Genomic DNA, 105332 nt, shown 5'->3' on the forward strand with positions numbered 1-105332 from the left:
TGTCCTTCACTATCCTCCCGGGGTTTGCTCAAACTCATGTTCATTGAGTAGGTGATGTCATCCAGCCATCTCATCCTCTATCACCCCCTTCTCCTCCTGTCCTCAATCTTTCCCAGCATCAGGGTCTTTTCCAATGAGTTGGCTCTCATGTCAGGTGGCCAAAGTATTGGAGCCTCAGCTTCAGCATCAGTTCTTCCAATGAATATTCAGGGTTGATTTCCTTTAGGAGTGACTGGTTTGATCTCCTTGCTGTCCAAGGGACTCTGAAGAGTCTTCTCCAGCACCACAACTCAAAACCATTAATTCTTCAGCTCAGCCTTTTTTATGGTCCAACTTTCACACCCATACCTGACTACTGGAAAAACCATAGCTTTGACTATATGGACCTTTGCTGGCAAGATATATAAAACTATGGACTTCCCAGTTGGCACTGGTGGTAAAGAACCCATTTGCCAATGCAGGAGACAGAAGAGACACAGGGTTGCAAAGAGTCAGACACAACAGAAGCGACTTAGCCGGCAAACATATAAAACTATGGATTCTAAAAATATATATATGGTTTTAAAAACCAGAATGAGAGCCCCCAAATATCATCTGTCCTTTTCTAAAGAGAAAATAAAAAAGCTCTTATAAATGCTCCAACAACAACAAAAAAAATAGAGACAGATTTGCTTATAAAAGCTCTAAGGCTGAATGCAGGCTCATTCACCCATGAAGGGCCCCCTCCCACACAGGCAAGCAGCTTCCTCTCTTGATCATTCCCCAGAGATTGCAAAGCAGACTGGGGTGAAGTGGGGTGGAGAAAATGGAAAAAAAACACTGCCAGTTTCCCCTCACTTCTGTCTATCTTGATCTCCCCCAAAGCAAAATCTACCCTTGTCTTTCCATGTACCATAAGCTCACAAAATGCAGTCTTCTATGCAAACACTGAGGTCATATATTACAAGTTACTTAAGGGAATGATTTTAAAAATTTGAGAATCTAGTTCTCTAAGAAATCCTGGTTTGGGATATAGATGAAGAAGCTATTTGGAGGGATTTAGATGGAGAATGAATTTGGTAATACGAGAATGCATTTTAAGGACATAGCAAGATGACAATACGATTAGCTTAGTGCTTAGGTTTTGCAGTCAAATCTCAGAAAAGCAAATTAACCTCTGTGGCATTAACTTTCTCACCTGAAATAGGGAAAATGATCATGCTTGTTCTGTTGTTACTTTACTTCAATATTTAAGAATCGATTGTCCGTTATCTATGACTTCCCTGGTGGCTCAGATGGTAAAGCATCTGCCTACAATGCGGGAAAGCCGGGTTGGGAAGATCCTCTGGAGAAGGAAATGGCAACCCACTCCAGTATTCTTGCCTGGAAAATCCCACGGATGGAGGGGCGTGGTAGTCTACAGTCCATGGGGTCCGTTATCTAGTCTGAAGGTAAGAATAATTAGGACATCGTCCCTTGGCGTGAAACAGCTTATGAATAACTGAACTGTAGTGGGGGGGGGGGGTCGCACATAATACTTGCTTTAAAAAATCTTTTCATTATTATTATTTTATTGTTTAGGCTTCCCAGGTGGCGCACTGATCAAGTATCCGCCTGCCAATCCAGGAGACACAAGAGACGCTGGTTCTATCCCTGGGTGAGGAAAGATCCCCTGGAGAAGGAAATGACAACCCACTCCCATATTCCTGCCTGGAAACTTCCAGAGACAGAGGAACCTGGCGGGCTACAGCCCATAGGTTCGCAAAGAGTCGAACACGACTGAGCGACTAAGCACGCAGACTAGAAAAGGGGTGGAGAGAGAAATGAAAGTGATTTGTAAACCATAAAAGTGTTTCAAAAATCCTCCCAAAACCCTAGGGGATGAAAACAGTGAGGAATCTCAGGAATTTGGTTACGGATCTGGGTTTCAAGGTTGTCGAATTCTCCATATTTGGGCCTGAGTTCTCAGAATAGAACAGGATAGGATGTTAGGGCTGAGATCATCTGGTACAATTTTATGCTAATCGAAAAATTCTTGCCTTCTGTCGCCGTGCCCTGACAATAAACAACACCGCCACCCCAGATTCTCTCATCCAAGTCCCAACGGCATGACGTCATCGCTCCGCCCTGCAAACTCCATGGCGTCGCGTCTCTAAGCTACCTTTCAGCCACCGGCTCCGGCGGCGCCTGCGCAAATGCGGAGCCGGTCACGCCGGGGCGGTCGCGAGCGCGCCGCGAGGGGGCGGGGCTAGTGCGCACGCAGCTTCATCCCGTCCCCGCCCTTTCTCTTCCCGGTTTCCCTGTCAGCCTGCGGGTCGGGTCTGGCGGCTGTTTCCGGTAGGAGCGCGGTGCAGGTCGAGTCGCTGTCTGCTCCTCGGCATGTCCTACGGTCCCTTAGACATGTACCGGAACCCGGGGGCCTCGGGGCCCCCGCTCCGGGACTTCAACAGCATCATCCAGACGTGCAGCGGCAACATCCAGCGGATCAGCCAAGCCAGTGAGCCGGGGTACCGCGGCGGCTGAGGGGGGCGGGGGCCGTCCTGACGAGGCTGCCGGGACGGCGGAGCCCAGCCCGGGCTACGGCCAAAGCCACACCTGAGGCCGTCTCGGGCGCTCCGCTCTGGACACGGTGGGCTGCCATCCCCAAATCTGCCAGGCCCAGGCACCCTGAGGGTCCGGCGTCTCAACTGAAGCTCGAGTTTCTTCTCAGGAGTTCTGCCCTTAAGGTGTTTTGGGGCTAAGACAGCAGTCCTGACAGCCCCAGGGTGGGAGGGTGTGTTTGCTCCAGAGCAGTGAGTGAGTCGACCTGATGCAGCGGTCAGCCGAGTTTTTCCTGTCATCTGCTTCCCTCCACCCACTTCTCTTTGACCAGTTTGGATCGGGAGTTGTTTACTGGTTTAGACTTTACATTCTGCTCAGCTTCTGGCTTCTTGAAAGTCAGCTGCTTTCAATTAAGCAGAGTGGAGAATGCATGTGTTTTGGTGACTTTAATACAGTTCTTCCTGTAATGTTTGGAAGTCAGTTACAATGATTTGTATTCAAGGGGTCAGATGACTTCTGTTTTAATAAAAGAGAATTCACCAAAGACACTTTAGTTTACAGTATTTTGTCTTTTGTAGCAGAAGATTTGCGTGTTTTTGGATTTCAAGCTGATGAGTCTTTTGTTTTCCTTCCCCATCTAGTTACTCTTTTGAACAAGCATGATACACAGAGAAGCTCAGGGACATGGCCACAATCACATAGCAAGTAAGACATGGTAGAATTGGTGGTGGATTTCAGAATGTCATTGCTTGTCTTAAAACTGCCTCCCCACTGTTAGGGTCTAAATGAGACTGTAGATGAATGAGTGAAATCTTGTGCCTGAAGATCAGCTCAGAGCCTTATAAACAGGAGGTCAGCAGCAGCAGCAACTACTTGAAAGGAATGGTATCATCATCCTTGTTGTTTATTATTGTGTTTTTGTGAGCTTGGCTGTACCTTGTTAATAGGTAGAACTAGTTGGTCCTGAATCACAATTGTGTTCTATATTTTAAAGAAAAATACCACTTAGCTTTTAAATTTAATATGTAATGTAGAATTTGAGAGAGGGAAAGTTTCTGATGGAAATCATTTGAGTCTTGGCGCCTTGGAAGTGGAAAGAAGACTATGTCATCTGTGAAATCCAGAAATTTGAAACAAAAATTTATATGACCACTGGTGGGATTGTCCAGGTGGTCCAGGGAAGTTAAGATTCCATGCTTCCACTGCATGGGGCACAGGTTTAAACCCTGGTTGGGGAACTAAGATCCCATATGCTGCATGGTGCAGCCAAAAAATAAAAATATTTTTTAAATATATGACCACTGGTTAGGAAGTATAGTACTTTGTGTTCCAGTTTCCTTTTGTGAGTGAGCTGTAATACAGGCTAGATCAGAAAATTCTGATTCAAAGCCAAAAATTTGTTGTTGAGACCAAATCTAATTTTAATGTCTATTTGTGAAATGTTCATTCTGTATGCATTTATTTGAGTATCATGCATGTACTGTGTATAAGAACTGGCAGGGAGCCTTTGGCGTACATAGCAACTGAAAGGATTTGGTGCTATAGAAGAGATATAATAAAGTTATAGGTAGTCAGGAGAGACATCTTTTTCACGTGGGAGGGACCAGGGAAGGCATTATGGCATTTGAGTTAGGTCTGGCTGGAAAGATGGTGGAAAGGATTTGAACTTTTTACAATAAATAGGAGAAGGGCATTTAAGGAGGGAATTAAATGAACAAGGCATGGTAGGGGAAAGCATGTGCTGTGTATAGAAAAGTAGAGTTGTTTAATTTGGCTAGCGTGGTGGATTCTAGAACGTAGTGCAGAGTAGACTTGGAAAGTTTAAGCTGGGACCCAGATATGAAGGGCTTTAAGTGCTAACCTAATGGGTTTGGATTTAATTCTGTAGAAATGTGTAAATCGAGTTGGAAGGGAGAGACTGGAATCAGAGATACCAGTTAGGAACTGAAAATGAAAAGAAAGAAAAAATAGAGGTGTCTTTGGCGATAGAATTCATAAGATTTAGCTCTTGGTTAGGTATCAGGTTCAAGTAATAGTTGGATTCAGCCATTAATAACATTAATAGCTAACATTTTTGGTGCATATTGTGTGCCAGGCGATATAAGTGCTTTACAGGCATTATCTAACTTGATTTTGTAACAACCCTTTGAAGTAATTACCAGTATTATTTCTTTTTATGGGTTAGGAAACAGGCTAAGAAATTTGAAACCAGATCTGTCTCTTACGACCAACATTTAGCCTTCTTATAATTTTTAATTAATATTACAGTTTTGTAGCCGTTAACACTTCAGCAGGTTAGAAGTGACTTTTTTTTTTTTTTAACTCTTCATAGGAAGTTATGGGGAATACCTGAGCTGTGGAACTTTCTCCTCTTGTGGTTTGTCTACCTCTCCTGCTAGATTGTTAGTACCTTTGAAGAAATGAGACATGACTTATTCATCTTTATATTTCTAGTACTTACCTCAGATCTATCCATATGATAGATTCACTCATTCGCTGTTCAACAGATATTCTTTGAGCACCTGCTATGCACTGGGGATGGAGTGATGAGCAAGATAGACAAAACCCTGCCCTGTTAGTGTGTGTATATATATGTGTGTATGAATGTGTGTATATACATACATATGCATGCATACACATATATAACTAATGTTGACAAATAATAAGTGCTATGAAGGAAAAATAAAGCAGGATAAAGAGACACAAAGTAACCAGAGAAAGAAGTGCTATTTATCTTACATCAGATGGTCAAGGAGGGCCTCTCTGAGTAGAGCCCTGAATGAAGTGAGGGAGAGAGCCATGTGAGTAGCTGAGGGAAGGCATTCTAGGCAGAGGAAATTGCAAGAGCAAAGACCTCAGTGTCTTTAAGAATGGCAGGGAGACTAATGTGTCTGGACTGCAGTTAGAGAAGGAAGCATAGTAGGAAAAGAGGCCGTGGAGATAGCCAGGGATCATATTATTTAGGGTCTTGATGCTCAGTAAATTGTATTTAGTAGATTTGAATGAATGAGATTTTTTCCACCTCTCCCTGCCTCATTTACCTTGTGCTATGTGGTTCCTACCACATCTTATGACCCTAGGCAGTGTGAGTTGGAATTTTCCCTTTGGGATTGTTTAGTGAGGCTCTGGGAGTTGGAAATGGGTAGGGTGATATTGTCTCTACCCAGTTACCAGGCTGGTATCCCTTCCCCAAACTTGGCCAGTGTACCTAAGTATACAGTCTGGATGTGACACCACCCTCCCCACCCCGCCTCAGACGTATGCCCACATCCATATAGTCCTGCAAGGACCTGTACTTATTGAAAATAGGAGAGAATAGCTTGTTCTTTTTTCTCAACTTTTCAGCTGCATTTGTGGGTTTGGAATTGCTGAGCCTTTCAGGCTGAAATACGGCAGGCCACTGTGTGGGTTGTTACAGGTACAGCTAAGGTTGACTGCCTGGCACAGATGGTTGTTATCAGTATGTGTGGGCAACAGAAGAAAAATGCTTGACTCCGCCTGTTGTGAAACGAAGGGTCTGGGCAGATAGAGGGCAATAACCTAACAGGCTCCAAGTTATCTCTGAAGAGATTAAAGAACAGCATGTCTGTTCTTCAATGTTGCTAATTTATTGATATGATTTTGTTTACTAAAAAATTAAAAGCAGCTAAACTTTTAAAATTGACTGTTGTGTGAAATCCTGTGGGCTGTTCTTTTAAAATTGTTTCCCTTTGCTGTGTATTTCGTTGCCCTCTTTGTGAAGTCTTCATGATCTCAACATCTGTATCCTGCAGCATAGTCTCAGTGTCTCTGTTCCCTTTCTAGTTCACCCCAACAATGCTATCAGCAGTATGTCTAAAATCCCTCTCACCTCCTCAAGAGCCTCAGGGGCTGGCTGTTGCTGCTGCAACAGGTCTTAGCATTCCGCTTTGCTTCCACTGTCTTTGTCATCTTAATCCAAATTAGCCATATTTTCTCCTATTCGTCACCCTTTGCTCTAGGCAGGCCATTTTTCTTAACATCCCTAAACATTGATTTCTGCAGCAAGTTTTTGCTCATTCTATTCCTCCTTTCTTCAATCGTTCCCTGCCTCGCAAACCACCTAAATTATACAAATCCTTTGAGTTGTGCTTAAATCCTGCCCCTTGTAACTTAGCTTTCCTTTGCTTTTCAAAGAATGAAGTCACTAGGAGCCTGGGAGTTAGGCTCAGCAGATCTGTGACAGAGTTCTTGCTCCTCTATGTTGTACCGTTAGCCTGGAGCAGTTCCCCTTTCTGTCTGTTACCCCATCTGTAAAATGAATGCTATTGGTGAAATGGGTTATTTGAAAGTGCCTAGTGTAGTGCCCGGCTGGAATATAATTGGTTGAGTCCCCTGCTCCACTATAGTTTAGTAGTTAAGTGAGCGGGCTCAGGAGTCAGACTGCCTGGGTTTGAGTCCTAGGTCTGCTTCTAGCTATGTCAGCATATTGCTGTACTTCTCTGTTTCAGTTTCCTCATCTATAAAGTGGAGTTAACAGTCTTTACTTCATAGGATCATGAGAATTAAATGAGGAAATTTATGTAAAGTGCTTGAAGCAGGCCTGCAACATTGTTTAAGAAATGTTAACTGTCATTTTGTGTATTTTTGAATTCGCAAGCTTAGCACTTACTTTATTCTGTATTCTGTAATTAATTCATGCTTTTTGACCTTGTTATTCCAACTGAGAGATCACTGTTAGTTTTGTGAGGATAGCAACCATGCATTGTACAGCTCTCTTTTAACTACAGGGCCTGGCACTGCAGTGGATATGTGTTAATAGTTGGCATTCAGTATGTACTTAATTGATTTTTATCATTGCTAAGTACATTTTTCTTGGTCTCGAGTTTGATAATAATAGCTATCCTTGATTGAGTTCTTTTAAGTGCCAGACACTGTTCTGAATTTAGCTTCATATTGTCTTAATGTGAGCCTCACAGCAGCCACATGAGGATTCTCTTGTTATTCCCATTTTTTAGGTGAGGAAACTGAGGCGCAAAGGAGTGGAGGCTTTTACTAGGAAGTGTGGAACTGGGAATAACACACAGGCAGTCTCAATTCAGAGTCTATGTTCTTAACCCGTTGTGTGTTCTGTCATGGATATGGTAAACAGAAGATTATACCTTCAATATTCAGTGTTCATGTTCAGTTTAGTTTAGTTTGGCGCTTTCCTATTATAGTGGCTAAAAAGTCAGGTCATTTTCATGATAGCTTTGCAAAAACGATGCAAACCTAATTTTCAGAGTAAGACGCTGAGATGGCTTCATTGTCATGATTTATGTCCTAACATAAGCTATCATGTTCTCATTTTATGTAAATATGATTCTTTCCTTGAATATATGTTTGCTTGTTGACCTTTATGGTAGTTGCTTTCAATGTGTCTAGACTTTGATATGGACTAAGGTTCATTTGGAGATTCAGATTCTGCTAAAAGCTGATACCAGCTAAAAGTCCATGACGAATATTCAGTTTAGAGCAGTTCCTAGTGTAGATGTTAGCTGTAATGTGCGATAAATTAGTTTGCTTTGTAGTCTTATAAAAGTTTTAGCCAGGACATACTTTCAAACATGAGAGGTCCGTGATAGGAGAAATTGAGGCCTAGTTTTAAAAATAACAAAATTGCTTACACAGAACTGAAGAACTTTTCTTTACATTTGGCCTAGTCATCTGGTTTGCATATTATGTAGCATTTCATAGAGGATAGATACCCAGTGACTTTCATCCAAAATGTGACAAATCAATCTAAAAGTAAAACTTTCATTTACTAGAATGCTTAGAAAAGGAGTTTTCTCATTAACTAAGCTGACCAGAAAACTCTTTTAGATTACTTTTTAACATCTGAAGTACATTCAAGGAAAAAATAAGTGTGTGTGTAACTGTTTCTTTTTGTGCTTTAGGTTTAAGGGATACAGTCCTTTTCTCTTTTTAACAAGAGTTATTTGTTTATTTTTGTAGCCGGGCTCCGGCTTTGTTGCTGCCGGGAGCTTTCTCTAGTTGTAGAGAGCAGGGGCTGTTCTCTAGTCGTGGTGTGTGGGCTTCTCCTTGCGGTGGCTTCTCTTGTTGTAGAGCACAGGTTCTAGGCTCTCAGGCTCAATAGCTGTGACACACAGGCTGAGTTGTTCCCCACCATGTGGGATCTTCCCGGATTAGGGATCAAACCCATGTCCCCTGCATTGGCAGGTAGCTTCTTAACCACTCAACCATCAGGGAAGTCTCGAGTGATACAGTTCTTGGTTGTGAAACAGATGAGTTATTGAGTCACTATTTTCAAATAAACTCTGATGTTGGTGGTTATGGAGGGCATTATACAAAGAATTCTACTTCCAGTAAACAAAGACGCTACTGTCCTTATCATTTGAGTTTTGGGGCATCTTGCTGAAAACTTTTAGGAAAATATCAATATTCAGGAATTTGAATAGAATTAATGAAAGCTTGGATTCATTCTGGTGCTTAGCTAACAAGTGACGCTATAAAGTCCTTCTCTCCCCATCTAATCCCCCCATCCCAATTTACGTATTTGAGCAAACAAAAGAAGTCAGAAAAGACTAGGTAAAAAAAGTTCTCAGCTGAGTTTAAACCAAGAACAGCTGATTTTATATTGACTTTTCCCCCGAAGTCTGTAAAATCCCCTTTGCTGTCTAGGGCATTTAATACATTTTGATCAGTGATTAACAACTTGAAATTTTGAAATCTCTAGAGTTTCTAAAGAGAATGCTCTATCTAAAGACAGTCAATAAGATGAGATCTGTTTCCTTGAACTGCCATACTGGTAACATTTACCTTTTTGTGTCACCCTGTAACCAGTTATTTTCTAGAGGAGTGTGTATGCATGTGTGGTTATGCAAATACAAAAATGAGTAGAATGTGGTCCCTCCTCTCCAGAGGTGTATAGTCAGTCCAGTCCCATTTGTACAGAGAGGCAGAGTCTCTCTCAGCCATACTCTGGCTTGCAAAAAAACTGCTTGGTTACACAGCATCATTCTGGGGTTAGAGCTTCTTCATTATTGTTGACTTTTATCATTGAGCAGTGGTGGGAGTACTTGGAGGTCATTTAGTCCTTATGTAGTCGTAATAATTGAATGAGGAAAAAAGCCCCACCCACACAAATAGTAAGTACTGTGACAGACAATAAGTACTCAATATGTGTTAGTTAAACCTGAATATCATATATAATTGGTGAAAGAGACCCCGCAACAGGAAATGATTTATCTGGTGCCGTACATATAGTTAGTGGTCCTGTTTGGCTTAGAATTTAGGTCTCATTATTCCTAGCTCATGTTCGTTCATATCTGCTGCCTTGAAAGTGGCATAACATAAAACTGAGGAAGTGAAGGAAAGTCGCTCAGTTGTGTCCGACTCTTTGGGACCCCATGGACTGTAGCCTACCAGGCTCCTCCCATGGGATTTTCCAGGCAAGAGTACTGGAGTGAGTTGCCATTTCCTTCTCCAGAGGATCTTCCTCACCTAGGAACGAACCCAAGTCTCCTGCATTGTAGCCAGACACTTTACTGTCTGAGCCACCAGGGAAGTCTCAAAACTGAGGCTAACTGAATTAATCAGCAATTGCTTCCTGCTCCCTGGGTGCTGGCACTCTGCTGGACTCCGGTAAATATGCAGGAACCTTCCCAAAGGTGGCAGGGCCTTAGGGAAGGGAACGGGTTAGAGCAAGGGCATCAGCCTATCTGGAGGAGAGAGCTGTTAAGTTAGGGAGCTGTCAGATAAGCAGGGTGGGGCAAAGTGCAACACTGGCAAGTGGAAGCCTGCCCTAAGTCACTACATTCTGTGTATTTCCTCTAAAGGTCCCTGTGCCTGTGAGAGAGTCTAATGTGACATAAAAAAAATATAGTTATTGGAATTAGCCCTGGATTTGAATTCTGGTTTTTATGGACTTCCTTGGTGGCTCAGGTGGCAAAGCGTCTGTCTACTATGCGGGACACCTGGGTTTGATCCCTGAGTCGGGAAGATTCCCCCGGAGAAGGAAATGGCAATCCACTCGAGTACTGTTGCCTGGAAAATCCCATGGACAGAGGAGCCTGGTAGGCTACAGTCCATGGGGTCGGAAAGACACGACTGAGCGACTTCACTTTCACTTTTATGACACTGCTTAAAACCATGGGGGGCTTCCCATTTCATTCAAATTGGAAGGCCTTGCTCCAGTTTACAGGGCCCTATGTATTCTGGCTCCCCCGTCTCTCTCATCTCTCTCTAGTCACACTGGCCCCCTGTTTCTCCATCACAGCAAGTGCTCTTGCCTTGGGGACTTTGTGCTTCATGCTCTCTGCTCAAAACTTCTCCCCCAGATATTTTCATGGTTTGATCTTTCACTTCCTTTAGGTCTCTACTCTATGACACCTTATCAGAGAGGTCATCTTTGACTACCTTGTGTAAACTAGTACCCTCTCCCTACCCTGTTATTCCAACCCTTACCTGATTTTATTTCTCTTTATAGCACTTACCACTACCTGATACATGCTTATTATCTCTTCTCCTAAAAAGGAAAGCTTCTTGAGAACAATGTCTTCTAGAGCACATAACTGTAGAATACGTATTCTAAATGAACGAATGAGTTTTGTAACAGTGTGAGCCTCAGTGTCAATTCAGTTCAGTTCAGTCGCTCAGTCGTGTCCGACTCTTTGCGACCCCATGAATCGCAGCACACCAGGCCTCCCTGTCCATCACCAACTCCCAGAGTTCACTCAGATTCACGTCCATCGAGTCAGTGATGCCATCCAGCCATCTCATCCTCTGTCGTCCCCTTCTCCTCCTGCCCCCAATCCCTCCCAGCATCAGAGTCTTTTCCAATAAGTCAACTCATCACATGAGGTGACCAAAGTACTGGAGTTTCAGCTTTAGCATCATTCCTTCCAAAGAAATCCCAGGACAGATCTCCAGAATGGATTGGTTGGATCTCCTTGCAGTCCAAGGGACTCTCAAGAGTCTTCTCCAACACCACAGTTCAAAAGCATCAATTCTTCGGTGCTCAGCCTTCTTCACAGTCCAACTCTCACATCCATACATGACCACAGGAAAAACCGTAGCCTTGACTAGATGGACCTTAGTCGGCAAAGTAATGTTTCCGCTTTTGAATATGCTGTCTAGGTTGGTCATAACTTTTCTTCCAAGAAGTAAGCATCTTTTAACTTCATGGCTGTAATCACCATCTGCAGTGATTTTGGAGCCCCCAAAAAATAAAGTCTGACACTGTTTCCCCATCTATTTCCCATGAGGTGATGGGACCAGATGCCATGATCTTAGTTTTCTGAATGTTGAGCTTTAAGCCAACTTTTTCACTCTCCGCTTTCACTTTCATCAAGAGGCTTTTTAGTTCCTCTTCACTTTCTGCCATAAGGGTGGTGTCATCTGCATATCTGAGGTTATTGATATTTCACCCAGCAATCTTGATTCCAGCTTGTGTTTCTTCCAGTCCAGCGTTTCTCATGATGTACTCTGCATACAAGTTAAATAAGCAGGGTGACAGTATGCAGCCTTGACGTACTCCTTTTCCTATTTGGAAGCAGTCTGTTGTTCCATGTCCAGTTCTAACTGTTGCTTCCTGACCTGCATACAGATTTCTCAAGAGGCAGGTTAGGTGGTCTGGTATTCCCATCTCTCTCAGAATTTCCACAGTTGATTGTGATCCACACAGTCAAAGGCTTTGGCATAGTCAATAAAGCAGAAATAGATGTTTTTCTGGAACTCTCTTGCTTTTTCCGTGATCCAGCGGATGTTGGCAATTTGATCTCTGGTTCCTCTGCCTTTTCTAAAACCAGCTTGAACATCAGGAAGTTCATGGTTCACGTATTGCTGAAGCCTGGCTTGGAGAGTTTTGAGCATTACTTTACTAGCGTGTGAGATGAGTGCAGTTGTGCGGTAGTTTGAGCATTCTTTGGCATTGCCTTTCTTTGGGATTGGAATGAAAACTGACCTTTTCCAGTCCTGTGGCCACTGCTGAGTTTTCCAAATTTGCTGACATATTGAGTGCAGCACTTTCACAGCATCATCTTTCAGGATTTGAAATAGCTCAACTGGAATTCCATCACCTCCACTAGCTTTGGAGGCCCACTTGACTTCACATTCCAGGATATCTGGCTCTAGATGAGTGATCACACCATCGTGATTATCTGGGTCGTGAAGATCTTTTTTGTACAGTTCTTCTGTGTATTCTTGCCACCTCTTCTTAATATCTTCTGCTTCTGCTTCTGTTAGGTCCATACCATTTCTGTCCTTTATCGAGCCCATCTTTGCATGAAATGTTCCCTTGGTATCTCTAATTTTCTTGAAGAGATCTCTAGTCTTTCCCATTCTGTTCTTTTCCTCTATTTCTTTGCATTGATCGCTGAAGAAGGCTTTCTTATCTCTCCTTGCTATTCTTTGGAACTCTGCATTCAGATGCTTTTATCTTTCCTTTTCTCCTTTGCTTTTCGCCTCTTCTTTTCACAGCTATTTGTAAGGCCTCCCCAGACAGCCATTTTGCTTTTTTGCATTTCTTTTCCATGGGGATGGTCTTGATCCCTGTCTCCTGTACAATGTCACGAACCTCATTCCATAGTTCATCAGGCACTCTTATCTATGAGATCTAGTCCCTTAAATCTATTTCTCACTTCCACTGTATAATCATAAGGGATTTGATTTAGGTCATACCTGAATGGTCTAGAGGTTTTCCCTACTTTCTTCAATTTGAGTCTGAATTTGGTAATAAGGAGTTCATGATCTGAGCCACAGTCAGCTCCTGGTCTTGTTTTTTTGACTGTATAGAGCTTCTCCATCTTTTGCTGCAGAGAATATAATCAATCTGATTTTGGTGTTGACCATCTGGTGATGTCCATGTGTAGAGTTTTCTCTTGTGTTGTTGGAAGAGGGTGTTTGCTATGACCAGTGCATTTTCTTGGCAAAACTCTATTAGTCTTTGCCCTGCTTCATTCCACATTCCAAGGCCAAATTTGCCCATTACTCCAGGTGTTTCTTGACTTCCTACTTTTGCATTCCAGTCCCCTATGATGAAAAGGACATCTCTTTTGGGTGTTAGTTCTAAAAGGTCTTGTAGGTCTTCATAGTAATAATGCTTATCTAATAAGATAAGGGGCTTCCCTGGTGGGACAGAAGGTAAAGAATCTGCCTGCAATATGGGAGACCGGGATTCAATCCCTGGGTTGGGAAGATCCCCTGGAGAGGGGAATGGTAACCCACTCCAGTATTCTTGCCTGGAGAATCCCATGGACAGAGGAACCTAGCGGGCTATGGTCCATGGGGTGGCAAAGAGTTGGACACGACTGAGCAGCTAGCACAACAACAGTAAGATAATGCTTATCAGGTGTGAAGGAAAAGCACTTTTCTGATGTTTCCTCCACTCTCAATATTTCTGACACCAGGTGTGTGGGTTTACCACACGCCAGTGATCAGTTTCTCTGGACTTAAGTTGGGTGTCCTACAATTTAATTCAATTCTGATACTACCTGGAGTTAGCATCAGATTCCACAAATTAAGGGCTTAGTCCCACAAGGCTCCCCTGACCCCACCCCCTTCAGATGCCAATTGTAAGTGTAGGTTCTTACCTGTCTTTCTGACCAGTGAGCTGTATTGGAGGGGTTTCCATGAGCCCCTCTTCAGGTTCAGCTCGTTTGCTAACATTCACTTACTGGTTTATTAAAGTGAAAGAAAGTGAAGTCGCTCAGTCGTGTCTGACTCTTTGCGACCCCGTGGACTGTAGCCTGCCAGGCTCCTCTGTCCATGGGATTCTCCAGGCAAGAATACTGGAGTGGGTTGCCATTGCCTTCTCCAGGGGATCTTCCTGACCCAGGGATTGAACCCGGATCTCCCGCATTGCAGGCAGACGCTTTACCCTCTGACCCAATAAGAACTGGTACATTATAAAAGGATATAATTCAGGAGCAGCCAGATAGAAGAGATTCCTAGAACAAGGTATGTAGGAAGAGCTCAAATTTCTATTCTCTCTCTTGGCACTGACACCTTCCCTGCATCTGCGTGTGGTCACCAGTCAGTGCTTGTGTGCGTGTGGTCACTTAGTCGTATCTGATTCTTTGCGACCCCATGGACTGTGCCAGGCTCCTCTGTCCATGGGATTTCTCAGGCAAGAATACTGGAGTGGGTTGGTACGCCCTCCTCCAGGGGATCTTCCTGACCCAGGGATCGGACCCGTGTCTCCTGAGTCTCCTGCATTGGCAGGTGGGTTCTTGACCACTGAACCACCTGGGGAGTCCACCAGTCTGGAAGCTCATCAAATCTAGTTCAAGAATTTATGGAGTTTAATCTGTACTTCCTCTCCCTACCCCCAGTTTCCCTTCTCAGAGGTTGGTGGGTGGAACTGAAATTTCCAACCTGCTAATTACTTGGTCTTTCTGGTGACAAACCCTACCCACCCTAAGGCTATCAGGGCTCAGTTCAGTTCAGTCGCTCTGTCGTGTCCGACTCTTTGCGACCCCATGAATCGCAGCACGCCAGGCCTCCCTGTCCATCACCAACTCCCGGAGTTCACTCAGACTCACGTCCATCGAGTCCGTGATGCCATCCAGCCATCTCATCCTCAGTCGTCCCCTTCTCCTCCTGCCCCCAATCCCTCCCAGCATCAGAGTCTTTTCCAGTGAGTCAACTCTTTGCATGAGGTGGCCAAAGTACTGGAGTTTCAGCTTTAGCATCATTCCTTCCAAAGAAATCCCAGGGCTGATCTCCTTCAGAATGGACTGGTTGGATCTCCTTGCAGTCCAAGGGACTCTCAAGAGTCTTCTCCAACACCACAGTTCAAAAGCATCAATTCTTCAGCACTCAGCCTTCTTCACAGTCCAACTCTCACATCCATACATGACCACAGGAAAAACCATAGCCTTGACTAGATGGACCTTAGTCGGCAAAGTAATGTCTCTGCTTTTGAATATGCTATCTAGGTTGGTCATAACTTTCCTTCCAAGGAGTAAGCGTCTTTTAATTTCATGGCTGCGATCACCATCTGCAGTGATTTTGGAGCCCCCCAAAATAAAGTCTGACACTATTTCCACTGTTTCCCCATCTATTTCCCATGAAGTGATGGGACCGGATGCCATGATCTTAGTTTTCTGAATGTTGAGCTTTAAGCCAACTTTTTCACTCTTCACTTTCACTTTCATCAAGAGGCTTTTTAGTTCCTCTTCACTTTCTGCCATAAGGGTGGTGTCATCTGCATATCTGAGGTTCAGGTCATCTCAATAGGTAAGCTCTGTGTGCTCCAAAGGAGCCCTTTATGAATAACAAAAGACACTCCTATCAGTCAGGAAATTCCAAGGCTTTTAGGAACTGTTTGCCAGGAACTGAGGACAAAGACCAAATATACTTTTTTATTATACCACATCAAGTACGTAGCCCAGCGTCTGGCACATGGTGAATGCTCTGTAGATGTTAATGTCTGTCCTGTTTCTTAAATTATTTGTTTGGCCAGTCAGTTGATAGCTTTGATTCTGATTCCCATTAGACTTAGGTAAGAAGGACATTATACATCTTAGTGATGAAAAATGGTTATTTATATCTTACATAATGCTTTTTTAGCAGAATGTAATCTTTTATAGTGGTTTACATTTTCCTATGGAACCATTAAGCTAAAAAAAAAACCCCGTTTAATATAATAGTTATATTTTAGGAAAGTTTGTCAAAAGGCAACTTTTTAATCATGTGAAATCTATATTTCTGTTATAAAATTGGAGTTATATTTTTGCTTAAAAGATGGTCTTTAAGATAAAATCATGATTTGAAGTGTTACACACACATGTAGTCTTGACTGTGGAAACTTTTGCTTTGTAACACCCATGATGGCACAGCGATCTGGGCTACGGATGTTGACCTAAAATAGACTGCCAGATATTTCTCCAGCAAAGACAGGTTTATTTCACAGTTACCAGAGAGTTGCAGTTTGGGGTCTGCAATCAGGGCAAGCCAAGTGCAAGCCCCCTCCTAGCAAGGAAAGGGTAAAAGAAAGTTGGTTAAGAATACAGCAAACCCAGAGTCCTTGGCTTTTCATTGGCGTAGAGGAGTCTTCCTGCTGGGCTCTGCTATCTGGTAGGTGTGAGAGCTCCCCCTTGGGATCTCCCAACTCCATTTAATTGAGGTTTCCGTTTGTTAATTTTTTGCAGGAGAAATAACTCCTAGATGCTGTTAAGGGCTAGGTTGTTCAGTTTCCCTTAGGTGTAGAGTCAGTCAGCAATCACCTAGAAGATTTTGGCTAGTTATTATTTCTTCACAGACTTAGAAGCTATTAACACATCTGTGTTTTTGTAAGGTAACTGGTCCTTACTAAACTTGCCTTTTTACTACTCTTGGTGACCAAATTAAGGTCAGGGTTATGACTGTGACCCCCAAATTTTGTTATTTAAGAAGCACCCTATCATAAGGAACAATTAATTTTTAAATTTAAAATTCTAACAAGTGAAGTTTCATTTTTATTGGACATTGAAGCCTTGTATATAATCTGTTCCTATGATAGATACAAATTGTTACAGTAAGCATTGGTTTCCTCATCTTCTTCCCCTAAGCTAGTCATTTAGCAGTCTGGTGTTTCACAAGTGAAACTGGAGTTAAACCTGAGAGGATAGGAGAGGCCCTCACAAAGGAAACTATCTTTTGGCCAGAGGAGCCCTGTGCCTATTGTGATACATTATCTCTTGCAGTTCTGGTGAAACTTGAAGATAAGTATGTTTCCCCTGGACAGAAAGTACTTTGTTACTATGTTCTGTATTCCAGCTTCTTGCAGTAGAAGACAGTTGTGAAGTTGCTCAGTCGTGTGCCACTCTCTGCGATCCCATGGACTATATATAGCCTCCCAGGCTCTTCCGTCCGTGGAATTTTCCAGGCAAGAGTCCTGGAGTGGGTTGCCATTTCCTTCTCCAGGGGATCTTCCTGACCTGGGGATCGAACCCAGGCCTTCCACATTGCGGGCAGACGCTTTACCCTCTGAGCCACCAGGGAAGCCCTATGGAAGACAGTGAAGGCTTTTAAAATGCAAGCATGCAAACAAACAAAAAAGTCATACAATAGAATTTCAAGCTCTATAAATGAATGAGTCTCCCCCATCTTCTCTGCCAACAGAAAAAGAAAATAGAAAGTAGGACATAGGAAATCAGGGGCTCTATTCCTGTTGTAGAAGTCAGTGAGCGACAAGGGTGTTCAGATTCCCAGGCAGTCTGTTTCTGACTATCAATTCCTCTGGAACTCTGCTTTCCTTAAACATCTAGGATTCAAATATGACCATTCCTAATCTTAGCACAATATCTTGGTAGAGTAATCTGAACAAAGCGATGTACTATTTGTCTACAGACAGCATAGTTAAAAGAACATCGGTTGCAAAGAATCGGACATGACTGAGCAACTGAACAACAAAAACAATCTCTGAAAATAAATTAGAATATTGGAAACTCATATTCTCTACCTTGAGCTTGTCAGCTTCCCAATACTTAGGTTTTTTTCTTATTTTACTTCTCAAATGGTAAATATAAATAGATGTAACACACATAAAAAAAATAAAATAAAAGAACATCGGTATTGGAGTATGATGTCCCTGGAATTGAATTTTTTGCCCTACTTCTTTTTGTGTGTGTGCTTACATAAGATATTTAACTTCTCTAAATCTATTTCTTCATCTGCAAAATGAACATACATCTACTTCAGACTGTTGCTATGAAAATGAATAAGATTATGTATACAAAGCTCCTAATATAGTACTTGGCACGTAGAAGTCCTCAACTAGTGGTAACTTATTATCAATAATAAATGTATGTTTTCTTTCCAAAGATGTTTGCTGTAGAAAATTATTTTGTATTCATGAATTTAAATTTTTATTGTTGTGAATTGACACTTGGTATCAAGGCCATTCCAAAAGAGACAAACATTTTAACCAGTGCCACTGGAAATCTGGGAGAATGTGGAAGTTCTTTGGGAGTGACGAACAAAACCACCACCTTCTGCTTAGTGGCCTAGTTACTCTCTAGGAGAAAGGTAGATCTCACAGGTAGATTTAGGAGAGAATAGTTTAGAAGATCAAGACCAGGGTCTTGATCATAGCATGCTTCCTATTAGTTGTACATACTTATTCAGGATATGGGGAGAGACCAGTGATCTGAGAATTAGGGTGCTTGTGTTTTTTTTTTTTTAATTTTTATTGGAGTATAATTGATTTACAGTGTTGTGTTAGTTTGAGGTATACAGCACAGTGAATCAGATACATATATGTATATATATATGTATGTATGTATGTGTGTATATATATATGTGTATATATATGCTTTCTTTTTTAGTTTCTTTTCCCTTATAGACCATTGCAGAGTATTGAGTAGAGTTCCCCATGCTATACAATAGGTCCTTATTAGGTATCTACTTTATATATAGTTAGTATGTATATATCAGTCTCATGTCTCCCAATTTATCCCTTCCCCTCTCCCCAGGGTGCTTGTGATGAATGTATTTTTCTTTTTAATAAATTTTTTTTTCCTCCTCTCCCCAGCCGCTCAGATAAAGAACTTGATGAGCCAACTAGGAACTAAGCAGGATTCAAGCAAGCTACAGGAAAATCTGTGAGTTGCTTCCTAACAAGGTTGGGATTTGTGAAGGCCTTTTGGGGACACACTTAATGCTTTTGCTGCTTGGCGGCTTAGGTTTCAGGCCTGTGAAGTCAGCACAAGAGGCAGTGGGACATGAGGTCATAGCTGGATCTAGGAGAGGAGCAACAAACCACGTTAATGGGCTGTGACCTCCCTCGCCTCTCAGAGTCCTTGGACTCTGCTTTTCTTCCTTCCTTGGGCTGCTTCGCAGAACAATTTAGGGAAGTAGCGAGGGAATCCCTGCCACTCTTAAACTGCATTTTCCCTACGTGAGCTTCCTTGTTGGCACAGGCCTCCTGATGATCTGCAGTGCCTGTCTAATCTGTTGGATTCCCAGCTGCATATAATATTAAAGAAGTGCATTCGGGATGACCCGAGGAGAGAACAGTGGAACGGATTCTTCTTATTATGTCCTTCTTGACTCTATCTCTGCTCTTAGAAGTTCTAGTTTTCATCTTTAACACTATTTTTGTTTCCTGTCCTAGACATTGGGAAGTGAGAGAATCACTTACTGTTAGTACTTTGAGCTTTTTTGAGGGAGACGTGAGGTAGCTGTGGGTATGTTAGTACTGTCCATGATGCTCAAGCTTCGGATTGACTCTTTTGGGGGCTTTTATTTTTTATTTTATTTTGTTATATATTTTTTGCTATACCATATGGCTGGTTGGATCTTAGTTCCCCAAGCAGGGATTGAATCAGTGCCCTCTTCGGTGGACGAGGGGACCACTGAACCACCAGGAAATTCCCATTTTTGTTTTTTTGGTTTTTTGACTCCCTGTTGGTTTCGACTCTCATGGTTTTTTAAATTTTTTTGGTTTTGCTTTTTTTTTTCCTTCTATCTTAGAGACCCCTTTGCAGTGAAAAAATATTAGTAATTAGTGTGGTTTCTCTGTCCTCCCTTAAAACCTTTGCAGAAATGGCTGGATAGTAGGAGAAACCATGACTGAAAGGAATCTTTTTTGTATTTCTAGTACCTTTCAATCCCACACATTTTTCCCTCTTTAATTTCCTTTCCCCTCTGGTCCTTACTTTTTTTTTTTTTAAACACAGTATAGGGCTTCTTTGTTTTGGAGGAAAGAGCCAGAAAGTCAAGCATAAGGCATAGGTAGGGAGCCAAGGATAAAGCTGAAAAAGCACCAGCTTTAAGCACAAACGTGGGAGTTGATCTTCGGAGGTTGTTCCCTAGGGTAGAAGCTATGCTTCTAATGCACATTTCATCCAACCCCCAGTGCGTGGATTTTGTCACTAGCCAGTGGACTGTGACAGACAGTAACCATGCAGAACTTGGGCAAATCAGCGTGAGAATTTTCGGAGAGAGTTCAGCATGTTAAAACTATTAGGTTGAGGTGTGGGGGCAGCTGCTTTTGTATTTCTATCAGAACTGCTGAGAATGCTTTTCTTTTCTCCCCAAAGAATTAAAATACCTAATCAGCAGTTTTCATTGAGGTAGGTTCTTTCTACTGGGTAACATGAAGACAACTTGAAGTGAGTTTGACTAGGTGGTACTTTTGGAATTTTGTTGTGAACCTGAGCATCTGGGAACCCATTCCTTCAGGTGCCCTTTCATTCCCTGCATCATGAGACACTCTGAGAACAGACTGATGCTAACAGCTCTCAAGAAGTGAGAATATCCTAACACATCTTTTCTCTCTTAGGCAACAGTTACAACACTCTACAAATCAGCTTGCCAAGGAAACAAATGAATTACTGAAGGAACTGGGGTCCTTGCCCCTTCCTTTATCTACTTCAGAACAGGTTGGTATTTTCTGGGGTTTTGATTTATTTATTTTGAATAAGAAAAATATTGGTTTTTTTTGGAAAGGCGGTATGTGAAACAAACTTGGCCTTCAAACCGAACCTCAGTTTCCTTATCCATAAAATGGATAAGTATCTACTGTGACAACAGAAAGAATGCATGTACTAGATCTTGCAAGGTATTAGTAGGTACTCAATATGGGTAGCTACTGTGATAATTAGCAATAATATATTAATAAAATGGGCTTAAGTGAAGAAGAATCTCAGTGTTTGCATCTTGTTGGGATTTGATTAGCAGCTTTATGCTTTCTGGCTTGATTCTAGTTTGCTTGTATCCAGTATCTATAAATTTCAAGCAAACGTCTTTTTTTACTTTGCAGTCACTTTCATGTCACGTTTTTGTAGGTTTCCAGTTAAGGAAATGCTCTGAGAAAGATTTCTCTACTCAAGTCATTTTCTTCAGTGACCATTTATATCCTTTAAAGACATAGTTTCTATTGGAACTCATTGTTCCCTTGATATGCCATGCCTTTCCTTCACTTGTTCTTGAAGTCAAATGTGTCCCCTCCATTGTATCTTGACTTTTTAACCTACTGTTCATGGTCTGCCTCACATCCTGTCTCTTCCAGGACAAAAATCTTCTCTATCTTAGACTATTGTGATTTTATCTTGCTTTAGTTTCTATACCATTCATGGGAGCACTTAACTTACACTGTTTTTTATTAGTGAATTTTTAAAAAGTAATATTTCATCTCTGATGGCTGTAAAGATGAAGCCTACCATTTCCCCTTCCTGGGTTGTCTGTGAATTGTAACTGTTGGAACATAATATAATTTTAGTGTATTATGATCACCATTTAAAAGAAATGAAACAGAATAGAAACATCAGAGTGTGTAACCATGTAATTAAGGGAAGTACTGTTACATGAAACTTTTGTTTCACACATATGTGTATATATGATGCTAGGTCAAGATGTCACATTTTTATTCTGGATGTCCATTTTAAAAGTTTGAATATTGTCAGTTTAACTCATTCCTGGGCAGGTGTTAATGAAGTATATGTTCAGTCTTTGGATTTTTGGTATCCCCTTGCACAAAAGAAAGGAACCAAAACCAGGTGCTTTGTCATCCTGCTACAAAGTAGTAACCTTAACATAATCACCCTTTGACTGCCTGTGTGCTGTTTGTGTTGGTTGTTTCTCATACTGGACCAGTTCCCCTTGCCATTCATTCTTTCAAATTGTTCCCAAATCACCCCTTTCCTCTCCCAGCTGTCCACATAGGGAATACACACTTGTAGATAGTTTTAGCATTAAAAAAAAAAAAAGGGAATCTAAGAGTCTGATGTCAACAGAATGTGCTGCAGTCCACGGGGGTCTCAAAGAGTCGGACATGACTGACCAACTGAACAATAGCAAAGTGTTAAATAGAAGCATAAGCAAAATAGAAAGTTCAATCTGCTTAAAAAAAATCTAATGTATTCCAAAATCAAATAGAAATTATTTTTGGATTATGCATCTTCTTGTTTCCTTCCATTATCTTGGATCATTCAGTTCAGTTCAGTCACTCAGTCATGTCCGGCTCTTTGTGACCCCATGGACTGCAGCTTGCCAGGCCTCCCTGTCCATCTTCAACTCCCAGAGTTTACTCAAACTCATGTCCATTGAGTCAGTGATGCCATCCAACCATCTCATCCTCTGTGGTCCCCTTCTCCTGCCTTCAATCTTTCCCAGCCTCAGGGTCTTTTCCAGTGAGTCAGCTCTTTGCATCAGGTGGCCAAAGTACTGGAGTTGCAGTTTCAGCATCAGTCCTTCCAATGAATATTCAGGACTGATTTCCTTTAGGATTGACTGGTTGGATCTCCTTGCAGTCCAAGGGACTCTCAAGAGTCTTCTCCAACACCACAGTTCAAAAGCATCAATTCTTCGGTGCTCAGCTTTCTTTATAGTCCAACTCTCACATCCATACATGACTACTGGAAAAATCATAGCCTTGACTAGATGGACCTTTGTTGGCAAAGTTTGGATCATTAAGAACATAAAACAGATCCACAGAGGTATTATCTCTGGTGAAATATAAATCCTGGATTCCCTTCTTCCTATTGTGCTGAATATTCTTTTCCTTTTCAACTGTTTCTTTATCTAATTAATCTTAGCTCTGTCACCCATCTTTTTGCTACTGGACTATCAAACCATACATTGTACTTTTACATTTCTTTCATACTTATGCACTATTATCAGTGATCTTCTAATTGCCAAATCCAGTGGAGGTTTTTTTGCATTTTTATTCATTTCTCTTTGTTTTATTTGATCCTCCTGTTCATCCTGTCTTTACTGAAACTTTCTTTTTCTTCCCATGATTTCCATAGTAAAGACAACAAAGTAGATTTCGTGTCCCCTGACTCTGGTGACCCCTTTCTGGCCTTGTCTCTCTTACCCCAGGTTGAGTCTCAGCGTCTTTCTCTGACTCTGTGTCTTCTTGGAAGTGGGTGTGCCCTGAGGCACTACCAGTGATCCTCTAATTTTGTTATTTTATGCTTTCTCCCCCAGGAGTCTTTTCTACATTTATGAGTTTCCTGTGACTTTTATGACATGGTCCCCAAATCTTTTTCAGTCCCTTGCCCCTGCACCTCTAAGTACTTGGCCCATATTGCTAATTCCTGCTCTGACATCGCCTCTTTGATACACTAATGAATCCCTTCTGTTTCACCCAAACCCCTCCCTAAGCTGACTGACAGTACTTATTGTCATAAAAAAATGTTTGTGCCTTTTGACCTAATATTTCCATTCATGCAAATGTTTCTAAGTTCTAAGGAAAAAAACCCAGCTATGCACTCTGGAGCCAGGTTTCCTGGATTTAAATTCTACCCCTGCCATTTACTATATAATCCTAGGCAAATTGCTTAACCTCTCTGTACCTCATTTTCCAGATCTGTTAAATAGGTACTTTAATAGTATAGATTGATATCTGGATTAAATGAGTTATTACATAAAGTGGTTATAACAATATGATATGTGATAAGCATTGTATAAATATTAGCTGTTACAATAGGGTTACTTTGGCTTTATTTGTAATAGTTAAAAATAGAACAATCTAGAAGGAATGCTTACATAAAATTTACTAGATCAACTTAATGGAGTATTATGTAGCAAAGACCAAATTGTGAAGAGTATGTTAACATGGAAAATGTTTATGATATACTTAAAAGATAATATTTTTGGATAGTGAGATTAGGGAATGATGTTTTTTCCCCCTCTATCATTTAATGTTTATGTAAAAATTAAAATCTCAGGAATGGGATAAAAAGTCCCTCATCTGAATTTGCTTTCAGTGTTACCATCTCTCTCCCAGGTGTGAAATGTGAGTCTTCCTTTGACTTTATCCTCCTTTACCCCCAGCCAGTCGCATAATGTTTTTTAGACTCATTTCTTTGTGTTCTCATTACTGATACCATGTCTTCCTAACCTTAAACCTTGATTATTGTGGTCATCTTTTTGACTTATTTCATTTTCGCATTCCATTGTGTTCACCATCGTGGACTCATCTTTCTAAGTTATCATTTTGTACACATCATGGTCCCCTCATAGAAATCCTCATTGCTCTTTGTTTTTTAGAGGTTGAATCCCAAACTCACTAGCTTGGCATTTAAAACCTGCAGCTGGTGGGCTTCCTTGGGGGTCTGGTGTTTAAGAGTCTGCCTGCCAATGCAGAGGACACGGGTTCAGTCCCTCATCTGGGAAGATCCTGCATGCCACAGAGCAACTAAGTCTGTGAGCCACAAATACTGAGCCTGAGCTTTAAAGCCTGTGTTCCGCAATGAGAGATGTCACTGCATTGAGAAGCCTTCGCACTGCAGCAAAGAGTAACCCCCACTCTAGAGGAGGCCTGTGTGAAGCAACAAAGACTTGGACAGCCAAAAATAAATTTAAAAAATAAAATAAAACCTGCTGTGGGGACTTCCCTAGTGGTCCAGTGGCCAAGACTCCACCCTCCCAATGCAGGGGGTCCAAGTTCAGTCCTTAGGAAACTAGATCCTATATGCCACAACTAATAGTTCACATTCCACAACTAAAAACTCCACAGGCCACTACTAAAGAACCTGCATGCTTGAGTGCATGGGTGGTAAGTCGCTCCCATCATATCTAACTCTTTGTGACCCTATGGACTGTAGACTGCCAGGTTTCTCTGTTCATGGGATTCTCCAGGCAAGAATACTGGAGTGGATTGCCCTGCCCTACTCCAGGGGATCTTCCCGACTAGGAGTGGAACCCCGTCTCTTAGTCTCCTGCGTTGGCATGCGAGTTCTTTATCACTAGCGCCACCTGGGAAGCCCTGCATGCCACAACGAAGATCAAAAATTTTGTGTGTGCCACTAAGACCCAGTATGGCCAAGTAAGCAAATCTTTGAAGAATAAAAATAAAACCTGCAGTGGCCAGCCCCTTCCCTATTTTTTCAATTTTATCTTTTAGCTATTCTCATGAAAAAAACCTTTGGTTCCAGTCAAACTACCTTTTTATAAATCCTTTGCAAATTTCTGCCACCATGCCTTTGCTCACACAGTTACCTTGCATGGCTTTGCCTTTCCCCTTCTCTCTACTATTCATGCCTTACTCTTCCCTTAGTGTCCACCACCTCTTGAGGCCTTGACTGCTTGGATTCTTACTGATTATATACTTGCCTCTGTATAACCTGTAGTACCAATTGACTATAGCAAGTGCTCTCAGTATGTGCTTTTTGAGACATAGTATCAGTAAGCTAAATAAACATAGCCTGTAACTCTGCAGAATAAGCTTTTAGGTTCTCAAAGATTTTGAACCTCACTACAGTGTAAAGGCAAACGATTCTATGGTGTTCAGGTAAGCTGTGAACTAACTATAGATGAATACAGTTTAACATGTTAGCAAGGAAACAGTCTCTTTTTGAGTCCAGTCTAAATCCATAGGTGTTTATTCTTCTTTTAGATTCTCCTGGGAACTAAAATTCTGAACTGTGGTTCCCTCTGAGATTCCCTTACAAGGTAAAAGATACCTAGTTCACAGGTTTGTAAGAATGAAAGAAGGAAAACTCTGACTTGGCCTATAGTATTAACCAGAGATTTGAGTTAGAAAAGAGCAAGTTCATTCATTTAAGGAAGAGCCTATTTCATAGTTCTTTTCCTAGTTGGGAATTTTTAGGGGGTGTACTTTTGCTTTTAAAGGGAATTAAAACCAAATGATTCTGGGTTAATATGAAATTTTAAGTTCTTGTTTAATTTCCCAGCGCCAGCAGAAACTTCAGAAGGAACGTCTCATGAATGACTTCTCTGCAGCCTTAAACAGTTTCCAGGCTGTGCAGAGAAGGGTGTCTGAAAAGGAGAAGGAGAGCATTGCCCGAGCAAGAGCTGGATCTCGTCTTTCTGTGAGTTTATTTCCAAAAGAAGGCCTCTGCAAATTTCAGGATGTTCTTTCCTAAGTTTAAAAAATTTTTTTGACCATTTGTCTTTGCTTACTATCCCTGCGAATAATAAACATGGACATTAGCTGCTATGAAAATGTCAGATTGGTATAACCTTTGTTAAAAAAGTGTACATACGGTCAAAGACTGGAAAGGAATATGCACAAAGATTTACAAAAATGACAGGTAGAATTATGTTTAATTTTCTTTTTTCTCTCTCATTGTCATATTGATCTTATGTTAAAAGTTTTTTAAAAAGAAAGGTTAAATCCGTTTCCTAGAATGTAGAGGGCTAGAATGTAGAAGGCTTCTCTTTGAAAAGAATTAACAGATACTAGATTTTAACAACTCAATGTCTCAAAAATATCGAAGAGCCATGAAAATATTAAGATCAAAGCCTAAGAGAAGGTGTGAACCCATAGAGATAAGCAGAGCACCGAAAAAAACTACTTTTCCACTGATTACATTTACTGAGGGCAAACATGAATTCAGTTTTGATGTCCTTATGGCATGAAGTCAAAGTAATGGGTCCATGCAAGATGGATATTGTAAAAGAAGGTGCTTGCAAATTAAACTGGGCCCTAAAAAAAATGAAAAGTAAGCCCTCCTGTTCCCTAGCAGACTGCTAAAAAGATTGCATTAACACTGAGGACGGCAGGAGGGAGGGGAAATCCAGACAGTAAATTATACCACAGAGTAACCTTCAGGCAGATTTGCTGTCCAAATTCATATTACTTGAATGGTCCAAAAGCCTGAAGCTTCCAGAAGCCCTGGTCTGGTTGAGTACCTTCGCGCAAACAAAAGCAAATACAAATCGTCTCTGTTCACACATCTTTTATCCTAGCGCCCAAAGAATACCGGCAAATAATTTTTGCAGTGTAATGAACAGCCCACGGTACACAAAGGATGTAATGCAACAGGAACTTTCCTACCTGACCAGTGGTAGTATGAGTTGGAACAAGCACTGGAAAACATTTGGCTGTAACTTCAAAACACCTTATGACCCAGCCATTCTACCCCAGAGAACTCTGTGTGTTTGTACAAAGATATAAGTACAGGAGTGTTCATAGCAACATTATTTGTAGTAGTCAAAAATCAGAAACATTTCAATGTCAATTAACAATAGAAGAGATAAATACGTGGTGGTACTATAATATATTACAACAGAGAAAATGAACCATAGTATATTTAGCATCAGGGATGGATCTGGCGTAATCTAATCTGATCCAATCAAAGCATGAAAGAATACAAACAGTATAATTCCATTCATGTAAAATTCAAAATCAGATAAAATATTAAATATTGATATGTATCAATATTTTAAAAACACAAGAAAATGGTGGCCAAAAAGTCGGGATAATGGTTACTGTGGAGGAGAGGGAGGTGGTGGTTATTGGAGAAGGGCACAGATGTAGGCTTTAGGACACAAGCGGTGTTTCGTTTCTTGATCTGGGGAGAGAGTGAAAACTAATAATAATTTAAAAAACCCCACTGTATTCCTCTGGGTGGGTAGAATTTTGAAATTTTCTTTATTTTGCTTAACTTTTTGATTACTGTTATCATAAAAAAAGGGAATTTTTAAAAAAATAGATTGCTCTTTTAACTTTTTTCCTAGTTGTTAAATTACAAAAGTCATGTATCATTAGACTGATTTTTGAAGTCAGTTTGTCACTTTAGAACCTGATATGCTTTAAAGGTCTATTTTTTAATAGAAATCTTTACAAGTTCTGAAAATGTGTTTGCTTGCACGTTTTCCATTCTTTCCCTTAACCCACCTCTCTCCAAATTTAAAAATGTTATCACTGTTATTAGTTTTTATTCCTTTCTCCTACCATGTTCTTTCCATCCTACTTAGTATAGTTTTGATTCTGAACCCAAAGTGGAGTGCAGATTGGCTTTTGATTACTTCACACCCATTTCCCAGTCAAGACAGATAGCCATAGCCCTGTGTCATCTTATAGATCCTATCAGAGCCAAAGGATGTTGCTTCTTTATACTGTAGCTAAAGGAGGCCATTGTGTGTGTGTGTGTGTGTGTGTGTGTGTGTGTGTGTCTGTGACATGTTTGTGAATAACAGCAGCAATAATGCCATCTACTTTCTAGGCGGAGGAGAGGCAGAGAGAGGAACAGCTCGTCTCCTTTGACAGGTAAAGGAATTGTTCTAAGGTAGATAGTTGAGATGGGATTTTATACTTTATACTTACTTTTAATTTTAAAAATCAGTGAGAAAAAAGGAGGAAAAATAAAGGGACCCCTGGGGTCAGTTCAGTTCAGTCGCTCAGTTATGTCTGACTCTGCGACCTGATGGACTGCAGCACGCCTGGCTTCCCTGTCCATCACCAACTCCCGGAGCTTGCTCAGACTCATGTCCATCGAGTTGATGATGCCATCCAACCATCTCATCCTCTGTCGTCCCCTTCTCCTGCCTTCAGTCTTTCCTAGCATCAGGGTCTTTTCCAGTGAGTCAGTTCTTCGCATCAGATGGCCAAAGTATTGGAGCTTCAGCTTTAGCATCAGTCCTTCCAATGAATATTAAGGACTGATTTCCTTTAAGATTGACTGGTTTGATCTCCTTGCAGTCCAAGGGACTCTCAAGAGCCCTGGGGTAGGTAATTTATAATCCATCAAATTAAAAAAAGTCAAAACAGTGGGCTTTTCCATGATCTTTGAATTATGAAAGGGATAATTTCAAAGTGAATAAAAAACTTTCAAGAAATCTCTGATGTCTGTGTGAGGAGAGGGTTTGGCTCAAGAGGAATAAATAGAAACCCCCAAAACCTACTATTTAGGAGGGCTGAGATTTTATCTATAATTCAGATATTAGTTCTTCAAAGTTCCTGGGTTTCTGTTTACTCATCCCTAAAATGGAGGCAACCCTAGAAAAAGCAAATGATTTGTATCTGCAAGACATCTCCTTCCTCCTCCAAACTGAATTAACTAATTCCATAGAGATGTATTGATGGTACTAGTTCAGAACATAAAGTGTTTTGTCAAGGTGTGCATCTGTCTTGCCACCCCTATACTCTGAGTGCCTCAGAGGCCTGGAGTGTCCTCTCACTCAGTTTTGTATCTCCAGCACGTGGAGAAAGTTCTCTTAAGTATTGTGGAGATGACATGTGATTTATGCGTACTACTGGAAAGGTGCATTTAATACTGAATTTTCAAAGTGCCATGTCTCATAAGTCATATGCCTTGCTTCTAAATATGGTACCAGAAAAGAAGAGTTGTAACATTTCATTAGCTTTTTCACTTTGCTTTTCTGTTAAGAGACATTTAACAGCCTCAAAGAAATCCTTGAAAACCAGGAGATATGATTCTGTCAGACTAATTGGTGAGGCACTGACAGGTCACTTAACCTGCTCTTCTCTACCCATTTAGTACCTGAGATGCCAACACAGCTTGCACTTTGAGAGCGTCCTGAGAGAGAATGGGCCAGATATTTCAAATCTCTGCCTGCTTCTTGTCTAGAAGATTATAGAGTGTATCCCTGGATGGAAACAGCAAGGAGTCCCATCCCTTGTAATTCTGCCTCCTCTTAGTTTTGCCTATGAAAGCTGACTTGGTTTTCTTGGTGTTACCAGTTCTTTGCCTCTGGATGTGAAGAATGTAACCTCCAGGGACTTGTATTGTTACCAGAGGAGTTGGAGGCCTGGTACTGTCTTTGGACAGGCTCTGCTGACAGCAGAGATGATATGTCTTAGGTACACCTTGCGGGGAGGAATCAGCCCATGTGCTTGTCTCCTGCAGCCATGAGGAGTGGAACCAGATGCAGAGACAGGAGGATGAGGTGGCCATCACGGAACAGGACCTGGAGCTTATTAAAGAGAGGGAGACAGCAATTCGGCAGCTGGAGGTGAGGGCCAGGTCATGTTTTTTGTTTGACTCAGTGTATCTGCAATCTGGTTTTTCTCTCAGTGATTATGAGAAAGGATGAAATGAGTTGTATGGTTTGCATATTATGTGTCAATGTAATCATGGTGAATTTGAACTACTCTTACGACCGTATCAGGATTCCCTGGTACCTCAGCTGGTAAAGAATCCACCTGCAATGTAGGAGACCCTGGTTTGATTCCTGGGTTGGGAATATCCGCTGGAGAAGGGATAGGCTACCCACTCCAGTACTCTTGGGCTTCACTGATGGCTCAGCTGGTAAAGAATCCGTCTGCAATGCGGGAGACCTAGGTTCAGTCCCTGGGTTGGGAAGAGCCCCTGGAGAAGAAGGGAACGGCTACCCATTCTAGTATGCTGGCCTGGAGAATTCAGGCCACAAAGAGGATTCAGGGTCACAAAGAGTCGGACATGACTGAGCAACTTTCACACTTCACTAGGATGGTACTGGTCATGGTGCCTGAGGATACCTGGACCCCCTCCTCAGTCACCATATTTTATATGGTCTCCATGAGAATTCCCATGGAGAACAGAACAAGGCCAACAAATATTTTATTAAGACCTTGTCCCCAAACCTCAATGCCAGTCTCTAGGTTTGGTGGGGCTCTACGGAGAGCCCTTTGCTTAGTCTGAATAACCCAGAATAAAGACAGGCCAAAAAGTTTGCTCCATTTTTGTGCATCTGAAAGTCCAATAACAAATTGTGGGTATCCCATCAGTGAGTCAGAGAAACAGGAACAATTCTTGAGGTGAGGGTTGAGAGAGAAGTCTCAAGGCCTTTCTTACCTGAGTTTCCAACTTTAATTTTTTGCATGATGACCAGTAAAATATCCTTAAACTTGAGTACTTTTCTCCATGGAGATGGAAGACTGCCATCTTGGGGGCAGTGGGGGGAGGAGGGTTGTAGAGAGGAGAAACTTTGATCTCCTCCTTGACCTTCATCTGTGGCAGTGGTTCTGAACCCTGACTGTACTTTTAGAATCACTTGGAGGTTTTTTTTTTTAATGCCCCACCTCTTCTCATGCACCCACCAATTACTAGTTTGAACCGCGTGTTATTTTCTTATTTTTTTGTAGGTTAAAAATGGACAAACATCCACAGGAAGCCCTGGGTGAGGGCATTTTTTATCTTACAAACTTGCCAGGTGATTACAAAGTGCAGTCAAGGTTGAGACACACTGCCCTAGAGCCCTCTGTTTTTTTTTCTTGATACTTTTTTTTTTATTAATTTTTTTTATTGAAGGATAATTGCTTTACAGAATTTCGTTGTTGCCCTCTGTTTTTTGATGAAACAGTTCATCCTTGTGCTCGTACTTAGTCATGTCTGACTCTTTGTGACCCCATGGACCGTAGCCTGCCAGACTCCTCTGTCCAAGGGAATCTCCAAGCAAGAATACTGGAGTGGGTTGCCATTTCCTACTCCATGGGATCTTCCCAACCCAGGGATTGAACACATATCTCCTGTGTCTCCTGGATTACAGGTGGATTCTTTACCGGCTGAGCCATCAGGGAAAGCCCGACGTTTGACTTCAAAGATGTCATGTGTTTTCATCTATTGCTACTAATCATCTAATTGATTCTTTAACATGAGAAATCCCATCCAGCCGAGAGTAGAATGAGATGTGAGGAGCTGAGGAGAGGAGTGTCATGGGCAATTGACATTCAACAGAATCAAGGTCTAATTCCTTAGCCGTTGCACTTTTGTGTCCAGTAATTTCCTGCATCTAACATGCAAACTCTGCTCTAACAGTGCAGCAGCACACTCCGGTGTGCTTCTCTTCTTCTCCCACTCTATCCTTCCCACACTCTGGTCACCAAATATGTGTTTTTTTCCCCCACATCAAGCAATTCTGCCACATCATCAAGATATGCTACAGTGCAACTTAGTTCTAATACTGTCTTCCTGGAGTTAGCCTCAGATCCCACAGATTGAAGGTTCAATCCCACAAGACTGACCCCCGTTTCCGCGACTTCAGGTGCCAGTCGCAAATCCAGGTTGTCACCTGTGCTTCTGACCAACAGGTTGGAAATTGGAAGTTCTCATGATCCCCTCCTTGGGTTTGATTAATTAGCTGGAGCAGCTCACAGAACTCAAGAAAACAGTTTACTCATTAGGTTACTGGTTTATTATAAAAGGAGACAGCTCAGGAAGAGCCAGACGGAAGAGATGCATAGGGCAAAGTATATGGCCAGGGGTACATGGCTTCCATGGGGCTTCCCCGGTGGCTCAGTGGCGAAGAATCCGCCTGTAGTGCAGGAGATTCAGGAGACCTGGGTTCTATCCCTGGCTCAGGAAGATCCCCTGGAGGAGGACATGGCAACCCACTCCAGTATTCTTGCCTGGAGAATCCCATGCACAGAGGAGCCTGGTGGGCTATAGTCCATAGGATTGCAAAGAGTCAGACATGACTGAAATGACAGCACGCACGCGTGCATGGCTTCCATGCCTTCTCCAGGCCCACTACACTCCCCATATCTCCATGTGTTCACTAACCAAGAAGCTCTCTGAACTTCTGGTTACATGAGCATGATTGATTAAATAATTGGCCTTTGGTGATTGACCTAACCTTGAGCCCTCCACCCCTCCCCAGAGGTTGGAATTGGGGCTGAAAGTTCCAGTCAGCTAAACACCAGGTTGGTTCCCCTGGCAACTAGCCCCCATCCTTAGGGGTTTTAAAAAGCCAAGCTATTAACATACTCAGGAGTGGTTGAAAGGGTTTGTCTTGTATTAAAAAGGACATCTTTATCTCTTTTATCACTTAGAAAAAAATTTTAGGAGCTCTGTGCTCGGATTGGGACAAAGATCAAATATATATTTCTTATTATGAATCATAATATTACACCCATGTTATAGCCAAACTGGGCTGTTTGTTCTTTAACCAAGTTACCTTTCTATGTATATGGCTTCTTAAGTCCTGCCTCTTCTGCCATAGTCTTCCTTCTCTGCTTGAGGTAAATGCTATACCATTTATTAGTCATTTACCATATAATACCCTTTCTTTTAAGTGCTGCACTCAATATGTCAGCAAATTTGGAAAACTCAGCAGTGGCCACAGGACTGGAAAAGGTCAGTTTTCATTCCAATCCCAAAGAAAGGCAATGCCAAAGAATGCTCAAACTACCGCACAATTGCACTCATCTCACATGCTAGTAAAGTAATGCTCAAAACTCTCCAAGCCAGGCTTTAGCAATACGTGAACTGTGAACTTCCTGATGTTCAAGATGGTTTTAGAAAAGGCAGAGGAACCAGAGATCAAATTGCCAACATCCGCTTGATCATGGAAAAAGCAAGAGTTTCAGAAAAACATCTATTTCTGCTTTATTGCAGAGAAGGCAATGGCACCCCACTCCAGTACTCTTGCTTGGAAAATCCCATGGACGGAGGAGCCTGGTAGGCTGCAGTCCATGGGGTCACTAAGAGTTGGACACGTCTGACCGATTTCACTTTCACTTTTCACTTTCATGCATTGGAGAAGGAAATGGCAACCTACTCCAGTGTTCTTGCCTGGAGAATCCCAGGGACAGGGGAGCCTGGTGGGCTCCCGTCTATGGCATCGCACAGAGTCAGACACGACTGACGGGACTTAGCAGCAGGAGCAGCAGCTGTTTTATTGACTATGCCAAAGCCTTTCACTGTGTGGATCACAATAAACTGTGGAAAATTCTGAAAGAGATGGGAATACCAGACCACCTGACCGTAACCTATATGCAGGTCAGGAAGAAACAGTTAGGACTGGACATGGAACAACAGACTGGTTCCAAATAGGAAAAGGAGTACATCAAGGCTGTATATTGTCACCCTGCTTATTTAACTTCTATGCAGAGTACATCATGAGAAACGCTGGGCTGGAAGAAACACAAGCTGGAATCAATATAGCTGGGAGAAATATCAATCACCTCAGATATGCAGATGACACCACCTTTATGGCAGAGAGTGAAGAGGAACTAAAAAGCCTCTTGATGAAAGTGAAAGTGGAGAGTGAAAAAGTTGGCTTAAAGCTCAACATTCAGAAAACGAAGATCATGGCATCTGGTCCCATCACTTCATGGGAAATAGATGGGGAAACAGTGGAAACAGTGTCAGACTTTATTTTTGGGGGGCTCCAAAATCACTGCGGATGGTGACTGCAGCCATGAAATTAAAAGACGCTTACTGCTTGGAAGAAAAGTTATGATCAACCTAGATAGCATATTAAAAAGCAGAGACATTACTTTGCTGACTGTGGTCCATCTAGTCAAGGGTATGGTTTTTCCTGTGGTCATGTATGGATGTGAGAGTTGGACTGTGAAGAAGGCTGAGCGCCAAAGAATTGATGCTTTTGAACTGTGGTGTTAGAGAAGACTCTTGAGAATCCCTTGGACTGCAAGGAGACCCAACCAGTCCATTCTGAAGGAGATCAGCCCTGGGATTTCTTTGGAAGGAATGATGCTAAAGCTGAAACTCCAGTACTTTGGCCACCTCATGCGAAGAGTTGACTCATTGGAAAAGACTCTGATGCTGGGAGGGATTGGGGGCAGGAGGAGAAGGGGACGACTGAGGATGAGATGGCTGGATGGCATCACGGACTCTATGGATGTGAGTCTGAGTGAACTCCGGGAGATGGTGATGAACAGGGAGGCCTGGCGTGCTGCGATTCATGGGGTTGCAAAGAGTCGGACACGACTGAGTGACTGAACTGAACTGAACTGAATTGAACCCTCTCTTCTTACTTATCTTATTGTATACTGATCCCTCCACCCCCAGATAACTATTATTAAGCCCTTTTATATTGACAGCAACTAGCCAACTGTCCTAACTATAGTAGACTCTTAACAAGTAACTGAGGTGCTGGCTAGAAGTGTTCTTGCCAACTTGTGATCAGGAAGTCATTGCTTTGAAGGTATCATTTTTGTATTGTAGCATCTGAGAGGCAGCGCGTTGCTTATTGAAAGAGCATGGGCTTTAGGAATATAATCCTGGCTGCAGTGCTTAGTTTCCTCACTGATGAGTTGTGTGACTAGACAAGTTACATAACCTCTCTGAGCCTCATTATCCTCAAAGAAGACACTTACTTCATAGAGTTACTGAATGATCAATTCAAACATCGTGAACTTTTAAAAAGATTATTTATTTATTTACTTATGACTGCGCTGGGTCTTTGTTGCTACCCGAGGGCTTTCTCTAGGTGCAGGGAGCTGGGGCTATCTTTGTTGTGGTGCGCAGGCTTCTCATTGTGGTGGCTTCTCTTGTTGCAGAGCACAGGCTCTGGAGTGCAGGCCAAGGATCAGACGTGTGTCCCCTGCCTTGGCAGATGGAGTCTTTATCACCAGACCACCAGGGAAGCCCATCACGAACTTTTAATTCTCAGTTTTGCCACGTGCTAGCTGTGAGACTTCAGGACAAGTCATTAAACATCTTTGAGCCTTGATTTTCCTCTTCTGTAGAATGGAGATAATACATGTCTTATTAGGTTGTCATGAGGACCAGTTACGCACACACGCACACTAAGTTGCTTCAGTCATGTTCCAACTCTGTGCGACCCCATGGACAGCAGCCCACCAGGCTCCTCTGTCCACAGGATTTTCCAAGCAAGAATACTGGAGTGGGTTGCCATTTCCTTCTCCAGAGGGCCAGTTAAGTAATAGTTCTAATAGCTAACACTTATGAAGTGGTTATTGCATGGTTCTCATCTCACATGCTAGTAAAGTAACGCTCAAAATTCTCCAAGCCAGGCTTCAGCAATATGTGAACTGAGAACTTCCTGAAGGCAGAGGAACCAGAGATCAAATTGCCAACATCCACTGGATCATCAAAAAAGCAAGAGAGTTCCAGAAAAACATCTATTTCTGCTTTATTGACTATGCCAAAGCCTTTGACTGTATGGATCACAATAAACTGTGGAAAATTCTGAAAGAGATGGGAATACCAGACCACCTGACCGGCCTCTTGAGAAATCTGTATGCAGGTCAGGAAGCAACAGTTAGAACTGGATGTGGAACAACAGACTGGTTTCAAATAGGAAAAGGAGTATGGAGTACATCATGAGAAACGCTGGGCTGGAAGAAACACAAGCTGGAATCAAGATTGCCGGGAGAAATATCAGTCACCTCAGATATGCAGATGACACCACCCTTATGGCAGAAAGTGAAAAGGAACTAAAAAGCCTCTTGATGAAAGTGAAAGCGGAGAGTGAAAAAGTTGGCTTAAAGCTCAACATTCAGAAAATGAAGATCATGGCATCTGGTCCCATCACTTCATGGGAAATAGATGGGGAAACAGTGGAAACAGTGTCAGACTTTATTTTTTTGGGCTCCAAAATCACTGCAGATGGTGACTGCAGCCATGAAATTAAAAGACGCTTACTGCTTGGAAGAAAAGTTATGACCAACCTAGATAGCATATTAAAAAGCAGAGACATTACTTTGCCGACTGTGGTGCATCTAGTCAAGGCTATGGTTTTTCCAGTAGTCATGTATGGATGTGAGAGTTGGACTGTGAAGAAGGCTGAGCACCAAAGAATTGATGCTTTTGAACTGTGGTGTTGGAGAAGACTCTTGAGAAGTCCCTTGGACTGCAAGGAGATCCAACCAGTCCATTCTGAAGGAGATCAACCCTGGGATTTCTTTGGAAGGAATGATGCTAAAGCTGAAACTCCAGTACTTTGGCCACCTCATGTGAAGAGTTGACTCATTGAAAAAGACTGATGCTGGGAGGGATTGGGGGCAGGAGGAGAAGGGGACGACTGAGGATGAGATGGCTGGATGGCATCACGGACTCGATGGACGTGGGTCTGAGTGAACTCCGGGAGTTGGTGATGGACAGGGAGGCCTGGCGTGCTGTGATTCATGGGGTCGCAAAGAGTCGGACACGACAGAGCGACTGAACTGAACTGAAGAACTTTTTATCTAGTACTTCTGAAAATACTATGAGATGGGTACTGTCAGTGTCCACATTTTAGTAGGGAGGTCCAAAGAAGTTCTTAATTTAAGGTTGAACAAGACTGTGGAGGGTTAACAGTCCTCTGTAACTGATAGTCAGGCTCCAAGAGACTGTGTTTCTAATTACCTACCTGGCATAGTACTCTGCATACAGAAGTCACTTAGTAAGTGTTAATAATTAACTTTATTTTCATTTTCTGTTTATAGAGAAAGCATGATTTATAAGCTTTAAAAACACATGTGTTACATTAATAGCCAGAACTTTTAGGTAAGTAGAGGAAATGAATCTTCCAACATGTTACTTAATATTGGTTAAATTTTTTGTGTGTGTGTTCCTTAGGCTGATATTTTGGATGTCAATCAGATATTTAAAGATTTGGCCATGATGATCCATGACCAAGGTGATATCATTGGTATGTATTATTGATACCTTTAACATAAAGGTGAGTGGATAGTTTTTGTATGCAAAGAAGTCAGTAAGCTATGTCTTAGGAATCTAGGAATACCATTTAAAAATCACTAAGTTCATTTTCTTAGCAATTTTCTTACGTTGTCAAATGTGGAAATTAAAATGAGGCTTCCATGAATAGCCCATTCACTTGCCGTAGCCTCATATTAAGTCTTTGGCTGTTTAGGGAAATAGCTGTCAGCTTCTCAGTTTTTATCTCCAGAAACTTGCACAACTATGGGATTCGAAACCCTTTTTTAAAAAAAACTTTTTATTTGGAAATAATTTCAAGTTCACAAAAAGTTGCAAAAATGAAAATAACAAGGAACTCCTTTGTAAGCTTTACTTAGATTTACTTCTTGTTAACATTCTACCCCATTTGCTTTTTATTTGCACTCTTTCTATGTATTTACCTGATTTTTTTCTGAACTGTTTGTGGATGATTTGCATACTTCATAACCCTCTACCTCTAAATAATTCTTCAGTGTTTATTTCCAAAGAAGAGGGCTGTTCTCTTATGGGGCTGGTAACTTTTGATCTCATGGCTGGATAGTTGGAGTGATGGTGGTGAACAGGACCCTTAGCATCAGAATGCTCTTCAGTTTGCAGTCTTGAAACATCCGACTGTGGTAAAGCATCCACTGCCCTTCTTTTTTGCAGACAGCATAGAAGCCAACGTGGAAAGCTCAGAGGTACATGTAGAAAGAGCCACTGACCAGCTACAGCGAGCTGCTTACTATCAGGTAAAAGCAGGTACAAAAGAAAGTCACTGTGCTGTAGACTCTAGGGGCCATCAGAGTCACTGACACATGGAGAACAGCTGCAGCCGTCTGTTTGGTCTTAAGCTGGAGGCAGGCAGTCATAATTGCCATCCCAGACCCATTTTTAGTATTTTCCTTTGCAGAGAGATCTACAAAAAAGGCATCAAACTTTGAATAAACTGACATGAAAGATTTTTAGCTACAAAGCTAGCATGATACCTAATTTGGGGTAAGGCTAATTTTCTAACCTAAACAACTGAAATTTGTTTCAGTTAGGATAGTAATAGGTACAAAGTAGGACTTTGCAGATAATTTATGTTGACTGTTGCCACAGAAAATGGACAGAGGCTCAGCTTGGACTGCTGTTTATGTATGATTTAGTTGGCTTATCATATGGGGATTATTTTGTTGTGAACAAATAGGGGTTAATTGTTCTACTTTCTGTAAAGTGGTATTTTTCTACATATTATTTGAAACTCTGATTTTACGAACTTTATCCAGGTCTTCACCTCAGTTTATACATGTTGTGAATGAGGTCCTTCTCATTTCTCCTCAACCTGGTGTTGCATGGGTTTTTAGAAACAAATAGCATTTAGTCATTTACCATGTTCCTAAGATAATTGTATTTCCCCTGGGACTGTTCTTAAAGAAATTGTATTTAACAATAGTTTCCTTTTAAAAAGTGAGTGATGACTTTAATATCCAACAGTAAAGAACAGTCAAGTAAATTATATATATCCACTTCATGTTATTTTATGTGGGAATTAAAAGAGATGTTTATAAAGAGTTTATAATATCACAAATTTTATTCTAAAATATTGAGTGAGAAAACCATCAGACATGATACAGTATGGTCCCAGTTTTGTCAGATAAATGTGCCTGGATAAAAGATCAGAAGGAAATACAATTAAAATGTCAGCTGTTTTATCTGTGGGTGATTATTTTTTCTTCTGCTTGTCTGTATTTTTTACAGTGAACATAAAATTTTATAATAGGTATAAAACCTTTATTCAAATACACATGTACAAATAACTTATTTTATGGCAAATAACAACTTGCAACATAGATGTAAACAGTTCCTTTGCAAAACTGTATTTGGGAGCATTGAATGAGGACTTGCACTGCTGTCTAGTACTGGTACCTTGAGATTTTTGAGAAGGTGTCTGCATAATCATACACAGTTTAATTTTGCATTACCCGGAGGCCGATTAATGAAGCACTCTTGGAGTTTTATAAACATTTTTTACTTGTTTCATGAGTGTCTTCTTTACATATTTCTCTCCTCAGAAAAAATCTCGCAAGAAGATCTGTATCCTGGTGCTTGTCCTGTCAGTGATTATTGTAATCTTGGGATTTATTTTGTGGCTAGTTAATAAATGAAGTGATTGCCTCCAGCCTTCTCCCGCTGAGCTGTTTTCAAGGGCAAGTGCTTGTTGGAGTCTTGCCAGAACAAACTGATCATAAGAAGAGAGAATACACCAGAATGTCTTGTAATAATTTAGTTAGAAACTAACTACTAACTAGTCCTTGGAATTAGTGACCTATGGAGACAGTATTTATCAATTTGTGTATACATTTTACTGATTTCTCAAATTAAGAATTAATTTAATGTGGATTTTCTTTTCTCTTGTATTCTGATTGCTCATCATCCCAAATGTTTACTTAAAATTCCATTCTAGATATTCTTGTTTTGGTAGGCTAACACTACAGTCTTATAATATTGTCTTTTTATGTATATACAAGATTTACCTTTTTACTAGCAACTGAGATGGAATTACTTTCAGTCACCCAGTACATTGGAGTTTGTCAGAAACTGTATAATAAGCCAGCAATTTTTATTATTTAAGATTTTAATTTGAATTTCTAAGAAGCCTGTTCCCTATATGCTTTGGAAAATTTTGTCAATGTATTTAACTAGAGAGTAAAAAATTGCACATGTGATCCAGATTAAATGAGAAGTAATGATTTGAGCTGGCCAGCTACTGGGGATATGTGTTAATCTGGGTTTAAAGTTTATTACTTGTTAGTGTCATTGACTGCAGTTCATCCATATATACGCTAAACCATCTTGTCCACTTTTTGAAGAGGTTCATTTAATTGACATTACGATGCTCTATGGCATTCCTCTCCCACCTGTCTGTATAGAATGGGAGAATTAGACAAAGCATGCTTTTGGAAAGCAAACAGGAATTGTTTGGAATGATTTAATCTTCTGTTGTTGTTGCTCAGTTGTGGTTCTACATTCCTGGTAAATGATGACTGTTGCCATCAAAAGGCTGCCCCCTACCCTAATAAGGTTTGCTGGGCATTTGGTGGCAGGGAAATTTTAAAAGCTAGACTGAAGTTGGTTTAAAATTTAGAATTTAGTCCTGTGAACTGGCAAGAAAACAAAGAAAAGATACTTTTTTTGTAAATAATATTGGTTTGGAATAGTGATGTTAGAATTATCCTAATTTATGAACAAGAGGTTAATCTCTCCATGCGTAGTTTTAGACCAAAAAAAATGTTTCAATAAAAGATTGCGGTCTTGTAATATAAATGTTGTCCACTCCCCTTTTTCACAGGTCTAGGGAAGTTACAGGGGAAGTAATTTTTTAGGTTCTCAATAAATGTGAATTGGGCCAACAATTTCAGTTCATCCTTTAGTGAATTAGAGGATTTGGCTGGGTATATTTATATTTACTTCTTCCATTCCTTTTAATGTTCCTTAATCTTCTTTTCCTAAAATAATGTGAACAGCAGGGAAACAAGGGCTAAATACTTAAGTTTCTTTGCACTCTTGCATCATTTCACCCTCATAATACAAATAAACATTTTAAAAGCTTCTATTATAAGTTTCTATGTGTTAACATCCTAATGCAGTACATATTGGATGATGTGCTGTCCAGAGAAAAACCGAGACCTGCAAGAACACTGGAGATCAGGTGAGGATTGGTTTGGGGGTGGAAGAGGGCCTTTCCTTGAAGAACAGAATAGAGCTGTTGGGGTGTCACAGAGGCCCAGGCAGCAGCTTCAGAGCTAATTCATTGGTTCTACAATCACTGCCCCTTCAGCTCTAAATTATATTTGGACCTGAATACATCATTTATAACACTCTAGGCAAGAAAAAAAAGGCTTGATTGTAAAAAACAAAACAAAACAAAACACTTTTCAGTTTGGGTTAAATGAAACCACCATAGTTCTGTTCCGTGATACTATATAATCCCATGGTGGTGTGGTAATAGTAAACATGGGTTGCAAATATGACCTTGGCCTAGAACTGCAATGGCCTGGAACTTGTAGTAGTTACCAAGAGGTTCTGCTAAATGGGCCTAACAAACCTGTTCACAGAATCATCCTTATCTGTGCTTCGTTCACCTAGAGGGCACCATGGTTTAGGGCAGTGATGTTCTTAACTATGTCTTCACATTAGAAACAAAAAAATACTGATATCTCAGTACCCCTGCCACAAGATTCTAATTTAGTTAGTGGGGGTTATAGCTTGGATATAGGGACTTTTAAAGCTCCAGATAATTCTCAGGTATAACCATGGTTGAAAACCATTGGTTTGGAGGTCAGAAACTAGACTGGGGTACAGAAAGCCTGGAGAATCTTAACTCTCTCATTTACTCACTATAGGTATTTGAAGAAGTTACTTAACCCATAGTCCCCAAGTGTCCTCAGTTGCTCTCTTATAGCTTTAAATTATCTGATTATAAGGATCACAAGGGTTTAGTCTGAACATACAAATTCTTTTTGTCTCTTTATTCCTTTCCTTTTCTCTCTCTCCCTTTCTCCTTTCTTTATGGAAGGTTCTCTTCAAGTGAATTAAAACTGTAGTATAGGGTAGAGTAGAAGTGTTATGTGGGCCACTTCCTCTGGATATTCGAGAACAGGAACTTGTTAGCTGCTAGATCTGTGCTCCCTGAACAGGTTTTGTTTTGCTGAGGAGTGGAGATACACTCCTTTGTACCACTAGCAAAAATATCAAAATGAAACTATGCTTCAGTCAGTGCAAATTAAAACACCTTGAGCCTTCTCCCTTCAGTTTTTGTTTTTTGGGGTTTTTTTTTTTTTTTTTCCCCTTCTTCTGTTCAGAGGCAGTTCTCAGTCATGGGAGTGAAACTTACTTTTGGTCACTAAATGCAGACCAGAACTCAACTCAGTATTAGATAGAACTCAATTCTATCATGTTTCTAGGAGTAGGAATCACCTGCTTCCTCCCTGCTTTTCTAAGCATGTTTAGGGTATCCCTAGGTTTCAAAGAATTTTTCAGTATTGCTTTCCAGCACTATGAATTACAACTACTTCAGAATCTCCACCTTGCCAAGGAATAGCTTGAAAGATTTTGATTCTAACCCTTTCTGCTTTTAGGTCAACTGAGGAGTTCATTTGAATCCTTATCCAAAATGAAATTTGATTGACAAAATAGTACTTAATTTTTAAAAGAGATAAAGTTGAAATGATAGAATTTTTAATGTGGGACTCTGATTGAAGACCAATTTTTTACAGTCCGTGGAGAAATGAGAAAAATAATGTTAGTGGGCTTTTTAAAGTGCCGTCTTTGAGCTAATGGCTTCCTCACTTTTTAAAAAGATTATGAAAATGAAAAGGTGGTGATGTTAGGTCACAGTCTTCATTTAAAAACCTCCTTAGTTGGCAAAATAAAAGTTGATGCCACTGTAGTATTTTTTTTCCCCTAGTCCATGACATCTCTAATGTCTGAATCACTCATCTAGACTAGCCCCATCGCTTTACAGCTGAAGAAGCTGAGGCCAAGGATGGTGGTCTGCTGTAGGAATTTAAAGGCTTGTGGAAGTGCTCTCATTGGTCATTTGTGGGGTGATATTAAAGCCCTTACTACAAACAATTCACTATGCTAAACATTTTACATTTATCATCTTATAGCCACAAAACCATTGAAGAGATGTATTTTTCTTGTCCTTTTTTTATGGATTAGGAAACTGAGGCATAGTAAGTGACCTGGCCAAGGGCACACAGTTTGAGCAGTGGAGCCAGGCTTTGATCTCAAGCACACAGACTTCAAAACCATACCTTTAGACCTATGCACTGTCTCCATTCATCACTAATACAAACTGTCCTTCCACCACCTCTTTCACAAAGCTTTAACAATCCAGAGTAATGGCAATTTCTATTCACTTTTCATGAACATCTTTTCTTTTCTTCACTTCACTTCAGTCAGTTCAGTCGCTCAGTTGTGTCCGACTCTTTGCGACCCCATGAATCGCAGCACGCCAGGCCTCCCTGTCCATCACCATCTCCCGGAGTTCACTCAGACTCACATCCATCGAGTCCGTGATGCCATCCAGCCATCTCATCCTCTGTCATCCCCTTCTCCTCCTGCCCCCAATCCCTCCCAGCATCAGAGTCTTTTCCAATGAGTCAACTCTTCACATGAGGTGGCCAAAGTACTGGAGTTTCAGCTTTAGCATCATTCCTTCCAAAGAACACCCAGGGCTGATCTCCTTCAGAATGGACTGGTTGGATCTCCTTGCAGTCCAAGGGACTCTCAAGAGTCTTCTCCAACACCACAGTTCAAAAGCATCAATTCTTTGGTGCTCAGCCTTCTTCACAGTCCAACTCTCACATCCATACATGACTACTGGAAAAACCATAGCCTTGACTAGACGGACCTTAGCACCTTGTAAATTTTTTGTTCACCACCCGGCTAAATGAAGTTTCCTGGTGTACCTACCATCTGTATACAAACATTTGTTTTTCAGTGTCTCCATCTGATCATTCATATCAAAGATGTTCTAAGGAAGTTTTTTTTATATCAGTATATTCCTTATGTCTTTAGATTCTATTCTAAGGAAGTCTCAAAGTCTAAGAAACTATAATCTTTTTTGAGATACCAAAACCCACTGGCAGCTAGTCCAGCATTCTTTACATTTCAAAAGGTTCACCTCCTAGACTGCTGTCCTCTTGTTTGCATATCTGTACTGACATCATTGGTACCCAAACAAAGAGCATTTTGCTTTATAAGGCCTAGGTAAGTGTGCCATTACATTACATCAGCGGTCAGTGTGAATATTAGCTGTGCTGAAAACAGGGGAAATGGCCAAGGAATAAAGAATTAGAAGGGTAAGACTATATTTTAGGTTTCTTGGGTGTATATTCAGCATTATAAGGGATTAAATAATGGACCACCCATGGAAGCTGAGAAATTGAAAGACAAAGCTGACATGTTATTAAGGTCACTGACAGCTAGAAATGCCTTCAATACCACTTCATGCCTGAAAAGGGCATAGGACCTCAAAGGCCCACACAATCTCTCCAGATAAAAGTACCTTCTCTTTTCTGTTATACTCAAAACACTTGAGACGATTTAATTCTTTTTAAGAATCAAGTCCTTGTGCTCAAAGGAGGAAGCTATAGCCTGTTTTCCTGAAACCAAGTTTAGAACTATTGGCCTAGTCTTATCTTTGGAATCACAGGGCTGGAAAAGGGGGTATATTAACCTGTTCATTTGATAAGTGATCTGAGGGAATTCCCTAGCAGTCCAATGGTTAGGACTTGGTGCTTTCACTGCTGTGGCCCCAGGTTCAATCCCTGGTGAGGAAACTAAGATCCTTAAAGCCACATATGCAGCCAAAAAAAAAAATCTGACCAGTTAACATCCTTGCTGGATGAGTTTATTATGCTATTGAAGACCAGTGGAAATGTGATTCTCCTAACAGTTGATAATTTTAAATTCTAAGTTAATATGCTACAGTTAAATCTTGATGCCTGGAGATGTCACCCAGGGCAAAATCTTTTGAACAGGTTGATGTTAGATTTAAAATCGAAAGGGCCAGTAGTAGGGAATCAGACAAGAACTCCACCATAGAAAGAGATAATCTGCTGTGCAATGCCTCTTTATAGGTGAACAGTAATTTTGCATTTGGTTTCCTTAAAAGAAAAAAAACAGGTTGGATAATCCTCTCATGTTTTCTACAAAACTGAAAGTGTTGGGTTTCAGTTGCATGCTAATAATAAATATGATCATATCAACATCAAAGTGTGAGAGAGAGTAATGATTAAAGAGCATGGGCTTTGGCCTCATACAGATTTAGGTTTGAATCCCACTCGTTCTAGCGTGAGGCTGGGCAACTCAGTCTCTCTGAGCCTCCCCTCAGGGATCTATAATACCTATTTCAAAGAGAGTTTTAAAGATTAAATGAGATGATCCATATAAACTACATTCTTGCCCAAATAAGCACTCAGTAGACAGAAGCCAGTACTCTTGCCTGGAGAATCCCATGGATGGAGGAGCCTGGTGGGCTACAGTTCATGGAGTCGCTAAAAGTTGGAAACGACTGAGCGACTTCACTTTCACTTTTCACTTTCATGCATTGGAGAAGGAAATGGCAACCCACTCCAGTGTTCTTGCCTGGAGAATCCCAGGGACGGGGGAGCCTGGTGGGCTGCCGTCTATGGGGTCGCACAGAGTCGGACACGACTGAAGCGACTTAGCAGCAGCAGCAGCAGCAGCAGCAGCAGCAGCAGCAGACATAAGCCATTACAACCAGAAGCCCTGCTGTTGATCTTTCACCCAGCTGTTGGACAAAAGCAGACCTGAATCCTGTCTTCGTTATACAATCTAGTCACTATGACCAAAATTTTAAAATCCAAAGAGGCCTCCACTTGATTAACCTTTTTCAGTCATGCATTTTGATGATCTGGACGCCTGCCATCTGGTTGGATCCGTCCCTGGCTCCTGTTTGTCTAGTTTATACGACCCCGAAAGGTAGCTTCTCAGGACCGTTAGAGGAGACACAACAGACTGGTGTTTTTCCAATCCCTAAGCCCTATACCCTCTAGCTTATCTCCATCTTGGGAGTCAAAAGGCTGACGGTACGAGCCCAGAGCAAGGGTGGCATCACAAGACTTTAGAGCCTGGGAGGGTCTTTGCAAAAAGAACGCATAGGTAAACCGAGCCCATTTTCCTCAGACAACTGCCGGCCGAGAAAAGCCCTGGCCTCCGGAGAAGGTCAACCCTCTCAAACCCTGAAAAACACCCCTAAGCGGGATCCCAGGCTCCACCGCTACTACAGCGCCCTGTGCGTGCGTGAGTGCGTGCGTGGGTGTGTGTGTGTGCGCGCGCGCAGACGCACAGGTCGCTGGGAAGCCGCCTCTCCCCCTCTGGGTCTTCCAGTTTCCCAGCGTGCTTCGGGCCCGCCAAATGGGAGGGGGAGACGCAAGATGGCGGCAGCCGCGAACTCCGGCTCCAGCCTACCGCTGTTCGACTGCCCGACCTGGTGAGTGGCGGGGCGACCAGCGCTGGAGTGGCCTGGCTTGCGCTGGCCTGTGCCGGCCGGGCGGCTGATTTCTCGCAGCGAGCCGAACGGCCCAAACATCTTGGGACAGACTCAGGGAGAAGTGTCCGTCGGGCCGGGCGGCGTGTGGAGGAACCTGGAGCTCGGAGCCCGGGCCCAGAAACCGAGGAAACCCAGAGTTGGGGGCTCTGAGGCGCTGGCTTAGGCAGCCCCTCGGGCAGTCAGCCGGCTGCCGGGGCGCTTTGGGGCCTTGGCCTCGAACTTACCCAACTCCTGCCTGAGTGCCTCCTGCCTGAGTGCCTGGTGCTCTTGTGGAGCCCGGTACCTGCCCCCCGCTCTCTGTCCCGAGCGCGCGAGCTAGCTTCCTGGCCCCGATCCCCCCTCAGAGCCTCGCATCCCGCGGTTGTTACTGCAGCTTGGTGCCGCCCTTGCCTGCCTCGCTGACTGGGAGCACCCTGAGGGCAGGAACGGCTCTGACCTACTCCTGTGCACTTAGCCACCAGCGCGAAGTCGGGCACCAGAGGGCATCCTTGCTTGTTAGGATGAACCCCTAACCTGCCTTCGCAAGTTCTTAGGAATAATGGAATAATTTTAGTCTTTGAGTGGAGTACACGATGAATTATATGAATTGCCGGGCAAGGCGACCCATCCGAGTTGGAGCTGTTTCTGCTCATCACAGTGTGGTGTTTGTGTGTGTTCGCCGTTATATTGAACCCCTCAAGGGCAAGGGCTGCCTAATGTTTCTCTAGAGTCACAGTTCCTAGGCCTGAGCCAGACACAGAGTAGGAGTTCAGAAGGCATATTCTGGATGTAACTTGGCTTTTCCTGGTTTCCAGATAAAATGGGCTTTTGTCGAATGCACTGTTCTCCCAGCCACCAGCATAGAAGAGTTGGGTCAGGCTTGTGAGATGACTATGTTGTATCTTCACTTAGATGTAAATGGATGCATTTGTGTTTGTGTGTGTGTGCACGCGTGCGTGCGTAGATGTTGGGACTCTGGTAATTGTTCTTCAAACTTCAGACGAGCAAACACAGGAAACAAGTGAATGTGTAGCTATTGTCTGGGTCCCTCTGCTCTTATGCAACACAATAGTTGCTCCAGTCTGCAAATTGTGTGCATTTCAGTTCCTTGCCGCATTGATTTCAGAATATTTACTTATGTCTTCTAACTATAAGTTTACTGGGCCAGGATAGTGAATTTATAGTTAGAAGAGACAGTATAAGATCACTTACCATTTCCTTAACTTCTGGTGTGCACCAGGCATTGTGTTAGGTGTCTCCCTTGGATGGTATGATTAGAGTATAGAGAAAAGTTGCCTTATACGTGCTATTGTAGAATGACCTGTTCAAAGTTAACAAATATCTCTTGTATTTATTGGTACCTGGTTTCATGGCATACTTTTGGATTGCCCTCACTGCCTAAATTATGTCTGGTTTGACCTCAGAGCTCAGGACAATGCCCTCTGTTTCTTTTGTGATGAGTCTACCTTGATCAGCCCCAGACACCAACTGATTTATCCTACCTTTGTATGGTAATTATTGGTAGTGGCAAATCTTAGACTCAAACTCCAAGTGACCAGACAACTCCGACTATAGTACTTGCATTCTCTGTGCTGCTTTCTCTCCAAGGTAGATAATTCAGTGTTAAAATACAGGTTTCTTTGGTGCTGCTCTAGATACAGATCCCCTGAAATATGTTTTAGAGCAGTTGAATCACTGGGGAGGTAAGTGTCAAATGCAGAAAGGAGCTATAATAGTAAAGTAGATGACATTTCTGCTTGAACATGAACTAATTATAGGCTGGTAAGAGAGCTGCAGTGTTGAATGGGATAATGATTGTAAATGGCATTTACAAACTCATCCTGAAAATATTTTTTCACTGTTACTTTTCAGGGCAGGTAAGCCCCCTCCTGGTTTACATCTGGATGTAGTCAAAGGAGACAAGCTAATTGAGGTATGGAAATACACATCTTCCCTTTTTTCCCCACCACACTAAAGATTCTTGCCAGTGACTCACTTTTCCACCCCCTCTCCTGTGCTTTGTTTTCCAGCAGTGCTACTTTTGTTCATCCTGATTTTTTTTCTATTAAAAGCACATAGTGATAAAACACATGCCAATGTGTATCTCTACAGATACTCAGTTTTTTTGTGACTTTTCTTACCTTCCAAATGAAGGGTTTTAATAGATCGTGGGCCAGTAGGCCTCAGTGAAACTGGATGCCCTATAACTTGGTGAATTCCTTCTCTGTGAGTATGTGGAGTTGTGTGGAAGATGCAAGATCTGCAATAATTGAAGAAGAAAGTGAATGATATATATTGAATTCAACTTTTAAGTTGCTTTTATGACATTCAAGCTAAAACCCTTCATAGAAGATCATAAACTAAGACACACGTTCAAAAAAGAGAATGGAAATGGTGATGAAATTCATTCATTCATTTAAAACATTTATTGGGTGCTTATTATGTGCCAGTCTTTGTGCTTGGCATAGGGAATGCAGCAGTGAAAAAAGCAAACATGGTTCCTGTCTTCAAAAGAACCATCTGGTGGGAAAGACAGAACCAAACAAAAATTTACATGATTATAATCGAAGTAAGTACTATAAAGAACAAGTGTGGCAGAATTCTAGCTTTTCTCCAAGTTTCTGGGATGAAAACCACATAGAACTGCAAGAGAACACGAATTTTGTTTAGCTATTAGGTTGTGTGGATTTTTAAAAATTCTTCTGTACCATTTATTTACCAAGAAATGGGGATTAAGCCCACTGTGGCCATCGAGTTGTGAGTCTCCATGTCTTCAACCAATTTTAGGTTTGTTTGCTCAGATGACATTTAAGTGCAAGGCCCTATTATTGAGTGCAGTTATTTTTCTTTGGTGTATATAGTAAAAACATTGCATTCTGTAATGAAAACTGTCTGTGAGATCTCCTGAAGGATGTTCTATAAATACATTGTTTTCACTTTCAGGATGTTGTAGTGATACATGTATTTTGTAAAACATTAAGGCAGAAGTTGTGATGAATTCATCAAGCCCTTAGCCAGTCAGTTAGAACCACTTTGTCATGGGTTCTTCTGTCTTAAAGGTTACAAAATATCAGGATTATTCAAGGGAATAATTTAGCTAAAATGTCTTTTATTTCTTTAACTATAAACTGTCCCACATATATAAAATGTTGCTGAATAGACATATAGAAATCTATTTTTCTAACCAGAATTTAATAAATCTTTAATTTGCAATAGGGAGAAAAAGATAAGGAGCCTAGCTTTAAAGATAATATCATAATTCTTTTGAGAAATAATATATATTTTCAAAGCACTCTTAACTTGTCAGACATCCCTCTGATTACTGGTTTCCATTAACCGGTAATGTTGTCTTTCAGTGCTCTTAGGTGTGCTGAGTTGCCACAAAGGTGTCAGGTTACAATCCGTAGGCATCACTGTGTTGTTTCTGAGAGAAATAGACTCCAGATCTGCTTATTATTTAAGGATTTAGGCAGCACTTGATACTAACCGAGCTATCTATGTCCAAGCCTTATGTCAGAGGCCTGTGATGTGTTGTGATAGCTGGGTTTAAGAAGTGCAATATTAAAACAAAAGCCATGAGTCTTTTAAGCCCGGGGTGTAAAGATACACTCTGAGTTATAACTCAGAGGCACAACTGGATAATGGTATTAGCCGTTGCTAGTTAAGCAATTGTGGTTTAGTGACTACTGAAGGGCCAGTGCATTATTTCATTCACCTGGACAGAAGAAGCAAATTGTCTAAGAATTCACTCATTTTCTTGCTTCTGAGGCATACTGTTTTTTCCTCTACATTTTCACACTTCTGTAATTGAGATACCTTCAGTTGTGAATGTGCATATTTAATTCGGAGGCCTTTTCTCTTTCTTCTTCTTTAAACACCTAAATCTCTGGTATTGACACCTTGTGGTGGTGTTTAGTCGCTAAGTTGTGTCCAACTCTTTTGTGATCCCATGGATTGTAGCCCACCAGGCTCCTGTGTCCTTGGCATTTCACAGGCAAGAATACTGGAGTGGGTTGCCATTTCCTTCTCTAGCAATCTTCCCAACCCAGGGATCAGACTTGTGTCTCCTGCATTGGTAGGTGGACTTTTTACCACTGAGCCACCAGGGGAGCCTGGAATCATAGAAAGGTGATCAATTTTGTATTAGAACCCAAGAGCTGGTGGTCTTATGACTTGTTTTAAGTCCAGCCTATGAGCTCTGTGGTTAGCAAATTTAAGTTTGTGAAGACATCATGTATGTGCATATAGATACGAATGGAAAATGCATCTATGAGATTCAACTTGCATAGATATTACCTAGAGAAAATAACATGATGACATTTTAGGGCTCTCTCAATTCTAAAGCAATATCTTATTTTTCACCCACGTCTTAATATTTGGGTCTGAGCAGGCATGGGACAATTGTGGCATTGAGCTGTCAGACTGTTGTTGAATCTTGAGGCCCCCTAGCACTAGGGGCCTGGGACAAGCTCTCCCAGCAGCAAGTGCGCTCTGCTGGACAGTTTCCCAAAGGTGACCCCCATCCCTTTGAACCTTAAAGTATAAGCTGGCAAATAACTGGGTAAGTGTTTAAAAAAAAATTAAGAGTGTGACCTATACTACTTGTTCAGTCCTTAAATGTTTTTTGCCATATGGTAGATTTTTTGATGCAGGAAGAGTGAAGAAAATATATAGTGGTTATAAAAGCTTAGACCCTGTGAAATCAGACCTGAATTTCTAATCCAGTTTATAAATATCTAGCAGTGTGAACTTGCATATATTAATTAATTTCCTTAGGCCTCACTGTTCCTATCTATAAAAATAGGAATAATAGTACCTACTTAGCTCACAGAGTGGCTGTAAAGATGAAATGACATAGCATAAAACTCATAGCACAGTGTGTGCACTTAAGTACTCAGCAGTTGTTAACTGTTACCAGTATGTGAGGTGCATTTCTGGTTTTGTAAGAACACTGAAGCACGGGGAGAATAGTAGCCCACTGTGAGTTCAGTGACATAGCCAGGAACGAAAAATAAGCCTCTTGATTCCTAGCCTGGTACAGTCCTAATTTGACTGTACTTCCTTACTCAGCTTTGTGCTGTCTTCTTTCAGGGATTTTAGAAGGAGCATAGTGTGAAATGTGAACTAGAGCTTAGTGAGACATTCTGTTTAAAGAAAATAACCGGAATTCCCTGGCATTCCAGTGGTTAGGGATCAGCGATTTCACTGCTAAGGGCGTGGGTTCAGTCACTGATCTGAGAACTAAGATCGTATAAGCCACGTGGTGCAGATAAAAATAAAAACTGTAAAGGAACAACATAATGTATATGAATGAGGGTTATTCTTCAAAGGCTCAAATTGTAGACCTTAAGAACTGAATGAAGTGTTAGCAAAAATTTAACCTAGGGTCCTTCATCTGTGACAGCCCAGTCCACAACCAATATGTGGCAAAAGCTTTACTGATCAAGGATTAAAAGAAAAAGATAGGGTAGTGAGTTTTTCATAAAGCTAAATTCAACTCAAAGAGTGGCCTTTTATCCTTGTCCTCCCTGCTTTTTTGTTAAAATGACCTTTCTTTTATAAATTGATTGGTGACAATTTTAAAATAAAGTTCTTTTTTGGCAAAATAAAAGTTAACAGTGCTACGTCAGCCCCTACAATTTTTAAAATAACAATTTGCTGCTCTGCAAAATCCTCTTTTCTACTATTATATTGAGACATTATATAGTTCTGTTTTTTCCAGTTCCACAGGAGTGGTTAGAAACATTTTGGAGTTCTCAGAAATATTTCAGACCCATGGCACTGTTGTTGAGAATATTAGCCTTGCAAGTTATTCATACCTGAATTTAAATCCCACATCTGCTACTTAACCAGCCTGACTGCCTTGAATGACTAGATTCATCTCTCTGAATTCATTTTCTTATGTTTAATAATAAAGGTGGTAGGCTTTCCTGTTGGCTCAGACGGTAAAGAATCTGCCTGCAATGCAGGAGACCCCAGTTCGATCCCTGGGTCAGGAAGATTCCCTGGAGCGGGTAATGGGTATTACCCACTCCAGTATTCTTGCCTGGAGAATTCCATGGACAGAGGAGCCTGGCGGGTTACAGTCCATGGGGCTGCAAAGAGTCGGACACGACTGAGCAACTAACACTTTCATTTTCAATAATAAAGGTGATCCTTAGTTCACAGACCTGTTTTGAGGATTAGATGAGATAATGCTTAAAATGCCTAGCGAAAAATAGCCCTTCAATAAATGTGAATCTCTACATTCTCTTCCCTCAAACCTGGAAAATCTTTGCCCTATGAGGTCATACCATATTTGGACAAAGCAAGTACTCATTTAGAGTTAACTCTGAGTAATGCTTTTTTGTGGCCAAAATGAAATGGGACCATAAAGTTAGATCTAGAGGCTCATACAGTGATGTCTAATGTAATTCTGATTTCAAGGGGCTTCCAAAAATATTTTGGGGCTCTGGCAGCATGATTAGAATATAGGTAAGTGTTTATACCTCCCTTCCTTTGCGAACCAGTTGATAGTCTTCATTTGAATATGTATTTTTCTGAAAAGAGGTCTTATTCCTTTATAGGCATGCCTTATGTTTTTATTTGCTGCTCAACCTCAAGTTAAGTGAAATCTTAAATTTACAATGAGAAGAAGACAGCCTCTCTTGCAGGCCATTTACATCTAATAGGATTAGGGAAAGTTCTTTTCATATCGGCACTCAACATTTGACCACTATATTTGGGGATTAAAATTGCCATCCCCCAAAAATGTTAGTAAATTTTTCTGAGGTCTCTATCTTGAAGAATAATAGGAAATATATATACATATATATATATTTTTACTTTGACAAGGAATTTTACGTTAATACGCTCTACTTCTATTGGAAGAATTTTTGCTAAACCCTGTTGAAACCAGCTTTAAGTAGTATTTTATATTTATTTAGAAACTGATTATCGATGAGAAGAAGTATTACTTATTTGGGCGAAACCCTGATTTGTGTGACTTCACAATAGACCACCAGTCTTGCTCTCGGGTCCATGCTGCCTTGGTCTACCACAAGCATCTGAAGAGAGTTTTCCTGATAGATCTCAACAGTAGTAAGTAACTCGTATCCCATCCTGTTAACACATTCCCTTTTGGGCAGTGTGGAGATGCTCTTTGGGTTCTTCAGAATTGAAATTGTGTTTTATTGCTCATCAATGAAGTTCATGTTTGGTTTTTGAATCAGTCTTTCTCCATTCCTGTGTTATTTCCTATTTTACTGAAATAATTAATGAGTGGAGAGAGAAGAAGATTTTAGGGAGTGCTTTCCTGAGGAGAGTAATAGGTATATAGAGAGAACAAAAAAACACCTAGGAACTAGGGAATGTGTTTATAGGCCCCTGAGAGATTGTGATCCAGTTTAAGCAGAAGCTGTGGTTAGCTCCATTAATGTAGCAGAGTTGTGGGTATAGGACATTAAAAAAAAATCCTTATTTTGAGCAAGTTCGTTTTTTATAATAGGTTCTTTATCTCAGCTACATTTTGCTTTGACTACTACTACTAATATCAATTTTAATTCTATGAGCACACTCCGACTATAAGATTTTCAAGTTTGTCAGAGATAATCTCAGAAATGCAATTGAAACTTGACTACATGGGGCCTTGAAGTTTGTTCGTTTTCACCTGTGCATAATTAATTGCAGCATGGAACGTAAAGGATCTCCTTCCTGGGTTGATCGTGTTTTACTCCTTTTTCCCCCTCTGCATATGCGTGCATACCTTACCCCAGTATGGTTATATGATGGTTTTGGAGAGCCTTGTCTCATAAGTACTTACTTGCAAATTTATCTCATCTTTTCTCTCCATTTCATAATATGCAGAATGTAGACATGGAAAAGTATCCAGACTCTCCAGTAGGATTTTTGGCCTACCTTGCCATTGGTATTGCACGTGTTTCAGCCAGCCTCATTTCTTATCCTGGGGAAAGCCCAAGTATGACTGCTGCCCATCCAGCAGTTCCTGTATTCCTTAGGCTTGGGGCTGGAGAGGTCAGACCTCAGCAGTTCTGTCCTCCTCCTTGCGGGGCATGGTTTTTGCCGGGTTGGAGCCTTTCCTGCTGGACCCAGAATGGAGTCAGCCTGACAGCAGAGGTACTTGTTGTGTGGGGTAACAGCAGGTCTGAAGATGTGTAAGAAATCCACTGTAGTGATTCAGGATTCAGTGAAGGAGTTTCCTTTTCAGTGTGACTCATGACAAGGGATGCAAAGTAGACCCAGTGCCATTTCTGTTTTAAAAAGCAAAGCTGATGTGCTGGCAGAAGCTTCTCTTCTGCAACTCAGGTTTGTTTGTTTGTTTGTTTTGTTCTTTTCCTCTCTTACATTTCTGATTTGGTTATTCCCAGCACACGGCACTTTCTTGGGTCACATTCGGTTGGAGCCGCACAAGCCTCAGCAAATTCCCATTGACTCCACGGTCTCATTTGGTGCATCCACAAGGGCATACACTCTACGTGAGAAGCCTCAGACATTGCCATCAGCTGTGAAAGGAGATGAGAAGATGGGTGGAGAGGATGATGAACTCAAGGGCTTACTGGGGCTTCCAGAGGAGGAAACAGAACTTGATGTAATTCTATTGTCTATGTCATTGTTATGTCTTGGAGACTCTGGTTTTTGCAGTAGCTGTTCTGTGTAGCTTGAAATGCCAATGACTTAGCAGCTGGAGGTTTTCTTGAATAGAGTGGTAAGCCTTTGCCACTTTGGCAGTGTGGGGTGGCCCATGGAAATCTGCACTGTGTGGGTTTGGTTATGTATAACCAGGGCTGACTAGCCAGTAGACCCTTGTGGCTGTCTTGTGTACCTTTGCTGCATGTTAGAAGCCAAGGCTGGGAGTTACATTTCTTAAGAGTTCTACTATCCAATGCAGTAGCCACCAGCCACATTCCAAGTACTCAGTACTCACATGTAGCTAGTGACTGACCAAACTAAATAGCTCTGATAGAAAACATTTCTATCATCCAGAAAGTTTGTTTGAACAGCACTGGCTTACAGAGATTGAAGCTTTCATTCATTTATGTAGCTTTTTTTGATACAGTCCAATCAGCCCAAGAATCTTCTGAGTAGAACTAGACTGCTTTTGCTCTGGACCTGGCTGCCCTGAATTTTACAAGATTTAACTTTAATGTGTTAAGGTTTTCCTTGTCTAGAGTTGACCCCGGTAGTTTGTGATGTAGCTTTTGTCTTCACATGCCTGTCACTGTATTGGTGTGACTGGTCTATCCAGGTAGATCAGATGCAGCCTGTCCTTAACCACCCACATACATTTACTCTTCTTGTATACAGAGGCAGTTTCCCAGATCTTAGGAAGCAAAAAGCACCGTAGAAATCTCACAACTCAGAAGTTACTGGGTTGCAAATAGGTAGCCTCGTAGCCAGGGGCCTGGTTGGCAGTCCCTCTTGCCCATTCTTTTCCAGGCTGCTTTCGTGCCTCCTCCTGTCATCTCTACGTCTTGTTCTCAAGACATTTGGGCTGTCTCAAACTGCAGCGCAGACTGGAATAAGTCCAAGGGATTGAAAAGAGGCAGGCAGCAGCGCTGAGGCCAAGCTAATCACTGAGATGGATGGATAGTTATGAATAGAAATGGGGCCAGACAGGGATGGGGAGTGACAAAATATTAATGTCAAATATTCCGTGCACTGGCAGCGTCCTAACTAGTTTTAAAGGAGAGAGCCACTAGAAAAGAAACTGTCAGTTTTTCTTTTTCATCTGTTTTGTTACTTAAAACAGTTCTTGAATTTCTTCCCAGTCGCATTCGTTTAATTCTTAGCATGAAGACATGATAACCTTCTTCAAAAACCCCCAAACCTCAACTCAAGGGTTTTTGCACAGATGACTTGTTTTCAGCTCAAGGTCCTTTAGCCCCTTTTGAATATCACTGCCTCACTGGTCACTGAAGATGTTCCACATCCTGTCAAATGAGCCTTGCTGGTATTAGCTATTTAGGGACAGTAATCTTTTCTGGATGCAAAAGAGAATTTCATCTGTGTGAAGAGGTCAAGGTTAGCTCCTAATCCCTTCCTGCTCTTTGGTAATATTCTCCTTCAAATTCCTTGTGTACTCATTCCTGTCTTTCCTGTGTGAACTCTGGCCCAGAACCTGACAGAATTCAACACTGCCCACAACAAGCGGATTTCCACTCTCACCATTGAGGAGGGGAATCTGGACATTCAGAGACCAAAGAGGAAGAGGAAGAACTCACGGGTGACCTTTAGTGAGGATGATGAGATCATCAACCCAGGTGAGGTGTCCTCCTAGTTTTTTCTGATGAAAAGGCTGTGATCCTAGAGAGTAGTTTACACAACCTGTAGGTCAGTTATTTCTCAACAAGGTTTAGAAAAACAAGTGCTATATTCAGGGGAGATATTTTTGTACACTACAGGCATACTTTGGAGATATTGTGGGTTTGGTTCAAGAATTTCAGTAAAGCAAGTCACACACACTTTTGGTTTCCCAGTACATGTGATAGTTATGTTTACACTACGCTGTAGTCTGTTAAGTGTCGTAGCGTCATGTCTAAAAAGACAATGTACATACCTTAATTAAAAAATACTTTATTACTAAAAAACACCAGCCATGATCTGAACCTTCAGCAAGTTGTAATCTTTTTACAATTGTGACAACAAGGATCACTGGTCATACATCACTGTAGGGAAGTCGCTCAGTCGTGTCCGACTCTTAGCGACCCCATGGACTGCAGCCCACCAGGCTCCTCCGTCCATGGGATTTTCCAGGCAAGAGTACTGAAGTGGGGTGCTGTCGCCTTCTCTGACTATAACAACCGTAATAATAATGGAAAAGTTTGAAACATGTGAGAATTACCAAAATGTAACACAGAGCTAGGAAGTGAGTAAATGCTGTTGGGAAAATTGCACTGAAATACTTACTCAATGCAGGGTTGCCACAAACCTTCAAATTTATTGAAATAAAAAACTCAGTGTCTGTGAAGTACAATAAAACAAGCTATGCCTTTTCATTGATGGAGTGCCCTGAACACTCAAGCATTATCCAGTTGCAGTGTGAAAGAAGTAGCTAGAGGAAGGGCCCATACAATTCAGTATACAGAGCATGGCTGTAGTTCTCCATTGCTGATGCAGTATGTCTGTATTGTAGTGGAGTTTAAGTATAGGTTAGAGCAGACACTGTTGTCTTCATGGGGATCTGTGTGTGACTGGTAACTCTTAAAATTGGACAACTTTCTGCCACTATTAACTGCATTGAAGACTTGCCTCTTTAAGGCTCTAAAGTTAAAGTGAAGTCGCTCAGTCGTGTCTGACTCTTTGCGACCCCATGGACTGCAGCCTCCCAGGCTCCTCCATCTATGGAATTTTCCAGGCAAGAGTACTAGAGTGGGTTGCCGTTTCCTTCTCCAGAGGATCTTCCCAACTCAGGGATTGAACCCGGGTCTCCTGCACTGCAGGCGGACACTTTACCCTCTAAGCCACCAGGGAAGCCTAACTTCTACTAAAATACTAAATGTGTTTTATAGTCTTAAGGGAGAAGGAGACTCCCAGCTATAGACAGTGGTCCCTGAATGCTGGGAAATGTGCATGAAGGAGAGCAGATTGGGGGGAGGCACCCTGAGGGTAGATGTTTGCAAGGCTGACCTTCGGGAGGAAGGAGTGGGCGAAACCAGAGCCTGTGAGTAGCAAGTATTTGGCTCGGCATTAAAAGCAACAACAAATCCTTATATTTAGAAGAAAAATTAAAAGAATTTCTGTGAAAGAGATTGGAGCATTCATTCTAGTGACTTTTGTTCACTTTCTGATGATATGTGAAGTGGAATGAACTATTTGTCAAAGTAGTGAATGCCCAAGGGAAATGTTTAGTCAGGAGCTGAATGACTAATCTAGAAAGTTTATTTCTGGATGCCAGATAAGAGTTTCTAGGGGTTGGTCATAGAAATCTGTAGTTTTACTAAGCTCTTATTTGTACTGATGAACAGCCTACAGTATGGGAATGACTGAACTAGATAATTCATTAAGTCTCCCTTTAAGACCTAGGGTCTGATATGTTCTGTTTTTTCTCTTGAAAATTATTGTGGAACTTCTCTGGTGGTCCAGTGGTTAAGACTCTGCTCCTAATGCAGGGGGGCATAGGTTCAGTATCTGGTCAGGAAACTAAGATCCCACACGCCACATGGGGCAGCTAAAAAGAAAAAGAAGAAAATTATTGTCGTGGAACTTTATGAAGGCAGTATGTTCAGGGAGAGTATGGCAGAGTGTTTAAGAGTGTGGACTCTGATCAGAGGGCTTGGGCATGAAATTCACATCTCTGCTTGGTAGCTCTGTGACCCTCTGGTCAAGTGACTTATCAGACTTCTGGCCCCATAGGATTGATGGAGAGATTAAATGATTAAGTGAAAATACCTCAGATATGTGCTCGGCACTCAGTTCAGTTCAGTCAGTCAGTCGTGTCTGACTCTTTGCGATCCCATGGACTGCAGCACACCAGGCTTTCCTGTCTGTCACCAACTCCCAGAGCTTGCCCAAATTTAGGTCCATCGAGTTGATGATGCCATCCAACCATCTCATCCTCTGGCATCCCCTTCTCCTCCTGCCTTCAAGCTTTCCCAGCATCAGGATCTTTTCCAATGAGTCAATTCTTCACATCAGGTGGCTGAAGTATTAGAGCTTCAACGAATATTCAGGACTGATCTCCTTTAGGATGGACTGGTTTGATCTTGCAGTCCAAGGGACTCTCAAGAGTCTTCTCCAACACCACAGTTCAAAACCATCAATTCTTTGGCACTCAGCTTTCTTTATACTCTAACTCTCACATCCATACATGACTACTGGAAAAACCATAGCTTTGACTTTTGTTGGTAAAGTAAATGTCTCTGCTTTTTTAATATGCTTTCTAGGTTTGTCATAGCTTTTCTTCCAAGGAGCAAGTGTCTTTTAATTTCATGGCTGTAGTCGCCATCTGCAGTGATTTTTGGAGCCCAAGAAAATAAAGTCTGTCACTGTTTCCATTGTTTCCCCATCTATTTGCCATGAAGTGATAGGACTGGATGCCATGACCTTCCTTTTTTGAATGTAGAGTTTTAAATCCAGCCTTTTCACTCTCTTCTGTCACTTTCATCAAGAGGCTGTTTAGTTCCTCTTTGCTTTCTGCCATAAGGTGGTGTCATCTGCATATCTGAGGTTACTGATATTTCTCCCAGCAATCTTGATTCCAGCTTGTGCTTCATCCAGGCGCTCGGTAGCTCTTGATGAATATTAGCCATTATCCCAGTCATCATCTGCCAGCCCTTTCGCATTTACCTGTGCAGACTTTCCTGTACCAGAAGTAGACCTGGCAAGGGAGCAGAGATTTCCTGCAGTGGGTAGACTCCCTCTTCAGGAGTCGAATGGCTCGAGAATGAGGAAAGGGTGAGGGGACCGAACACTGTGCAGCTAGCACAGGACAGGGTCTCCTCGATGGCCTCGTCCTCACTTCCACAGGCCTGTTGTGTTCATGGGGCACATACCCTGTTAGCCACGCCTCTCAGGCTCCAGTTGCTCTTGCGCTTCATTTAGCTTTCCTGAAGGGCTGATTGGAACAGGGCTTCTGTGGTAATGAGAGAAAATAAGGGTGCCTGTTTTTAGAGACCTTGTCTCCTTCCTGATGAGCCTGGGTACCTCTTCCTCTTTCTTTTTCCATATAGAAGCTGTTCATTCGTTCGTTCATTGAACAACAATTGTTTGTGTACGTAATTCCAGGATATATTCTTTAGAGGCATCCTAATACGTGAAAAGCCAGACTTAAATAAACCAGGGGCTCTTCAGTTAAATAAGGAATACTTTATATCCCAAAGGGATTCACAGGAGTGTTTCTTTAAATAGCAAACACCTTCAGTGCATTAAAATAAGGTGTACAATGTCTGCTCGGGAAACAACTCCTTTCCTACCACTGTATTAAGGTAAAAGGGCCAGGGAGTTGGTTTTTTGAGTAATGATAGTAAGTCTGTGCTTGCCTGTCTCCCCACACTTCGTCTTCAGTGAGGAAACTGTTCATTCTAGGTCATCCAACCCAGTCTCCCCTCTGTGCTCCAGGATCACTACTTTCATACTTCTCTTGAAGCACCTCCATTGTATTGTGACCCATCTGGCTTTATAGCTGTGAGCTCCTTAAAGGCAGGACTGTGTCTTGCTCTTTATTTCCATGCCTTCTGTCCAATAAATGAGAGACTGATTGCAAGCATGTTACTTGATCTTGGTGGTTTCTTCTGGCAGAGTGAATGAATGAAGCTAGAAGCTTTGTAGGGTGCAGTAGTGTGTGTGTAAGCTGTGAAAAGCTCTCCCACCCTACCTGGGCAGGGCCTTCAGATCTTTTAGTGAGTCTTCCTTGTACAGGTATGCATTGGAGATATTATTGGTTCTATTCCAGACCACTTCAGTAAAGCAAATGTCAAAGCAAGTCACGCAGATTTGTTTGGTTTGCCATTGCATATATAATTTACATTTACAAGTGTACTATAGCATTATGTCTAAAAAATAGCATTATATCTTAAAAAACCCATGTCCTTGTTTCTTTACAATGCTTTAATTAAATACTTTATTGCTAAAAAATGCAAACTATCATCTGACAGTGCAGGGTTTCTACCAACCTTCAATTTGTTTTTTGTTTGTTTTTTTTAAACCTGCAGTATCTGCAGAGCACAATAAAGTGAAACACAGTAAAGCGAGGTATGCCTATATACAGGCGTTCAACTCAAAAGGCAAAGTTAAGCTAGAAGCACTGGGTGTGGGTCCTGATTTTGTTTTTCGCTTATGAGCAGGTGTTAGCAAAGTACATGGTGTGTGACCTCTTGAGGTGTCCCTCTTTTATTACTAACATGAGATTGATGATGTCTACTTTTTTTAAATCTCCCCTCAAAAGAGGGAAGTATGTGGAATGGGAAAGTAGTCTAGAGCACAGGCTGCTGAGCTTTATATCCTGGCTCCTCTCCAGCGAGGTGACTGGGCCTGTCTTTTTCCTCCTCCAAGCCTGAGTTTGTTTTCTCATCTCTTACATGTTTACTCTAGTGGTACTTAGCTCATAGGGTTGTTGTGAGGATTGAACACATACCCAGCAAACACTTGAAGTGTTAGCTGTATTTTACTGTTTTAATATGTGTTATTGTGATGACTTTGTTCACACTGAGCCATGTGACATTAATCCTCCCAGTTGATTACTGAATTAACCCTGCTCTCGTGTCTTTTTGCAGAGGATGTGGATCCCTCAGTTGGTCGCTTTCGGAACATGGTGCAGACTGCAGTGGTCCCAGTCAAGGTAGGAAGCATGTTCGAAATGTTATATAATCTGGGTTAAAAACCCACTCTTCCATGTGTAGGCTTAATTTTAAAACACATTCTTTGCTCCTTTCTTGTTTTTCATACTGTGGGAATACTTTTACCCCATCTGTGTGTCAGGATCCTGGAGTGCCATAGAGAAACTGCAGGTGACGAGCCAGCTTAATGCTGCATGTAAATTATGATGTGATGCAAGTCTGTAAATTTACCTCTCAGTGGGGTAGGGTGCAGAGAGACCCACGTTCCTTTAGCCTTCCCTTCTTAACTCAGAGTAAGCTGTTAGGCAAAGAGGAGGCATAGTTGCCTTCTGCATGGCACCTCTGGCTTTTGCCATGGCTTTATTTTGTGAACAAGAATGACACAGATAGGAAAGCCAGCCCACATTGGGTTAGGGTTAAAGATGGCTCTATTGAAGAACCGAGAAGGGGAAGCTACGGAGATGTTCTGGATGCCCATGGAGAACTGCCTGACGGCCAGGGCTCCAGAAGGGAGCAGGTGCCCCTGGAAGCAGACCCCTGTTGGCAGAGGTGTTCAAGTGGTGATTGGAAGACGATGGTCAGAACTGCTAGAGAGAGTTGGGTTTTTTCCTAATCTTCAGAATATATTAGATCAAGAAATGTGTCAAGTTTCTGGTTAGTCTTTGTCTCAGGAAGATCTTTTGTTGAACTTTAGTCCAATGTGAAAAACTACAAGATGAAATTTTTTCATACAACTCCAGAGAATTTGTGTCACATTTTCCCTTGAGCACCTTTGTCTTCTTTCTTCTTCGTTTGGAATTTTCTGCTGTCTTATTTCCCCCCAGAAAATAAAAATTAGAATACTTGCAACCATCTATTAGTCACCCTTGTTTCCTAAAAGGGCATTTTAATATCAAAAACAGAGAGAGAGGTATGACCTTAGGGTAAAGAATAGTCCCTTAAACTGGATAAGTCTTACTTTATGAAAAGTTCACACACTGGCCTCACTTTTCTTGGTTTGGCGTAGGATGGTGAGCACTGTGTGTGGAGCAGTGTTTGGGAGCCACGTGTTAGAGGACCACTGTAAGGCCTCTTCAGGCCCTGAGATTTGAGGACAGTGAGATGGGTTGTTTGGGAAACAAACGAGTTAGAGGTTCAGGGGCCTTCCCCAGTTTTTCTAGGACTGCAGTAGAGGAACCTAACAGCACTTTTTTGTCTCACTTCTGTCTCCTCTATAAACCACAGAAGAAGCGGGTGGAGGGCCCTGGCTCCCTGGGCCTGGAGGAATCGGGGAGCAGGCGCATGCAGAACTTTGCCTTCAGTGGAGGACTCTACGGGGGCCTGCCCCCCACGCACAGTGAATCTGGCTCCCAGCCGCACGGCATCCATGGGACAGCGCTCATTGGTGGCTTGCCCATGCCATACCCAAATCTCGCTCCTGATGTGGACTTGACCCCTGTTGTGCCGTCAGCAGTGAACATGAACCCTGCACCAAACCCTGCCGTCTATAACCCCGAAGCTGTCAACGAACCCAAGAAGAAGAAATACGCAAAAGAGGCGTGGCCGGGCAAGAAGCCCACACCTTCCTTACTGATTTGATATTTTTGGTCATGGAGGAGGGTGGGATTGGGTGGGAATAGGGTGGAAGGGTGCTGGGGGGAGCTAATGAATTAGGGAGAAAAACTTTTCATGTGTGCAGTATCGTCTTTCAGAATGTCTCCTGGGGTCCTAACCATGTAATATTAAAACGGGGGGTAAGGTTGAAATATCCCAGAAAGACCTGTCTTCAGAACACTTCCATTGCGGAGAGATGTTTCATATATCCTTTTAAATAGATTGCCCTGGCTTTTCCCCAGGCTTTCCTTTTCTCCTTTTTTCTTTTCTCCCTCTTTCTAGGGTCATTTTTATTTAAGGTCACATACCCCAGGGAGAGACTCTAGGCCCTTAGGTTGAATCCAGAGCTGTGGGGTTGACAGAAGCCCTGCCAGCCTCGTGGGTCCAGTAGCCTAATTTATACCTACTATCCCTGCAAGTCCAGGTAGCAGAGGGGTTGCCGCAGATTCCAGGTTGCTTAACAAGAGGGTTTAAATTCTCCAGTTAAGCTAAGATTTAAACTCAAAAGTGTTTTCCTGGGTCAGTGGTTTTGAGGTCCAGCAGTTTGGCTTTTCTCTTTTGTCCTTTCTGTTCGAATGAGAACATTTTGATTTTTCTTCATCTGACCAGTGCCATAGACACAGGTTGATAGTTTTAAACTTACAGTATTGTTTGAACTTTACCTGTTTTTCTTGTGAAATCTGAGTACTTGCGGAAGTTTCTCACTTGATTTCAGGGTACTGTCCTCTACTCTCTAAGGTATTACTTTCCTTTTTGAGTGTGTTATGAAGGCAATTTTTAAAGGATATGATGAGTTAAAGCAATTCTAATTAAAAAGGAAAAGATTTTTACTTTGAGGTAACGGATGTCTCTAAGAGGACATTTTTAGATGATGGTTCGGAGGCTCTTTCCCCCACTCGACCCAGAGCTCCAAGACTAGAAGACCTGGCTAACAAACATAGGAGACGAAGGTAGGACACATTGATAAGAGCTTTGTACAGAGATTTGTACATTTGTGTAATAGGCCTTTTCACGCTTTATGTGTAGCTTTTTACCTGTAACCTTTATTACATTGTAAATTAAATGTAACTTTTGTCATTTTGGTGCAGTTTGTGATTCAGTTGCCATCACCTACTTCCACTGCCATGAGGGAATATTTGTCAGAGGTACAGCTGTCAGGCTTGGGAGGTGATGCTGTGTCCCCATTTTATTGCCACAAATAAAGATGCCCCCTGACGAATTGGAAATTCTAATTAGAGATTCCAGTCCCCTGATGAAGCCTCACTGAGCAAAGTGGGTTAAGACAGAGAGACGGGTGCCCTTGTTCCAGTGCAAGCACCACCCTCTGGCTGCAGCTGCGTGCGTTTGAGCTACAGCTCAGGAAGCACAGGAGTGAAAGCAGGCGAAGTTGAGGACGTTCAGAAGGGATCTCAGCTGGAGTTTGAGCTGGGTGGATGTGTCTTACATGCTAGAACACTGCAGGAAGCGCACTTTGCATGGTGAGACCGCCTGTAACTGTGGCTAAAATGCCAGCGAGGCTCCAAATCCCTTAGGTCGAGTGTGGACTCACAGCAGGAACAGCCTGGTAAAAGGAACAGAGATCTATAAAATCACAGCTAGACAAAAGTTTAACTTCTCTGCTGGCTTCTGTAACGATGACTGTCCTCTTTCTATGAGGACACCTTCCTGTCGTCATAGCAAAGGTTACTATTAGTGCTGGTTAAAAATCATTCGTTGAGCACCTGCTTACTGTCAAGCAACCATCTGCAGCATTTATTTAATTTTAACAGTCCTAAGGAATGCTGTTTTTATCCCTATTTTACAGATGAGAAAACAGGCTCAGAGATAAACTTCCTTATGATTTTCATGTAGTGAAGTCAGGATTGGAACTGGATTCTGACTCCAGAGCCTGAGCACAGGTTAACACGGCCTCCAGGATGAGGTAAGGGGAAGGGTGTACAAGGCGTAGTTGGCTTGCCATCGGACTCTATAGACTGGAGCTAGATGTTTGGAAATTGAAAGAAAAGTTTTTCCCAAACTGGACAACTTACTAGAAGGTACAATAAAGGATTTAGGTGTATTTTAGGTAATAAAATCCTTCTGGTAAGAGATTATGCCATGTGTTATTTGGTTTCAGAATTTGAGTTGCAGAGTAAAACTTCAATTTGTGTCTCAAAGAAGGCTCAGTAGGGAATATCCAAGCCTGCAAAGCTCTTTCTTTTCAAAGATCCGTTTGACTTTAGTGGAAGCTGGAATGGCTGAATTTGGTGGCTACACAGCAAAATAGAGGCATGGTATGGAAACCTGGCTTCCCTGACACCCAGATTTCTGATTTATTCCAATCCTGTTTTAGTGCCCCTCTAAGGGGAATACTCCAGGAAGGGACTTAGCTGCCTCTCGCCCCTAACACAGCTCTAGCCGATGACTGGGGAGGTAAACCCCTCCTGTTCACCACCAGGATCAGCAGATGGTCTCCACTGCTCCGGTGAGCACATCGCTGGTGAGGGATGCAGAGATGAGAAGTGACTGTTGTTTTCCCAGCATCCTATGCCCCTAATGGGCCCTCTGCTGAGAAGGGAGGGGATGACTCCTGTTTACCTCCCCAGGATGGGAGAGGGTGGCGAACCCCATGGAGAAGGACCTTTCGGCAGAAAACAACAGGTTGATCACAGCTCAAGAGCAACTGTTTGGTAACTGCTTGCCTAAAATATGCTTGTCGTTATCAACTCAGAATTTTTAGAGTCAAAAGGGTTTGTGAGATCCTGGCTGGATCCCTCATTTTGCTTGTGAGCAAACGATGGCAGTGGGGACTTCAGCTAACATGGATTGAACACATGTGAGTTGGGTGTATGGAAGGGCATTACCCTTGCCCGCTAGAGGCCTGCCTTCTAGAGGGAAACAGGCACACTTACGGTGCTGCTGCTCAGATGCTGAGAGCTTCAACTGAGGGATAGATGGGATGAGGACAGCAGAGATGAGCGAGACTGGGGTGTCAGGGAGGCCTCTAGGGAGATGACATTTGCGCTGAGCATTGATGATCAAGTTGGGATTTGCTGCATGGAGGAGTGTGAGCTGTAGTTCTCCAGGGAGAGCAACCAGTGAGAGATGCATGGAAGATGGATGAGGGGATGACTACTTGGCAGGAGGGAGGAATCAGGAAGACAGAGCCCAGGTCCTATGCTGTGAGCTTTGCTGGGGAATTTGAAGGTATAAGGAAGCCAGTGAAGGACATACGTGTGAAGACATAAATATGGGGAAAATCTAGAGACATACACATGACACACAGACGTGCACCCTCCCCACCCAGAGGGGAGGTTTCAGGCAGGGCAGTGATTGATGGGATTCTGGTGTCAGAAAATAACAGATGAGTGAGGCAGTTCCTGCCCTCGGGTGAGTCTCAGAGCAGGGGAGACAGGTGTTTCAGTTCTCTCCACACGGTTTAGCCAATCTAGAGGATAAGTCCAAATGTTGAGAGAATGGGGGAAAGTTCCCCAGTAGTTCTCTCTGTGAGCGTGAGGGGGCGCCAAGAGGTGAGGGTCGTGGAAAGCCTCGGACCTCTGACATTTCCAGATGGAGGTGGGGGCACTCCAGGCAGGGTCAGCTGCAGGAATAAAGGGGGTCAGGGTGTATTAAAGCCCCTGCCCCGTGATGGTGGAGGTGGTAAGAAGGCCTGAGTGCTCACCTACCGAATTTGCATGGTATCTGCTGCCATGGAAGGAGATTGCTGGAAGAATTGGATGTGCATGCAGTCTTCTACCCCTGGACGGGAGCAGAGGAGCAGTTCCAGAGTCAGCCAGCAGGCGGGGCCCTGCTCCCATTCTCGGAGCTGCTGTAGGAACCGGTGTGAAGGTGTAGGATGGTCCCCCGGGGTGGGAGATGAGAGGGGAGAAGGAAAAAAAATCTGACTTCTTGTCAGGCACCCTGATAGTACTTTTATGTGTTTTATAACCCCTAAATTCTCCCAGAAGACCCAAGAGGAGGTTGGTGGTGTTCCCCCCTTTACAGCTGGGAACTTGAGGCTCACAGAGAGTGCTCAGCTTGACAAGTGAATTTCTCAGCAATTCAAACCTGGCCCTGATGCTTAGAGCTGTGAACAGCACAAGGTAGCTCCTGACTGAGGTTGCGGCCCCTGCCTGTGCCTGAGGTCTGTGGAAGACTGGGTTGAATTTTGATCCCTTTCTGGTTTTTCTCTTTCTCAATTTCCTACACTTCTGTCTCCATCTCTGGTCCTCTTTGGGGTCTGTGGAGCTTCAAGTGCTGTCTCCACACCTGGGCCAGGCAGGGTGTCTAAAGGGGCCCCTGCAGACACTATTACTACACTCGTGGCCTGGGGGCAAGGTTACTGACAGGAAGTGCAGCTGAGATGTGGAGGGAGGCTTTCCACAGAGAGCCTCTGCTGATGACGTCTCCCAGCCAGCCGGCCTGCCTCAGCCCCGCAGCCCACCCCTCTCCTCATTACCATGGTCTTCCTCCACAGCCAGGCCACCACCTGCACTTGGAGCCTGTCTTCCCTCCCCTCCGGTTATGCCCTCTCCAACTGACACCGCCAAGACGGTTTCTCCTCCAGACTTTCCCCAGCAGCATTCAAATGGACCGTCACTGCTTTCAAAGAGAAACAAAGCAAAAAACCTTCTCTTGATTCCACTTTCTCACCAGGAACTTCCTGTTTCTCTGCTCCACTTTTCAGCACAACTTCTGGAAAGAACTGTCTCGTCTTGTGTCTTCACTCTCCCACTCGCACGCAAACCACTTCAGTCAGGCTTTTGCCTAACACTCTTATCAAAACCATGCCTGCTGATGACTCCAGTCCTGGTGTTCACTGCTCTGCTCAGAGCATTCCCGAGGCCCCTTATTTCCTGCAGTGTTAAGAGCCACTGTGTACACTGCTCTGCAGCCCCTCCCATTGCCTCTCTGTCCCGCTACCTCTCTCCCCCTTGCTCCCTTGGCCACAGCCATCCCAGGGACTGGCTGGCCCTTCAAGGCACACTCCCATCCTGCCCTTGTGGCTGGAACGCTTCCCCCAGATGGCTCCCTCCCTCATTGCCTTCAAGTTGAACAAGAGGACAACAGGCCCGGGCCTCCAGTGGCTGGCCTGGCTCCCACAGCTGGGCCTTGGTATTCTCCTCCTGCACATAAAGTTTCACAGAACATCAGTGTCCAGACAAGACCACTCTGTGACCATGATGGGTCAAGACAATCATGTCTGAACACAGAAAAAACGTGAACGTTATCCAAACTACAAAAAGGAATAATTACCTTAAATGTCAATGAACTGAATGCTCCAATCAAAGAACAGAGTGGCAGACAGGATGAAAAAACAAGAGCCTAAGAATATGCTACCTACAGGAGACCCACCTTAGGGCAAAGGACCCACACAGATCGAAAGTGAGGGCATGGAAAAGGATATTTCATACAAACAAATGAAAGCTGAAGTTGCAATACTCAAGTCAGACAAAACAGACTTTAAAGCAAAGGCTGTTAAGGAAAGATAAGGAAGGACCGTGTATAATGGTAAAAGGATCAATACAAGAAAAGGATTTTAACTCATCAACATATAGGCACCTAATACGGAAGCACCCAAATATCTAAAACAAATACTAAGACATAAAGGTTGAAACTGATGGGAAAACAATGATAGTAGGAGACTTTAACACCTCACATCAATGGACAGATCTTCTTCTGGACAGAAAATCAGTAATGCGACAGAGATCCTAAATGAGACAATAGAATGGTTAGACTTAATTGGTATTTTCAGGACATTGCATCCAAACCACTAAAAGGACCAGCCATCCCTGTAGTGGGTTGACTCGTGACCCCAAAAGGTACGTCCACTTGGAACTCAGAATGTGACCTTATTTGGAATAAGAGCCTTTGCAGATGTAATTATAGTAAGCATCTTGATATGCAGTCATCTTAGATAAGAGTGGGCCCTAGGTCCAATGATAAATGTCCTTGTAAGAGACAGGGAAAGACATCGAGACAGGGGAAACTTGTGAAGAAGGGGGCCGAGACTGGAATGATGCATCGGAAGCCCAGGATCACCAGGGGCTGCCATCAGCCACCAGAAGTAAGGAGGGAGGCCTGAAACAGAGCCTCCAGAAGAACCAACCCTGCCAACATCTTGACAGCAAACTTCTGGCCTCTGGAACCGTGAGAGTAAACTTCTGTTAAGCCACCAAGTTTGTGGTAATCTGTTATGGCCATCCCCCTACAGTTCATAAGGAAAACTTGTGTCATGCTAATGACAAGGGTAGCCTGGGTCTGGTCTTCCCTCCTCATTAAGGTTCATTAAGATCCCCAGTCACAGAATTGCCCCCGCTCTTGACAGCATCCAGTCCATAGGAAAGTCCTGCTTCCTGGAGCCCTCCCAAGTCATCTAACCCAAGCCCAGATCCTAGAGTAAGGCCTTTCTAACACTCTTTGAGTGGCTCCACGGTCCCCATGCTCCCCATGGAGGGCGCTGTCCCTCACTATGACTCAGAAACCCAAGGTGATAATTTTCCTGTCTTCCTGGTGGTCTTTGGCTGGAGGTTGTTGACAAAGTCTTCACCCAAAGGTTACCATCTCCAGTGAGGACTGCAGTCACCCCACCTCCCTTCTACCTCCCGCTTCCCTCGCTCCATTTTCTGCATGGCACCCATTGCCTTCACCCACACTGGATCAATTGCTTATTCACTTTGTATTGTTTATGGTCTGTCTCACCCATCCCCAACCCCATTTGAATGTGAGCTCTACTAAGGGCATGGATGGTGGTTGGGATTGTTTCTGGATGTATTCGAAGTGGCTGGGACAGGGATTAGCTCTTCTAGTGAAAGTGAAGTCGTTCAGTCGTGTCCGAGTCTTTGCGACCCCATGGACTGTAGCCTATCAGGGTCCTCCATCCATGGGATTTTCCAGGCAAGAGTGCTGGAGTGGATTGCCATTTCTTTCTCCAGGGGATCTTCCCGACCCAGGAATTGAACCCGGGTCTCCCACATTGCAGGCAGACGCTTTACTGTCTGAGCCACCAGGGAAGCCTAAACAAGCAGTAAATATTTGTTGAATGAAAGAACCATTGCTAGGAGAGGCACTCCTAACCAACTTGGTCATCAGGAAGGCTTCCCTAGAAATGGAGTGGGAAGGCTGAGATCTGATGGGGGAATAGAGGTGATCCTGCATGAAAATTGGGAGGAGCTTTCCCAGCAGGTGCAAAAGGCCTGGGGAAGCAAGGGGGTATTTCAGGACTAATGGAGTGCAAGCGCTTTGAAGTGGCTGAAGGGGGAGTTCTGGAAAGGGAGGGCAAGAGATGAGGTTGCAGAGTTGTCAGGGCCCAGAAGAGCTAGGTCATTGGAAGCTCAGACTTCACCCCAAGGGCCACGGGGATAGTTACTCCACGGCAGGTGGAATCTTCCTGAACCAGGGATCAAACCCATGTCCTCTGAATTGGCAGGTGGATTCTTAATCTGGACCACCAGAGAAGTCCAGAAGGCAGCATTTAAAGGGCAGATGGCAGGACGGCACTGAGGAAGAGGTGAGGCTGGAGGCAGTGGCAGAGACTGAAGACCAGTGCAAGACTGAAGGTGCCTGGGTCGAGGTAGCAGCTGCAGAGAGGGGCCAGAGTCCTGGGAGAAAGAAGACCCCTGGCCTGGGCAGCTGGCCTTTCAGAGGTGCCATTCACTGCGGAGGGGAGCGTGGAGGAACGGGTTTCAGGAAGGCGCTGAGTGTGAGGACCTTCAGGGGAACATCAGGGGAGACGTCAGATGGGCTGTACGTATACCTGGAGCTTAAGGTCGGACTGGAGATTCAGGCTCAAAAGATGGCCGCAGTGGGAATGAAGCCTTGGCGGAGATTTCTGAAGACTTCTGCCTGAGGAGCCGCAGCCCTGGGGGCTCAGGGCAGGCAGGGTGTCAGGAAAGGTGGAAGGAGACCCACCACCCCTTTTCTACTCTCTCTGGGGTCTCTAGGTCTCCCTTTGCTCCCCGGAGCCCCCTGGCCCCCATGCCTGGAATCACTTGCTAGGACAGAAGAATCCTCTCTCCTAATAATTCACTGCCCCTGGCTTGTTTAGAAGGAAGTGGAAGAGGCTCTGTGTCGCACACAGCACACACTCTCTGGAACCAAAGCCCCACCTGGGGGTGGAGATGGCAGCCCGGACCTCCCTGGGACTCAAGCCCTCATTATTCTGGGAAAGTTCAGAAGTGGGGCCACGTCAGGGGTCAACCAGAGGCAGTCTGGGCACAACGGCACCATCAGCAGCTCCCAGACAGCAGGGCTGGGAGGCAAGTCTGGCACGGGCCGGCACACTCCCTTCCCACTCCAACGGCCCCAGCCCCCTGCCCCTGAGACTCTCACTAGAGCTGGAGGCAACCCTGTTCAGATGGGGAGGCTTAACCCAGGCTCTCTGGGCTCCACCCTGCTTCCTTCTGCCTCCCCCTGCCGTCTGCCAACCAGCGGGACAGGGCTTCCCTCCTGCCTCCTTGGAGCACCAGCATCTGCAGCCCCGAGTGTCCCTCCGTGCCTACCAAGCCATGTCCCACACCTCCTCTGGGAACTTAAAATACAGTTTAGAGCACATCACTCTTCATTACAGTGTCCCTCAAGCAGGGACTTGTCCCCAAAGCTTTTGGATCAGAGGCCAAGCTCTGGGGCCTCCCATGCTGCAACTTGACACTTTTTTTAATTGTCAGTTCCTCAGTGTGCATCCTCCTTCGTGCCCTCCCACTTCGTTTCCCACTCACCCTTGGCTCGCATCACTTCCTCTGAATGACCTTCCTTGGTCCCAAGGTTGCTGGAGGAAGGTCAGCTTGAATAAACCTCACTCTCTGCGTTTTTTCCACCAGGGTTTCTGGAAGGCAGAGTCTGGGTCTGTGGTGTTGACCATAGTTTCCCAGTAAATCCACAGTGGGCCAGCCAGTAGGGATGGCATTGAACTGAAATGTATCATGAAGTGCTTCCACCTTCTCTCCTCCCGAGATCCTTGGGTCCTGCCCCACTAGATCGGGTCAGCAGGAGGTGTTACCCTCCATCCCAGCAACAAGTGGCAGCTGAGTCCAGAGACTGCCCCCGGCCCCCACCCCCGACCCCCTGCTCCAATGCCGCCCAGAGGGTCTCGGCCCTGAACCCTGTGACCTGGCAGGGTGTTGGGAGGAGACATCAGCAACTGAAGTCAAGTTTCATCAAAGTTCCCAGTCCCTTAGGGGAAGTAAGGGTAACGAGATAGACTTAGAGTTTCTGTGGGAAAGCTCCAGAGGGCCCCTGAGAAAGGGAACTTGCCCAGGGTGTCCTGCCTAGAGCAGCGAGCAGCGGAGGGGCTGCTGGATCCTGGGACCCTGATTCTGTCCCTTCCTAGCAGCAGACCTTGGGCACACTGTTTACCTTTCCCCTGCAAAATAGAAAGCACCAGATAACCCCTTCATAGGTATGGTGAGCTGAGCAAAGCCATGCACCAAGAGCCTTTTGCATGGCGCCTGGTGCGTGGGAAGCCAAGTTCTTCCCAGGCCTTCCCATCATCTTCCTGCGTGTGAAAATTCAAATGTGTGCCACGTCCTGGCTAAGGATGGCTGGGCCAGACCCAGCAGAGGGGACAGAGGACATCAGGGCAGACATGCTGACTAGGGGCTGTCGGACAGGGCCCTAGGGCTGAGGAAGACCAGAAAGTCCTAACAGGAGGAAGCAGGGGGACCTGTGGCCTCCTTCAACACCTTGTCGTTGGAGCTGGGGAAACTGAGGCTGAGAGGTGGCAGGAGTTGCTGTCGGAGTGTTGCCTGGAGCCAAGGTTGGTACTGCAGTTCTCCTGAACCTACCACACTGAATGTAGGCTTTGAGGGCACATGCTTTAGACACAGACAATTATTTAGCTCAAGATCACAAGGAAGGGCTTTCCTGGCGGTCCAGTGGCTAAGGATCCATCTGCTAATTCAGGAGACTCGGGTTTGATCCCTGGTCCATGAAGAGTCCACCTGCCGCAGAGCAACTAAGCCCATTCATCCACGACTGCTGAAGCCCATGTACCCCAGAGCCTGTGCTCCCCGAGAGAAGCCACCGCAGTGAGAAGCCCGCACACCACAGCCGGCTCACTGGCACTAGAGAAAGCCCACACGCAGCAGCAAAGACCCAGCACGGCCCCAAATAAACAAATAAAGCAAAGGCCACAAGCAAGGTTGTGACAAGCCAGGGACGCAGGGCTGCCAATCCCCTGGGACCCTTCTCTCTACCCCAAGGAGATCAGGGAGTGAGGGTAGATCCTACGTTCCAGCATCTTCCCATCATCTGCTCAACAAATACCAGGTTCTGTGAAAATAGGAGAAAGAGAGACACAGCCAGCTCTCAGGGAGTACACAGCCAGCTAGGGAAGAGATGCTAAGAAATCACAAGTAAATATTAAGAGTATGACTGTAAAGAGGGCTGTGGAGAAGGGGTTCATGGAACTGTGCAGGGGTGTAGCTAAGGAGGATGCTCCCTCTGTGGGATCAGGAAGGTCTTTTGAGGATGTGATGCTCAAGCTGAAACTCAGGATGAAAAAGGTCATTGTGAGATAATAATTATATATCGATATTGATATCCCCCCTGGCTCCTGGCACAGAGTCCCTATAAGCTTGTAATTTCCTGACTGAAGTGAACACTAGGAGCATCTCTCATGTTATTGTAGTCACTTGTGGGGGTGGGGGTGGGGGGCTGGGATCCTGGCTGGGGGCTGGTCACCAGGAAGACCAACCATGATTATAAGCTTGGAATTTACACACACACACACACCCCATGCCAACTCCTCCAGGGGAGAGGGCTTGAAATGGAGGTTAGTTATTGATTATGTCCACATAAAGATCCCCAGAGCATGGGTTTTGGGGAGCTTCTAGACGAGCCAACACATCCCTGTTGTGGGAGGATGGCACATCCCAGTGCCGCAGGGCAGAGGCTCCTGTGCTCGAGACCTTTCCAGAACTCACATTGTGTGTCTCTTCATCCAGCTGTTCATCTGTATCCTTTGTTGTAACCTTTAATAAACTACTAAAGGTAAGTAAGTGCTTCCTTGAGTTCTGTGAGCCACTCTAACAAATGGGTCGAACCCTAGGAGGGGGTCATTGGAAGTGTTGATGTATAGATGGCTGGTCAGACTAGCCTCTGAAGTGTGTGGAGAGGGGCAGTCTTATGAGGCTGAGCCCTTAACCTGTAGAATCTGATTATATCTCTGGGGTGATAGTGTCAGAATGCAGTTGAATTCTAGGGAACAATTCTAGTTGGTATCACAGAGAATTACTTGGCATGGGGGAAATTCCCTGGGAAGATAGGGCTTTTCCCAACACGGTTACCCAGGCAAGAGGGTGGAGTGTATTCCAGGCAGAGGGAATGGCATAGGCAAAGTCCTGTGGTGGGAGGAAGTACTCCACGTTTGTCTTTTCAAGATAGTGGGTTGAAGGCATCTTCTTCCTTTTTTCTTCTTGAAAATCATCCTGGCCCCTGACACACACATATACACACACACTCACACACACACACACACTCAAACACACACACACACACATACACACCCACACACTGAGGGGAACAAGAAATAAGAACTCCATCTTCTAAGAAGATATTTCTGACCTTAAGCTAAAATATTGTAAAAAAAAAAAAAACAAATACTCTAGATTCCAGTATGGTTAAATAATGGTTCTTAAACTTTTTTTTTTTCTCTAGCTCTAGAACTTGGCCTCCTCAACCCTTCTCTTTTTCACTGCATTAACTAACAAAATTCCAGTGCCTGGCCCTAAGAATGAAAATCTCGACTTCTATAAAAACAAGCCTCAGAAAGATGGGGAGGACCTGTCTTTTCTCCCCTGAAGCTGTAGAAACAGAAATACTTAACTATACTCCATCATAAAAATGAATTTAAGGATCAGACATGATAGAGGTGAAAGCAAGAAATTTCATGAGCATGACCAACTTGTTTTCCTGTCCAATGTCTTAGAAAGATTGAAGGCAGGAGGAGAAGGGGAGGACAGAGGATGCGATGGTTGGATGGCATCACTGACTCGATGGAAATGAGTTTGAGCAAGCTCCGGGAGCTGGTGATGGACAGGGAAGCCTGGCGTGCTGCAGTTCATGGGGTCGCAAAGAGTCGGACACAACTGAGCAACTGAACTGAACTGAAGAGACTGTGGGGCTATGCATGAGAAATGTGTTAGCTCTGTTAATGCACTTTAGTCCTGGTAAGGGTTCCAGACATCCAGGCTTCAGACTGTTCAACATTCTGTGCAAGTAGCTTTTAAATTTCAGACTTAAGACTAGGATGGCAACTGGCTACTTTAACTGATCATTTGAGCCAAGATAATCACTGAAAGGGAGCGGGATGGGATGGTCTTTGCCCCACCAGGTCCTCTGCCTGCCTTTTGTCTGTGGAAAACTTAGTCAAAGAATAAGTTTAGGCTCCAGGCGGTGCCACAGGGATGGCAAGAGCCGGAGCTGAAGCCCGAGCTCGCCGTGGGATGGTGGCGGGAGTCAAGGCCTGGACTCAGGGATCCGCTGCCTGCACCTCCATGCCACCCTCAGCCTGTGGCACAGCCCTCCACTCGAAGGATGGATGGTGCATCTGGGGACTTGGGCTCTGGGGACAATGCCCTGACCACTGGGGCTCTTTCGTGGCGCTGGGTGCAGGAGTGATGGCGCTCAGTCACCATTGAGCGTGACTGCTGCTCATCCAGGTGGGTCATGAGACAAGGCCCCCCACCACTGGGACCAACGTGCTGGGGAGGAAGGTCCTCTACCTTGCATGCCAAGCACATCATGCAAGTGGACGGAAAGACAGGGTTGCTTCTAGCCTGAGCCCCCAGGCTGACGTTCGACGCCCTCTCCACAGTGATCCAGGGCAGCAAGAAGAAGGTACCAGAGGAGACCCAGCAGGTTTCTGACAAGGATGACATGAAGACATCTCTGAAGAAGGTGCTGAAGGAGACCTCCTACACGATGGTGATGCCGTGAGTGGTCGCGCATCCTGGCCCTCCCCCTGCAAGTCATCTCGGTGTGCTGCGTGGTCCAGTTTGCAGGATGGGAGGCCAAGTCCAGCGGCGTGATGACCTCCACTGGGAAGATTTTCAAAGAAGAGGGCCTGCTGGGATTCCTTATGGGCTTAAGCCCCCACCACCTGGGAGATTTTCTTGTGGCGCTGTAACATGCTGGCCCACTTCATCAGTGCCTACCTGGTGGATGGCAGCATGAGTGATGCCCCGGCAAGGCTGGGGCACGACAAGAATCTAGGTTTCCAGTTCAGCCAGGCACTGGCCATCCGGGCTGACACCAAATTCGTGATGGGGATTGCGATGAGCCTGCAGACCTCCTCCTTCCCGCTGGCTGGTGATTTCTTGGCCATGAAGGACTGCGGGCTGGGCTCCCTCCTTAGTCCCCAGTGTTCAAATCTTGGATCCACCCCTGGAAGTACCTGAGTGTGCAGGGCCAGCTCTTCCGAGGCGCCAGCCCGCTTTTCCACCAGGCGTCATCAGGAGCGTGGTTTGTCCTGGAGTAAGCTGAACCACCTAAAAAAACAAAACGACGCTGTCTCAGCCTGGCCACCGCGGGTGAGGCCTGATCATCTCGGGGCACCTGTCAGACAACCACCCCAGCATCGCCTACGGGTGCTCTAGCCCGGCGAGGCGTCAGTCTCCATATTTCCCATGCCTCTGTCCAGAAGCAGGGACTGGGTGGGGGTGAGGCTGCGTCCAGTGGACTGGGCACTCTTAGACCCGGGGAAGGTGGGGTGGAGCTGGGGAATGGGGGCCGAATCCCCTTACTCTGCAGATTTCCTGAGTCTCCCTCGTGCACGGGGCCAGAGACAGGCTTGTGGAGGCCCACGTTGCACGGGCAGAGGTTCGTGAGTTCAGGTCCCACCCCCGACTCACACCCTTCAAATCACCCACTGCTCACATCATGCAGCTCAGCTGGGAGCTTCGCACTCTTGCTTTGTAAATAGGATGTGATCCCCTTTCACCAGGCTGCCGCTACGTCCAGGCTAGGAGCCTATCTTTGTTTTTCTCAACACTACTTGTCTAAGAAGACAGCACATTCTACATGGTAAATCACATGACTGCTCAGAATGGATCCCCCCTCGCCCTCACCCAACCCTGGTCAAGTCAAAGGCTCCTCAGTTTAATGCTGATGCCTCATGTGCAGGATATGGTTATCTGCGCAATCATGAACGCTCAGATGTTAGGCAGATCAATGTCTCTAGTCGTATCCAGTTTAAAGTACCTAATAAGATCTGACCCTTTCTCCCGCAAATAAATGCATTGGTGGTGATTTGGGGAAAAAAAAGCAAAAATTCAATCAGAGAAATGAGAACATGTGAAAAACAAAGGAGACCAGATAGTAATAATGTAGTCATTAAGCATAGCCAAGAGTCTTGAGTTCCTTCTCAGTGGCTATGTTATATTCTGAGTCATATCCTGTGAGCGGTCTTATAGATACTGAAAGCCCAGGTGGAGAAGTTAACTGCATGATGATCAGAATGTGCCCGCTCTACCCACCACATGAGCTGCCACAGTTCCGAGAATGGCCTCAGAGAAAGGGAAACAAACCAGCCCTGGACCTGAAGATTAACTGTCCCTGAAACAATCAAGATGACACTGGTCAGACCACTGACGGTGAAGACCACCAATATGAAGATGACTGTCAGAGCTGACTGTGCTGTTTCTGCATGTAGCCCCCTCCTTCTGTCGATAAAGTACTCTTGCCTGGAAAATCCCATGGATGGAGGAGCCCAGTAGGCTACAGTCCATGGGGTTGCAAAAAGTCAGACACGACTGAATGACTTCACTTATACTTCTGTCTATAAACCTCTTGCCACTGGCTGCCAGTGGTGAGGAGTCGGCCTTTGAACAGACTTCTGCCCCTCACCCCCGCCCCCAGTTGCCAGCATCTGAAATAAAGCAAACTTTCCTTTCCACCAACTCGACTTGTTTATTGGCTTTCGAGCAGTGAGCAGCCAGATCCCACACTCTTTCGGTAACATGATAATTGTCATGTTATAACTATGACTGTTGGCATAACTGACACCATCTTGGGCTCATTCAGCTTCTCCTGTCCTTCCTTCCACTGACCCTAGTCAGGAATGTACAGTGTGGCACATCACTTCTCTGTCATCAAGGGCTTTGCAGTAATAGATGTTTTTTAATAATTGTTAGGTTCATGTGGTTCTTTGCTCTGTTAGTTTCCAAACAGTGATGAAGACCTTTGCTGACTATTCCTGGTACCCATGAGACTAGCTACCCGCTTGTAAACCTTGACTTGGGTTTATAAATGGGTAACTTTTAGAAAAAGTTCCTGTTTCCAAGCATCTACCCCACACCCTAGGTTAACCATAAAGCTGTCCCCAGTGGGCCCTCAGCAGTGAATACTGCAGCTGCAAATGTTTCTATTTCATTGTCTGACCCCACCCTGTGAGGAAGGGACCCTAGAATAAACCGATCCCCCGATTATGTGAAGCAGCCTGCCTTGTTTTTTTGATCTCAGGATACCTGATTCTCAGGGACTTCCCTGGAGGCCCAGTGGTTAGGACTCGACACTTTCAATGCCATAGCCCTGGGTTTGACTCCTGGTCGGGGAGCTAAGATTCTGCAAGCCTTGAGGCAGGGCCAAAAATAAAAAAAGGAAGATGCTTCTCAGTTTGTTTTTTGTTACCTCCTGTAGGCAACAACTGGCAAACCAGCTAGGAGACTGAAAATGACACAGAAATGGGCAAAGGCATAGTGTAGGGGCTGGGGTGCGGGAGCCTGTTTTTGGTGGGGAATCCCAGGCTGGCAAGCTACTGCCACTCAGGGTGACCTGGAGAGGTTTGTGGAATGCTTCCAGCCCAGTGAGTAAGCACAGGGTGCCAGGAAAATGCGAGAGGGCTTACTAGGAGTATTAACCCAAGCAGTGGGAAAGCAAAAGTGGAAAAAAGAAAGTGAGCTAGCTATCAGCTATTGCATGGCCTTTATTGTGTGCCCTGAGGATTAGCACAGAAGAGGCACTGCCGCTCAGCAGGGTACGAGGACGACAGAAGAGCTGCAGGCTCTAGAGAGGGCCGTCCAGACACCTCATTGTTCCGCCACCTCAGATGTTTTGCCAAAGAAAATACAAGAAAAGCACACAGAAGTGAGAGAGAGAGCTGGAACCCCAAGAGGTGGGATTCTTGGGATAAACACTCATCAGAAGATGAGGACATAATTATATAGGAAGAAGACCCGACAATGACCTCTGATCCAAACTAGAACCCAGGTGGGAGTTCCTTGATGGTCTCCTGCTTAGGATTCAGCATTTTCACTGGGTTCAATCCCTGGTTGGGGAAATGAGACCCCACAAGCTGTGACGTGTGGCTGCAAAATAAAGACCACTTCATGGCAAATAGAAGGGGGAAAAAATGGAAACAGTGGCAGATTTTATTTTTCTGGGCTCAAAAATCATTGCAGATGGTGACTGCAGCCATGAAATTAAAAGATACTTGTTCCTTGGAAGGAAAGCTATGGCAAACCTAGAGAGTGAGTTTAAAAGCAGAGACATCGTTTTGCCTGCAAAGGTCCATCTAGTCAAAGCTATGGTTTTTCCAGTAGTCATGTATGGCTGTGAGAGTTGGGCCATCAAGAAGACTGACCACTGAAGAACTGATGCTTTCGAACTGTGGTGCTGGAGAAGACTCTTGAGAGTCCTTTGGACTGCAAGGAGATCAAACCAGTCAATCCCGAAGGAAATCAGCCCTGAATGTTCATTGGAAGGGCTGATCCTGAAGCTGAAGCTCCAATACTTTGGCCTCCTGATGCGAAAAACTGACTCATTGGAAAAGACCCTGATGCTGGGAAAGATTGAGGGCAGGAGGAGAAAGGGGCAACTGAGGATGAAATGTTTGGATGGCATCACTGACTCAATGGACATGAGTTTGAGCAAACGCCAGAGGATAGTGAAGGACAGACAAGCCTGGTGTGCTGCAGTCCACTGCATCACAGAGAGTCAGACATGACTGAGTGAACAAAAGCAGCAGTGCAGGCTGCCCTCTGGCAACGTTTGTGTGCAGCTGGGCTAGGAGAAAGCCAGGGTTGCCTTGCCAACTGGATTGAAGGGGTACCTGCAGGTATACACCTGGCTTGGCCAAATGAGGGGGACGTATAACCTTCACCTTTAAGATGGGTCTGTACAGAAGACAGACAGGAAATAGTGAGGGAGTTGGGAAGGAAATGTGCCATCTATGCTCCTAATTTCCAAGTTATCTACAGCAAGCGTGAAGAATCGTATCCTGCAGTTCGCTCCAGGAACTTGGTACTGGACCGTAGTTTCAGGTTTGGCCCCATGGTTAATCAACACATTCAGATGGTGGCAGCTGTGACAGCTGATCTGAGTGAATCTGAAAAGGTCTGACATAAGGGAAGTAGGTGGGTAGATAAAGCCAAAGAGAAAAAAAAAAAAAAAAAAGTGAGGCAACTAACAAAGGGGCCCAACTAGAATTTCTCACAAACAATTATGACAATATCTAGTATCATAAGTAAGCAGGACTCCTTGGGGCTTTCCCAGGACAGAACCCCAGCATGTACTTTCCCTGCCTCTTGTTTGCAGAAAAACTTGAGCCCCCTATGCTTTCCCAGCTTCCAAAGGATAAATTTACTCAGGAAAGTTGAGAAAATGAAGGAACAAAGGAAAAGAGTCAAGCAAGACAAAATAATAATCGTTTATCCGTAAAACAAAGTCAAGGGCCTTTAGCTCCTCCTCTAGGGCTAGAGATAATATCCTGAGCCCTGTCTTTTGAGCTGTTTTGCAGATACTGAAAGCCCAAAAAGTGGAAGTTCTGTATGTTGCCCATAAGCACGTAGACCCCAGATCAGTTTGAACCAGAAAGTTGATGTTAACTGTCAATTACCTTACCACCAACCAATCAGAAGAATGTCCACGCACTGATCACACACCTCAAAACCCGCTTCCCTCACCTTGTCTTTAAAAACCTTTCCTTAATAGCCGTTGGGGAGTTTGGGTCTTCTGAGCATCAGCTGCCCTGGATTTCTTGCTTGGTGCCCTGCCGTAAACACTACACTTGCCTTTACCACATCCTGGTATCAAAAGACTGGCTTTACTGCCCTTGGGCAAGTGGGCCCAAGTTTGGTTCAGTAACTCTATTAGCCGGGACCCTCTAAGGAGAATATGGATAAACACCCTAATTCAGTCCTTTTCACCCTATGAGAAGCATTACCCAAACAAAACTAGTTTATTCCCCTAATAGCATGAGTAAAAGGGGAAGAAGCACACCCCTGTGTCCCATTGCTGTGGGAAGATGAAGAACAGGGGTGGGTACCCCGACTTCTAGACATTGGTGTGGGGTCAAGCTTGCTCATTGGTACCGGCTACAGGAGGCAAGTGGAGGCAAGTGGAGGAACTATTTCTTTATCCCGCATCAATAAACAGACTATTCTGGCTTTAGCTGATACTGGTGTTGAGTGTGGATGGGAATCCATCCAAGTTCCAAAGGGAAATACGAACCATGGATGGACATGAAGGCCAAACAGTACAGGTGAAATAAATGCACTTGTATTTACAGATCAGAAGGCTGCCTCCCTGTCCCTTTCTGGTTTCTATTTTGCCCATTCCCGACAAGGTGCACATGGGTGTCCTCCAGGACCTGGGCCTTGCCAGCACCATGGGTGAGTTCCGTTTACAGATGCCAGCGATCAGGCTAATGGGGACCCTGTAATACTGCCTGTCCTTTGGAGAGTGGTGGCAATGAAACAATATTGCCTATCTGGGGGACAGGAAAAACAGGCTACCATCAAGGAATTAGAGAAGGTGGGGGTTATAAGGGGCTTCCCAGGTGCAGTAGTGGTAAAGAATCCTCCTGACAATGCAGGAGACGTAAGAGATGCAAGTTTGATCCTTGGGTTGGGAAGATCCCCTGGAGTAGGAAATGGCAACCTGCTCCAACATTCTGCCTGGGAAATCCCATGGACAGAGGAGCCTGGAGGGCTACAGTCCATGGGGCCACAAAAGAGCTGGACATGACTGAAGTGACTTAGCACGCCTGTTGCTGGAAGGGGGACCCCTACCAGGGCCCGAAACTGGGCTCTTGTCTAACACTCGGAAATGATTTGTCCAAGGAGACACAGGCTGACAAAGCAAGAGACTTTATTGGGAAAGGGTGCCTGAGTGGAGAGCAGTAGGGTAAGGGAACCCAGGAGAAGAGCTCTGCCTCGTGGCTCACGGCTTGCAGTCTCAGGTTTTAGGGTGATGGGATTAGTTTCCGGGTTGTCTTTAGCCAATCATTCTGACTCAAAGTCCTTCCTGGTGGTGCACGCCTTGTTCAACCAAGATGGATGCCAGCGAGAAGGATTCTGGGAGATGGTGGTGTCTCCTCTTGACCTTTCCCGAACTCTTCCGGTGGTGTTGGCATATTAAGTCCGTGTTCCTTACCAGGAACTCCTGTCATAAAACAGCTCATGCAAATGGTTACTATGGTGCCTGGCCAGGGTGGGCGGTGTCAGTCAGCATGTTTCCCCTAACACACCTGCACACAGGGTTTCTAAGACTGGCACAAAGCCCATTCAATAGCCCCATGTGGCTGGATGAAAAGCCAAACAGCACCTGGTACATGATAATAGGCTACAGAGACTTTAACAAGCTCACACCTCGTATCTGTATGAGAATTCCAAACACAGTCAGAGTCTTGGATACAATCTCGTCTCTCAAGACACAATATTGTGTCTTTTTCTAATGCCTTTCTCAGCTTACCCTTAGACGGGGAGTCCTGGGACCAATGTGCCTTCCCATGGGAAGGGAGACAATGGACTTTTACTGTCTTGACTCCTGGTTATCAGCACAGTCCTACTATATGCGATGGTGGCCCAGGACTGTCTCCCTCTTTTGTTCTCTGTTATTACACTGATGATATCATGATAACCTGTGATGACTTGCTGTCCTTCCCAAGTCACTGCATCTTTTCAGGAACATTTAAAATCTTGAAGATGAGAGGTAAACGCTGACAAGTAAAGGCAAAGGCCGGGACAGTTGGTCAAGTTCTTGGGTGTTCTCTGGTCTGGTGAGACCAAAGGGATGCCTGAGACTGTCTTTGATTAAAAAAACACAGGCGTATTCGCATCCTGCAATGTAAGAGTTACCAACCTTTACAGGGCTGAGGGGGTACCGGTGGCTTTTTTTTTTCTCCATCCCCACTTGCCCAGATATTAAGACCCTATATGCTTTAGTAAAAAAGCGACAATCTGGGACTGGAATATCCCACAACAAGAGCCTTTTGAAAAGACCAAATGGGTTGTCAAACATGTCCAAGGACAGAACATGTTAATACTGGACACAAGGAGTGAATTGGATATAAGTGTACATCTGGAAGGGTTTGAATGGGAAATGTTTGACAGCAACAAAATGGGAAAAGAGCCCCGCTGGGATTCTGGTCTCAGTTACAGAAAGGGGCAGAGAACTGGTCTCAGTTCAGCTCAGTTCAGTTGCTCAGTCTTATCCGACTCTTTGTGACCCCATGAATTGCAGCACGCCAGGCTTGCCTGCTGCTGCTGCTGCTGCTGCTAAGTTGCTTCAGACTTGTCTGACTCTGTGCGACCCCATAGGCTTGCCTATCTATCGCCAACTCCCGGAGCTTGCTCAAACTCATGTCCATTGCATCAGTGATGCCTCGGTGATGCCCAGCGAACTGGTCTAGTCCTATAGAGAAACAATCCATAGCAGTGTTAACTAAAAGATATAGTCACAGCCTGAAAGTGGAGAGTCATTTTATTTGGTGGGAATGTTTAGGACTCTGAACCTGGGAGACAGCATCTCAGTAACTCTGAGAAAACTGCTCCAAGGAGGTGGGGGGCTGGGGGGTGGGGAGGCAGGCTATATACAAGTTTGCAACAAAGGGAGCAGGCAGTCTGAACAACAAAGATCAGGTATCAGGTTACAGAATTTGGTGTTCTGTTGTACAGGAAGATGCAAGTCTGGGCTCACTGAATTCATTCCTCACTCTATCTTATGCACCTCAGCTCTCCGGGGCCAATCCTGTTTCCTTTTTCACTTAAAGGAATGGCAGATGGCTGCTTCTTGCGTTCCCCCAGCTCCCCAGCCATCACCGTAGGGAGTGGCAGCATCTGCTGGATGGCAGAAATTGCTGATGGCTGTGTCATTTCTTATTGATATGGCGACCCCATGGATTGTAGCCTGCCAGGCTCCTCTGTCCGTGGAATTCTCCAGGCCAGAATACTGGAGTGGGTAGCCGTTCTGTTCTCCAGGGGACCTTCCCAACCCAGGGATCGAACCCCAGTCTCCTTCATTGCGGGTGGATTCTTTACCAACTGAGCCACCAGGGAAGCCCCGATATGGCAGGAGGTATTTTCAATTCATAGCAGTTTCCCTAGCTTTACAACAAACCGAGCATCTGACTGCCAACTTACCCTTCAGCTTACTGGCTCCTCTGCCTGTGGGCCGATGGATTGAGGACCTGCTTTCAAAGCCTAAGTGTGCCTGTGCACAGCTGAGTACTTTACACAAGTGCATTCATACCTTCAACAGAGAAGCACCTTTTACACCGATCCCCTCTCTCAGGCATTCTGGTTTCATTAGGCCCAGTGTTCTTGCCTGGAGAATCCCAGGGATGGCGGAGCCTGGTGGGCTGCCATCTACGGGGTGGCACAGAGTTGGACACAACTGAAGCGACTTAGCAGCAGCAGCAGCAGTGGCCACCAGAGCCGCTCTGCCGCTCCTCTGTGGCGCCCTCTGAGAAGCACAGGTATGAGGAGGTTTGGAACGCCCCCTGCTCGTGTATGGCACATGGAAGGCAGCTGTAGGGGCAACCCACCTCCGTACTGGACAACTCGTTTGGATTCGTTTGGATTCTGACGTCATCTGGTTCAGGACGGGACTAGACAAAGCAGCCGGTGGGCAGAACTCAAAGTGGTGACTACTCGCCAGTCCAATGCCCCTCAACCTTGCCGCGGGCAATTAGGCAGCGTGGAGAGGCTTGACAATGTGGACGTCTCAGCGGCATCGAGGCAACTGGAAAACATTCAATAAACCTCTGCAGGGATTGAATTATGGGCTGATATTTGGACTGCCTGCAGGCAACCAGGTGCCAATGTGCCCGTGTGGCTCATTTCAGCCCATTCAACCTTCACTCTACCTGGCGGTCAGGTAGCTAGTGCATCAACCAGATCAAGAGCCCTGTTATTGGAGGAATTACAGACCCCCTCTGATGCGGCAGAATGGCTCCACTGAGAGAAAAAAGGCTCTGTTTGTCCTCAGATGTATGGATTCCCAAGCTGTAGATCATTTGAGGTGCTGACCCTTGAGACACCCCAGCAGGTGACATCAGACGCTCTGACATCTGGTTCCCAGACGGCGAGTGGATTGCATAGGGTTTTGGTGAGTGTCGGAAGGGTATCCGTGTGCTTTAAACCTGAACCCACACAGCTGGTGGAGGATCCGTGGAGGCCTTTGCCAGTGAGAGTCAATCAGGCCATTACAAACAAAGGACTGCAAAACTGGAAGTTAAGCAACAATGGCCCATACTGATGTTGATCAAGGAACTCATTTCAGTGGACATGAAACTCAAGAGTGGGCAGAAGCCTGAGGAAGTTTTTGGACTTTTCGTTTTCTTTACAATCCCACTACAACTGGACTGGTTAACTGGATTTTTTTTTAAGTATTTATTTATTTGGCTGCACGGAGTCTTCGTCGTGACGTATGGAGTCTAGCTGCTGCACGTGGGAATCTAGTTCCCTGACCAGGGATGGGACCCAGGCCCCTGCATCGCGAGTGCAGAGTCTTAGCCACTGGAACAGCAAGGAAGTCCCTATCTTGCTCGTGCTCAGTCGTGCCCAACTCTTTGTGATCCCCCTGGACTGCATGGGATTTCCCAGGCAAGAATACTGGAGTGGGTTGCCCCTAACTGGATGTTAAAATCTACCTTAACAGGCATATCTTCGACAGCACAGTGCAAGGTTGATCCCCTTGGATCTGACAATCCGCATGTGAACAGCTTGGACAACCAGGGCACTGAGAAAGCAGGTACAAAAGGGAGGTCTTTGCCTGTCCACTGGGAGGAAGGTCTTGTTTTTGTTTGTTTGCTTTGCAGCTGCCGCTGGACTTCCCACCTGGTGTTACTTAGTTCACTGGTATTTAATTTGGTCTCACCTCCTGCGTGACTTTTATCCTAAGCCCTTGGGTGATGGGACTTGTCTTGGTATTGCCTTCACTCTGAGATTCTATATAGGAATGGGCCCCACACAGACCCAGATCATCTCTTCTGAAAAATAGCCCAGGAGTTGAAGTGGGGTTACCCATGCAGGTTCCCACGGAGGCCCCTATGTAATTTCAGTTTACCTACTGAAGACATTAAAGGACAAAACGTGTGGCATCACGGTGCCACAGCGAAAAATGCCGAAACCAGGGGTGCTTTTAGCCAGCGGAGACCAGATGGCTACAGTGTTCCTTGCGAGCGAGGATCTGCCTTATCTTCCTCCCTTACGGCATCTGTTTCACCACCTGGTGCTGCCTCATGATCTTCCTGGCTCCCGCTACTACGGGAAATGTCTCCCTTTCCTGGCCCCCCCAAACTCGCAAGTCCACGGTAGTTTTGCCTGCTGGGTCTGCAACCTGCTGCTCTCCAGAGCCCAGAGGAAGTTGTGGACAGTGCATCTGTGCATCCGAAACTAATGGGGATGATGACTTGGGTTGGTGACCCCAAATCCCCTTGGTGATCTGACTCCTATTGATGAAAGTTTTATGTTTGATTATAGTGAGCATCAAAGAATTGATGCTTTTGCACTGTTAAAGCTGAGCATATATACTGAGGATCAGGTCTAGTCCAAGTTGACTTGTCTGCCATCTTGGACCCATTTAATTCTAATCAGTTTACATTGTGTCCTCAGGCTATGTCATTCTTTCAAAGGCTGTGTTCTGCCCCCTTTCCTCCTGTTTCAGATGGGGGCTACTGACCTCAGGAGTCCATGTTCAGCTTCCAACTACCCCAAACCATCCATATGCTAAGCCATGGGAATCTAAGACTCATCTGACCAGTTTTGCACCAGGGAAACTAACATATTGTTTAGAGTCGCTACTGTAGTTTAGTTGCTCAGTCGTGTCTGACTCTTTGCGACCCCATGGACTGCAGCACGCCAGGCTTTCCTGTCCATCATCATCTCCCAGAGATTGCTCAAAGTCATGTCCATTGAGTCAGTGATGCCATCCAACCAACTCGTCCTCTGTTGTCCCCTTCTCCTGTCTTCAATCTTTCCCAGCATCAGGGTCTTTTCCAATGAGTCTGTTCTTCACATCAGGTGGCCAAAGTATTGGAGCTTCAGCTTCAGGATCAGTCCTTCCAATGAATATTCAGGATTGATTTCCTTTAGATTGACTTGTTTGATCTCCTTACAGTCCAAGATCCTCTGCAGAAGGAAATGGCAACCCACTCCAGTATTCTTGCCTGAAAAACTCCATGGACAGAAGAGTTTGGCAGCCTATAGTCATGGGATCACAAGGAATCAAACATGACTGAGCGACTGGCCACACACAGCCAGAGGTACCATGACGTTTCCAAGACCAGCCATCAAAGATCAAAAGTGGGAGGTGGCCCAGTTCCTGGAAATTTCTACCCCTTCCCCAAAATACTCAGAATAACCCTCCTACTTATTAGCCTATGAAATTACTCAGCCCAAAAATCTTTTGAATTTTTGGTGCTGGAGAAGACTCTTGTGAGTCCCTTGGACAGCAAGGAGATCAAACCAGTCAATCCTAGAGGAAATCAATCCCAAATGTTCATTGGAAGGACTGATCCTGAAGCTGAAGCTCCAATAGTTTAGCTACCTGATGTGAAGAAACAGTTCATTGGAAAAGACCCTGATGCTGGGAAAGATTGAGGGCTGGAGGGGAAGAGAGAGACAAAGAATGAGATGGTTGGATGGCATCACCGACTCAATGGACAGGACTTTGAGTAAGCTCTGGGAGATGGTGAAGGACAGGGAAGCCTGGCATGCTGCAGTCCATGGGGTGGGTTGCAAAGAGTCGGACACGACTTAGCGACCGAACAACAACACAAAGCTAGCCACACCACATTTTGAGGCCAAACTTGCCTTCTGCAATGGCCCACACTCTGAGGAATGTGTTTCTCCCAAGGCCTCTCTTGCCCTCTGAGTTGGCCTGCACTCTGTCTGTGGAATGTGTTTCTCTCTAAATAAATCCACCTCTTACCTATTACTTCTTCTTTCACTGAATTCTTTCTGCAATGAGACACCAGGAACCTGAGCTTCATTAGGTCCTGAGAGCAGGTCTATGATCTCAGTTGGAAGACTGTGGGTTTTGGCTGGGTTTGAGTCCTGGCACATGGGCCCAAGTCCTAGTGAGAAGTGAATAATTTCACATGTGCGTAGAAAGGACCAACCGTGTCCAAACAAATCACAGACATATTATAGGTGGCTTCCTAATGAAGTCTGCCAGGTGACCCACAGGCATGAAATACTGAATAGATAGGAAAAGAAGCAGCTTCCTACAGGGGGCCCCTTTATGACACCCACACAAGGGATCTGGGTATATGGAGCCTATTTGTGCCTTATCTGCCCTATGGGAGGATGAGGTAATGCACCTTGGGGTTTCCTTCCCTCTCGGACCACGTGTATATATACATTTTCTTACTGGAAGTTCCCCACAATTTCCTACTATGAAGTCCAGGTGGCACATCCATCATAGTATGTCATGCTGGGACTGGCCAAATCTATTTTCCTTCCCCAATACACAGGTGTAAATGCCATTCTGGTAACCCAGGCATAAGCACAGTTCCCCACATCAGCTTTGAATGACCCCTTCCCAAGCATCTCTTTATTAAACCAGGAAACTGTTCGAAAGAGAAAAGGGGTGATGCAAACTATACAGTTTTAGACAGCTGGGCAGGGAGGAGCTTGTGCCTTTACCGGGCAGGAATGCTGTCCATTTATATAATTTCATCTGAATCCAACATACCTGATTCACTGTCTCATATGAAAACAGTCATTAATCAAAGTTTCCTTTGCTGATGCTTTTACTCACTGGCTTACTTCTCTCCTGAGTAAATGGGGAAACGTATGTCCTTAGTATGTCTTTATATTTAGTAGGAATCCTTTGTTCTTGCTGCCAATGAGAAACGAAAGCCACCTTCCAAGATCTGCCCCCAGTGTGGGTGCTGTGGAACAATGATGGATAAGGCTGGATGACCATCAAGACATTATCAAGATGTCAAGATTGGAGTGTATGGCTGCTGGCATAACTGACACCATCTTGGGTGCATTCAGCTCCTCCTGTCTTTACACTGACCCTACCCAGGACTGGACAGTGCAGTAACTTCTCTGTCATCAAGGGCTTTGTAGTAATAGATACTGTTTAACAATCCTTATCCTCATTATAGGAGAAGGCAATGGCACCCCACTCCAGTACTCTTGCCTGGAAAATCCCATGGACAGAGGAGCCTGGAAGGCTGCAGTCCATGGGGTCGCTAAGAGTCGGACACGACTGAGCGACTTCCCTTTCACTTTTCACTTTCATGCATTGGAGAAGGAAATGGCAACCCACTCCAGTGTTCTTGCCTGGAGAATCCCAGGGACGGGGGACCCTGGTGGGCTGTCGTCTCTGGGGTCGCACAGAGTTGGACACAACTGAAGTGACTTAGCAGCACCAGCAGCAGCAGTAGTAGCCTCATTATAGATGGATCCTGTTTAATAACCAGGTAGCCTCTATGGTTTATTAGTCTCCAAACACTGATGAGGACCCTCGATGATGTATTCTCAGTGCCCACCAGACCAGTTGCCCATTCATAAATCTTGATTTGGGAATGCACTTCCTGTTTCCAAGCACCTACCTCTACCCCTTCAGTTCAGTTCAGTTCAGTTGTTCAGTGGTGTCTGACTCTTTGCAACCCCATGAATCACAGCACGCCAGGCCTCCCTGTCCATCACCAACTCCCAGAGTTCACTCAGACTCACGTCCATCAAGTCAGTGATGCCATCCAGCCATCTCATCCTCTGTTGTCCCCTTCTCCTCCTGCATCCAACCCCTCCCTATATGCAGGTCAGGAAGCAACAGTTAGAACTGGACATGGAACAACAGACTGGTTCCAAATAGGAAAATGAGTACATCAAGGCTGTATATTGTCACCCTGCTTATTTAACTTATATGCAGAGTACATCATGAGAAACACTGGGCTGGAAGAAGCACAAGCTCATGCCGGGGTCCAGCCCCAGTGGATCCAGGGAATTTGAAGCGGGGACAGAGTCAGCATCCTAGGAAAGAACTATTTAATTAGAAATATAAAGAAAGATTAGGAAAGAATAGTGTAGTAAGAAAATTAGTGGAGAAAAGATGCTGAATATCTTGGTTTACGCGGAGAATCAATAAAACTCCGAGACAAGGGGTTTGCACCACCTACATAGGCCACAGGCGTCTTTCCGGTCTCCCGAAGGAGTGGAGACACAAAGTGTGCCCCCGTTCAGATCTTAGAAGCCCAGGCAAAATTAGTAGGCTTGGCGAGCCTCCGCGCTCCATGGGAATTCATCCAGAAAAGAAGAGAACGAGAAAAGACCACACGGGGGAAACCAGTCTTTCCAGGAACTGGTCTGTTTTCTTTATTTTCCAGGTCCACATTTATACTTTTAGTTGTACATAGGGATAAATGTAAGAAACAGAGTCACGCAGGGTCAGCTGCTCCTACCCTTATCTAAAGACAGTGTTCTCAGCATATCTTTGTTCTTAACGAAGGTCTTACATTTGTTTACGATATCTTCTGGTCTGGAGACCGATTAACATTTTATGGCCCCACCTTTCTTTTTATTGATAAAGGTTAATCGATCAGAAAACTTGTTTCCCCTTAAGATCTACTTAGTCTTAAGATAGTGATAAAGTTACATTCTTACATAGCAAGGACACAGTGATTTATAACAAAGAAACAGGAGTACAGTGATCTATAACAAAGAGAAAATTCATTAACTCAAAAGTCTAGTATTGCTAACATCAAAACTACTATATTTCTTCTTCTACATTCCAATTACATCGATTAACATACTCCCAGGTGCCTAAGGATATGGAGGCCTGGCGGCAATCATTAACTCAGCAATGAAACCCTTTACCAACATGATTTTTATCTTTAGAAAAACCCTATGCTAACTAAGACTTTCAAAATACTGTTATGCCCAAGTCGCAAAATCTCCCAGTGACCACCAGGGAGCCAGTATCTGATGCAAAAGCAAGAGAGTTTTTATTACCAAGCTCGAGCTGGGGCTCCCACCGTTTCCGACGCAGCGGCTAAGGAGAGGAGCCCCGAGTTTTGGGTTACACTGCTTATATAGGGACTATTCAGGTGAAAGGGTAACAAAAAGGGGTGTTCAGGCTGAAGGACTACTGATTGGTTACCCTCTTCTATAGGGTTGTGTGTGGATCTCTGATTGGTTTTTTTTTCACTTACACGGTGAATCATTATTTCACAAAGGTAAATCATCACTTCCAAGGTAAATCACAAATGTAAATCATTACTTCCAAGGTAAATCACAAATCCTTGAACTTAAAGTCAGGAGGTTTATCCTAAGGGCTGATTGGCTCGTGCATAGCGGGGCAAGTTTAGGCAATATCCAAAGTCTAAGTCTGTTTGCCTGGTACCTTTGCAAAAATGGAATTCTTTTACAAGATGGAGTAGCTCAGGCTCTACAATACTCCAAACTTTCTGTGCTGTTTATGGTTGAGAGGTTGTAAACAATCACGAAGCAAGAGTGTGGGTAATCCTGTCACACAAGCTAGTCTGCCAGCAGAGAGGTTTTTGGACTGAAACACCCTTGTCAGCCCAGGAGATTTATTAACTGGAGTCCTAAGTTAACTCCTTTTCAGAGAGAGGTGGTGGGGGATAGCCCCCTGTATAATGTCAGAAGAGTGGGCAAAAAGCACAATGCAGTAAGGCAGGCAGACACTGGTTTTGGGGGCAGATGCATGAGCAGATCCAGCGAGGCTCCCTTAAGGCCCGACTCGCCTTTTCCTGTCAGACCCCTTAACCTCATGACCTTTGCTACCGGAGGGACTCCTCCGTGCTGGCTCGAATCAAGATTGCTGGGAGAAATATCAATAACTTCAGATATGCAGATGACACCACCCTTATGACAGAAAGTGAAGAGGAACTAAAAAGCCTCTTGATGAAAGTGAAAGAGGAGAGTGAAAAAGTTGGCTTAAAGCCTAACGTTCAGAAAACGAAGATCATGGCATCTGGTCCCATCCCTTCATGGGAAATAGATGGGGAAACAGTGGAAACTGTCAGACCGCTATCCCTCAGGTTAACTATTAACTTGTCCAGTGTCCCCTCAGTGGTGCAGAGTGCAGCTTCCAGTGCTTCTGAATCATTGTCCACCAGATCCCACCCTGTGAGTAAGTTACTCTCTAATAAACTGATCTATTCATGGAGCTGCCTGCCTCGATTTTCAGTCCCCAGAGAATTCCTCAGTTTGGTGGGAACATTTCATTTCCTCCATCCTCCAACAGTCATCTCTTAATTACCTCTAAGGTTTTTTCCTCTGGAAGAGTGAGTCAAAGCAGAAGACAATTTTTTGACACCTCTCTCTCTTCCTCGTGATATGTAATATCCATGAAATAAGAACAGGATGAATTAAAAGCAGAATTTTAAAGAAGTGTTACCAAACCAAACTTGGGTTCATGCGCGGTGTGCAATAAAGCCGACCTACTGATGCTGGGTTATGGGGAAGGAAAGCACAACGTTCACTGCAGGGCCCCTAGCAAGGAGTCCAAGGGGTTAGGGCTCAAAAAGCCCAAACTTCCTGATGACTTTCAGGGAAAAAGTTTTAAAGACGGAGTGGGGGGCGGTTGTGGGTATATGATTAGTATGTGGAGTTTCTCTTGATTTGTTGGTGTTGAGAAAATTAGGAGTCAACATCAACATTCTGGTTCCAGCCTTTTGGGGATCTATGTGCTTGTGGACATCATACAATTAACTTTTTCCAATAATGAATGTTTCAGTATTTGGAAAACAGCTCAAAGAATATGGCTCAGCATATTATCCTTAGCCCTTGAGGAGCAACTAAATGTCCTTGAGTTTGCTTAATGGTTAAACTATTACTATTTTGTCTTGCTTGACTATTCTTCTTTGTTTCTGCATTTTCTCACTTCTCTGATTAAATTTATCCTTTGGAACTCAAGGAAGGCCTAGGAGGACAAAGCTTTTCCACAAACAAGTGGTAGGTGGAGGACTTGGGTAGGGTGTTGTCTCTCTCAAGAAGGCACCATAAGGTCCTTTCTGGAAATTAAAAATATATAAAAGCAGAAAAATTTAAAAAGTGGTGGAATGGTTAGAAGGTGAAGTCTATGAAATCTGGAAAGTAGCACAGAAGCTCAAGGAGATGAGAACTGGTCCGGAAGCTACAATATATGACTAAAAGTCACTCCCAAAAGGGAGAAAAAGAAAAAAAAAACAGACAAAAAACCAAAACAAGAAAGTTTCTAGAACTGAGAATGAGAGATTCACAAGTGCCCAGAAGCGAGAAGGAAAGCCCTGCAGAGGGCTAAGCATGTGAAAACTCAAAGCACCAGGGAGAGAGAAGGCTCTCAACCTTCAGACGCAAGGGGTCTGGGATGAGAGTGGCGCTGGACCCCCAACGGCAAACGTGTTACTCCAAGACCATGGAGCCACGGAATACTGTGAACGGAATACTGTTCACAACCTGGACCTCAAAACCAGGCAGACTGTTTTTGAAGAATAAACAACATTGTACATTAGATTTAGGCTTAGAAATGGTCTGAGATAACTTTTTGTTTTTTATGAAGTAACTTTTTAAAAAAAGATCATAATAAAACACATATAACAAAATTTACCATTAAGGGCATAGTTCAGGAGTGTTAAGTATATTCACATTGGACGTCCCTGGTGGTCCAATGGTGAGGAATCCGCCTGCCAATGCAGGGGATGTGGGTTCGATCCTGGGGTTGTGAAGATTCCACATGCCGCAGGGCATGCGCCGCAACTGCTGAGCGCCTGCGCTCCAGCTGCTGAACCCCGCATGCCCTAGAGCCTGTGCTCCACAACGGGAGAGCCACCATGGCTAGAAGCCCGCAAGCCCCTGCTCTCGGCAACTAGAGAAAGCCCGTGAGCAGCAATGAAGACCCACTGCAGCTAAAGAGAAATATTTAATTTAAAAAAAAAATGTATGTTCACATTGTAATACCAGTCTCCAGAAATTTTTCATCTTGCGAAACTGAAACGTGATCCCTACTAAGAACTCCTCATTTTCCCTCTCTCCAGGCCCTGGCACCCTTCCACTCTGCATCTCTGCGGTTTTGACGACTCTAGATACCTGGGTTTGGTTTTAGTCGCTAAGTCATGTCTGACTCTTGTGACTCCATGGACTATGGCCCGCCAGGCTCCTCCGTCCATGGGATTCTCCAGATAAGAATACTGGAGTGGGTTGCCGTTTCCTTCTCCAGGGGATTTTCCCGACCCAGGAAGTGAACCCAGGTCTCCTGCATTGCAGGCAGATGACTTACTGACTGATCCATGAGGGAAGCCCCTAGATAGCTTACGTAAGAGGAATCACATGGTGTTTGTCCTTTTGTCACTGGCTTATTTCACTGAGTATAATGTCCTCAAGCTTCATCCATGTTGTAGCACGTGTCAGGATATCCTTCCTTTTTAGACTGGATAATATTCCATTTTACATACACACTACGTTTTGTTTATTCATCGGTTGCTGGACATGGATTTTTCGACGTTGGATATGGTGAATAACACAACTACGAACACGTGGGTGTACGAATCTCTGTCTGAGTCTCTGCTTTCTGTTCTTTTGGGTTATACCTAGAAGTAGTATTGCTGGATTACATGATAACTGCATTTTTAGTACTTTGAGACAGAGAACTTCTTTTTATCTTTGCTGAGAGGAGACTGCAGACCCAGCTGTTTCCCCAAACCCAGAAACTACATAGAGGTTTTTGTGGTGTTTGGAGCCCAAAGCCTGACCCCTGCTCCCAGAACTGAGCCCATTTCCTTCCCTCTGCTCACCAGCCACACAGGCGCTGCAGTCCCTTCTGGGACAGAAATAAATGCCACAGAGAGCAGAGAGTTTCAGCTTCTAACCCCTCCCAGCTAGGACGTGCGGGGGAAATGCTCTTGGGCTCACACCCACTTCCCCAGGCCCAAGGCCCCTGCTTCTACTTTCTCTGTTCCCGTTCTGCTCCACCCCAGCTTCTCCTTTTGGAACCTAACCTGTTCTGAGGCCTGAGCAGCTCCTACCCAGAACTCCTCAGCTGCCTCCCCTACTGATCTGGGTCCTGCCAGATGTCTTGGGACCCCCACTACCCCCACCCCCAGGGCCAGTATCCCCTATGCCGTCCCTGAAGTCCTGGGACTTGAAGAGGGCTTGCAGCTAACTTTCGGAGCTGCACACAAGACAGAGCAGCAGAATCAGACCTTCGAAGCTTCACCACCATTCATGGCTCCTCCTCGAAGCACATCTCTCACGACCGTCAGGGCTGGTGCTCGAGGAGGAAGTCCACGGGAGCCCGGGGCAGGCTTCAGGCTGTGGGACAGAAGCCTTCTAACCTAGCAACCAGTGTGCAGAGGGCTTCTAGCCTCTGCCGGCTAGCTCAGCCCTGAGCAGAGGCATCCTCCTGCTCTCTCCACACCGGCCTGGACCCTCCTGACGGCCGGCGTGTTTTCCGTCACCTTGGGCCAACTCGCCACGCTGGCGGCCACTGAAGCAGACAGCGAGACCCTGGACCCACCATGTCCAGCACTGCCTCGGCATGCCCTTCCCTTCCTGGAAAGGGCCACCCAGCCCCCTTGAATGTGGCCCGATAACCCCAGGCCACAGGACATCACATGCCAGAGTAGATGGTGCAAACGCAGCAGCAAGGGCCCCGGTCAGCCTGAATCACCCTGACCAGTGGAGGCCCACAGCAGGCCGTCACCTTCAGACTCCAAAAACCTGACAGAGAGACCATGGAGAAAACTCCAGCCCTGGGTCCTGGCAGGCACCCTCCTTGAGGGTTCCTTCCCATAGCACCTCCCCAGCCTCTCTGTGAGCCTGGGCTTCCCCCTTCACAGCCCACCCAGCTCTTGAAGGACCAGGGATGGTCCAGACGGGTGTTCCCGTCTGGAAGGGGCTCAGGTGATGGCAACCACAGGCCTGGCTTCAAATTCCAGGTCCTCCATTTGTATATTGTGTAGCAGCAAAGAACAGTTTTTCAGTCAGAATCTCATTTTCAAAAATAGAAAGCAGGAGGTTGGGAGAAGGAAATGAGAGCTGAGGTCTCTGAGAAATGTCTCAGATACAAGAGACCCTTGGGAAACAAGAGTGATAACAGCAAGCACTTGGCATGCGCCCAGATGCCTGTGTTCCACTCTCATTTTCACCAATACGCCCCTTGCCAGTCCCCACTGTACAGAAGGGACTCACTCTGAGAGGTAGGGAACTTGCCCAAGATCACACAGCTAAGCGATGGAGCTAGGATTCAAGCCCAGCTCTATCTCCAAAGCCTATCTTTTTATTCACCGACCTCTCCTGTAATCCTAGGCAAGACTGCGCTGTGCAGAAATCTGTCAGACTTATGTTATGTGGTCCCCTGAACCAACAGCAGAGAGATGAATTGCTGTTTTCGGGACTTCTCTTGTGGTTTAGTAGCTGAGACTCTGTACTCTGAATGCAGAGGACCCAGGTTCAATCCCTGGTCAGGGAACTAGATCCCATGTGCTACAACTAAGACCCAGCACTGTCAAATAGAAAAATAAATAATAAAATAAGTAAAAATATATATTAAAAAAATAAAAAAAGGAATTGCCACTCTGGCCTGCTGAAGGAGCAGCAGAGCTGGGCTAAAATCCAAGCATCTCCCTTTTTTCAGTGCCCGATCTTAGGCCAGTCCTTTCACTTTTCTGAACCTCAGCTTCCTCATCTGTAAAGTGGGACTGTGTTTTGTTTTGAACCTCAGCTTCCTCATCTGTAAAGTGGGACTGTGTTTTGTCTTGCTTACTAGTTTTGTCTTGTTTATGAATAGGGAGGATTAACTGAGTGAACCATTGTATAGGGCCTGCTTGGAATAGGGGCTCAGCGAACACCCTTGATGGTGTTTCTGGAACACGTAGAAATGCCCCCTCCATCCCATCTCCTCTGCTTAGCAGAGCCTCCTCCTGGGTCTGGAGCCCTCTTGGGTGAAAATGTCTCTCTCCTTCATTGCCTTACTGCATCCAGCAGAGGTATGGCAGCCTATCCCCAGGACTAAAATACACCATTGGAGGCTGTAAAAACAAGTACATCATTTGACCCACCTCAGGAATTCCACCTCAGGAATCTATCCTAAGAAAGTAGTTTCCACCCATCAATAACGATGCTGATCATTGAGCACCTACTGTGTGCCAGGCCCTGTTCAATATGCTGGAGGTACAATGGGAGGGGATAAGGCAGACTTGTACCCTGGTCTCTGCCCCCTCAGAAGCTACCTAATTGCTTAAGAGCAATTAAGCAAATAATGGGTTGGCCAAAAATTTCCTTCAGTTTCTAAGTAAAAACAAAAGACACATTTTTCATTTTCACTAAGAACTGTATTCAACAAAATATTCACCATTCTGTTCCACTACATTCTGCCATTTCTTGGGCAACTTCATAATCCCATCTTCCCCAAATTTTGAATCTTTTTGAGCAAAGAACTGTTCCAGGTACATTTTACAGTCTTTCAGAGACACAGGTTGGATCCCTGGGTTGGGAAAATCCCCTGGAGGAGGAATTGGGAACTCCCTCCAGTATTCTTGCCTGGAAATTTCCATGGAGAGAGGAGCCTGGTGGGCTACAGTCCATGGAGTCACAAAGAGTCAGACACAACTGAACGACTGAGCGAGCACACACACAGGGAACTGAAACTTTGTCCATTAAGAGAATCTGATAAAGACTGAAATAAATAGAAATCCAAAGGTGCAATGATGAATGAATTAGAACTTCCCAGCCACACTGTTACAGTTTTTGCCTGGTCGTGCATTACCCTGGTGGGAGATTACACGTTTTCTGTTGACTAATTCTGGATGTGTTTCGTTGAGTGCTGTTTTCAGTTGTTCTAATCTGGAGCAGTACTTGTTGAAAATAATTGTTTGGTTTTCTGGAAGGAGCTCTGAATAGAGGACTCCCTTCCAATCTCACCATATACATAACATCACCATCTTTGGATGAAGACTGGCCTTTGGTGTGGTTGGCAGTGGTTTACTTCAATTGCCCCATGATCTCTTCATTCCACATTATTTCAGTTTAATAATACTGGAATTCAATATGAGGGTAGTGGGAATTAAGTCCTTTTTATGCAAAAACTATCAGTATGTAAACATGTTGGGTTTCCCAGGTGGTGCTAGTGGTAAAGAACCTGCCTTGCAATGCAGGAGACACAAGAGATGATGGTTCAATCTCTGGGTCAGGGAGACCCCCTGGAGGAGAGCATGGCAACCCACTCCAGTATTCTTGCCTGAAGAATCCTATGGACAGAGATGACTGGCGGGCTACAGTCCATAGGGTTGCGGAGTTGGACATGTCTGAAGCGACTTAGCACATCCACTTTTCATCACTCGTCACAATTTGTTTTAAAAATGGAACGTTTTCGTTACAGTTAAGTACAGATAGCATACACAAATATGGTCAAGGAATTTTTTTCACTTAACTTCTGCAGAACCCAAACCTCAAAGTGATTAACGTAACCAAGCTAGTGTAAATGATTGTCAATGCTTGATTGGAATATTTTGAGTATGTCAGCTATCTTGATTACTATAACTTCAACCGGTCTACCTGACCTTGGAGCCTGGTCCAGCGAGAAAGCTCCAGCACGAAACTTTGCAAACCACTTTTGACACATTTGATTAGTCACAGCACCTTCTCCATACACTGTGCAAATCTTTGTGGGTTTTTTTTTTTTTTTGCATTTTTACCTTTTTTGAAATAATAAAACGTAATATGCTAAAAATGTTGCATTTTTCTTCCATCTTCAATATTTAAATGGCTACACAAAAACTCATCAATTTTTATGTTTTTTTTTTTAAAAAACACACACTGATATGACAGCTGTCACAATGCAAACTAACAACAGTGCTTTGAATGAAGTTAAAGGCAACTAAGTGCTATTAGAGCCATCTTACAGAAAAAAACTAGACAAATTTTTTGGCCAACCCAATAATTACGCAGATAAATACACAACTGCAAGTTGTACTGGCAAGGAGATGGTTTCTATATGTCAACAGTAGTACCGTTTTGCCTACTCAGTTTTGGTAATCCCACCTCTGTGCCCAGGAATCCAGGAAAATGCTCACAAGATAAACACTAGGTGAAAAGGGGAGGATTTGAAAATTTCTGTTGAGAATTATTACTCAGGAATAACTTCTGCTCCTCCTTTTTCTCCTTCTTCAGTAGCTGTATTTATTCATCTACTTATTTATCTGCCTTCTAGTTTTACGGACATATATTAATAACTGATGTACAGCACCATATACATTTTAAGGTGTCAGCATAATGGTTTGACTTACACACGTTGTGAAGATTAGTGAACATCCATCAGCTTATACAAAAGTAAAGGAACAGAAAAAATGTTTTTCCTTGTGATGAGAACTCTACAATTTGTTCTTAACCACTTTCATATGTAACACATAGCATTGTTAATAGCATTTATCATGATCTACATTATATCCCTAATACTTACTTATAAGGAATTTTGTACCTTTTGCCTGCCTTCATCCAATTTCCCTTTCCCCCACCCCTACTTCTGGTAGCATAAATCTGATATCTTTTCCTATGAGTTTGTTTGCCTTTTGAGGTTTAATGGACCTATGACACTATGTTAGTTCCTGACACACAACACAGTTCAGTTCAGTTCAGTCGCTCAGTCGTGTCCGACTCTTTGAGACCCCATGAATCGCAGCACGCCAGGCCTCCCTGTCCATCACCAACTCCCGGACTTCACTCAGACTCACATCCATCGAGTCCGTGATGCCATCCAGCCATCACATCCTCTGTCGTCCCCTTCTCCTGCCCCCAATCCCTCCCAGCATCAGAGTCTTTTCCAATGAGTCAACTCTTCGCATGAGGTGGCCAAAGTACGGGAGCTTCAGCTTGAGCATCATTCCTTCCAAAGAAATCCCAGGGTTGATCTCCTTCAGTATGGACTGGTTGGATCTCCTTGCTGTCCAAGGAACTCTCAAGAGTCTTCTCCAACACCACAGTTCAAAAGCATCAATTCTTCGGCGCTCAGCCTTCTTCACAGTCCAACTCTCACATCCATACATGACCACAGGAAAAACCATAGCCTTGACTAGACGGACCTTAGTCGGCAAAGTAATGTCTCTGCTTTTGAATATGCTATCTAGGTTGGTCATAACTTTTCTTCCAAGGAGTAAGCATCTTTTAATTTCATGGCTGCAGTCACCATCTGTAGTGAAGGCAAACCATTAAATATCACAGTTATCCAAGTCTATGCCCCAACCAGTAATGCTGAAGAAACTGAAGTTGAACAGTTTTATGAAGACCTACAAGACCTTTTAGAACTAACACCCAAAAAAGATGTCCTTTTCATTATAGGGGACTGGATTGCAAAAGTAGGAAGTCAAGAAACACCTGGAGTAACAGGCAAATTTGGCCTTGGAATGCGGAATGAAGCAGGGCAAAGACTAATAGAGTTTTGCCAAGAAAATGCACTGGTCATAGCAAACACCCTCTTCCAACAACACAAGAGAAGTCTCTACACATGGACATCACCAGATGGTCAACACCGAAATCAGATTGATTATATTCTTTGCAGCCAAAGATGGAGAAGCTCTATACTGGCAACAAAAACAAGACCGGGAGCTGACTGTGGCTCAGGTCATGAACTCCTTATTGCCAAATTCAGACTCAAATTGAAGAAAGTAGGGAAAACCCCTAGACCATTCAGGTATGACCTAAATCAAATCCCTTATGATTATACAGTCGAAGTGAGAAATAGATTTAAGGGCCTAAATCTGATAGACAGAGTGCCTGATGAACTATGGAATGAGGTTTGTGACATTGTACAGGAGACAGGGATCAAGACCATCCCCATGGAAAAGAAATGCAAAAAAGCAAAATAGCTGTCTGGGGAGGCCTTACAAATAGCTGTGAAAAGAAGAGAGGCGAAAAGCAAAGGAGAAAAGGAAAGATATAAGCATCTGAATGCAGAGTTCCAGAGAATAGCAAGAAGAGATAAGAAAGCCTTCAGCGATCAATGCAAAGAAATAGAGGAAAACAACAGAATGGGAATGACTAGAGATCTCTGCAAGAAAATTAGAGATACCAAGGGAACATTTCATGCAAAGATGGGCTCGATAAAGGACAGAAATGGTATGGACCTAACAGAAGCAGAAGATATTAAGAAGAGGTGGCAAGAATATACAGAAGAACTGTACAAAAAATATCTTCACGACCCAGATAATCATGATGGTGTGATCACTCATCTAGAGCCAGACCTCTTGGAGTGTGAAGTCAAGTGGGCCTTAGAAAGCATTACTACGAACAAAGCTAGTGGAGGTGATGGAATTCCAGTTGAGCTGTTTCAAATCCTGAGAGATGATGCTGTGAAAGTGTTGCACTCAATATGCCAGCAAATTTGGAAAACTCAACAGTGGCCACAGGACTGGAAAAGGTCAGTTTTCATTCCAATCCCAAAGAAAGGCAATGCCAAAGAATGCTCAAACTACTGCACAATTGCACTCATCTCACATGCTAGTAAAGTAATGCTCAAAATTCTCCAAGCCAGGCTTCAGCAATACGTGAATCGTGAACTCCCTGATGTTCAAGCTGGTTTTAGAAAAGGCAGAGGAACCAGAGATCAAATTGCCAACACCCGCTGGATCATGGAAAAAGCAAGAGAGTTCCAGAAAAACATCTATTTCTGCTTTATTGACTATGCCAAAGCCTTTGACTGTGTGGATCACAATCAACTGTGGAAAATTCTGAAAGAGATGGGAATACCAGACCACTTAACCTGCCTCTTGAGAAATCTGTATGCAGGTCAGGAAGCAACAGTTAGAACTGGACATGGAACAACAGACTGGTTCCAAATAGGAAAAGGAATATGTCAAGGCTGTATATTGTCACCCTGCTTATTTAACTTTTATGCAGAGTACATCATGAGAAACGCTGGACTGGAAGAAACACAAGCTGGAATCAAGATTGCCGGGAGAAATATCAATAACCTCAGATATGCAGATGACACCACCCTTATGGCATAAAGTGAAGAGGAGCTAAAAAGCCTCTAGTTGAAAGTGAAAGAGGAGAGCGGAAAAGTTGGCTTAAAGCTCAACATTCAGAAAACGAAGATCATGGCATCTGGTCCCATCACTTCATGGGAAATAGATGGGGAAACAGTAGAAACAGTGTCAGACACACAACAGAGTGAGCCAATATCTCTATACATTTCAAGATGATCCCCACGATGATTCAAGTTACGATCTGTCATCATACTAAGATATTACATAATATTTCCTATTCCCCACAGTGTATATTTCTTTCCTATCACTCCTTTATTTTGCAAGTGGAAGCTTGTACCAGAGGAGCTTCTTCTTGGAACTTAGGGCTGGACCTGACATCAGCTGGGTCATGGGGCAGGAAGTGGTGTCATGCAAGGGGAAAAAAAAAAGACAAAAAGAACAGGCAATGCAGTAGCAAGGAGACTCTCAGCAACTAGAGTGTGGTTTCTAAACACCATTCTCCGATAAAAGGAAATCCTGGCTTCTGGGAGAAATGGCTGATTGTATGGTGAGGGCAGGGAGAAGACAAGGTGACCCAGGAGCGTCTGATAGCACCAGGCAGTAAGGAAGTGCTCAGAGAAAGGAACAATGGGGCTATGGCAAAGGGTCCCAGGAGCCAGACTGGAGGAGCTCCCAAAGCTGGAAGAATTTGAGCAACTAAATAATGTAGTACTAGATTATAGTCAACGTATAAAATAAATATACATGAGTCCATACGGACATAAATAATTGAATAAATAAATGGGGGGAGAGTCTTCCCTGGTGGTCCAGTGGTGAAGAGTTTGCCTGCCAGTGTAGATGACACAAGTTTGATCCCTGATCTAGGAAGACTCCACACGCTGGGGAGCAGCTGAGCCCACATGCCACACCTCCTGAGCCTGCGCTCTAGAGCCCGTGTTCTGTAAGGAGAGAAGCCGCGGCGATGAGACGCCCACACGTGGCAACAAAGAGCCACCACCACCCACTGCAACTAGAGAAAGCCCTGGTGCAGCGACAGAGACTCAGCGTAGCCAAAATAAACGAAATAAAATAAATTATTAAATAGGGGGAGGGACACTTTTTAAAAAAATAATGACTTCATTTGTTTATTTTTTTTGGCTGCCCTGGGTCTCTCTTGCTGAGCCAGGGCTTTCTCTACTTGCGGTGCACAGGCTCTTCACTGCGGTATCTTCTCTGGTTGCAGAGCAGGGGCTCTAGAGCTCAGGCTCAGTAGCTGCGGCACGTGGGCTTAGCTCCTCTCCATCACGTGGGATCTTCCCAGACCAGGAACTGAACCCGTGTCCCCTGCATTGGCACAGGCAGATCCTTAACCACTGGACCACCAGGGCAGCCCAAGACAAATCTTTCTTATAGAAGAATTCCAAATAATTTATTTGGATGCTGCACCCCAGCGGTTAAGGTTAGCATCACAGTGAGAAGCCACGTGGATATGTTGTGTACGCCCCAGAGGATGTGATGAGAAGGGCACCTCACCTGGGAAGTAACAATCCCCTAAAATTCATAACCCCAGTCTAGCCATAGGAAGACATCAGAAAACAGCAACAACAGTAACAAATTGAGGGACAATATCTGACGAGCACTCTTCAAGACAATCAAGGTTATAAACACGGAGCCAGAGAAAAGTTGAGAAAGTGTCACAGACAGGAATCATTATGACTAAATGGAACATGGAATCTTTGCTGGGATTCTGGACCAGAAAAAGGACATTAGTGAGAAAACAGATAAAATTCAAATAAAGTCTGTAGTTCAGTTTACAGCAATGCAGCAATGTTGGTTTCTGAGTTTTGACAAATGCACCCTGGTAATGTGAGATGCTACCAACAAGGGAATTTGAAATTAGCTGAGGGACTTTGGCCGCCTCATGCGAAGAGTTGACTCTTTGGAAAAGACTCTGATGCTGGGAGGGATTGGGGGCAGGAGGAGAAGGGGACGACAGAGGATGAGATGGCTGGATGGCATCACTGACTTGATGGAGATAAATCTTAGTGAACTCCGGGAGTTGGTGATGGACAGGGAGGCCTGGCGTGCTGCGATTCATGGGGTCGCAAAGAGTCGGACACGACTGAGCAACTGAACTGAACTGAGGGATATATGGGAAATCTCTACTATTTTTGCAACTTTATTGTAAGTCAAAAATTAAAAACAAATAAACAAACTACCACACACACTCCCGAGCAGCCTAAAGAGTAGAAAGAACACTGCAAAATGTTAGTTATATTGGGGTGGTGAGAAAAGAATGTCCTCTTTTTATTTGTCAAATGTCTTTATTTTTATTTTAAACTTTGCTTATGATTTCTGATTAGAAGTCTTCTGTTACTCTCACAGTGACAAAAACCGAAATAAAGCATTTGCACAGTATCTATATTATCTCATTTAATTCTCACAACCAGCTCAGAAAAGATTCTTTCTTCCATTTTACATGTAAGGAAGTGAAAACTCAAAATCAAAGTGATTTGCCTAAAATTATACAACAAACAAGAGAAGGAGCTGGGATTTGAATCTTAGTTGGTCTAACTGCTGAGGGACAGGGAGATGGAAAATCCTTATCCATCTCTCTGTGGTCACTGGAAATAGCTGGTCTGTGTCCTAAGCAGATTTCTCTTTAGCCCAAGGAAGAATTTTTCAGGAGAATTGTCCAGAGGGAAGGAGCATCCTGGAAAGTTAATGAGTTCCCTGTCAGTCAAGGACCGTGAAGTGTCCCTGAGAGGGATTCAGGAGAC

General features: G+C 44.1%; 2 protein-coding genes, 1 non-coding gene and 1 pseudogene across 3 annotated transcripts; all 4 read left to right on the forward strand.

Moving 5' to 3' along the window:
* The first annotated feature begins 2184 nt into the window (after window positions 1-2184).
* On the forward strand, window positions 2185-41119 carry STX12 (syntaxin 12). The gene is made up of 9 exons (XM_040229830.1): window positions 2185-2476; window positions 18995-19064; window positions 20747-20846; window positions 26106-26243; window positions 28383-28426; window positions 30027-30132; window positions 37425-37497; window positions 38193-38275; window positions 39581-41119. The coding sequence occupies exons 1-9, from the start codon at window positions 2359-2361 to the stop codon at window positions 39671-39673; spliced, it is 825 nt and encodes a 274-aa protein (XP_040085764.1). The 5' UTR covers window positions 2185-2358; the 3' UTR covers window positions 39674-41119.
* Window positions 41120-46424: 5305 nt separating this feature from the next.
* On the forward strand, window positions 46425-64516 carry PPP1R8 (protein phosphatase 1 regulatory subunit 8). The gene is made up of 7 exons (XM_040229821.1): window positions 46425-46533; window positions 48445-48505; window positions 53499-53652; window positions 54939-55159; window positions 56687-56831; window positions 61782-61846; window positions 63069-64516. The coding sequence occupies exons 1-7, from the start codon at window positions 46478-46480 to the stop codon at window positions 63420-63422; spliced, it is 1056 nt and encodes a 351-aa protein (XP_040085755.1). The 5' UTR covers window positions 46425-46477; the 3' UTR covers window positions 63423-64516.
* LOC120855222 lies at window positions 50043-50208 on the forward strand. Its single transcript, XR_005719191.1, has one exon.
* Window positions 64517-75805: 11289 nt separating the features above from the next.
* On the forward strand, window positions 75806-77232 carry LOC120855156 (annotated as a pseudogene).
* The last annotated feature ends 28100 nt before the right edge of the window (window positions 77233-105332 follow it).

Source organism: Oryx dammah, unplaced genomic scaffold, assembly GCF_014754425.2.
Source record: "Oryx dammah isolate SB20612 unplaced genomic scaffold, SCBI_Odam_1.1 HiC_scaffold_27, whole genome shotgun sequence".
NCBI classification, from domain to species: domain Eukaryota; kingdom Metazoa; phylum Chordata; class Mammalia; order Artiodactyla; family Bovidae; genus Oryx; species Oryx dammah.

Coding starts and splice junctions, on each gene's coding strand:
- STX12 (XM_040229830.1), top strand. CDS start 2,359: ATGTCCTACGGTCCCTTAGACATGTACCGGAACCCGGGGGCCTCGGGG. Junction 26,244..28,382: donor GAGCTGGATCTCGTCTTTCT/GTGAGTTTATTT, acceptor TCTACTTTCTAG/GCGGAGGAGAGGCAGAGAGA. Junction 38,276..39,580: donor AGCGAGCTGCTTACTATCAG/GTAAAAGCAGGT, acceptor TTCTCTCCTCAG/AAAAAATCTCGCAAGAAGAT.
- PPP1R8 (XM_040229821.1), top strand. CDS start 46,478: ATGGCGGCAGCCGCGAACTCCGGCTCCAGCCTACCGCTGTTCGACTGC. Junction 46,534..48,444: donor CTGTTCGACTGCCCGACCTG/GTGAGTGGCGGG, acceptor GTTACTTTTCAG/GGCAGGTAAGCCCCCTCCTG. Junction 61,847..63,068: donor CTGCAGTGGTCCCAGTCAAG/GTAGGAAGCATG, acceptor TATAAACCACAG/AAGAAGCGGGTGGAGGGCCC.